This window comes from Carassius auratus, chromosome 9 (genome assembly GCF_003368295.1).
Source record: "Carassius auratus strain Wakin chromosome 9, ASM336829v1, whole genome shotgun sequence".
NCBI lineage: Eukaryota > Metazoa > Chordata > Actinopteri > Cypriniformes > Cyprinidae > Carassius > Carassius auratus.
Genome location: NC_039251.1, coordinates 21,114,078 through 21,258,256, shown reverse-complemented (window position 1 = coordinate 21,258,256; position 144,179 = coordinate 21,114,078). Strand labels below are relative to the sequence as shown.

The 144,179-nt window shown below is 38.0% G+C and overlaps 2 pseudogenes; both read left to right on the top strand.

Moving 5' to 3' along the window:
* Window positions 1-44,585: 44,585 nt before the first annotated feature.
* On the top strand, window positions 44,586-93,906 carry LOC113108705 (zinc finger E-box-binding homeobox 2-like; annotated as a pseudogene).
* An 8,629-nt stretch (window positions 93,907-102,535) lies between these two features.
* On the top strand, window positions 102,536-139,440 carry LOC113108704 (glycosyltransferase-like domain-containing protein 1; annotated as a pseudogene).
* Window positions 139,441-144,179: the final 4,739 nt, after the last annotated feature.

Genomic DNA, 144,179 nt, shown 5'->3' with positions numbered 1-144,179 from the left:
CACCAATTCTGAGAAATCTTTTATATCTAGCATATCTGCAGGTATAGTGTCTCCTGAAAGGCTTTCTGTGCTTTCAGCCAATACACTCAAATTACAATTTATTCCTCCCTTTGGTGCCATGTGTTTGTAATTGCCCCAAATGATCCTGCCTAGAAATGTGTGCTCAACATTTTCTTGACTTCTCTTGGGTGTCGAGAGAGATAAACGTGCGTATGAAAATTCTGAGCGAGAAGGGCTGCACAAGATTTCATCAAACGTTTCATTTGTATACGTTCATCGGAGGGATATCTCTAATCAGATTTGAAAGGCTTGATTTAAGGATGATGAAAAGGAGAGGCTGCAGAGGGACTGCATTGCCTTTGGCAGGATGAAATTACTGAAATTTGGAAGGCAGTGCTTTTATTTGAGTGCCTGTAACAAAGATAATTTTACAAGGTTTCCGTTCATTAAGTGCTGCTCAGGTGCAGCGCAGACGGGAGCATTTGCATGTGTACTGTACACACACACACACACACATGCACGGTCATGCACATCTGCACACTGTGTTTGCAGGAAAAAAGCAATATTTAAACTTGAGAAGTCAAAAATAGAAACTTGGCGCTTAGCAGAATAGAATAGAATAGAATAGAATAGAATAGAATAGAATAGAATAGATCAGTGGTTCTCAACTGGTCATTGGGTCTGATAATTGGACAGCATGGAAAAAATATTATTATTAGTAGTAGTCAAATGTCTCATTCAATGTGCATCATAAAAAAATATTGCAACAATACTTTTTAATTCTTTTTTGCTTATTTTGCTACAATAATTAATTTTTGAACTGTGTTGGGTCACCACTTATGTAAAATATACTAAAGACTAGATTATCAAAGGTTTTTCACAGGAAACATGCCACTAAAGTGTTCTATCAACAACTAGCATGTTTGAAGTGGACATAAACATACACACACTTTTTTTTTCTCTGAACTGTGACACAGAGAATGTTGAACCTTAAAGGAAAATAAACGGGCCACTTCTCATCTGCTTGGGCTCTTTCCCAAACTTTCACATGAGAAACAGAGGCAGGAATGCTAAGGAGCAAATCTCTCTCTTACACAAGTACATCCTTCTCATGTATCCCTGCCATAACATACCTTTAATCGAGCCTATTTTTAGACGTTTCCTGCTTCACTATAGGGCAGGATGGGGGGATGTGTGTCTGATGTGTGTGTGTGTGTCTGTCTGTGAGACTTACAGTCAGTCACTCAGTTCCACAGGGAACATGCTGTTGTTCTAGCCTGGGAAAAAAATGCACCTATCTTGTAAAGATTTTTTGGGATGGGGTAAAACATGTTGGCGAGTTTCTCTGTCAGAAATCCCCTATTTATACAACAATGAGAACACAGATTTTAGTCATACTGTTTCCCATGATGCATAATGAGGTATGAAAGTTCTATTTTCCAACACCTTCGCTCACATTACGCAACTCTGGGGTTACATCTGAACTCATCAGAGATGGCTACATTGTTTCTGACTACATTGGATCCTTTTAATCTATCTATCATCACACATCACCTTAAAATCTACTTTGTGTCTATATTCAATTCCATGAACAAAATTCAGAGGGTGCAGGATAATTATGAAAGTAGAGCAATACCCATACCATTTTACTACAAACTAAGTGTTTGCTTACAAATTCAGAATAGTAAAAATCTCTCAACGGAAACAGATGTGGTCAAGAGGATTGGCCCTTTAAATGAGCCTTGTGCTGTGTGTGTGTGTGTGAGAGAGAGATAGAGAGAGAGAGAGAGAGAGAGAGAGCTGGACAGCAGCATGAGGGTTTCCCACCAAACACACATGGCCTCTTCAAGTACTGTTGTGCTAACTAGCCTCCCAGATGTCAGGCGCTCTGAGTGACATCCGAGACTCCTGGACGAAGCCAGGGCCAGGGAAAAGAAAAACCAACAGGGTCGTGTATCCAGAGAGGCTGGCACACACTGGCATTCCCGAGGTGGGCATTCCCCATTTCTAGAGAAAGACAGAGAGAGGCTCAAACTTTGCTGCTAATGAGCGGCAACATCCCATGTACATTATTTAAACAGAAGCGCGAGGGAAACAGAGATGGCCAAAGACAAATAAATAAATAAATGGTGAGAGAACGAGAGGGTGTGTTATGGAGACAGACAGCTCGAAAGAAACCAAAAGAAAGAGTAAACCAGGAGAGAGAGAGAGAAAGAGAGAGAAAGAGAGGTGTGTCTTGAGAGATGTAAGAGTTGAACTATGCTGCTCTTGGCAGCACGGGGCCGGAGCGATGGAGCCGGAGGCGTCACGGCGCCACCTCAAAGAACGTTCCGGCGCAGCCACTCACTCGGGCGTTCACTCCCAGCACATGGCATTCATTTAGAGGCGGGGCTGCCGGCGAGCACGGGCCGCTGTCTCCCCTCACAAAGCCCAGCGGTGCCTGGGCAATTAGGAGGCCGCAATTACCCGGGGTGGATCTCCTCCAGAACGTGGCCAGAAGTTACTGCAAGCCCCTGCCAAAGGGCTCTGAGAGAAGTGACAGGGAGGAGAGCTGCGGGGTGCTCGGCGCACTTGATTTACATGAGGAAAACTGTTCGGGTATTTGTTTGTGGAAATGGGTTTCATTTGAACCATTTAAGTCAAAGACACAAACACATTTGAGGCCCGGCCTCGGGGTGATGAGGATAATTAAAAATGTGCGTAAGCCACATCCTCAGAGTGTTGTAGCAAATATGCGCAGTGACATCCTCCCCTTTGCGACACTTTAGAGGTCTCCGATGGGCGCATTTCCGCACCGTAATTTTTAATGCCAGAGATTCCTCCCTACAGAGAAATAGCTTAGCATGTTCCCAGTATGGCTGGAGTTTATTCAGATGATCTGATTTGGCATGAGTCATATATGCTGTGAGGTCAGGAAGGAATGAACCTGTCAAGTGCAGCTCCGGCTAGTATGCGGTCATTTAACAATGGTTACATAGATGTTTTTTATACTATTTAACACAGCTAACATCATTCCATTAAAAAAAGGCATACAATCAACAAAAGGTTTGGGCTCAGGAAGATTTTATTTGATTGAAATTACCATAAAAGACATAATATTGTGAAATATTATTGCAGTTTTAAATACCTGTTTTCTATGTGAATATATTAAAATGTAGTTTATTCTTGTAATGGCAAAGCTGAATATTTAGAAGCTACTATGTCTGTCCTCAGTGTCAAATGATCCTTCAGAAATCATTCTAATATGCTAATTTGGTGCTCATTTTTTATGGAAATTGATCAATTTGATGTAGAATATTTATAGTAAAAAAAAAAAAAAAACACTGAATAATTGTGATTGAAAGATAAAAAACTGGGCTTGAAAAAAAAGGAAAAATAGGCTTGAGTTTAAATACAAAAAAAAAATAATATAATATGTATCGTGTTGATTAGGAAGCTACTGTTTGAAAGACACTCTCCTAATGTTGTTGCTCTCAAATAGCATTAGAGAGCTCTATTAGCACTGTGTAAACCTACATTAATGTCAAAGAAGCATTGTAGGAGAACACAGTTTAATGAGACGTGAGCATAAACCGAGGTCTACAAAGTGGTTTGTAATCCCTTTGGCAGACCAGTTGACAAGTGACAGGCTCTCAAACGGTTAAAAGTGAAGTGTTAAAAAAGCCCACACATGTGATCTGATAATCCTGCTGTTTTCATCCAGATTTTTGCAATAATAATCCCTAAGAGCTGCAGAGAGAGATGAGGAGGGACACGTCTCAGGGGAGCGTTCGACATGAGAATTGAAATAGGCTAAATGGCAGGGTCCCCTCAAAAGAACCAGTGACTGGCCTTCATGCACTAACAACATCGCTGAAGCCAAATCTAAACAGTGTAGTGAAATCCACTGGAAACTCATGAAAAAGCTATTAAATTACAATAAACTGCACTTTACAGAAGCAACAGTGGAAGCGTTACAAACAAAACATCGTCATAGTATTTTGAGAATCATATGAGAATAATAATAAAAATAAAAAATAAAATGAGATTTTGCTTGCTACATAAATAATATATTTCAAACAAATTACCTTTGAATTTGATATTCAGCAAACAGACAATTCTCTATTGACTCTCTAAGGTTAAAGTGGCAAGTCAGCAAGAGCTCACTTCTGCATAAATAACCTGACATTTATATAAACATTCTGCTCAATTTGTTCTTCATAGGGAGAGCAAACAAAGGCTTTGCGGACATCTTGAGGCTTTCCTACAGCCATTCAATATTTGTCAATAATCATAAAATAAATCTAAAGACACAGACAGTTCTCTAATCTAACCTTGCTCTGCTCTTCTCAGAAAACTCTTACTGTACTGCTGAGAATCCCAAGTGAGAATATCATTCATTGTCATAATAATATGATACGATTCTATTGCTTTTGATCCACTGTGGTATTCCGTCATTGGTGCTTTGGCACTGTAATGCCCGCTTGAATTGTGACCGTTCCTGTAACTCCCTTCTAATGGCTCACATCTGTTATGTTTTACTCTTCTTTTGTTAGCATAAAAATCATTCTTTCTTTATGACCAGATTCACCGAGCAACAGTTAGTAAATAAAAGCTATATTTCAAAGGAAGAAGTAGAAAAATTGATATGTTATGCTATGAATCACTGCACGAGCACTCCATCTCTTAAGAGTAATTGACGACATAGGCCAACAAAGATTTGTCCTCTTTATAAAAATCAATGAAATAAGAGAGAAATGCTTTGCAAATCTAAATGGAACAGATCCAACTTTCATAATTCTACTTTAGCTCTAAGAAAATATTAAAGGCAGCACACAGAGATACTGCACATAAATGCGATTTAAAAGACCTGTCAACCTGACTGAGTCCAGATGAACACTCACTGGTTAGAGAATGTGGGAATTTGGTTCTAGATCACTGAAAAGTTACAAAGTTTCATCTTTCCATGACTAATACCTCAGCCTCACTGCAGTAAACACTGCTTGTGTGCTAAACTCAGCTCGCTCGCTCTTACATTGATGGTCGTCTTAATGAGATAACAACATTATAATCATAATGTGAGAGAGACTGAAATTGAGCGGCGGTAACGAAAGGAGGAGAGTGAGGGACACAGATAAAGGAAGAGATGAGGAGAGGGAGGAAATGTAACATGACGAAAGAGTCTTCGCGCAGACTGTGAGACGCCACGCTGCCTGCGCAGACAAATAGCCCGTCTGAGCGTTGTTTGCTTGTCATGTGCTTGTCGCACACGGCCGCTGTGTGATGGGAGGGCCTCTGATGATGTCAGTCATGTAGGAAACAGGTGGAGGCTTCACTGACTTCTGTAATCCGAGGCCAGTGATGAGTGGACAGCATGTAATGTCAAAGCCAGCAGAAGGGAAAATAGAAAATAATACATTTCACACCTTTTAAGCCAATAATAAATAATTGATTTATATATATATTTATATATATATATATATATATATATATATATATATATATATATATATATATATATATATATATATATATATATATATATATTTAAATCAATTATTCATTATTGGTTTAGGGCTCAACAATGCTGCATTTATATGCAAAATAATCAGTAAAAAGAGTAACACTGTGAAATAATATTACAATTTTAAATAACTGTTTTCTGTTTGAATATATTTATTCCTTTGAGGGCAAAGCTGAATTTTGAGCAGCCATATCTGTCCTATCAGTCTTCAGTGTCACATGATCCTTCAGAAATCATTTTAATATGCTGAATGGGTGCTTCAGAAAACATTATTTAAAATAGCTGTGCGGCTAAATATTTTTGTGGAAACCCTGATTTGTTCAGGATTTCATGATGAATAGAAAGTGTGAGGATTCTATTTGAAATAAATTATAATCATTTACTCCCACTTATGATCAATTCAGTGCTTCATTACTGAATAGAACTATCAATTTCTTTTTTGACCCCAAACTTTTGAATGGCATTAAATAATTAATTTGCACTTCATTCAAATTCTTGCTATTAACAAACCAATTAAGTATGAGTTTTGCCTTAATAACCCCCTAATTTGCTGCTTATTAATAGTTAGTAAGGTAGTTGTTAAGTAAGGTATAAACTACATTCAGCCTGTTGTTATCGCAGAATAACGGCCGACAGGGTGATCAGGACCTCGGCGTGAAGCGGTGACGGACATTTAAGGGAAACAGTGCAGTCATACCACTTATTACACAACATTTCACCACATAAATAATTATGGCGATAAAAGATTTAAGACAAAAATGTTTAAAATCTTTGTTACTAAAAAACTAAAAACCAGTGTGTTAGTTATCTTATAATACATTACAGCATACAAAACAATCGTAGCAAAATGGCAGCAGCTGTATTTGTATGAAACAAGAGAGTGAGTCGGCGATACCAGGATGTACCATACCTCAGAATGTTGTGACTGACCAATCAGAATCAAGTATTGCACAGAGCCGTGTATTAAATTTAGGTAGGATTACAGATGTAGACTGAGGTCATTCAGAATATGTGCTTTATAAGGAATAAACAGCCAGCATGTTAACAAGCATGCTAATAAACATCTAGTTAATAGACAGAATTGGTCCCTATACTTAAGCGTTGCCAATATTTTAATATTACTTTTTATAAGTGTGAAATTTAAAATGCTTTTTGTTATCAGATGGTGTAGTCCAGTATTTACCAGCAGGGCAAATTTAACCTTGAGTCCTTTTTCAATAACTTATACTGTTAAAAGATGGACTGGACATTTCAAATTAAGCTCAATATTTAGCTTATGGTTGTGTCCCTCAGTGTGCAGACAACAGTCCAACTGACTGCTTTCAAATCACACTTAAAAGAAACAGAGTACTGAAACTGTGTAACTCTTTTCTATGCTCAATTGAAACTTAGCTGCTAGCACATTCTAAAATGAAACCTGCTATAAGGAAATTGGTGGCCTGCTTGATCACATCAGTCATAGTTAAATCCTGATTCAACCAACGAGGTGTCATTTCCTCATATTCGTTAAATTGCATTGCTTTCCAATGAAATGAGTCTTAAAGTTGATCACAGTGTTACCTTTTAATTTGTATTTGTAATTATTTTTTATTTTTGCCTAAAGGGCACTAAATCTCATTTTCAAACATGCAATGTTATTGCTTTTTCATATAATAGAGTGTAAATGTAGTCTTGGCATCAGATCCACAGAGATACGGCACACACGCATTTGCACAGAGAGCTGCTGTCATTACATCAGAACTACTCAAACTTTCACAAAAGCTTTTCTATGTCTCACCGGAGAACCATTGAGTTTTATCCATAGTCGAATTCGAGAAGATACAGACAGTTATAGTCATGAATACAAAGAAGAGCCCAAAACTGTTGGACGGATAGGTGAAATCTGCTTACTTAATTTGTCTGGCATATTGATGATCTTACTTTCTTAAGTTGGCTTGCTTCCATTTTATAATACACTGGTTTATTTTGCCCATTTTTTGGAACATGTGACAAATTAGTTGTGAAATAAATTTGTGAAATTCCCATATCCTTTGTTGAGCCCTCTTATTGTGCTTTTACTTTCGGCCCTTAACATCTGACACCGTTCCCATAAGGTTTCTGTAGGTGGACACAACTGTTTTCTCTGAACTTAAAAAGACTGTTTTTGTTTCTTGTTACAAATGAGCCTGATAAAGAGATCGGTGAGATCAAAACAAATATCAGCTGCTGCGGTAGAGCGCCTTCATCAAACGTCTTGGGAGACCACCAACACTTCCCTCTTGGCTGGAATCCCCACTTATCCAATGTTTGTGTGTGTCCAGTGGACCGGTTGTTATTCTACACAACAAACTTGAGAGCAGAAAAGGTAGAGCATGTTTTTATTAATTAGGACAGCCAACAAGCTTTCACCTGCTAAAAACATTTTTGCCAAATCCCCCCGCCCCCCATTAGGCACCTCGAGCGAACTAGAGCAACTTTTAGCAAATCTGTTTCTTTGAGGTCTTGGCAAGCTCAGCCAGCTGTACTGACAAGTTCTTTTGCCTATAAAAGTGATTGTTGACCTGCCCTGTGTCTTCTCTCAATGCATCCTCCTCCCCTTTTGGCCTTGGGAAAGCTTTGGATATTGCTTGCCATGCTGAAGCAAATAATCTGGAATTAAAAAATGGATTCCTTACTCCTTATCCCTAGCAACAAGCCTTGTGCCATCTGCTAGGCCAAAAGGGGCCACAGTCAGTGGGAATTTGGGCTGTTGTGAGGCCTCTGTCACCTGTTCTTGTGTGTTCTTTTGTCCATAAGATAATGTTCCTCTTCAAATGTGAAGCAGTGAATAGCCACAATTCTTTTTACTGGAGCTCTGTATTATCAAAAGGTGTTTTATTTTTCTTTCTAAAAAAATCAAAGTGAAACTAGTTCTAATGGTTCTATACAAATAGATCTATGCATAAAATATACAAGATTCTATAAAATCATAAATTTGTAATTAGTTAGAACATTTTCATTGAATTAGTCAATGAATCAATTATGAACTATAGTATAATTAATATTAACCTAGAATAATAAATGCTATTAAAATAGTTGGCCATGAGACCTTAGTGAACTTTATTGTAAAGTGTTAGAGAATTTCTATTGGTCTATTAGCAACAGCTGTATAAAACTGCTTTTTCAGAGATTCTGGGGACCAAACAATTGTGGAAAGTGCTATCAGGGTCTCATCTTACTAATAAAACAAAACACCAAAAATGAGCTATGCGATTACACAAAGGAAATATGAGTGAATGTTTACCCAGACATCTCTAGAAGACTTTGAAAGATTAATCATTAAACTCTTACTGGTAGGATGTGAAGACAGTGGGAGATGACGGGGTTGAGACAGTGCCATTATCTCAGACAGCCTTAAGCCATGGGCGTCCCGCTCACCTGGGGGCACCAACAGCTGCTGAGGTTTCCTTCTGCTCAATTTAGTACTTCTAATCCAATCTAACAGTCCATCTGAAACCTTACTCTGGAAGAACACAGATGCTACAAGTGTGAAGTTCCAGAGACAAATATTATCTATGTTTTTGCATTCTGTGAATATGTGATTTGTGGACTACATAAGACACATTGCAAAAAAAAAAAAAAAGGTAAAATTTTAGTGGACCAATTCTCACTATTAAATAGTTTCTTATTAGCATGCCTATTATTAACATATACTTATGAAGCAATTTATTCTGCATGACCATATTCTACATCCCTAATCAATACCTAAACTCAACAACTACTTTACTAACTATTAATAAGCAGCAAAATAGAAGTTTATTGAGGCAAAATAATGTTTTTTTTAGTGGCGAGAATTGTCCCTTAAAATAAAATAGATGATTACCACAGCTGCACTTTCACTGAATGGAAAAGTGCAACTTTATAGCTTCTATTTTAGAATAACCCCATTTTACTGTAGTTGTATGAAAATGTTCAACAGGTTAATTTTTGCATGAGCTCTCCCTTTAAATGAGCATTCACACTGTGCAATAAACTCAAACCCTGTCATTTGAGAACATATTCTCTGTAACATTAGAAAACAGAAAAAAAATGCTTGCAGTCCAATACTTGCTTTAGACTGTCCAAAGAATAAAAAAGGGAAATCTAAAGTTCATGTTATCTTAATTGCTATCAAATGATAATCAATCAACTGTTTCTTGCTTAATTCTATTCAGATTTTTTAAGACAGAAAAGTCAAGCTGCTCAGTTTCAAACACAGGTAGTTTAAATCCAGCAGAATATTTTCCCTTTAAGATAAAAATACGAAATTACACTCCAGTCTGTGATTATCCAAAATCAAAGGATTTGTTTAGGCATAGATGACATAGTGACAGGGGCATATTGAACCCAGATGGGCCAGTGCCGCAAGTCAAGATGTGAATATCACTGGAATTAGAACGCTACCTCCCACCAGGAGGAAACAGAGGAATGCAGCGAGATTATCTTTGTTCGGCTCAGGGGTTCTGCAGGGGGAAAAAAGTAACTTGATGAACAACATGGTGAAGAGATATGTGCTCAAATGAGAATGTGGAAAAATCTGGATAAAGAAAGAGAGACAATATCATTTAGGAGGTCAGTGGTTTAATTAGTGCTGCCACAACAGTCAGAATCCTCCAGAGAACCAGCGTCTGGGTGGCTATAATTCAGGGAAAAGATGAAATTAAGAACATGCAGGACTTACTTAGGAACTGACTGCGGTAAAGCACAAAAAATAGCCAGAGTATGCAGTTATGTTGTATTTGGTTGGCATAAGACTGGAAATCATGCTCAAACAGGTACGAAATGTTAGTTCTTGGATCTCAAAGTGATAAATCATGCACAGACTCCATAAAGTCAAAGCTCAACTTCAGCTCTGTGCCAGAATACAAGAGTTGATTAAATTTCTACTGCATGTACTTCTAAGAGCGATAATCTGTTTGCTAAACCCATCATGGCTTTTGTGTTCTTGGTCTCCAGGAGTTTAAATAGTGATTGGTTGGGTAATTAGCAAAGCCTTGTAAATAGTTAGCAACTGTGCCACAACCCTGTAAAATAAGACTAGAAACTTCTAAACCATAGTCTATGCCATGTGAGGGAAGTCGATGATTTGTGATTTTTATGACAGATATATGAAACAATGCATATCTGGAAGAAGGAGGAAATATGAGGAAAAATGGTAGCTCTGGTATATTTTAGAATAAATCAGTATACAGAACTGCATTGTCATGATCAGCAGTGTTACAATTATGTGTGGCCACTCACTGATATTAGGGGGGACATTTCCCTGCAGTCTCTGCACCTGCTAACAGGCAAACAATCAATCACTCAATCAATTAATGGACTATAACTATATGCCATTTACAGACTTCATTAAAGGGTCATATGATGCGATTTCAAGTTTCCCTCTCTCTTAGGACTGTTACAAACTGTTTGTGAATAGATAATATCCCTAAAGTTGCAAAGACTAAAGTCTCAAACCCAAAGATAATTTCTTTATTAAAATGTAAACCCATAAACGCCCTCCTAAAATGCCTCGTTTAAACACGACCCACATGTCTACATCATGATGTGGGGAGATTTGCATAATGCTGCCCAAATGTACACACAAAGAAAGAAGGCGTAAGTTTGATGCTTGCTATAGTATTGTTGCTGCCACCATGTTGTGTAGATGCTGTGTGTTTCGTTATGAAAATACTTTGTTTGGCCTTCCAAAAGAGGACACGGCTAAGTTGTATTTACAACACTTTTCCAGTATATGTATGCAGCATATTTATGGAGGATTGTTTCCTGATCCTGGGAGAGTAGACTACAATGCCTGTGCTTCTGGATCACAGCCTGTAAGTATGTTTTCATATTTAAAGAAGTTGCCGCTGATGATTCAAACGTGAGTTTTGAGCAGTGTAGATTAGCGCTTGTTTGTCGGTTCTCCGTTCACAAATGCAGACATGGTTTTATATGTACGTGAACAGTATAAGTCATTATAATCCATAATGATGTCCCCACTGGATGCAAGAAATGGCTTGTTTGTAATGGGTTTTATTGTTTTTTATCCTAAGCCGCATAAACATTTCATTACACCAAATACACAAAATAATTTTCAGCAACATCATATGACCGCTTTAAAGAAGGTACTATTTAAACATTTCCTTGCTATGGAAACACCTTTGCTTCCAAAAAATAAGTTGCACAAAGGAATCCAAGGCTGAGAGCGATGAAGCAATTAGTGTTTTCATTTCATAAAAAAAAAAAAAAAAAAAAAAAAAAAGATTCAGAATGATTATTTCTGTTGCAATGCAGTCAAGTGTTAGATATGCAAACAGCATCACTGTAAAAGGTTGGGTGCTACTAAAATTTGACAGTGTTCAGAATCATATTTTAGAACCATCCTAGACTTGTTTGTCAAGGTTTAGTAATTGACGTCTATATATCTAGATGCACAAATCTATCCATACTTCAATACATGCCAGACACAGGATAATAACTACACCCTAAGGCAAAAGACGGTGAACAAAGCTTGTGTTTATTTGCACTGGAAACAACTTGCCATTTTGACAAAGGGATATTTTATTTACTTTCTCCTGAAAACATAACAAATAAAATCAAATGTAACATTTAGAACAAGTATGAGAGCTACCCATGTATGTTTCGAGTTAGCATTTCATTTTTATTTTGTCAGTTTGAAAGCCCAAATTCAATCGGGTGCTACAGTTATAATGCTACCTCTGTTCCTAGAACAGGGGGCAATGCGTAATTGTGCAAAGGAATGTATGACCAACTGCCATCCACAAAGACCTCCTTAATAGCGAACAGATCATCTCATATTTTTAGAATACCGTCCCAACAATGAGATTTCATCTACCCGCTAGTTGCCAAGCATGAAATGTAAAGTCCTCTGTGTTCAATAAATGCAAAAGCTGGCATTCCACACACAGTCCATATGCATGCACTACCCCACTGATCTCTACCTCAAGCACAGAATCACATTGTTGCCAATCAAACCTTACGAAAAGCTTCTAACATACTGCACAATGTTTTTCCACTTTTGAGTTTGTTTCCAGGCCAAATATGAAGTACATCACAAGGTCTGTTAGGCTGTCATGGAAAACTTGTAACCCTGGATCTCCAGCTCTTCTCCAGTCTCAGGTACCAGGCTTCTCCGTTCTTCTAGATAAATACCTCAATCTTGAGTGTTGAACAGAAGTCAGCCTTTTAATGTGAATTACTCCAGCCAATTTACTTGCAAATCAAATTTTATGGCACAAGAAGCACAAAAACATTAACTAGGGCTATTTTAGAGTTTTTACTGATATCAAGTTACAGAGTTGTAAAAGCTCTTAACAAAGCCAATCTTGACATCACAGCTGGCTGTTACATTATGACAGCTATATAAAGCAATGGCTTTTAGAATACAGCTGATTTATTTATAAATAAAAGCTATATATATATATATATATATATATATATATATATATATATATATATATATATATATTCTGACTTAAAATGTAATTCTTTAATAATATTTGTACCTTATACGAATATACTAGTATGCTAGTATTAAATGATTTACCCTCTATATAACCAGAACTTGAAATATGCATGTCAAAATGTGACTTGTTAGTTAATCACATTTGTCCACAATTAAAACTGGCTACATTAAGTCTGCCATCGGTACAGGTATCAAATGAGCATGTGTGTCAGGTGACCATAAGGGCAACCTCTCGTGTCAAGCAAGGCCACAACAAACACCGCTTGCCTTGTAATCAGTTAATCATTCCTTTTTGTCTGGGGCAGTGGGGAGGATAACAGCACCCCTGCAGGCCAGTGAACCAGCCTTCAAGACAGGACTTTCCACCCCAAGCAGTGCAGAGACGATGAAGAACCGCATTGTATGATTCCCACAATGGCTACTCTGTCACCACAATCCCCACTAATTTCATTTGCCTGCGAGGTAGAGCAGAAATTCCCCAAGAATTCCTGTGAAGAAGAGTAGCCCCCAGGCTTGGACAAAAGTGTGTGTGTGCGCATACGTGCATGTCTTCCTGTGTACAGATCAAGAACTGCCTGTCGAGATGAACTTCTTCTGAAAGGGGCATTTAATGTCATACTCACTCCCGAAATGGAATCATATCATCACTGGCATGAAAGTGCTGAACTGTATAATATTGTTTTCAGAGCCGTTTTTGATAAACCCCAAAGCTTAGATGTTAGATTGGAATCTTGGTCTTATCATCAACTTGTAGTATAAGGGGCAAAAAAAAAGTTAACTTTAAAGGCACAGTTCACCAAAAATCGTGTTGTTCCAAACCAGTATAACTTTTTTTTGTTTGTTTTTGTGAGAAGATTTTTTTTTTTATTTTGAATTTCCATCCATTTTATTTATTTAAATGAATGAATGAATAAATTGATCTCCCAAAATGTATTTCTTCATGTTCCACAGAAGTAAGATGTCTTAAAAATGCGATGGTACTTTTTAAAATAACAGCAAAGTAACACATTGTTTAGTGTGATTAATTAATAAATGGAATTTTAAATAAATGAAAATACAGTGGTTTTAAAACTTTTTCAAAGTCTATATTTAGCGTGACACTTAAACAATGTTAAACACTAAAAAAAAAGTGAGTTGTAACAGAGCTGTCCTATTTTAGGCTTGATCTTTATGGTTTGGTAACTGAAAAATATTGTATAAAACAATAATGAATCCTGTGTGAAGACAAGCATCTTATGTGAACGATTCAGTTGATAGAGATTACTTAAATTATTGTTCATGCTTCTGGATGATTCATTTTTAATAAACTGTAACACTGATCAATTACATTCATTCACTTTATTATTTCATTCAGTGACAGTCAGTGTTGCCTCACAATTTTCTAATACAGATCGGCGTTCACAGCGAAGAGCTTTTCATCTGTGTTCTTAATCTTTGGCATCAGACACGAGCAACCAGGGCCTTTGAAGCTCTGCCATGACTTCAAAACCATAATCATATTCCCAACAGATCTAACTTAGTTTGAGATATTATTCATAACCATTATCCAGTGTATATTGGAGGTGAATAACCAGATTTAATGTTCTTGGAATCTTTCTCAAACTCTTGAGAAGCCCTTGTGAAATGACACAAGAGACACTTGCTTCTTCCCTCATTCGATCTGGCTCATTAATCTGTTGCGCTATTTACAATTGTACCATTTGACTTTATAATTTCTGTTACTAATCTTTCTTAATGAATGATTTTGATGGGTTTGATAAGAGGAATGATTTAAACATGTCTGTTTTTTATTAAAATGCTGAAAGACTGCCTCTCACATGTAATTGGACGAAACCCTTTTGAAAATTGTGACATACATTTCAAACATGAGCTTGGCTCCACCAATGAAACCTGCGGGTTCCAGGACACCACACAAAGTCTTAACCTCAGAGCTCAGCCTACATTTTTAAACGCTAGTCTTGTTTGTAAATACTGTGACATATCCAGCATGCAAAACTAAAATCAAAGGCTTTCAAGTGTTTGATGCTACTTAGGTACCCGCAGGCTTCATTTGAAAATGGATCTCTTTGAGTCACGCTCAAATCGCCACTGAAACGCAGACTGGCTTTCACACAACTGAACTTTGTTTTCAGGAAAGATTGCAGTATTTGGATTTTAAGCATCTGTCTCACATGAAGGAGCTACAACTTTCCTCAGGAGAGAATATCGTGCAAAAATGGGCAGGGAAACACATCACCTACATTTCTAAACTAAGGTTTTTTTTTCTTGTGTAACCATAGAAACATTGTGAAATATTGACTACACGTGTGTTTTAATTTATGGCTTATGTTTCGGAGGTCTCAAATGTTGGAACACCGAAAGGGAACTTTTGAATAATTAAAATTCTTTATGATCTAATTCTTTTTAAATGTCTCCGCTTTATCACAGAATAAAGAGGCACCTTTACAGTTGAAACACTGTACACACATGCCACCAAAATAGTAAATGAAGGTAAAATAATTCATTTTGATAGTATTAAGTGCCAAATAAAATTATGTACAGTATATTTATAATCAACATCAAGTTCATTCACCATATTGGATAAAAGGATTCACTGAGCTTATTGCAATATATTTTAGGATTACCATATTCACGGTTACATTCAATGCCACCATAGACTTGGACCAAAATAAAGTGTCTAAAAATGCCTGTGTAATTTCTCTGCCTATTGAAGAACAACTGTAATGGCCTAAATACTTTCTATAAAGGCACCTTGCCAAGGATTGGAATAGAGTTTGTTGGTCTGAAAACATCTCTGTTACTCTAAAGTAGGGTCATTTGATGACCTCTGGGCAGTGTCCCAGACCACAGTGGCCTCCCAGACAAAAACGTTGGACCCAACTGGTAGCTTGTCCCACTCAAAAAAAAAAAAAAAAAAAAAAACACAGTAAAACATTAACATTGTGAAATGATACTGCAAAGTAAAATAACTTTTTTTCTATTCTAACATATTTACATTTAATTTCAATTTTGAATAAATTATTTATTTATTTGGAAACTGACACATTTTTTTTTTCCGGGTTATTGTATAAACGGAAAGTTCATAATAACATAATTGACTGGAAATATATATATATATATATATATATATATATATATATATATATATATATTGTAACATTATAAATGCCGTTACATGCAGACAAATGCATTAACTGTGTTTTTCATTTTTATCAATTTACTATATTCTTAAAAAATTACATTTTAAAATATATTAAAGTACAAAACAGTTTATTTTGTAATTGCACTAATATTTCACAATACTACAGTTTAACTATATATATGATTAAATACATACAGCTTAAAAAAAATAAGAGACTTATTTCATTCTGGCACTTAGAACTATAGCACATCAGCCTTTTCAAATTAGTTCAGCTAAAGCCATTGACGATGTCAGCGTTTGTCAGGGCTTTTAAAACTAGGTTATACAGAAACGATGCTCCTTTAATGAATCTTCATAATGGAGGTCATCAGACATTATTTAATTTCGCTGGCCCTTCCACCTCATCATTAAACTCCTTACTGCCATACCTCAACCGCTAACAGTGAGAAATGTATTTTTCTTCTGGAAGATGCTGGTCATAATTGACGGTCTAGCCCTCTCCCCAGGTTTCCATGAGCTGAAGGTGGAACTACTTACAGTTGTGGTCAGCCGTGTTACCTCACACCACATGGCTGAGAGGACGATCGGGAGGATGAAGCAGACGAGGGGTGCGGTTACACCATAACCAGTTTGCGCTGCTGCCAGGGGCCAAACCCACAGGCTGAGTGAGTGCAAATACATGGTGAATGACAGAGAAAACAAACTGAGAGAAAGAGGGTGACGCAGTATTTAGGCAGTCAGTGTGCAGAGGCTGCTTAATGAGATGTGTAAACAGCATTTACACTCTACTCGAAAGAAAGTGACTATACCGTCCCAGATGTTTAAACAAGCTTATTTTGGAGGCACGACAGAAGCATGATTTTATTTAGAAGAGTTCAGGAAACTTAACCTTTAAAGATTTGCTTTAAATGTGCTGTGGGTGTTGAGAGCAATGTTTTGATTCAAGCACTGCATGGGAATTCACACATACAGTGCACTGACAAACCAATTAGACATTGCCACACATGAGTCGCATTGACTGTATTGTATAAGGCCAATTTTTGTTGTAAAAAATGCTATAAACGTGTAAAATATTGTCTGAAATTATTTACATTTGTTAGGAATTACTTTACAACACTCCCATTAATACTGTGAAAAATATTACAAGTGCAAACAGTCCTTACAGAGCAAAATGAAACAGTAATAATGTAAAATTTATAAAATTGTACTTTATTTCATATTTTATTTTAATTTTATTCTTTTTTTTTCTAAGAACATTTCCTAATAAGGCCCCCGCGGGATCCCTGGATGACAGTTTTAAAAACCCTTGAACGTTTAAAAAAAAAAATCATGCACAGAAATTGTCAGCATTCTGACTTTTACTTTTAAGTATCCATCTTGATAATATTATGCATATTACACATGCATTTAATTTTAGAATGGATTTTGAATACATATTATTCCTTGTAAAGTAATAATTATCTCATATTTCCTTATCATACCAAATTAAAAAAAAAAAAAAAACATGCCTAATTGTGCAGCCCACCAATAATGTAAGGGCATACGACCGATAATACAGCCACTATGTGATCTCCAGCAATGTGTACTGTATGCAAACGCCCCACCAAAGTGCCTCTTACTATAACGTAACACTCATCACATCTTATCCTAATTTATTTGTATTTCCACACAATCAGGTTGCTGTTGGCAGAAAAGTGAATTTGAAATGCGGACATCTTCAACAAAACTATGCTAATTCAGTAAATGCATAATTATGGCTGACTCTACTGCTGCACGTTCCTAAATTTATTTAACACGCCACGGAACAAGTGTCCTCAGACCCAATACTTCCCTCTTTCATCAATGTCTTGCCAATACATAACAGTACATGGATGAAGGTCAAGTATGCATAATATTTCTGTAGCTCATCAGCTGCTTGAGGTGCACTGGTATGACGCCAGCTTGTTTTGGTTAGTACCTGTGTAAATCTGGGACCTCCGCCAGCGCCTCATGTTCCAGTGTTTTCCTCCCAGGCCAGCAGCTCATAAAGCTGTCAGTGCACTTGTAGTCCTGGTCACCTTTGCCACGGTTTAAGTCAGCAAATTTCCTCCATCTTGCCTCACTCGCACTCTCATCACTCTTGCACACACATGACCTCAGATATGATGTGCATTGTGCAACTCACGACAGACATGTTGCTTTACTGCTATATAAAAAAAAGAGATCGCAAATTGCTTATAAATATGCATATACTCATCATAAATATGAGTAATGAGCGGGTCATTTAAATCATAAAAACATGACATCCAGCAACTGTTGCCTGAATCCCTTGTGTTCATCACTGACATGCTTCTGAGGATGTGAGCATAATTATTCCCAAACAATGTAACAATCACTTTTATTGTGGGAATGACTCAACTGAGTGCGTCTGCCACCGCCACTAGAACGATATCGCTTTAGATTTGCGCCATCCACATACTCGTTCAGCTGGGAATAATTAGACTTGTTTTGTAGTTTGTACTGTTTTAAATGTTTCCTTCAGTATGACTTCAAGTCAGATAACTGGCTCGTGCGGCCTGTGTTTTGAGTTTTAATCGTTGTGAAATGATTTCCCAGGGGTCAACATCCTCAATGGGAGGAAAGGCGGTGTGAAGCAAATATCAAAATATGGGTTTTCCATAAACAATAGACAGATCAAAAAGAAAAGGATCAGGTCACATCCACTCTACAATGAAGAGTTCTAAAGCTAGTATGCTGCAAAACTATATTTAGATCCATTATATATTTCAGAACACGCTTACAATGTTTTAACAACATCCAAGTAATTCATGTTTTACCAGATTTTTATCAGATTTTTGAAAACCAACAATAGTCCTTGCTTTAAATAGGTTATTGCACATACTATTTTTTTTTTTTTTTTAGATTTTATTTTATTTTATTTTCTCAAGAGTGTTTATGTGATGTTTTCCATTGTGTCAGACAATCCCTTTTGCTTTCTATTATGAACACTTCCCATAGAAAACAGAAAAACAGAAGCTTGGCTCTAGAAAAGCATACTCCTGCTTTCATTTTTAAGTTCTACATTCTACAGTAAACAAGAAAGCTGACAAAAGGTCTCAATGATGGCAGTTTAGATCCCATGACACTTCAGCTACTGTCTACTTCATTAGTATGGTAATAGTTTTGACCTCCAATTTGCCCAATAGAAAGATGATCAGGCCATTAGCAGATGTCAATAGTGCTTTATGTCTTATAATTGTCATTACTGGTTGGCTTGTAATTTGGAAATTTGAATTTTACCAGTGGGATCATTCAAACATATTAGAGGCTACAAGTATTTTCTGCAAGCTCTTGCATCAGATTCATCCTTACATTACATATTTCTCCCAAATGCATTTTATAAATCTTTAACCTAAACATTTATAGCAATGCTCGGAGTGAGCTAGATATGAGCCCGAAAATTTATAGGGAGGTTAGTTATACTGTTCCTTACAACTCAAAAAAACCAAACTAAACAAAAATAGCTCTTTTCCCAAGAAATGCAGCGTATGAAGCGAGGGTTTTAGAGTCTCTGTGACGGAAGGAGAGACAGATTCTGATAGCACACAAGCATCTCTATTCACAGAACATTTCAGTGGAGTCATCTGTTTTACTGGAGATTGACTTTTTGTGTGTGTGTGTCAGAAGAAAAAAAGGACGTTTCAGTGTGATCCTAGCTGTAATGGGCTACCAAAACACATGTGTCTTTGTGTTAGCTGCCCAAATCGCTTGATGAGACTGGAGGCTATTTTCTTTTTTCTTTTTTTTTCTTTTTTTCTTTTTTTTTTTGAGTGCACCAAAAATGTCAGATGCATTTTTACATGCTTCTGACATTCTGAAACGTCAGGAAAAGTGCCTTTCACATGGTTCTGTTATCATTTAAAGTGAAATAAAGCACATGACATTTTATAAAATTGTCACATATTCATATGTTAAGGTACTCAAAGGTTTAGCTTATCCTGAGATATTGAATGCATGCAAAAACAGGCATTTTTTTAATCCGTACTGTATATTAGTTTTTAACTGACTTGTGATTTTAAAGCTTTCTTGTGATTTGTTATAACATATATTCGTTTATAATTAACTTTGCAAATTCCAAGTGTGTTTTCATGTGTCTTCACGGAGGAGAGGATTGAGTTTGGCCACACTGCCATAAAGCCCTGATCGGTGGAGTGTTACAGTGATGTTTGTCTTTGTGTAGGTTTCTCCCATCTGCAAATATGATCATGGAGCTCAACTAGAGTGACCATCAGGTTCTTGGTCATAAGTCTAGACAAAGCCTTTCTCCATCAAATGTTAAATTTGGCTGGGCAACCAGCTCTTGGAAGAGTCCTGATTGTGCCTAACGTCTTACATTTGAGAATTATGGAAGCCACAGCTCTCTTGCAGTAGAATTTTTTGTTGCCTTGCCCAGATCTTTGCTTTGACAGTCCTGTATCTGAGCTCTGCAGGCAGTTCCTTTGACCTCATGATATGCTTTTCACTCTCATGTGCATTGTCAGGTGTTCGGCCTTGTATAGAGACATGTGTGCCTTTCCAAATCATGTCCAATCAGTTTAATTTACCACAGGTGGACATCAGTCAAGGTGTAGAAACATCCCAGCAATGTGCAAGTGAAATGGATGGCACCTGAGCTAAATGTCAAGTGTTTGCAAGTTTCAAGTGCAAATGGTCTGAATAGTTATGTTAATGTGATATTTCAGTTTTTTTTTTTTTTTTTTATAAATTCACAGACATTTCAAAAATGTATTTTCTGTTTTCACTTCTTCATCATGAGGTACAGAGTGTAGATTAATAAGGATAAAAATGAATCTAAACAGTTGTAGTATCAGGCTGCAACATAACAAAATTGAAAAAGGTGAGGGGGGCCTGAATACTTTTGAATGCACTGTATGTCTAATAACACAACAAAAACAAGGGTCAGACTAGCGTTATTACATTGCAACAGTCGCATTACATTGCAACAAAAGAAGTATTTTGCCTTTTTTCATGTTTTTTTTATGCTAGGGGACAAGATAATTGCAGGTACTGTAGCTCACAGACTGTTCCGGTTCCTCACTGGCATCTTTGTACCTGATATCCTTTCTGACCACTAACCTCTTCAGCAAAGGTTACTGAGGCCGTGCCATGACCCCAAACCTTTTCAAATCGGTTGCGGGTCCAATTGTTGAAGCGGCCCATCAAAAGCAAACTCACTAATCAACCCTGATACAGCCTCCTCATAACTCATTAGAGAGGTCGTTGGGAAGTCCCTTAATGAGTTTTAAATCCTGTTGTGTGGCCACGTTGCTGAAGAGTGAGATGAGGACTGAATAGCCTGCGCTGAGGACTGGAGTGAGGGAAGGTGTGAGTGAAGTGGAGAGCGCTGAGGTAAAGAATAGGATTAAACAGAGTGACAGCTGGAATCACATCACTGGAGTTAACTAGACGAGAGGAGCTTGGCAAGGTAGCTCGGCTAGTGAGACAGCGAGGAGTTGCTGTAGTTAACACTTCTGTAAGGTCACTGCTCATGGAGACACTCTGTGGTGAATGGCTGCAGGCTGTGTTTATGGTATAGTAGTTAGAAAGTGTTCAAATATGAACTGCTGACAGTAACGTCTGTTATTACGGTTATAAAAAAAATATCAGAGGTAGAGAAAGAGGATAGATGGCTTTTCATAAACTTGCCAATAATGATGATTAAACAGTAGGATTTTATATATATATATATATATATATATATATATATATATATATATATATATATATATATACACAGCATAGTCCACAAAACTATTTGGACAATTATATGTCACAATGCCATTACATTAATAAAATATCAAATCAAAAGGCAGTTCATTTAAAGAAAGACAGTTTATGCAAGACATTTCCTAAGAACAAGTTTGTTAGGTCTTAGATGAATAAACAATAGATGTGCTGTTTAAAAATGAAGACAACCTTAACAATTTGTAAAAAAAAATAAAAAAAAAATGAACAATTTCACACACAAAAAAAAAAGTCTAGACTCAAGCCACTTGGTTTAATATTTTGTTTTCAAATGCAATGAAGTTTTGTTTGTGTCTGAAGTATTCAAATATATGCATTCAAACATAGGGAACATAATTGATCTAAATTTAAAATGTAAAATAATATGTTCATAATATTATGAAATTAAATAAATCAAAATAAATGATTGTCTTTTAAGACACTGAATCATGTTTGGGTGTTCAGTGTATTCATTTTAACCATTGTATTTCCTCATTCAGCAAACCACACCTGGGGAAACAACCTGATGTTGTCACTTCTTCTCTGTGGTCAACACTGCTGCAACATTCTTTTGACCACATAAAACATGAAATGTGTAAACAATTATTTTAAATTAATAGTAAACGTTTTGCTGTAAATTAATCAATAGAGATTATATATCACTAATTGAATATATATCCATGAAGCTTAAGTTTATGTTTAATGAAGGACTAGCCTTGCTATATGCGCTGTGTGAAATTTTCCAGTAGGCTACTTCCTTTTGCTGTCAAGATGTTAATTCCAAGTTTGAATCACTTCGGAGGAATGTAACTTCAGAGGGCGTCATCTTTGCAAAACACCTAGACTTTCTAAGACTGTTGCTAAAGGAAAAGGTCAGTTAGTGAATTGTGAAATATGTTTTTCTAGTGAAAAGAAAAAAAAGGATCACAAAACTTGTTTCATTTAGAGACAAATATCACTAATGATAGGCTGCAGTTCTTTCATTTACCGCTCTGACTCAGTGATTCAGTGTGTTTATTAAGTGAAAATAGCTGGTTTGAGCTTCTTTTTGACCATTCGATTTTCATATTAAAAATCCAGACTTGGTCGCAATTAATGTTTTGTCTATATATGCAGCCAACAACAAGGATTACCCATTTATTTTTATTTTCACAGGCTCAAAACCAGATAATCTATTAATTTGGCCTTGGCATCATTTATTCCTCATTTGTCAGAAACTACGTAAAGAACGCCATTACTTTTAAACAAGAATACCTGTTAATATTATACTATAATTATATATAAATAACATTTTAGTAGTTTATTATCTTGGAAACTCCTTGTTTCATTCCTTGAGATGGAGATTGCATATATATAAAGTACATGCATACATTGTATAAACACTTGATAATTCGGTTCCATGATTATTGAAGAAAAAAAAAAAGATCAATGCAAATTAAGAATTCTGAGATTTTAAAGTCATGATGTCATGTAGTTTTTATGTATGAGTGGTAGTCCAAGGTTTAGCAAAATATTAATTTGCCAATAGTACACAACCAATGAGTTTGGTCAATTATCCTAATTTCTTATATATCAAACGTCTTGGAATCTTTTATTTTTGAAAATGATTTTTGTTGAGCGGCTAAATGCTTTCAGAAGATGTGTGCTACACATGCAGCACATTTCTCTGAAGGACTACAGGTAACAGCCTCTTTCTCACAAAATTTGCTTCCACATGCAAAAATAAAGAGCAGTTTAGCTTTGCATTATCCAAAACTGGAGGTTTAAATGCAGAACATTAAAGAGCCAGTAAGATGAAAATTCTAAGCTTCCTATCACTGTTTATAAGTCCTGTACAATAAGTTTAAATCCATCCAAGGTTAAAAAAACATTGTCATTTTGTCAAAATATCATTTTAAAATTACCTCAATTCTCAGAGATCCCCAAACGGTTCGCGCGAAGCTGTTCAAAAGATTCAGTTTCCTTAAACCCCACCTTTCGGTAGCATACTGTGTTCTGATTGATCAACTGACATAGTCAGTTTTGATTGCTTGTTCCGCACACAACTTCATGGTAAACAATGCGTTAACTTCATGGTAAACGTTAGCATCTGTTTGGGGTGAATTATGTTTTATTCCTCTCATCGCGAAGCAAACAGTAAAATAAAAAAACTTGAACAGTGTCGCTGCTTTTTCTTCTGTGTGTGCGTATTCAAGCCGCGCGCTTCAGTTTGAATCTGAATAGCACGTTCAGAGCGGGGGCATGGTCACATTAGATATAATGAAGGGAGACATGAAAAACGGTCATCGCGTTGTGTTCATATGGATTAATTTATCACAGAGTATCTGTTAACAGCACTTGTTACACTTCATTTTAATGACGTGTTTGTAAATGAAGATCAGCGCAGACAGGCTGCAGACAGCACACATACTGATAAGACGCTCGGGAGAAAACAGACACATAACTTCATAATCATACTTCGCGTTGTGATTCGGAAATGCTTGTTGGTCTAAATAAAGTTGGTAATCACCCTCTTTTATGGCCAAACGCTTTGAAAATCCCGCCTTGTACTCACCGAGATTAGAAAAGCAGTCATCAGTGAAATGTTGTGAACACAACAAAAGGGATTTGTTGTACTGCTCTGGTATTGAGGTAAAAATTAATTTTAGCCATTGGTTCTTCTGATCTTCATTCTTTGGCAGTGAAAATAAAACAAACTTGCCTTTACAGTTAAAAACACACTGTCTCCTCGACATGATGCTATCACACCAACCAGAGTGTCTGTGTGTGTGTGGGGGGGGCAGGTCAGAGTTACGTTTCTCCCAAGACGGTAGGCGGAGATTATTATGCAAAGTGTTCCTAGTGACGTACATAGAGATGGGCAAAAGATTTGAAATCTATAACGACTCGTTTCCACGATTCTGAGTCGACTCCTTACTTTAGAAGCCAGTAACTTTATAAATCATGTACTTTTTGGTTTAATTATTTGCACATTATTTACAAAGATTGACAGCTACATCATACACTGTAATACAGGTAATTTTTGATGTCCCATCTGTGTGGCTCTTTAATTACTTTGCCCATTGTTTACACTGATGGACAGCTACATCATACACTGTAATACAGGTAATTTTTGATTTCCCATCAGTGTGGTTCTTTAAATATTCTGAAACTGTGACAGTAAAGCTGTTAAAATATATAATCTTGCTTCGGTTCAAATTTCTAAATAATGTAATTAGACCTATATACATTGTGTAAAAACTTAAGTAAATATTAAAGGTGATGGTTATTGCGAGTTCATTTTTTCCCATTAGAAATGCTGTTTTCCATACAATGTAAATGCAGGGTGAGCATTGGCTGTCAAAATGGCAAAGCTGCAGTGTATATGAGATCAGAATTTGCCCAGTCTCTTGCATACTAAATAAAAATTACGGTAGACCTACTAGACTGTCAGAACTGAAGTGCCAGAACTGTCACTGGTGCCTCCTAAAAAAAAAAGAAGAAAAAAAAGAAAAAAGGTGCATGACATGAAGTTTTTATTTGTATTATGCATTTTGAGACTTCCAAATATGAGGCATTTTATTGGGAGAAAGATGTGCTGTTTTGGCCCTTATTCCTATATTTATATTAGATCATTGGATAAAGAACATGTATTGTATATGTTTCTCTTCTAGTTTTATGTTTGTGTTATTTGCATTGGCAAAGAACTTGAGAATGAAAAAAAAAATACAACGTTTAATGGTAAACCAAGCCAGTTTGTCACTTCTGTCGTAATAATGGCATACACTTGAGAGTGTGGGAGTTGCAGCACACCCACTTTTGTTTAGCATGTTTATTTCCCACGACCTGCTCTTGATGCCAAAGTTGCAAAAATGCCACTGCTGGTGCCTGCTATCTTCCAAACTACAGTGGCACATGTGAGCAAGCTTATTGTATTATTTTAGATTTTTGAGTTGTTATTATTTCCGGTTGTGTTTAATCAGGCACTCCCTATTTCAGACTATTTCCCCCCACTATTATTGATATTATTGATTGTCTCTGCCATAACATACGTCTCAAACAGGGATGAAAGTTCCTGCAGGCAAGATTAAAAGGATCACTTGATTTGACGAGCTGGAGAAACACCTATGAAACAAAGAATTTATGATGGCTGCTTCCTCCTTGTTACTTTCATCTCACAAAAGAAAACATCAGTAATAGTTTCCCTTTCCGACCACTCGGTGACTATTCACCCGGGCTCCTGGACTGATGTGGACTTTCCAGACACAAAAGACACTCCTGGCGTGCATTCAAGGCGCCTCCCTCCATGTAGAGTTTTCATAGCCATAATTGTTACTTAAAATATGCTTTCTCTGAGTGAAGGGAAATGGCTCAACTATTACTGTCAGTGTTTTTTCTTTTGATGTGTTTCATTGCTGTAAATCAGGGGGTGGTTTCACATTCCATCCTTGTGTTTTTAGACAGGAAATGTAACAGACAAGAGAAGAGAGGCCGTTTTGAGATGTTGTGTAAACACGTTATTTACCTTGTAATTTATGGAAACATGCTTTTGTTTTTCATAAATTTATTTTTGCATCTAAATACTGAACCCTTGAGATGACAATCCACATTGCAATATATTTACCTTATGCATCTATCACTATGAAAAGTAAGTTTGTTGCTTCAAAAGTTTGGGGAGTGTATACTTTTAATTAAAGGACATTATACTTTTATTAAGTATGGATTTATTACATTGATCAAAAAGTGGCAATAAAGTGGCAATAAAACGACTTCAATAATGTTGCAAAACAATTCTGTTTAAAAAATACTAAACAGAGTTATTTCAAATTGTCTTTACTGTATTTTGATCAAATAAAGAGACCTTTTCAGTAAATAATAAGTAAAAAATAAATAAATAATTAAAACTTACTGATCCCAAACTTTTGACGGTAGTGTACAGTTCGTACCCATTAAAAAACATTCACCCTTCTAAGATATCCAGCAGTCAGTCCTTTCCTTCCCAAACCAATGTACAGTACTAAATAAAAAAAAAAAAATGTAATTCTTTGCTATGGGCATGTGTGCTGCATATAACTCAACTGGCCACCAGTCGTGACCGTGTCTCTCATATGGGAAGAAGAATAACATGAATAATTTTTTCCTGCTATCACGCAAGGCCTTAAAAAACCACCGCTCCAGGGCTCTGTCCCAATCTAAACACATTTTGTCATAACTGAAAGCCTCTACCTTTTCTGCAGATACATGGTGTAGCATTTCAAAACTGTGGTTGAACTCTCTGTCAACATTGTCTGTTATAACAAGAGACTATGGTGGGAGGTTAGGGAGCAGTGTACTCAGGCAGGGCTCGGTTTCCCCCTCACTAAAGGCTCTGTCCGTGAGTGATGAGTACCCAGTCAGACATACCAGACGTTTCATCTTTGATTTGTTGTCCCAGCAACCTGGCACCTCCAAGCCAACCCACCAGACTCCTTTTTTGATCCCCACCGCCAACAAAAACCATAATCATTCGACAAGCTGCTGTTCCCAACATTCCCCAAAACCTCCCATTATATACCCTCTCTGCCATGCCAGCTATCGGAAATCTTGAGATTTCAATTTTTACTTCTTCTTTTGGAGAAATGAAAGAATCCCCAAAGAATTTAAGAATAGAAATGTAAAGAAACCAAAAAAGAGGAATAGATGCAATTGCATGCACAAAATAACGCAGAATGATACATTACAAATAAGTTCAGAAATTAAGTTATGTGTAATATAATGGATTGACCCAGTGGAAAAGTATTGAACATACTTACTGAAATTCATGTAATACTTTGTACAAAAGCCTTTGTTGATAATGACAGATTCAAGGCGCCTCTAGTCGCATGCATTGCTCAGGTGTGATTTTGACCCATTCTTCCACACAAAAAGTCTTCAAATCTTGAAGGCTCCATGGGCCTCTTCTATGAACTCTAATCTTAAGTTATTTCCATAGATTTTCTATTGGATTCAAGTCAGGTGACTGGCCGGGCCATTCTAGTAGTTTCCTTGGCTCTGTGTTTGGGATCATTGTCTTGCTGGAATTTCCACTCTCATTTCTTCTTCATCATCCTGGTAGATGGCAGCAGATTTATGTCAATAATGTCTCTGTACAGTTTTCCATTTCCTTCAATTATATGAATTCTGCCGGTGCCACACCATGATGTTTTGGGTTGTTGTGTGCAGTGCCATTTGACCTCCAAACATGGTGTGTATTATGGAGTCCAAAGTGTGAAATGTTTGTCTCAACTGACCAGACTATATTCTCCCCTTATATTTTACAGGCTTCTCTAAATGTTGTGCAGCAAACTTCAAAACAAGCCTCAACAACAGCAGATGAGTAGTTGATTATTGTTTTCTTTGAAACGATTGTACATACATGCTAATTCCAAGTCTTACTGAAGCTCATCACAAGTGGTCCTTGGCTCTTGAACAACTCTTCTGATAATTATTTTCACTCCTCTGTCAGGAAACTTGCGAGGAGCACCTGGTTGTGGCCAGTTTATGGTGAAATTATATTTTTTGCACTTCCAGATTATGGCCCCAACCGGGATCACTGGAACATTCAGGTATAGAAATCCTTCTGTAACCAATGCCATCAGAGTGTTTTGCAACAATAAGGTTGTGAAGGTCTTGAGAAAGCTTTTTGCTTTTACTCCTCATGAAATGTTTCTTATGTGGCAGTTTGGTCACAAGACACATTTTTACAGGCCATCAGGTGGGACTGAACCAACTATTAAAGTGCCCCATTATGCCATTTTAAGGTTGTTAATATTGTTTCGTGAGTCTCTAAGAAAAGGTTTACATACATGCAAGGTCAAAAAACATATTAGTTTTCTAAAAAATAGATACAATTTTACCTCATTACTAAATTATATATATATATATATATATATATATATATATATATATATATATATATATATATATATATATATATATATATATATATAAATATATATGGAATATGACATGTTGTCGAGCCAATGTGACATTTTCTTCAAAGCGCTAGGTCATCTAACTGTTATATTTTTAATTATTTACCAGTTCCCTTTTTCAGAACAAAGAAATTACAGAGAATGCTGACAGTAAGGTTTCCATGTCTCAAAAGTCAAAAGGTAGGTTCAAAGGAGTACCATGCATTTGCAAAATCTCTGCTTCCTTTTTAGTAATCTTTCTTTGTCTCTTTTTTTATCTTGTCCTAATAATTTTGATAATCTACAAATAAGATAATTTAACATAAAACTGTCTGAAACCAATTTGGCTGATTAATTACATGAACAATATTTTAACATTTGTTTCACTTTGTGTCAAATGCTCAAAGTTTTTTTTTTTTTTTTTTTTTTTCAGCAAAAACAGTCAACTTTGCATCCCCCTACTTTCTGTTGTGGTTGAAGGCATCATATTTTCTCATATCAGAGGTACATAATAGTAATGAACTTGCAACTTTCTGTGTGGCATCAGTGATTTGGATGCAATCTTATAAACTTTAGAGCATAAAGTAAACTCTAAGGAAAAATTTCACATACTAATATGCAGCTTTTTGACAATAAAATGTATCATTTCTGTGTAAATGCGGTACAACAATGTTCCTTTTAGCTTCTGTACCTTGGGTTACCACCCCGGCAGTAACAGCTTTGTTTTTCAAGATTGTAGGCTACCCTTACTGTCAAACGGGCAATGAAAAAGATCTCTGCAGGATAAGATCCAAGAACAACAGGAGGCCAGGAACATGACCCTAAAATGATGCCCCAAGATCAGCTTAGTTTTCTAGACAAACAATTTGAGTGATGACATCCAGTGTGCAGTTCTCTAAAAGACTGGCACAGCCCTCATAATCTGAACAATTTTTAGGATGATTTTTGTACAGCAAAAGTGTTTAGTCATAATGGGTGTGCATTCCGAAACGCAGTGTCAGAACTTTCACATTCTATAACAATACCATCCATTTGCATATTACTCACTCGCTTGTTTTTTTGTGTCTAGTGCCCATTATGTTGGCGTCAAAATGGAGTCTTATGTTATTAGAGAAGAGGCTTCATCTTATGTATCATTAAAAACCTGTAACCTAGGACATTCAATCATTCAGACATGTAGCATTATGCCAATATTCTACGCTTCTAAAGCTCACACAAGCTATGGCTGTCCATGGCGCCACGTCACGGAGTGAAATTTCATTACTGTCGTGAAATGAGCTGGGTCAACAGAAGATGAGTCCCGCTTCAATATAAGCATTAATTTTTGGGCGTTTTTTTTTTAAATTGGCCAGGCAGTTCCAGACACAAACACATTTGTAGCTGGCCCCGATGACAGAAGTAGCTGTGGCTTCCAGCTGTGTGTTAACACAATAGCCTTAACACTTTGAACGGATCCTGGATGGGTCCCTAGAGAACAGCTCTGCTTTTTAAAGGTAAGTAATATGTATCCAGAAAATCAGCCATAAAGGGGTCCCTTTTCCCTCCCACAAAAGCCGCCCTGGTACTAGTTTTCTTTAGCTCAGTCTGTGGGGTTTTCAGTTAAAATGGAATACCTGACCCAGGATTACTGGTAATGTGACTCTAGTTTAAGCCAGGACCACTGATATCAAGGGATGTTTAACAGTTTTTTAACAGTTATGTAGAAGTTGTGGATTAGCTGTGCTTGTAGCAGTTCATATCAGATGATCATTACATTGTAAAAGTACAGTGAAGAAGTGTAACTATAAAAATGAGAGGAAATCTTTGACCTGATGTGATCTTTATTTTGGTTCAATGCTCATTTCAATCCTATATGTGATTTTGCGGGTGTGTGTGTGTAAGTACTCTAAACAGTCAGGTTTCAGGTTTCAGGCCCCACAATAGCACATAAACTGCACTTATTAAAATTACAAATGACCTGCTTCTCGAGTCAATGCTGCATCTCATTGCTAGTTTTACCTGATCTTAGTGCTGCATTCGAAACCATAGATCATGACATACTCATAGATAGATTACAAAACTATACAGGTATTCAAGGGCAGGCTCTAAGATGGTTTAGATCCTACCTGTCCCATCGCTACCATTTTATTTAAATAGGGATTCATCTAATTTATCACCAGTAAAATATGGAGTGCCACAAGGATCCGTCCTAGGTCCCCTTCTATTTTCAATATACATGTTGCCCCTTGGTAATATTATTAGAAAATACGGGATTAGTTTCCACTGTTATGCTGATGATACTCAGCTATATATCTCAACGAGACCAGATCAAACTTCTAAATTATCTAAGCTAACAGAGTGTGTTAAAAATGTAAAAGATTGGATGACCAATAATTTTCTCCTATTAAATTCGGATAAGACAGAGATATTAATTTTTGGACCAAAAAACAGTCCACAGAATATGGTAGATTACAATTTGCATCTAGACGGATGCACTGCTACTTCCTCTACATTCAAAAATCTGGGTGTTATATTAGACATTAGAGAGATATATTAATCATATTTCCCATGTTACAAAAACTGCATTCTTCCATTTTAGAAACATTGCCACGCTAAGAAACATGTTACCTGTTTCTGATGCAGAAAAGCTAGTTCATGCATTCATGACCTCTAGACTGGACTATAGTAATGCACTTCTAGGTGGTTGTCCTGCATCTTCAATAAACAAGCTACAGGTAGTCCAAAATGCAGCAGCTAGAGTCCTTACCAGGTCAAGAAAATATGATCATATTACCCCAATTTTACAGTCTCTGCACTGGCTACCTATTAAGTTCCAAATCAGTTACAAATTATCATTACTTACCTATAAGGCCCTAAATGGTCTAGCTCCTGCAGACCTTACTAGTCTTATACCAATGTTACAATCCATCACGCTCCCTAAGGTCTCGAAACGCTGGACTTTTGGTAGTTCCTAGGATAGCAAAGTCCACTAAAGGAGGTAGAGCTTTTTCACATTTGGCTCCCAATCTCTGGAATAGCCTTCCTGATAATGTTCAGGGTTCAGACACACTCTCTCTGTTTAAATCTAGATTAAATACGCATCTCTTTCACAAAGCATTTAAATAAAGTATCTCTTAAATTGTGACTGCAGTTGTATCTGATCAAATGCACATTCTTATTCTTTAGCTTGGGTTAAACTAATTAATTTTATTTTGATGAAACAGCAGCTATGCTGATGATGTCTCTATTTGTTTCTATGTTAATTAGGATTTACACAAGCTCCAGTCTGGATCCAGAACACCTGAGAAAAGATGATGCTGACCCCTCAGAGGACCTCAGATGATGCTAACCCTGAATCAACAAACAGAACTAACAATTATTGCTACAAGTGTGACTGCATCATATAATAATTGCTGTTAATAATGTTAATAATGTTATTAATCGTCTGTATTAACTATATTTCCATTATCTATATACTGTATATTTATAATACATGATAAATGTGTAATACATATGGTCATGTAAATGTATGAGCCACAGGAGCATTCTCAGGTATCACAACGATGAATGCTGTTTGTAACTGTTCTGGAAAACATCTGAGAGGAACACAGCGGAGTACAGGAGACATTTGAAGGGCTATCTTAAGTGGTGATGGGGAGGCGGAGCTTCCAGGAAGATGGACATAAACCAAAGCAGCACTGACAGCATTAACATGACCTGCCACAGCATCCCAGTCTTAAATTGAAATAACACATAACACACACATCCAAAATTACATACACTGTTACAAATATGTCCACTGTGCAGACGTATTTGCTGTAATGATGAAAATCGCTCTAAACTTGACAGCAAAACACTTTTCCATGTCCTTTTTTTTGTGCTTAAATTATGAAGTCTTCTGTTCCCACTGAGAGCTAAAATAAAGCCATAATTCTTGAGCTGCAAAGTGATCTCACTCCAAGATGACATCTCTAAATGTTACATATTTGTGGTTGCACTGGAAAACCACAATTTCTAAAATTTGTTTAATTACTGAATGTTGAGTATTTGTCAACTTAGTTAAGTAAATCTCAGACTGCCAGTGACTTAAGTCTAGACCTGAGGCAAGTACAAGTTTGGTCATTTTAATTAGCACAGTTAACAAAGTTTGTATCATGAGGTCAAATCTTGGGATATTTTTTTTTTTTTTTTTTTTTTTTTTAGGTGTCAGGAACAGTAACTTACAATGAACTTAACAACTGTGTTATATTCTTCACATAAAGCCGGGACATGGCTTCAGAAGACTTTGAAAATGGGGTATTTTGTTGCTTCATAACCCATAGTTGCTAAAGAAAATTTATGTTTAAATATTTAGAAATGTTTTATGTGTGTTCCCGAGAATATAGAACAGCAAATGGTTTTGGAACAACAAAACATGTTGAGAGACATGATGGTGAGTTCAGCTTTGACATCACAGCAGTAAATTACATGAATTATATGATGCATAAATGCAGTTTCGGTGGGCGTAAGAGACTTATTATTTTAGAAACATTTTACAGGCCCTCATTCACTTGTTAAGTGTATCAAGGAAGAAATCAAAGTGAAATATCCTAAAAAAGAAAAATTACTGCAGTCGCTTCAATAAGGGAAATGCATAAAAACAGAAGAAAAACAGGAAGACTGAAGCCCCCATAAATAAATTGCCGACATAATAGCTTACATGTAATAATTTCAGTTGTTCTTTTCTCATGATAGTGTAGCATTTTTAAAGGAATATTTAGGAGCATTGCTGTAAACCGAACATTATTAGCTTATCACTTCTAACCTCTTCCCATGGTGCTCTGAGCCAGCGGCTGTGGCTCTGGTCAGTTTCAAGTACATAACTACATTCTATCTTTCCACTTCCCTTTCGCTCTCCCTCACTCCCTTCAGCAGTCCCTGATAACGTGACATCCTGTTTAACTCGGTCAAACTCCTCTCTGACAGACTAACCTGATGTTGTGATAGAAATAGTGTCTGATTCTTCTGTCTCCCCGACAGCGCTATGAAACGCTCATTCATTCCCGCTTTCGTCCTCCTACACACTCCCTCGCTTATCATCTCTGCTGCTAAATCTACCTGACAGGCCCCTCACAGGTAAACCTAATCCTCTCTGCGGCCTCTCTCGCAGTCTTTCAGTCTCTCGCTGTCTCTATCTTTCTGCGTCTGCGGTGCTTCAGACAACAGCGGGAGGGATCAAACATGCATCCTCGCCTTGTTGTGGCAGTCGATGTGCTCTACAAAAGAGCTGACATTTCATCAAGGCAGTGTCTTTTCTGTTGTGTTGTTTTTCTAATGGTTTTGACAGGATTTTCTTTACCACTCTTAGATATGTTTACAGTTAACATATGAACATGACAACTGGATAAACAGATAAAGGGCCTGATGTACCGCATTTGTTGCAGTGAATGGATAATAAAAAAAAAAAAAATGAGACCTATTAAAACATGCTCTGTCTTAAATCTTGAACGTCAATCGATTTCTTAAGAAGGAATAATAGGTAAACGTTAATATCACCATAAAATTCAATGTAGAAAATAAGTCAGACACACTGCATTATTCTCTGGTTAGTATCAGGTTACTTTCCTACAGTACATCTTGCAATTTTGTATAAAATTGTATAATATTTTTATATATTATAATATAATAATTTTACAATAAGTAGTCCTTAGCAGAATAGTTTGAATGGTTTACTTTGACAGTTCACTAATATGTAACATATATTTAAGACCTGGACACATTTTCTCTGACAAACTTACTTTGACATGCAAAAATGTTAAAATACAATAAATAAATCAATAAATCTATAGTCAGGTGTACATTAAGGTGTGTGTATATATATATATATATATATATATATATATACATATATATATATATATACATATATATATATAGTAATGTGCCAAATATTATTTGCAGCGTGTTAGATTAAAGGGGTCCCTATAGTGAAAATTAAATATACTACTAAAATGTTTAGTAGTTTACCTATTTATATACTTAATAAAATTATCCTGCAGTTGTACTTTTAGTATACTGGTAGACTGGTACAGTATATTTGAAGTCTGCTAAATTGCATTTCATCTTCAATAGTGACAATAAAACACATTTTAATAATATTAAGAAATGTGCATTGTGCACAAGTACTCCAAATAATGTTGAATTATAATTTTTATACCAGTAAATCTTAAGCCACATGTTTGTAAATATGTTAACAGATTTGAACTATATTTATAGGAAATAGATGTATTTTCAAGTACATTATGTTGAAACTTTGCTTGACTTTCACAGTTAAATGCATTTCCCTTTGAGCAGGGCATTGATAATGAGCCCCATACCTCGCCTCATTCAACGCACACACAACGCAAGTAAGGTGTTGACAGTAAATGTCCGTAAGAAATAGTTCAAACACTTTCTTTCGCACAAACACACATAGAGAGGTTACGAAAGGGAGAAGGTAACTATGCACAACACACACTCTAAGTGTAGCGGGGGAGGTGATGACGGCCGTGACAGCCGTGTGTACAGTAATCAGAGGCTGGTCACTTCCTGCAGACTTCCCTCTTCGGCTCACCAGACTTCACCTCACTGTTTCCCCAAGAAGATTAGTTCTGCTGTTTCCTGAGCACCGATTAAAGGTCCAACACAGGGCCAAAGCTCACTGAAGTTATAGGGTCAAATACGGGCACATGTGGCAAAGAAAGAGAAGGAAAGGAAGAAGTATGTGACAAAGAAAAACATAGGGGAAGTCACATTTGAACTTATGTCACCTTTGAATTGCTTGTGTACTTCCAGATGCATTTTGTTTATGGTCTATGTGTTTAGACCATAAGGTGCTCTTGTTTAAGAACTATTGGTTTGTCTGAGGCAGTTACACACTTTAATACTCAAGGGGGGTATTACTGTAGGGTTACATCCAAATGCTTTTCTCTTTAAACCAGATGTGTTATTATTCAGGTGGCCAGCTATAAACATTCCATCTTTAACTAACTTGCTCAGCAGGATTTTCTTTCAAACTGTTACTCTGCCATGACAGTAGTTGAGCTGAAAGAGAAAACTGAATGTAAAAGAATATGGCTAACACCAGAGGTGCCCAAATTTTTTTACTACGAAGGCACAAATTTCAGTCTTGATTGAGGGCTGTGGGTCCAAAGTAAATTTTGCATTACATCCAATTATATGTGACCCTGGACCACAAAACTAGTCATAATTTTGGGAAAATTTGATTTATATATCTGAAAGCTGAATAAATAAGCTTTTCATTAATGTATTGTATGTTAGGATAGGACAATCTGGAATCTGAGGGGGAAAAAAATCTAAATATTGAGAAAGTCGCCTTTAAGTTGTCCAAATTAAGTCCTAAGGAAAGCATATTACTAATCAAAAATTATTACTTTTTTATATTTATGGTAGTAAATTTACAAAATATCTTTATGGAACATGATCTTTACTTCACCTCACATATACTAAATTCAAATTCAAATTCAAAAAAAAAAAAAAAAAAAAAAATTATATATATATACATACATATACACTTATATTCTTTATTTCATATTCTTTATAACAAAATTATAAATTATAAATGAAACTATCCTTCAATGGCATATTTTTCCCTATTTTCTCCCCTCTTATGATCTAGTACAATATGTTAGATCAAATCAAAGGTCAGCACATGTCCATTAAAGCACCCAGTAATGCTGAAATTTGTAACGCAACACCAGTATGTGTTGTATTTTCAGTGTAACATCATCAATGTATCTTATACCTAGTCGCTTTCGTGCTCATATACTTGCATACAATGCTTTGTATGCTAGAGATGAAAATGCTGTCATCATTTATTGACCCTCATGTTGTTCCTAACCTGACATTCATTATTCTGTAGAACTCAAATAAGTCATTTTGAATGATGGGGTCGATGAAACAACATTGGACCCCATTGACTTTCATTGTATAGACAAAATTAACCGTGCTGTACGGAATTTTGTTCAACAAAATAAAGGAAAGTCATGCTGGTTTGGAACCACATGAGGGTGAATAAATGATGGCAGAAATGTGATGTTTGGATGGACTATCCCTTTAAACAACAACAATTAAGTCTGGAGGTAATCAAGTGGTGCGCTTGTATCGATCACAGGTGCTTACAGTCTCAGCGGTTCTTGGAAATATGTGAGCTTTATAAATGCCTATCAGAAGGACAAATGGCTTTCCATGCTCTTTCAGTACATCTGGAGAGAGCAGATTTCCTGTATATCATTCTTCTCTCGAGCTCAGGGACGCTGCACACCAACACTGTCCACACACACACACACACACACGCTCCAACCTACAGTTTCTATCCTTTGTCAGACTTGTCAAGACACTTGAGTATCCGGCCTTCTTTATCGGCAAACCTGAGGGCAGCTATGACAGGCCTGAGGAAACACCAGAGACCAGCTCAAGAGTAAATTTAGCCCTGACCTGACAGCCTGTCTCTTTGTCTGCCTGACAGGAGCTCGACACATCACTCTGGGCACCATTGATTACGATTCTGAACTCATTGTGGCTTCTGTGTCACTTTAAGTGACATTACTCGAATATTTCCTCTCTCAACTGTCTTTACCTCTGTCTTCTAACCGACAACAATATGAACTAAACTTCTTTAGCGCAGGTTTAGCAGTCAAATTTGTTGTCTGGTTTATAATTGTTTGCTAGTTGATCTTGTAATAGCTTTGAAATATGAATGTGAAATGCATGTTCATTTCTCAACCTATTCATAATAACTTCCCCTGAGGTTGGCAACAAGTTACTGTAACTTTTATTCAAAGAATCTTTTCAAAGATGGATCATGTTCCTCTTTTTTCACTTTGCATTGAGTTTTGAAATGCGTAGTCACATTGCAAATTTTGAAAGCAAAACTGATGTTACTTAGTATTCTCTTTCTTTCCAGTATAACTGTGGACAGATGTAAAAAACAATCATTTCTTCTTTAAATCAGTCATTGTTCTAAGTAATAACTCAGAGGTCAGAAGCCATGAACACACGAAAGGGTAGACATTGTTAAATCTAAGAAAAGTTGTTAAAACTAAATAAATATAATAAACCTAAATAATTAAATTGTTTATATTAGGTTTTGTTATATCTATTTTTTTTAAATAGTAAAGCAAAAAATAATAAAAATAAATGAAACTAACTGTCAAAAAGACTGCTGACCCCTGCTCAAGCTCATGGGCATTTCAATGCAATTATAAGTTAAAGATACTTTACAATTAAAAATTCAGCTTTGTCAGCTAATATTGAATATTTTTCAGTAAAGGTTTCATTACCTTTTCCACATAATCATGACCTTTGTAGCACAATTCAGTAGGTTCATTTGCTCAAGAACACTTGCTACAGGTTACATATTTTTTTTCTATACTTCCTGCTGTTATGCACAATTGTGTTTTTCTGTTTGCACTGCTAATTATATGTGTTCCTCTTTTTTATCTTAATTCAAATATTTATGTTGTCATTTGTTAGCAATTTTATCATATTTGTTTAATATTTTATCATATTTATTTTTTTAATAATAATAAAAAATAAACTTAATTTTTCAAAGATTAAACAAAATAATAATAAAATAAAATAAAAAAAATTCAATACCTCTTTACTATTGTACCAATGTATTGTATACAATGTACTATTGTATTGTATTTGAACTAGAAAACTTTCAACTTTAAAACTTTTGCAGACTGTTGCAGCTTGTGTGGCTCCCCCTCACATCACTTTTCTCGTTTGTCAGTATGAAGAGAACAGAAAACTCCCATCTCTCTTTCAGAACAATGATGAGCAAGGTGTGACTCATTGAGGTGAACACTAATAGACTACACTGTGCCATTAAAAATATTTCAAATGTGAGTTTTTTTTTTTTTTTTTTTTTTTCAAAACTGGAAATACATTTATATAACCTGTATTTGCATGACATAGTTATAATTCTCAATTATTAGATTTTAGTTCTACAGAAAATAAAACAACCATGTACCAGAGATGTCCCATTGTAAATGAATTCATGCAATCCAGACTAAAGGTCAGTAAAACACATCAGTTGAGTTTTTCAAATTCAAATTTTATTCAGCATATCATTAACTGCAATTCTTTGATTTATAAACATAATTGTCTGTGCATTAGATATTTCTTGGTAAATATCCTATATATCATCTTTTACTTTCAGACAATCCTTTATAGCTAAAATGACTACATTGCTGCCGTGGTTCATGTCAGCATTGTCAGTCTTTGAGTCACCAAGAAGTATCACAACTTGCTTCACCACTCCGGCACTGATGACCATTCTACAGCTCAGTCAGAAGACCTTGTGGCATCTTGCGTCTAGACTCTCCAACTTGTGGTCTGTAGTGTGTGTCTTCTTCTTGTTACAGTACTTGCCCTTTGTTGATTATTCATATTTCCCATTGTAGGTGCCTGCATTTTAATTAATTAAGACAACAAAACATTTTCCTACCTAATTGCATTTTGATTTATTTTCTTTAGTTACCAGATTTACAATGCATTTTCATTCAATTTAGATCAAATCCGGTTATTTACCGTCATATATTAAAAGATGATCATTTTAGTTTGTATTTACATATGGGACATTAAAACCATTTATTTATCTATTTTTTTAATGTAGGTTTGGTTTACTAGATCATTTATAAATTCTCAAATTTTAAAAGTAACAATTTCTTGGTTCAAAAAAAGGAGTTGTCTTGTTCCACTGACATCATCTGCCAAGAAAAATCGAGCGTAGGTGTGTTGTGGCAGGGATTTACAGATACAGCTTATGTTAGGCATCCTGTCAGGGAGCTCATGATTGTGCATATGTGTGTCTGCATGCATACGTGTGTGTTGTGTGTGTGTGTGTAAACGTGCATCTGAATGTCACCACCTGGCACGAATCACGCGGGCCCCACAGTTTGATAGACCCACAACAGGTGTGTGGAGGCACAGCAAACACCCTTGACTCCTGACAGGTGTTGAAGTTTGGGTTTCAGCCCAGACTGCGCTGCATTTGCTCGTGACACTCACATTAGTCACCGACTCGCTCGCCGGACCTCTGACTCTAATAGCCAGCTAGGTATACTAATCCTTCCATGAGCCATAAATGTTAATAACTTACTAGGTACGGTAATCTCCAGTGGTGACATTTGGTCTACCTTAATCTGAAGATGAATTAGAGGAGGAGGGGTAAAGGATGGAGGGATGGTAGGATAAATGGATTGGTGGAATTACAGCGATCAAATAGTGGGGCACAGGCAAGTAAAATGTATCATTTGGCTTAACCCACTACATCATACTCCTCTGCCTGCTGGGGGGTCCAAATCCGCTAGGCTGTGGGGGGTCCAATCTGAGGCTCTATGGGTAAAAACATAACAAGTACTAAAAGTAAAAGACATAATGCTGTTTTAATTATCCTGTACAGACAGCACCGTACATGTTGCTGTGGGAATATGACGTCAGATCATGTCGGAAATAGCTGATATCAATATGGATGCCCATTTTTACCTTGTAGAGTAAACATAAAATAAAATAAAATTCTCACAAATGTGACTTTCTTTTTAAAATTGCAACTTTATATCTCTTAATTATGATTTTGTATCACACAGTGTGACTTTTTATTTCATAAGTTTCTCAAAATTGGCTTTATACATTCACAGTATGTCGGAATGTGAAATTATATTTTACAATTTGCAAATATTTCTAGTAATTGCGACTTAATTCAGTATACAAAACAGTATATATTTTGAAAATATTCAGAAGTATATATTTTTAATCATATGATATATATATATATATATATATATATATATATATATATATATATATATATATATATATATATATATATATATATATATATATATATATATATATATATATATATCGTGTGTGTATTTATACATACATCCTAAAAATAGACAGTGCACGCATATATTATGTAAACAAAAACTTTTATTTTGGATGCAATTAATCATGATTAATCATTTGACAGCACTAACTATATATTTGCCATCAAACCAGTATAACCAAAAAAGGACTGTTCTCATATGTACTGTTATTTCTCTTATCATATGTGCATATACATATGCACATATGATATTATTCCGGTAATTTAAAACTAAAGCAAACATTTTGACGGTACAATTAAGTTACACTAAGCAAGTGCTAGCACTTAGAAATGTTGCAATTGTGTAGTCATAAAGTCTGATTTATTCATGGAAACACATGACATTTACAGGAAGGCCTCTAAACAGGAACCTGGTCAGGAAAAGAGCTGTTGCACCATATTAAAGCAGTGATCAGAACGAAAGTGAATCATACAGGGGTTAAGGTGTGCCTCCCATCTGTGCAGTCCTGATGTCTTTCAGAGAGGGTCAGGAGGTCACAGTCCTGCTGTACACTGTGAGATTTGGATTGAAGAGTCTGCGTTATGTTCAGGTCAACAAACCATAGTGTGCATAAATGCATATAGACCATAATGCACTCACTTTTCAATAAAAAAATTAGACACTGAAGTTATTTTAGCACAAGACTTGATGTTAGAATGACTTATAAGCCTCGGTCGAGATCGTTACACAATTAATAGCCCCTTAATGCAAGTTTTTTTCTGAGACACAAGTGTAATCACATCACAGAACCTCGTCCAAAAGCACTAATCCTCCTTTATTTTGTAAGCTGATAGAGTAACCATATGCCCCTGCATATCACTCACTCAGTTTTAGGTGAAATCAAGCCCTGACCTCCCCTCCCCAAAATAGTGTTATATTTCCAAGGTCTATTATTAATCTGTACTTTTCCCCCCTCAGGATTAGGCCAAAGCGCTCCCCCACTCTTCTCTTTTCCACTTAGACTGGTATTATTGCCATAGATGCACTCCGATTAGTCATGTGTTTATATTGACAGCGGTTGTAGTTGGATTAGGTCATGCTTGTGGGACGCAGGGGAGGGATGTTTGTGTCCGTCTGCAAGCACATCAAGGGCCCCCGTCTCGTTTGACCTGCACCTAGAGTCTCCCCATGCTAAACTGACAATAGGTCAGGCAGGACCCTCGCCACATGCAGACATCCATTGTCCTGAGACGTAGAGCGGCCCAGACGCAGAGGGGGTGGAACGGGTGCAGCGCGATGGAGCGAGAGTGGTGACAATTTAAATATGGGACAGGGCTACATCATAGGTGTCATGAAAGTAGTTTGAAGAATAAGTCAGTTATTCCAAAGTAGTTGTTCTCCGTATGGTGGTGTCAGACTGCAACACATGCTATATTAATAAAATGCATTGTGTACAGTGGAAAAACTTTTTTTATTATTTTTATTTTTTTTTTCCAGTGTCTCACCCTGGTGGGTAGTTTATACAGAGATTGTGTCTCTTGCAATGTTGCAAGATGTACTTAGGCAACACTGTGTATGTGTGTGTGTGTTGGTGTTGGGGAGGTGACTAGGAGCTCACGTGGTCACAGTATGGTAAACCTTTCCTCAGGTTTTTGTTGACTCATTCTCTCAGTTCTCTTTTATATTTCCAAGAATTTGCTGATTTTAAACTAACTTTGCCTAGACTAAACCGTGTCACTCTCGTCTACGTGAGGGGCTAATGGCACTGCAGATGACGAGGCAGAACTTCCCTCTTTCCAGCCTACGCCCACAGGTGTTTTGTCAGCAGTCCATTTTCTGTGTTTTTGTGGCAAAATCAGGCCTAGTTGTTCAGTACTGGAAAAGACTGTTCGGCCTTTCCCTTGACTTTTTCCATCTGAAAGATCAATGACAGTGGTCTCTAAAGTCCTGTCAAACATTGGTGGTAAAGCTGTATTTATTGAAGAGAGGATTTCATTCTCTGCTCTCAAGTTTTGTGAAAACAAGTAAACTCCCCCAGACTGATGATGCAACAGGAAGTTTTGCTCTCAGGAAATGCTGTGATAGTTTGATTTGTTCTCAACGTTCACTGGCTTGTCAGTGGTTAATAATAATAATAATAATAATAATAATAATAATAATAATAATAATAATAATAATAATAATAATAAATATAAAAAAAAATCTGCAATTTCACACGATCAATAATTGACAGAATTTATTCAATCTTTTATATTATTATTTTTATTTTTAAACATTCCTTTTTTTCAGTGATGCCAAAACTAATATCTAATTAGCATTAATGATTTAGTCCTAACAATTCAACAAAACTAAATTTAGGGCAAACGACGAAGAGAGCAGATAAATATTATTATAAATGAGACAAAGGGATCATTTGGGAACAGAAGTATGTGGGTGAAACGTAAGAATATGAGGTCACGTTGGTTTCTATCATTGTGAATGGCAGTAGGAGAATCAGGAATTGAATATATGCCGTTTTATCCTCGGAATGTATTAGTGAGAAATCTCGCGAGGGAAGCTGATTCCAGTCAAAGTGAATGAGTAATACAGCAGAACTTCTGCTGCCAATTGACACAACAGCACACACAGAACGGTTAGCTGAGCACCGTCCTTGTTATACTGGATTCTTTCGTTTACTTCTCCAGAAAATAGGTCATAGTGTCTCAGAATACAAAAAAAAAAAAAAAAAAAAAAAAAAAAAAAAATTATCGACACAAATACATTCCTAGGTAGGGGATTTATTCTCTCGACTATTTACGCTACACTATACAGAGGCACAAACATACTTTCGTAAAAAAAAAAAAAAAAAAGGTGCATGAGGAGGAGGGGAAATAGAAAAAGGGAGTGAAATCCGCGTCTAGTGTTCCCATGTATTATTGAATGTCAATGTATTAAAAATAAAATATGTATTATTAATAATGTTAATATTATTATTATCATTACTACTGTTGTTTTTGTTATTATTATAAGAGGCGTCATGTGAATTAAGAGGGATTTCCAAGCTAGTGCGCAATGCTCAAGCAATTTCTAAAATGCATCGATTAATATAAACGCCTCCAGTGAAATCCAATTGGTCTTTAATGAGTACATCAAATAGCACTGACATTTTATTGGTCAATTAGCAATCCATAAAAAAAAAAAAAAAAAAAAAAAAAAAAAAAAACAATTGCATGAATTTAGGGAGGGTAAATTTCTTCATATTGTACCAATCAGAATGCCTTCAATAAATCCCGGAGTATTGTATTAAAATGAAAGATTAAGAGCTAAAAACAGCTGAGTAAAGGGGGAGAACGTTTGAAAAAAAAAATATCGAGATTTCTTGTAATAGCTTAGATTTTGGTGTAAATAAATGATACTTGGTCGCCTGCTGCAATGATGACATGTAGCCAAATATGTAGCCAAACATAAAGTCACTATCACTTTTAATTGCGCTGTGCACCCTGGAGCCCGTGAACAGCCCGCATTTTATACAGTGCATCACATACGCGTGCAAATATGCAACATACATCACCGCGCAAGACAATGAAATGCCAGGTGAAAGAGCGCGCGCACGCACACACCACACACAGGTGAGCTACCTGTCAGATCACTGCAGCACCGGCAGCCTCTCCTGCTTTTTTTCTGCTCCTCTTCCTTAAGATGAAATGGTCGATAATCGAGTTGTAACCTTTCTTGCTCTGTTCCGCTTACAGGATAGAATGTCCACCGCCTCACCTTTCCAAAGTCCCACCTGTGTTGCAGAACGACAGACGCGAGCACCTGATGTGGCTCATCAGACGACCTCAGTGTTTCTCCATCTATCCCGCCGTGTAAAGATAGGTGGCGTGTGTGTCAGAGTCTCGGAGCGCAAAAGTAAAAGAGAGAGCGCAGAAATGTCATCTGAAGAGGCGGAACACGTCAGTGCGTCCTCAGGTTTGTTCCGTGTTGTGGCTCACAGAGATCAGTCCAAACCTGTCCATCAGGAATAACGGTCCCTCATTATAGAGCATAGTCCTCCTCAGCGCTCCAAACATCTCTGTGGCGTTTGCCTCCCTTCTAACCGGCACTTTGGGGAATTTTCATATAAAATCGGGTAGGTGAGCCTGTTTCGTCTGTACTTGAGTCCTTGTGGATGCTTTTTATACACCCTATTTTACTTTTTGAACCCCCTCCCGAAAATGCGATTGCAATCAACTTGGCTTCAGCTGGCGCAGGTGAGAAAGGTGCGCGCGCCTCACGGATGCTGACACACCGGCAGCTTCATGCAGGGCTGATGATGATGATGATGATGATGATGATGTCGCTCGCGAAATTTATTAGTGCATGTTTACGCGTCTCTCATAAACGGATGCTTTCCCGTTAGACAACAACATAAAAACCCTTTTTTCTGTTCCGAATCTCTTCAGTCTTATTTTAAATGTTAGGTACATGACTTTTAGTTAAAAAATGTAAAACAAATTTAATTGCAAATATGAGCTAAACAATAATCATTTAAATTTTTATCATCAGCATCCACAAATTTTCCAAGTCTTACATTTGCTGTGATGAAAGGGTAATGTAGCTTTTTATTTGCTTGTCTATCATGTTTGGATTCCGTGTTGTTTTTCTTGTTATTATTCGCCTGCACAATACTGCAGGTTTTATTAGCTACATCAGATAAGCTGACAATTAAAGATTTCAGATGTAGGTACGATAAATTATAAGCAGTTATTAGAAGACTGTAGCATGCATTTGTTAAGTTACTTTTTTCTTCTTCTTTTTTTTTTTAATTAAAAGGAATATACAACCAAATAATGCTTAATAAGTAATAAACAGTTTGTCTTAGTATTTTAAAACGTGAACGGGATTTTAATGACCAAAGTAAATATACTAAATTAAATTCGGTCAGGCAGCAGAAATTACGAAGCCAATATTAACATTTATCAGACTTACAAACTAGCCCACAAGATTAGATGATAAAAACTTAAAGCTGACAGAGGAGGAAAATATCACACTACATAAAGCATTTCCACTTAACACAAGTTGCCGAAAACTTTAATTGTAATCTCATTCTGTGAAATGCTTTATAAGCACAGCACATGCTTAATGGTGACTTGAAGGTGTCGGTGTGTCCGTCCCCCTTCATTCGCGCACTCACGCTCTGCTGTCCGATCTTACACACACACACACACACACACACACTTCAAAAGAACAGACGACGCGCAGGACGCTCACGGTCCCTCTAAACAAACCCTCCTGGATAACTTCATTCGGACTTCTCAGTCACTCTACCCCCAAAATATAATTTGCTCTCCTGTGAGCGACACACATCCTCCTTCCTGCCCTGAGAGTCCAATTGTTGCCGTGTGTGTGTTGGTTGCTAGATCTTGGATGAAGGAGCGGAGCCCATGCGGACTGCTGCCATCTGACCCACTCTTATCAATGAAGCAGGAGATCATGGCGGAGGGTCCCCGGTGTAAGAGGAGAAAACAGGCCAACCCGAGGAGAAAGAACGGTAAGAAAGGGACTTTTGGCGAAAAACTGAACTCCGGCTTGTTCTCGCGTCTTTAAAACAGTTGGATTTGGGTGAGATTGTGCGTTGTCAAACGAATCGCTGTACACAAAAGTGCGGAAAACTCAGCGGCAAACTATTCTCGTGTGTGCTTAAGGTAGAAGTCTACCGGTTTAAAGTGTTTTCATCGCCGTGGAAATGTTTAAGTTGTAGCAGAGTAAGAGTTAGAGGGAGAGTTCAGATGTGAGCGTCTATTATCTCACAGGCACAAAACCGTTATGTGTGTGAGCGTGCGTGCGCGCTCGCGTGTCTTCTGTTGGCACAATCCGGCTCTAAAATACCTTTAAATGCTTAAGAAAGTTGCTTTAAGTTGTATGTGATTTGTAAAAGTTATACAGTTATACTTGTTATGGACGTCTGTCTTTGCTGGAGTTGTAAAGGAGTTAAGTACTGCTGTATGGTTACAGGTTATGTGTTGGGGCACTACTCTTAATTTATAAGTAGTCACAAGTGTTATGACTTATTGAACACATGATTTTTGGTTTGTATTGAAGGTATAATTGAAGCAAAATTAAGTGACTAATGTTTTTGTTGGAATCCTATCTGGGAAAAAAAGTGCTAAAAAAGTCCTGGTGCCATTAGTGGCCTGAGGAGCATTTTAGACACAAAGAAAAACAAACTCATCTTCAGCATATCATTCACGCTGTCCTGTATTTATTTTATTGATAATATATATATCTATTATTTTTGCTAGAGGAAAATATTTTATTTTAATCTGAAAATTCATATATTTTTTAAATACTTCTGATTATATTGTTCAATCTGTGTTTTATGCAAATAAATGCAAATAATGATTTGGTTATTTTGGTATTAGCATTTACATATAATCCCGGACTCTGTTAGCTATGCTTGATCACGAGACTTTATTAAACGCGTTCTGTTGATTTTATAAAAAATCAATGTAACCTTTTAGCGGAGAGTATGACATTAAATAAACTCGATGGTTTGAAACTTATTTTCTAATAGGGGCAAAAATGAGTGAAGCGGTTAATTGGTGATTCTCTTGTTTCGGATTGAAACACAACGCATCATGTTGAGTTTATGATTATTTTCAGATGTTGTTTGAAATTATTTGCTAAGGCAAACATTATTTCTCACTTATTTAACTTTTAGGGAAACTATCCCTTTTTATTATTTTTAATGACAAAATGTAGGCTATTTGAGGAGGATAAGTAAGGACTAGAGAAATAATAGCCTATGTATCGAGCGATGGCTAAACGAGTGTTGTATGGAACGTGAGTTGTGTAAAATGTTTTGAATCGTCTTAACAGGCCGTGATAATATAAATGTAAATAATATAGCCCAAATAAAACACACACAAATTAATAATACTTTTCAATTTTAAATCTGCACATTTAAACATAGATATAATTCCGTAAAATTATACAGCTGAATTTATTATTATTTTAAATGATCCTTCACCATTTATTACTGAAAGTTTGAAAACTAGATTGTTTACGTTACTATTGCCTCATTAACGCAGTAAATTAATTATATATATATATATAAAATTGAAATAAAAAAATACACATTTTACCCAAGTTACTGAATATTAGAATGACAGATTCGTTAAATAATTAATCCAAATGTATAGTTTGTAGTTCAGGTCCTCTTCTCTCGCACCGGCTCCACCCCGCTGTTTTGAGGGCCCAATGGGAGGTCACATTAGGCCCTATGTGAAACTCGATCCGCTCTCTGGCTGCAGTTGTGTTGTGGTTGTCATTTACCCTCCCACACCCCCAACCTCCCCGTTTTTTTCACAGCACGTCACATCCAGCTGTGAGGGCCAGCTTGACAAAACTGTCAGAGAGGCGCAAGACTATAAAGTTGCAGCGTTCTGTAGATTGCCGTGGTTCTCTTGAGCACTGTAAGCTTGTTGTAATGCTCAGCCGCATTGGTTTTTAATTTCTCTCAGGTTTTTCCTGTTATTAGGCATAATTTGTCTATGATGTCTTCAACAGCTGTCACTTTAGAATTTCTTTGTGATTCATTCTTGTTTTTTTGGCTTGTTTAGAAACCAATGCGGAGCTGCTAATACAAATGGTCAGAAGCCTTTGTGAGAAGTCACTGCATTGAGTCACAGCAGTTAACAGATTAAATCACTTGTTTCTATGAAAGGAACATTGTGTGATATTTGTTCGGATGCCATAAAGAGGCTAGCAGGTTCACCGAAACAAAGCGCTAAGACAATGGCTTGTCATTGGGGCATCTCATTGGCATGCTCTTATAATCAGCAGTACCAGGGTGTCTAGTGTACTGTCTTTGGCACGTAATGCACACAACCGGGCCATTGTGAATGCAGCTGCAGCAGATACCTTTCACTCTTCTTCTTTAACCACTTCCTACTAAATACGTCAAAAAAAAAAAAAAAAAAAAAAACATAAATTCTCTGAATTAATTATTCACATCATTTACAAATACAGATCTCGCTCTCTAAAACACATGTACACACCAATCTCAAGTAGCTCTCCAGCAGTACCATCATCTGTGCTGACCTGAATGCCTTTCATATCTGCTATGCCATGTTTAAGCCACCCCCTTTCCTTCTCTCTCTCTCTCTTTCTCTCTCTCTCTCTTTCTCTCTTTCCCTCCCTCTCTCCCTCCTCCACCACACACCCCCTCAGTAAACACCCCCGAGGGCAGAACAAAGAAAAGGAGCTCCTCTCCTCCTTCTTAATCACAATTCAGCCCTTTCACTGCCGCCAGGCCACTCTCTCGCTTTCAGCATCCCAAAGCCAGAGATGAAAAGAGCACAAGAGAGAAAGGAGAAAGGGAGAGCAAGAGCAAGCAAGTGAGGAGAGAAAAGGTGGAAATTATGATCTAGAGCTAGAGGTATAGAGGTAGGGTGACATAACTTTGGTGCCTCTTTGCGATTGTTAAACTCCCTTGGTTACGCTACCTACACTGGTCAACTGCCCCAGCCGAAGGGGGCACTAATGGCTAGATAATGTTACTGGAGGCCAGTCTGGAACTATTAACGACCGGATAGCAGACAGAGAGAGAGAGAGAGAGAGAGAGAGAGAGAGAGAGAGAGAGAGAGAGAGAGAGAATAGGGAGGGACTTTGAGAGACAAAAAAGAGAGACACTGATAAGGTTAGCAAGAATTGAGTGAGCGAAAACAAGTTAGTGTGTGTGTATTGGATGGGATCTGGGGGCCAGTGGAATGGAGGGGTGAGCAGCAGATTGTTTTATGGACCCAAAAGAAATATCACAAGTGCTTGATACTATGCAGAATCCATTTTTAAAGTGTCGCGACAGACGTTAGGTGTTAGTTGTTTATGTTGTCACTTTGTAGCCAAATCACAGGCTCAATTTTAGCTCACTCATTTTGTCTAGTTTCCTATGTTTATATTTTTTTCTCACCACCCCTAAAGATGACATACATCTGCCATGTTTAAGATAAGCCAACGACCCAGATATAGAGATAAGAGAAACGAGACGTTGGTCTTTAGAGATCTATGGATTTGTATGGGTGGCGGGACAGATGCCACTCTCAGGACAGACACTTTCTACCAGTCCATCGCTTTCACAAAGTGAGACAAAACATCCAGTCAGGGGCCAAACGCCTGTGCCTTTTCACTGACAGACAAGACATCCATTATTGTGTTAGTCTTTCATTCGTTTTTCCCCCTGTACCTCAATAGGTCAGGGATCACAAATGCAAATCCACAGGCATACCGAGAGAGAGAGGGAACGTAAGAATACTCAAATGCACCATGTGATATGAATTCTTAATTTTATCTGTTTCGCTCCCTCCCCCCCAACATTTTTTTTTTGTTTGTAAGAAAAGGAGATTATCTGTACACCTTCATTCAAGTCCCCTCCCTTTTCAGCTGGGCCAAGCTGTGCAGGATTTAGGCCGATTTACTTCAGCAAACACCTATGGACACTGGGGAGGGGACCGACCCTGCTTGGAAAGAGGGGGTCCTTTGTTTGCTGGGGTGCAGAAGGCCTAATGCTTCACCGGGCGGCCGTATTATCGCATTAAGCTGTATGCTGGTGGCCAAGGGAGGCTGGTTAAAGCTAAAGCAGTCTGCTATCTGCCAAAGACAAGAGAACACACATTAGTGTAGAGATGTGCCCCCATTGTGTGCCTCAAACTTCTTCTCTGGACGTGAGAGATTAGATGGTTCAAGGTAATGGGGCTGTCTTGGGAGTATATGCAAAAAGTGTACTGGTACATGTCAGTTCAAAAGCTTGAAGCTTGTGATATTTTTGAGTATTTGCTAGGAGATGCTTAGATTCCTATATACTTTGTGGCAGGAAACTGTCTAACCATGGCATAACTATGGTGTTTTTATTCCAAGTTAAGCCCATCCCCCTTTTTTCTCCAAGCTAGTGCAGAGAGCTTTATCTGACTCTGTTCTCCTAACATCTGTCACCGCTAAGAGGGACAGGAGAACACCACCGGAGGCTTCGTTAGTCCTGTGTCACTTGTGACTAACCGGAATGGGCAATTCACAGTAGTGAGTCTGTTCCCTCCTTTTTTCTCTTGCTCTCCCACTCTCTACTAGATGATACAGCTTCAAATGCCACAGCTCTTGTTTTATGCATCCATCGCTACATTGGGTGTGGGTAGTTGGCCAAAGAGTGCCAGAATCACCCACACTGGCCATGGTGATCAAGATAGTGTGTAATGTTTCCGTAGTCAGTGGCTGTACTTTACAAGTTATCTGTTGTTGTTCAAGGTGCTCAGCCGTGGACGTGTATGTTTGTGGTTCAAGGTGACTGACAGAGTTTGTTGTGTGTCTACCCCCTAACTAACCATGTCCACATTTTCTTCATGAGTGAATGCAGAGTAGCGTTGTGACATTTTGTGGCGCCGAATTGCCGTTAGCCTAAACAGCGAGGATTTACCAAGGTCAATAATGAGGTATGTCACTGCAGGCAGCAGAAACAACAGTCCCGGTGATAATGAATGGGACTAAGGTTAAGCTCAACTTGGATGAGTATGTGTGTGTGTGTGTGTGTGTGTGTCTGTGAATGTAACTCGCTTATAAATGTATAAGCTTCTGATAAAAGTTTTTTTACATGCATTTAACTGTTATATTTTTCACCCCTTCTTGACAGTTTGGAATAACAGTTAATTGTTCCCTCAAGTCCGACTTATGTTTGCTTACACATATGGATGCTCTTTCACAAACCCCACACGTACATTGTACGCACTCACATGGACATGTCCCGTTTGATTAGTGGAACACCTCCGGCAAGGTCACAGCCACATGGAACAATCAATAACGGATCGGTGGATTAAGGTGTCATGACATCTGTGGACCCAGACCTCCCATGTATGGGTGAATGCCTCTTTAAAGCTCACTCTGTTGACAATGCTCCCGCCCTAATGCCAGATCTGTATTACAGGCCCAAAGAGTTTGTGTCCATGGGCTGCGGCCTTGCTGCCAGTCATCTGCATTTGAAGGTTTCCCCTCACTGAGCTGCTAGGAAAACACAGGCTGTGTCTGTCGGCGTATATCTTCCCTTTGCTGTGATGAGGGTGGAGATGTTGGCCTGTGATACGGTGGTTAAGTAATTGGAATAGATTGCTCTCAGAGATTAGCTTGAGTGTAATGGCCTCTTTCATTCTGACCCACAGTCACAGGCACTGCTCTGAGATCAGACTTAAAATGCTTGTCTATGTTGGAAGGACCGATAGCTGTAATTACATCAGCCTTGTTATCTAAACACATACTTATTCAGTCATCCATTTGCAACATACATGTGAAAGTAAAAGGACTGGCGTTGGGCTCTGACATATTCCTACAACACAGATGTGGATTCCAGAGTGTGAAAGGGTGCTATGTGCTATTCTCAGCACTTGCTTAAGACAGAGGGGCTGCGGGCACTCTCATAAGCAAATGTCAACCTGCTACCTAAGGAAATGAACAGTACTGAGGAATTACTCCTGACAGCATTCCTTTTATGCCTCCTGTTTAACAGACAGGCCGCATTTGTAGCACCTCACTCCCCGTCATTCCTTGAATCTGCCATATCTTATCATTATCTGAGGTGAGGTTTTGAAAGCAGTTGCCCAAGCTTTGCCTTTTCCATTTTACTGCTTCTCCGACTGTCCACCAGCAGGGCTCTCGGCGGAGATTACAGGGCATAACATTTTTTGAGGGTTGCAGGTCTAGCAATTAAAGTAATGAGGAGACTCTCCGCTCACAGAAGCCAAGGCCTGAGTGTAGTGCTGACTTGCTGCCTTTCAAGTCGATAACTCCTGGCCCACAACCTCGGGCAAAGGCATGCCTGCTCCTTATCAGGGAGGATGTCCTGTGCTTTACATTCCTGAGCTAAATGATCCTCTTCCTAGTAAGCGCTAGCACTCAGGAGGATTGGATCTGATGGCCCCGTCAAAGCAGCCTCTGGTCTCTACAAATGAGATACTACCACAGACTATCTCTTTTGCACACTTCAACCAGAGACTTTATTCCTGATAGGGATTATGAGCTGTTCAAAAGTGTGGGAAATAAAGTTTATTTAACACAGGGTGTGCACATTTAGTCACATTTTAGGTTTGAGAATTTAAAAGGGGGCTGAGTGATGAATGATGCTAGACTTCCTTATGTTGATGTACAAGGTGTCCTGAGGGTCTACTGTAACTGAATGATGTCAGCTCTTAATTGTATTCCAATTGCTAGGCAGTAGTGGGATTGAATTGCCATGTGTGCAACAGATCCAGATGGTACAACTGAACCCACCTTTTCAGGCTGGCAAAATCACAGGTCTTAATGCCATCAGCTTTTCAAGTTTTACAATGGGCCAGGCCTCGTTATTACCAGCGGCGGCCTCTTTGGCGAGACTGCCATAAAGAAAGTGTTCCTCAGCAATTAAAGCTAATGAAATATTCATGTGTGGCACCTTCCTCAGCCATCCTCGCAAATGAGCAAGCCATGACACCCCCCCCCCCCCAAGCAACTCCCGGCTTTATTATGGCGGTAGCCTGGCATGTCTGCAATTAGTGCACTGTCTAGCAGCGCTGGCTGGGTATGGCGGGTAGCGATTGGAGCAGAGGGAAGTATTAGGGATGTCGGAGGGGTCACATGATGCTTTGGGAAGGTACACAGGAAATGGAAAAGGGGAAGGACTGAGCAAACCATTTGTAATGCGAGGGTGGCACCGCCTGCTGATTCACTTCACACACCAGCTTTTGTGCAAACATGCAGGGAGGCAAGGATAGTGATACTTGTGTTAAGGTTTGAGGTGTGAGACAGTGAGTTATTACATGTTTTGTGAGGAATACTTATTGATGGCTCAGAGCTCCATTTTACATCTTCGGTTTGGATATGATGTATCTAGTATTGAAAATTCTTCACGTCATGTTGTATTAAAAATGATTAACAAAAAAGCTCACAGCTGTCAATCCACTAGTTGATCTTTCACACAAGCACACACACAAACCTTCATTCTCTCTCTAAAGTTTCACACATAAAGGCAGATTGACACGGATAGCCATGACAGGGTTGTTTTGTTAAGGTGAAGACAAAAGTGGGAGCAAACACTGAATAATTGTTTATTCAAGCATTTCAGATTTTACCTGTGAACTTTCCAGTTACATAACACACAACTTTTTTTAGTTGTTATGGCATTCAGAACTTCAGAATTGATTTAAATTATTTTATTGAACCAATCCCAAATTTGCATTAATCAAAGACTTTACCCATCTCCACATCAACCTGGAGAGGCCTTTGTCACTTTATGAGGTTTTCACTCTGCCAGTGACCATTTTGCATCTCAATGAGGTGCTGTACCCTCTACTCCCTCATTCCCACGCAACGAGGCCCTATCCATGGTGCACCTTTCCTTGCAGCTCTGTGAGAAGTCCCGTGCATCCTCCAAACAGGCCGGCCCTGCCGTGTTTACTGTGGGATTAGGGGGGTGAAGAGGGAGGCTGCGGGAGGGACCGGGGGCAGCTGAGGAAGAGGTAGCCATGGGAAGGGCCCCCCAAAGGCATGGAATGCCGGTGAGGTCAGCAGGGGTTGGTACGGGGGGAACCAAAGAAGCTCTCCGGGGATGGAGCAGGTGCTTTTGTGTAGTCCGTCAGGCATCAAAGACGTGACGAGGCTGAAAAGGTTAGTGCTGGCGCTGCAAAGCAAAGCCAACCCCCCCCAACACACACTTTTTTTTTGGCTCTGTACTTGTGAGAGTGGGTGCAGGAGCGAAAGTGAAGGCTGGCTCCCATGCTCTGGTGTTCAGAGGTCACTTTTTGTACCTGAATGGGCTCCAAAGGAAGAGAGGTCCATGGCAAATGCTCAAAGTGAAGTTTTCCGCTCCGTAATGGCCTGTGTGTAGGTCTTTCATTACAAATGCACTTCATTCGGACACATAGGGGGTCCAAAATTCCCATCAATCTTTAAGATGACAGTAAATTCATTATACCTATGGAGTGTTTAGTTAACCAAGGTCCAGTGATCTTGTTAGGCTATTCTACATTTTGCCACCTTTGAAACATCCCTTTAGATTTGTCAAGGTTAACAAAACATATTAACCTTATTATTTATAATTATCATTGGAAATTGGAAGTTGAAAGGTCGATGACGAAGTCAATGTTGTTTTTTGGAAACGTATAGAAAGGAGTCTTTCACATAACTTTCTTGTTTGTTTGTTTGTGTTTTTTTTTTTTTTCAGGGCATGTTACTGCTCTGACATGGCATTGGGTCAAAAAGCCCAGTCAGGCATAATGCTAAGGAGTCTTTACAGGCTAGCGACAAATTGTCTTGCCTCTCTCTGCACTTGACGTCCCAGCTTCACCCAGTCAGTGCACCTCATGTCTTTTTTCTCTCCTTTAGGATGGATAAAGCAGGAGGAGGAGGTGAGGTGAGGAAGCGGGGGGCGGTGGGTTTCAGTTGTTGCAGGTTGCGTCATGGGACCCGCGGTGTCCCCTTTTGTGCAGCACGTCAAATGTGGTTAACATGCGGCCATTTATCTGCAAAGCCCCCTGGGTGTACAATGGCCTGGCTGTGTGTGTGTGTATGAAGAGGGGGAGGAAATGGTAGAGCGGTGGGCTTAGCATCGGAGCGTTCCCATTCTCTTTCCCTGTCGCTGTCACCTCCCCTCCTCCCCTCATTTCTCCTCTTGGCTGCACACAACCCCACAGTCATTGTTTCATTCTTTTTTATTTCTCTCCCTTGGGGTGCTGTGTGGAGCGACTAGGTCAGGCGGCATCTGACAAGGTGCTTCAGAATGTTGTGAGCTCCCGTGAGACGGATTGTTCCCCGCAAACGCGGTGTAAACCACCAGGGTGAGAAAAAGAAGGTGCTATTTAATTCCCAACAGCACCTAGCATATTGTGCAGTGCTTTTTGCAGAGTCAGAACCAAAAGACCTGTCATGTGGTTTAGTCATTCTTTAAGAACATTTTGTATCTGCAATGTGAAAGGTTCCTCAGATCGTGAGGTCCTTTAAGGTCCTTCAAAACAAAATTATAGGTAGTGAGACAGTTATGGCTCTTTCGATCACCTAGTTTGTTTTGCCTGAGCTAAGCCTCCTTTTCAGTAGTTCTCTGCCAAAAGAAGTGGCATGAATGCGTTTCACAGGTAACAAGATTACTCAGACCGATGATTGACTCATTTGCCAAGGGAGCTGTTGAAATAACCACACAGGAGCTTAATGTGAGATTTGTTAATTTTATTTCTACAGACATGAAACAGTCAAACAGAAACTTATGTCGTCGGTTCTGACAAACAGCCTTAAAGAGAGCAGATGCAATAGGGTCAAGGTTCAGTGTAATGATACAAGTGATCGAGGATAGAACATAAATGTATTTTTCCAGTTGAGACTTCTCTCTTTGCGTTGGTATGCAGTCTGATGAGAGAGATGATTAAAACAGCACATTGATAGACAGTTTGTCACCAACTCAAAAATTCTTCATTTGACAAAATGCACTAGAATAGAAATAAGATAGGTGGAACTGAATTGCTTTTTGCTGAGATATTTGTTATTGAAAAGCCAGCTCATTTTAGGTTGGACGAGTCACTGCTTCGAACATTGTACTTGTACATGTTGTTTTCCTTAGAATGGGTGGTTACTGTCCCTGGAGGCGAAGAGCTCTGAGAAGCCACAGAGAGCACTACCATTTTCATTTTCCATGTTCTCCCTAAAAATACATCACAGTACATCCATGCATTTTTGTGGCGGGCGCTGTGAACCTGTGAGTCCCGATGGTTGGATTTTTGTGTTTCAATCCCATGTCATTTAAGGGCAGCTGATGTGTTTGGGACCGGGCAATAATTTCCCTTTTCATCTGATTCAAGGAAGAGTAGTTTACATTAGCAGCGCCAACAAAAACCGTTCCAGGAACCTCCCAACTGACCGTGAATGTTATCTATAAATTTGTCCGCATATGCTATTTACCCTTGTTCACTTGTTGCTGCCTTTTACCTTCATTTTCTTTTCTTTCAGCTAAGCATACTGTCAACAGCACGTTTGCATCGCATAAACAGTTCCCAAGCCAGCCCCACATTTATTTCCCATGACTGCAGGGGCAAATGTCTTTGGACTTTCTTATTGTGATTCTGAGTTGAATAGTCTGAGGTGAGCAGGAAACATATGTTTTCGTAGCTGCACGGTTACAAATATTTGCTTGAAAGCAGCTTGTTTGGTCAAAAGTTGCAGCTTTATGTTTGAAATAGTTACTCACTCATAATGTTTCTCAACATAGGAAGTGGCATAAAACAGTCATACCACATAAGATAACCACGGTCAAATGTTTGAGAGAAACAGCGCGCTCCAGCTGTCTGTTGCTAGTCGAATGACGGCAATCAGCAGCGAGCTGTTGACACACGGCCATCTGTAAACATTTAAAAGGATGAGTTTGCTTACAGTCTCTCCCTTTTAATTAAAGACTCGAGATGGTGCCCACCCTTTTCCACAGGTTATGTGATAACTGCACCTCTCTGTGAAGAATGAAAAGGTCTGCTGACGTCTTCTCCAAAACACTCGAGCAAGGGTGGAGATTTAGCCATGTCCTAAATTAGGCGCTCTGACATGAGCCATTACAGTGCGCGGGGAACTTACTGTTGCATTGATTTGAACTGGGCTGTTTTAAAACAAGGCTTATCTGAAATGAACTGGAGAGAATTAGATGAGATATCATTGACCTTTTAGATGACACACTTTACACTTGCTTGGCTTCCTATGATCATGCAAAAGTAGATGTATTTTCTGCCTAGGTTGTCATAAGTGTGTGTATTACTGTACACGATGAGTCGTTTGTTTATGGCAGTCACTGCTGAAGCAGAGGGAAACATCTCTTTCTGTCTGCCAGCCAAGTATACAGGGAGAAACAAACAAACAAATAAACAATGTGGGGTGATACAAGAGACAGGACGGGATGGGGAGGGAGGTGGAGGGAGTGGGCATTCAAGACACATCGAGGAATCCTTCTGGGGCACCATGTCAACCAGTTCACCTGAAACTAATGCCCCAGCAGACACTCTCCCTTACGCGAGCCCTAATGAGAATGAGGTTGGCGTGGGAAAGAAGACGGGGGGGCACAAATAGGTGACCCACTAGGCCAGGGTGGGGGTCATACCTCTTGTCTAAGGGGGTCTTTTGTTTGCATGTCTGAGACATGGGAATTAGTGAGACCATAGTGTTGTGGCTGGTTTGTTATGAACAGCTTGAGGGAAGGCATATTACCCACGGATTAACAGTGTTGTAATTATATAGTCCATATGATGCATGTTATCAATGATTTGTTTTTAGCGTATGGTATTTTTTATTAATATTATTTTTTTCACTTCAAACATGGTGTATCTTTGCTTTTTTATTTTGTGATATTTTAAGTAATAAGATAAAGGAAACATCGCAACACAGGACAAAACTCCTATAGGAATCCTATAAATATGCTACAGGGTAAAGTCAATTCGTAGAGGAAGTTTGTTAGTTCATTTTGACCATGCCAATCACATACGTAGTGTAATCCTTGTCAAAAAGAAATCTAGGTTAAATGCAAATTGATTCAAGCAATAACAGACAGTAATTAACATGTTAGTTGTGTATACGTGCACTAGACCAGAAAGTCATTCATTAAGATCTGGTTATGTCTACAGTTACTATTCATACCAATTGAAGGAAAAGTAATTATTTTTCAAATGCTCCCTAGAGCAAGAGCCAAGACTGTCAGAAAATATTTTTATATGGTGTGAGAGAGGGGAAAGAAAAATAAAAGCTAAACTAAAATAATGTATAAATTATGAATGTAACCAATATTATTAATATACTAATTACTAATATGTTTCTGGTCATTAATTAAAATCTGTAAGTACTAATTCTTTCTTTCCTTTTTCTCTCCCATGGTTCTGATGTTCATCTCATCTGTTTATCGTCACAGGTAAGAACATCTTCATATGCACACACATTTCACAAAAGCTGAAAAAAGCATGTTTGTCATTGTCTTCTGGTTAAAGACGCCCTCAAGAAAGCTTTTGACTTCCTCTTTATTATACTTAGTAACAAAGTCACAATTGCAGTACGGTTAAGCTAATTATTTGACTCATCCCTGATAAGCGGCCTCAATGTTCTTCAGTGCTGTTTGAAGTCTATATTGCACATCCAGCTGTTCATATGTGATGATTATCTGTGCTTGTGTAGAGCTGTGTTGTCTATTATTAGATCTTAACTAGCAACAAGTTCACCATACTTCTAGATTGGCAACGTGACAGCTGACTTTAGGAAACCATGCCTTTCTTGATTCTAAAATAATTTTTGAGCACTGTCCACGTTTTGAGTCCGATTGAAGCTTCCTTAAACATGTAAACATAAATAACACTGTAAACAAACAAACTTTGAGTGTTTACTGGACACACTGGGAGCACTTCTTGTCTAAGTCCATTAGCTTTTGGTTATGAGTGTATGAAACAGCTTTTTAATCTTTCAGAGGAGATCTCGCAAGTGGAAATATCTGTCCTGTTGTATGTAAGGGACGTGACACGACAAAACCTAAAGTGGCTTTTCACAGCAGCTAACAGAATGATTAATATTAAACCGTTCTAATAAAAGCTGCATGGTTTCACGGGCCCCTTTAAGCGAGGCAACAATATCTCTTTCCACCTGGGGAAATGAATAAATCCCGTTTCCCAACTGTGCAAAATCTGTTCTTTAATGTGTAGCACAGCACAGCCTAGCATCACGTGGGTGGGCCTGTGTTCTTCCCACTAAAATTCTAGGATACTTCTCTCTCTTTTTTTTTTTTTTTTTTTTTTTGCCTGGCTGAGAAATGCATTCCCTCGCCAAGATGGGAGAAAGCTTTGGAACCAATGAAAAGGTGTCCCGAAGGAAGCTGGGAATGATTTGCAAAATATAACCCAGAACACTGAGATTGGTAATGGAAAACTAATTAAAACAGTTCATTTGATTTAGTGATGTAGTTTTGTTTTTGCGTTTTTCAACTCTTTTTCAAATATACATTTTGTCTGTCCTTGGGTAATAGAAATCAAACACGTAGTAAAATATAACACAATACAATATAATTTTACATGTTTCACCCAAGGACAGACAAAACAGATTTGAAAGTGGACTTAAAAAAACTACAAAACTGTCAAAACTACATTTATTTTTTATTATTTAACTTAACATATATGTTTTGCATTTATAATTCATAGTTTTATATTAAATTATATTATATTATATTACTAAGTAATATTTATGATCTCTTCAGAAGGCCTACGGCTTTTTGTTTTTTGGTCAGACTACAATCATAGTATCTGTTTTTTCTACAGTTGGGTTTTTTATTGTTGTGTTGTTGTTTATTGTATTTTCATCAGTCCAGCATGTATACACATAAATCAGACTATATTTAGTCTTGACATTGTTCACATGCTCTACTGGAAGACGCATTTTTAAGTTGAAAGTCAAACCCATCAAAGCGCGATAGATTTATGAAATATTTAATTGTTTATATATTGGAACAGCCAGACAACGCCTTTTGACCTATTATGCTATAGCTTGATTGTAACTACCTATATAAACATGCTTAGTGTCCAAACTTTAAACAGGGATTCGAAATTAACATTAGTGTCATTTTGAAGCTGCTTATCTTCACCTATTACATGGTTTGGTTCTTAGAGGGCATGACTGTTCCACACCTTTACCACAGAAGCTGACAGTAAAGGCTATTTTGAAAAGTGACGCTAGTGAGTTGATACAACTGAACTTACAGTGTGAAGAAGTGGTGTGCAAGTGCTTCCTACATACATGTGTTGAGTGTTTAACAGACCTCATGTAGGATTGTGGCTGAAGAAAAACGAGAGCAGTGTTTAGGGGGAGTAAAATGTGGAAATGCGCAGAGAGAGTGAGCATGTGCGTATGCGTGAAGATGGGTGTGTGAGGTACATAGAGGGTTTGCAGATAAAAGCTGTAACTCATTCTGCCTTTCAGCGACACTTCTATTTCAGATACGATAATGTCCTCACACCGATCCCTATTTCTGCTGCACTATCAAGACTCTTAAAAGAGACTAGTGCTCTTAAAACTATTCTAAGCAAAACAGCTCGAGCATTTCGAGAAGTCCCGTTTTAAGTGGCAAATTGTTTTCCCACAATAGAACCAAGCAATTGCTAATTGGAGCCCATAGTCAAATTGACCAAGGACTGATTGGGAAAGAAAGACAGAGGAGGAGAATAAGAAAGACAGAAGGGTCCTCCACACACTTGCTTTAGAGTGCACCCTGAGTGGGTACGCTAGTATCTCAATGCTTTGGGATTTAAAGAGCAGAGCGGCAGTGGCGTAGGTCCCAGTCTGTGGCTTTGGATAGTTGCACTTGGGTTTCCATTTTCAAAATGTTTATTCCCCTGCCGACTTCTACAGCAAGTCAGTCGGTGAGCTGCATGACTTAGAAATGTGCAGGTGGAATGTGAGGCGTAATATCGGAGTAATGGAAGGATTTATTTGGAAATGTGCTTCAATCGTCAAGCTCCACCCCATATTTCCTGATTTACCCAGTACTGCGACACTCCCAGAGTGATAAGTATCTCCAGGAGTGACCTGCCGGGCTAAAGGCAGAAGGATGCCAGCATGACTCAGGAATGAGACATGGCAGGTTGACATTTCAGTTTTACCTTTTTTAGGTGTCGTCCCCCCGCTCCTTATTCCGACATCTGGAGTTGATCGAGCGGTCACTTCCTAGTGCTTTTAACCACCCCCGCAGCTTAAAGGGGGTCGACAGCTGTTAAAACACCTGAGCACGTTTGTCCAAGACCCCTTCCTCTCCTACCTCCCCGCAGAGGTGCACACATTACATGCTGGTGTGGAGAAAAAGGGCCACATGCTAACTCAGGTGGCCTGGCAACCTGACACCAGCAGGGTTCAGGAGTCTAGACTAAAGTTCTGGCCTAATTTTCAGGGCATTTCAGCCCTTCAGGCCTCTCTGTACAGCAGGGAATTGCTGTCTAGGGTAGATTGTATCAGCAATTTAGGTCTTGTCGGCGGGTGATCTTTAAGGTTGCGGGACAAGCTGGGGTTCAGACAGCTGTAGCCCTTTTGATCTTCCAGTCTCCCACTGTAGAGGTCCAAAGATAGCTGTCACTCACATTCACCTAAAAATAGTATATCTGGAAAACAATATGCATCAAAGACACCTTGCGCTTTAGTGTACGTTCACAATTGTGTGACCAGCTAAATTACAGAAGGATCTTCAGATTCAAAGGGTGTTTTATAGTGTGAGAACAAAACAATGGCTCGGTGCTGAGGTGATTCAAAAAGTAGTTCATGACCTAGCCTTTCTTTCTGCTTCGACTCAATGTAACAGAATCAGTGTTAGCCTCTAGCATCCCTTGGGAGAGAGCATTATGGCTGCTGTATTGTTGGCTAACCTCCTGCCAACTGTGCGGGGAACAAAAGGCCGAGCATTTATTACCAGACCCTGCTGTGTTAAAGGAAGCCCAGACCAGCCCTCCTTTCCTGGGGATGGCCTTCTTTTGGCTGCACTTTAATCAAGCAAATGTGGCTTTTACTAATAACCAGGTAGATAGCGAGTTCTCAAGAACAATTTGTCATTTTGAGATTGGTGCGAATTGGATTACTGCTTAAAATGTGTAAATAATCACAGTGAGGAGGCATGTCAATTCGTGATAAGAGCAGTTCTGTATTTTTTGTACACTTGGGTTATCTTATGTTTCATTGTTTTTCAGAGAATTATGCTGAAATTGTTTGATATTTGAAAATATTTTCTGTGGATTAACATTTACCTGTGTCTTATTATCATATAGTTTTCATTAATAATAATAAATAAATAAAAAACAAAGAGAGAGAGAGAGTTTTCCATAACATCTTGGGTTTTTTTCTTTCCAAATGAGTCCTTTCAGATTTTCACAGTAAAATCAGCTTCCGTATTTCAGCACAGTCATATGATAAAACAGGAAGTGGCGAAGAAAACAACTGTGGTAGGCTAATTATTGCTAAAAATGGCTGATTCTATGACTTCTGCTTAATACAATCAAGGTTGCTTTCTTGCACATCTGCTTCATTTTACATTTAGCATAGTCTTTTTGTTGGTTAAGTGTATGCTCGTCAAACACAAGCTCTTCATTGTATTCTACATGTTCCAAAGAATGACATGTTTATACAAATCTGGACACAAAATGGCAGCTCAGCGCCAAAAGGTGCGCTTGCTTGGTTATCCCTGTCCATCCCTGGCTGCTAAAGCACATTTTTGGCACTCGCCCTTGAAATCATCTCCACCTGGATGTTGTAGGCTAGCGTCCAAACACAATAAGGAAATAAAATACGAGTGTGAAAAGCTAGCAAGAATGGCTCTTTCCCCGCTGGGACCCACTGCACTCCACAATGCACTTCGATGACAGGAAAAGTTTATGGCGATTTGTTGAATCAAAAGGAGGAGGATGGGGAAAAATGCTATGAGCATGAGCTGTCACATTCCGTACCCATGACGGAAGCATGTGTATTTTTTTACTAGCTTAGTCCAGCTGCTACATGCTAGCCTGAGAACTAATTGTCAATGTTGGCCACTGGCCCGCATGGAGGAAATTCGGGTTGTTGTTAAGTGGGAGTGAAAGTTATTTCCACTGAGATTGATCATTATTGTATGACTGAGGGAAACAGTTGTGTGGGCCATCTCAAAAGAGTATTTTAGCCGACTCTTCAATGTTTTCATTAGCATTATGACCCACTGTAAATTTTGATATATGTTTTACTGCGCAGCCAACTCTTCTCTTTTAATCTATGTTCTCGTTGTCATGGGATAGATTAGCTAGTACGTCTTGTCCAATTGGCTTTTAAAGGCTGTATTGGACTTTAGGGATTGCACAGAGGCAGTGGGTATGGATGGAGCTGCTGTCCAGTTGCCAGGAGAGATTTGATAATATTTGACCAAAATTAATTTAAATATTAAACTTTTAAGGAGTGTTAATACATATTTCATACAAATATTATTTTTTAAACTCTAAGGTGAATAGTTTACAGTTATCATGCTGCTTGCAAAATATGATTTGCCGTTGAAGCAACAGATTTTAATAGTCCCATTAAATGCATGAGGGTGTGGAACAGGAGAACGATTTTTTTTTTCTTTTGAGGGGGGAGTAATGAAGACCAAATGTCTACTCAAAAATCATTTATTAGATTTTTTTTTTTAACCTTCATCCTACCGATTCACTTGGGTGGAAAGTTTTGCCCTGGGGAGCCCATGGCTGTCAGTTCCTCTTACCTCAGACAACCATCGCCATCGACGGTGTCGAACAGGAACAGTGGGACAAATTACCCGCACTGTGCCTAGGGGGCAGGTGGCTTTTAGGGGTCATTTTCTCAGGTCACATGTAGGAGATGTACATCTGTCACTGTGAAGGTAGCACTGGGGGACACACGGCTTGCCGTTCCCTGATGTGTAAATTGATTCAAATTGACAGACGGTGGTACCTTTTGCTTCGTTACTCCCTGTGCCCTTTTTAACCGGGGGACAGGATCACAAAGCAGGGTTTGTTAGGGTAATCTAGGCCTTTGTCCACTTATCAACATGACGAATCATCAGTGTAGAGCTAGACGAGGTAGCCGTTTATTTGCCGTTTTATTCAACACTTGAATTAATTCCCCCATAGGACCTTTGCACATTATCATGTTGGGTTCAGGTTGCTGAGGACAACAGGAAAATATTTGCAAAGTAAAAAAAAAGTGTTAAATATGTGTGAAAATAGTCATCCTTTAAAAAAAAAAATATGTATTGTACTGCTTCCCATATCTGTAAGCTCAAGGACAGATGTGAGGAGACCAGTATCAGAATTTATGTTTCACTGGTCTAAACAAACTTGTTATCTTCATTTGACATTCACTTTCATTTGTAGTTCATCTTATCTTAAGAAAACATTCAGACGGCTCTAATTAGGAGTTTTTGTTGTGGCCACTTACATATTTTTTGTAGCATTAGTGACTAACAGTAAAATATTTTTTATTTTTTATTTTATTTATGTTGTTTTTTTATTATGATTATTATATTTTATGTATTTTTTATAACCTTTTTTAGTTGATAATACCATTTGTCTATGTTTTACTATTACTTAAAGAGAATCAAATACATTCTGACTTATAAGGTGGTTACTCTTCTGAAGCCCTACTGGAGGCATTTTAATGCATGTTTTAGAAACAACATACCTACATCACTGTATAACATCATATTATACACATTTGACATGTGACACATTTGACACATTTTGGTGATGCAGGGGAGTTTTTAGTTGTGGTTTATCACCATCATCAGCTGGCTTGTAGAGTGGCAATGTACTGTAAATGGCCTTTAAGCGATTGACCCATTTAAAATGCAAGTGTGTAGCTCAGCATGCAGCGATGGTCAAAAATCATGGCTAGGGGTCAGATTTTCACGGTGGATGGCTGCGTGTTATTGGTAGATGGTGATCTGGGTTGTTGAGAAGCAGCTGGCCAATCAGCTGAGGTCTGCTGAGTTATATAGTTTCACTACTGCAAAAGTTTGTCACAGGAAATTAACAAATAGGTGGAAGGGCTTGCCAAAAGTGGCTACAAATTGCAATTTGAGAAAAAGATGTTTGACATTGATAGATGCTTGACCGTGTGCGAGATTGAAACCTACCAACGACACGTGTGTGTGTGTGTGTGTGTGTGTGTGTATGTGTGTGTGTGTGTGTGTTGGAATGGGATCATTTCATCCAGCGACTTTCACGAATATTCATGAGGCTCTGGTGATATCTGTAGTGTTATTCATCATAGAATAATTGCATAAATTGTATTCAGTGAGAGAACCCAAAATGCCCCACACATTTAATCTCAGATATTATACTGCTCCCTTGAACAACACTCTTGCTGGAATATCCACGGCAAAAAGCTTTTGCAACAATTTGTTTTTCTTATTTGTATTGCAGCACTATCGCACACACACACACACACACACTCACATACACACAAATCTCCATGTCAAACTCCCCTCCGGTTACACTAGTCAAAAAATTGAAAAAGAGGAAAGAACATACCAAACAATATTATCATAGAAACGTCTATCCATTTATATTTCCTAACTTTTTAAACATGCTGAGATGTGAAGTCTGCGCTCAGAAATGTAGATCCAAAAATGAACTCCACTAGCAGGGCATGCTTCTGTGCCAGCACGCATAAATTACATCACATACAAACCAGTTAATATTTCATAGGGGAATGAAAAACCCCCCAGAACGATTATATGCCCTGGACCAATGCAAGCCTGTTGCAGAGATTACAATAGATAGTAAGGTCTGAATTGTGTTAGATGTGAAACAAAGGGTTCCCTGCAGTCAGTCTCTCAGAGGTGAAAGGTCAGCCCGGCACATCTGACATACTGCACATTAAGATGTGTGGGCCAGGGAGCCTTGAGGTACTATTTGCCACCTGGCAAAGATCAAGTTGTAGTGCTTTGTTTGTGTGTGCGCGTGTGAATGTGTGTTTTGAGGGCACCTAGATTTTTTTTGGTAAAATTCTGAGCAACAGAGTAAAATAATACCGTGCACTGTTTGCCTGTGCAGTCATTATTAAATGATGTATTGAGAAAGTGATGCTGGTGTATTTTTGATTTGATCTGAAACATTAGGAATTAAACATGTTGCTTTCTTTTGTCAAAAAGGGTTTGAACATTTCCAGAGAGCACTCCCACCTAGGTCAATAAATAATTCAGGCTTTTTGGAAGTAGGCCTTGCGTCCCCTTGAGAGGCTAGCGGGCTGCTGAAGCCGGAATGGCTTCATCATTTCTAACATTTACACGGGCATATTGTATGCCGTTAGACTGGAGCTCATCTTCTCTGAGGCAACTTTTCAGGTTTGAAGAATGGCTAGATTTTCGAAACGGCGCGAGGTGATTCCCCAAAGTGGGTTTTCTTGCAAATGAATGTGATATAAAATGTGTAAAAGTAGAATTAGTTACAGTTAGGAAGAAAAGGGAGAATACCTTTTTTACAACACACACACACACACACACACACACACACACGGAGCAGTTAATATATTTATGTGTTAGGGTCTTATCAGAGACCAGCTACAGAGCTTTCTTTTTCCCTGATTTTCTGTTGAAGCAGTATTACCGATATGAGATTAAGTGTTTTTTTTCTCTCTCTCTCTCTCCTTTTCTGTTTTGCTCACTTTAACCAACCCAATATGTTTCTTCTAATATTTAAGCATAGTTCACCCAAAATAAAAATATTTGGTCATAGTTTGTTTCTGTGAAACATGAGAAAATAATGAATGGCCAAGCTTGTTTTTTTCTTCTTCTTCTTCATACAATAAAAGTGAAAAGGGACTGTTGTCAAGCTAAAAAAAAAAAAAAAAACAAAAAAAAAACACGTAGAACATTATATGGTTTTGAAAGAAATGTAAGAATTTTTTTTTCACTTGCCAAGTCATAAGGATATGTATGTGAACCAGAAGTTCTCATTGATCAGTGAGTGATTAATTTATTCATTCATTCATTCATTCATTTTACCACAACCAAGATTAAATTGATGCATTTTGCCCAAAGTAAATATTTTCAGTGAAAAACAACTTATTTTATGGTCAGTTCCTCACTTTAAAATAATGTTTGGTTTCAAGTACTTCTTGCAGGATTTTTAAAGATTACTTGCATGTAGGTTTTATGTGGGGAATTTTTTTAGTTGTTTTTTTTTTTTTTTTTTTTTTGGCTCAGTCCCCATTTACTTCCATTTTATAGAAATGAGCAGCCTGGACATTCTGCTAGATATCTTGATTTGTGTTGAAAGACATGCAAATGTTGGGGAAAGCCTTAATTTAATATTAGCATTAGAAATATACATGTTAACAAGTCTGTGGTGTGTAAGAGTTTATAGATATTTATATTTTTAGACATATTTTTTGGAAACCCTAATACATATTTGAAGAATTCTTTATGAATAGAAAGCTGAAAAGAACAGCAGTTATTTGAAAAATAACAATCTTTTGTAACAATGCAAAAGGTTTTACTGTAAGCTTTGATTAATTTCATGTGCCTTTGATAAATACAAGTGTATAAAAATATCTATTAAAATACTCACTACAAAATTGAACAGTAGTGTACATGTAGTAGCACTGACATGTAGTTTGAAAGCGATGTGTAAAGCTCGTATTGTGGTTTGTTTCAATTAAGTTACAAAAGAATATGAAACTAAATTGTAGGGGTATGACACACTGATATGACAACTTAGACATTAATCAGCTATAGATTCTCTTCTTCATTTGAAAGGAAGTTAAGCTTCCACGTGACACAGCCTCTCGGTCAGATGTTCACTTCTTTCTCAGTGCGGTCCATGGTAACACAAAATATTTGGTAAACAGGCAGAGGTCCCAAGAAAAATATGTGTGTCTGTGTGTATGTGTGTGTGTGTGAGGGCATGGTAGCTTGCATTAGCGGCCTGTATATCACATGCTTTGTGATACTCTATCTGATTTCAAATGAACTTTACAGTGACTCACAATCTCATCAGGTTGTTTACGCCAAAAAACCTGAATTATGCTGCTTAGATTGTTTAAGGGCTTAGTTCACTGGATCACGAATGGTAATTATGTAGAACATAAACATTCCATAAATGCAGATAAACAAATGAGATGAATTAATTATTTAATTACTATTATTTATTTTTTTAAACATTTTTTTTTTTTTTTTAATGAAAAATACTTTACTAATCACATGTATCCACCATATAGCTAAAGAAACCCTCTTTGACATGACTACAAAAACTGAAGTCCACTGCATGTTCAAAAGAGGTTCAGCTGCCATTTCGGTTAACGTCTGCTCAGCGCCCATCTCAAGGTGCTAAAGGCTGATTAAGTTCCTTCTATAAGCGGCTCTGGCTCAATTGCTGGGCCCCAGTGATCACACCTCTGAAAGTGGAACTTGCCTCCCTTACCAGGTCACACCTTATCCCCTCATGACTGATAAGAGCAGCACAAGGGCAGAGAAGAGCTTGTGTTAGCAAATATGTGACAAACAAAGCAGCAATAGGTTTTTTTTTTTTTTTTTTTTTTTTTTTTTTTTGCCGCCAAGTCACCGTGACATTCGGTTTAACATGCAAACATGTTCTATTTATCAGTTCATACTTGAAAGGTGTTAAGCAAAAAAAAAGGGAAGCAAATAAATTCTTAATTGTTCATTCATAATGCATTGAAATATTGTTTAAATGGAGCTCAAAGAGTTAACTGTCTTATAAGGCTCAGAAAACGAGAAGCCATCCATGGGAGAATGTGACCTACGGTCCTTCACCCTTGTTTAAATAACAGGTTTTGAGACCGTGGAGGTTTTTCTTGGCACCTGTTGAAGTCAAAACTCCCCAAAACAGACAGTTTCACAGGCTTTTGTATTTTAAGAAAACACGTATTTTTGGCCACTGTCTAGCTCTGGTTTCCATGGAACTCTGGGAGAAGGTCAGAAATCAGCTTTCTTTTAAGGTGACCATGCAAAGATCATGTTATTTATTGATATATTTATGTAGACATTTTTAACTGAAAGGTTTGAGCTGTATTGCATTTTTAAAGGCACGGTTGTATTACCCAACAGCTAAAATCAACAATGACAGGGCCAGCGTTGAAAGTTTATGAACATAATAGGGATAATTATACAGTAGAGTTGTGGTGAATGAAAAAGAACAATAAACATTCGGGTGTGAAATTAGAAACTCATATCTGTCTTATAGGGCAGTTATATGGTGCCTTTTACTGTGTATAGGTTTCAACACAAAACTACCTGATGCTTTCTTTTCTTTTCTTTTTTTTCTTTTTTTTTTTAAGAAAACAGTGAGTTTAATGGTGATATCCATATGGCTTAAAATGAGAGATTGTCTTGTAAAACGAGAACCTAAAATTTGTAGACTATTACAGTGAATATAATTGCAATAATTTGATTAATATTTTACAGCACAATCCACTTTTTTTGATGGTTAGTCCTGATGGCCATTATCAAGAGGGATTTGGTCACAAATCAGCCTCATTGAGCTGGATACACTCTTAAAGTGACTGTCCAGGGTACAGTAACTCTAACACCAATAATTCTGCCTGTTTGTAAATGGCCTCGGCTAGCTTTATTAACCCAACACTTTGCCACTCCCTGCGTTAAATCATAGATGATTCCCTAACAAAGCAGCAAACCCTGGCTGTTCAGGAGTTAACGTGGGTCTTTCCTGTTCTGTGAAAGCCCTGCGGTCCTCAGCATTACGAATGATGTGGCTTTTGAGAGCCTTAACACAGTCGACGGAATGAATACGACTTCCGTTTTAGACGATAATATGATCCGCGTGTGCTCCCTGGAGGTGTCATCAAGGGGAAAGACGAATCCTCCTCGCTGAACAGAGGAAGTGAAGGGAACAATGGCCCCCTCAATATTTACTGGTTCTCCACTCTAAGCCTGCCTTATAATCGCCTGGGCCAAGGAGATGTTTATGGCTTCCCCCTGGACTATTTGTATGTATGCTTGTGTGTGTGTGTGTGTGTGTGAGAGAGAGAGAGAGAGAGAGAGAGAGCTTACCCAAAGGAGAGGTTACAGAGGCAGGCTGTAGCTTTAAGCTTTGCAGTACCTTTTGATTTCTGTAATCGGCATTCTAATTATCCACTTGAGCTAATTAGCACCTTGCTTTACCCCAGGTGTGTTACTGTAAACATCATCAAAGTAGCTCACTTTCACACTCTTTGATGTTCCCCTAATCCAACACCTCCTCCCAGAACACCAAATCAGGGCATCTTCATGCCCTGCATGTTTTCCAGGGTAACCAAATAATGTTGTTGTTTTATAAATCATTATAAACGTATTTAAATTAGTGCTGCCAAATGATTAATCGTGATTAATTACATATAACATAAAAGTTTTTGCTTACATAATATATGTATGTGTATTGTGTATATACAAAAAAATATATATAGCCTCAATGCATAGTCACTTTGCATAAATGTAAATGTAAATATATATTTACTATGTGTATGTAGATACACACACATACAGTACTAATTTTGAAAATATTTACATGGCATTTATGTATAGACATTTATATATTTATATTCTTATATTTTATTATACATATATAATATTTTAGGTTTCTTAAAAATATTCTATTTTCAGTTCAGAAATAGTTAATAAGATACTTATAATTTGTCACACAACAACAAACAGGGAAACATGCACACCTAGATTCATATAAATGTAGAATATTTAGATTTATAACACTAAGTATTTAATTATTTAATTATTTTAGTACATATAATTATATAATTATATTACATTCATAAATATATTTAAATTGTTATATTGTATAAGTTTGCATGTGAATATATCTTTTTTTAGATTTATTTTTTAGATTTTAAGATTTCTTATAGTTTTCATTTAATTTCAGTGTTTCATATGTATTTACATTTATTTGGTGCAATTTTATAAATGCTCAAGCCAATACGAGTCACTGATCAGCGCTGTTGTCAGCATTGTGGAAATTTTAGTTAATTCATTCAGCTAACGCCTCTATCTCTATTCTGACAATACATAAGGGCCAAATATGGGTCCCCGGTGCATCCCATGGGTCACTGAACTTTGATGGTAGTTATGGGGAAAGGGCATGGAAAAGGTTTTAGGGGAGTCAAAGATTGACCACATAAAGGGCTGAATCCTTCCCTTGTGTGCTACCTGCTGGGGAAGCTATTCAGGTGACCAAATTCCTCACACAAGTGTGTATGTGTGCATTAGGATGTGTGTGCGGAGGGGGTGCTGAACAGATGTGTTTTACTCCCTCATTAACATCAGAAAGAACTGCTCTGATTGAAGGTCCTGGACCAAGGGGGCTCAGTTTCTCATTGGATGTGGACTGTCCCCATTCACTCACACACACTGACCTCTTTAAAAGGCTCCCACCTACACTGCCAGCTGGCAACTGGTTAGGTTTAGCTGTGGTCTCCACAGTCCACATCACAGATCTGTGCACATGAGCTCTCCGAACACCTCAGTCGCACACACCCATAAACATATGTTGGCAGGCGCACACAGGCACGCACTTGCCACAAATGGACTCGACTTCCCACTAGCGTTTCTGTGAGGTCAAACGATTTGTTTGAATCCATTTCGAAATGGGAAATAAGCTCTGAGATATTACATATCAGCTTCAACCAAAATTCTAAAACCTTTTTGGATTAAATATCTTGGAAATCCCTGATAACTATTAACTAGTTGAGAAAACGTCACCCGCAATCGGCAACAAAATACTTAAGCAGCAAGTCGCACGGCGATTCAGGTTTTGCCCGGCTCTTTTTCAAGTCAAAGGAATAAGGTTTACTGTAATCTGCACTGGCAGCGCCGTGTGTTATTATCGTGTCCTAATTAATCTTACAGGAGGTGTAATTCAACTTCAGATTAGGCCCGTACCTCACACAGATTAATTAATGTCTCTAATCAGCAACAGCAAAATTAATTTTGCCCTGATTATGCACGTTTGAATTTGCATGTGCTTAAAGCAGGCTTTTTATTTCATTATGATATTAAGCGCAGAATCTCACGCACACACACACATACAGAACAGGTTAGCTTGCCGTGAATGGACATGCACTAGTACACACAACTGGATGAAGGCATAATCTGTGTTATTCACTCGTGTTTTGGCACACAGAGCACACGGGGCACATGTACACACACGCTTGCGGCGGTAGCCAGGAGCTGTTAGCAGTAGAGTGTTATTGATGGGCTTTTGAGAGGGATGGAGAGAGAGATGCTAAAGAACAACGCAGCAGATGCACTGACAGTTGTTCACAGGCAACCTTGCGCATGTTTAATACCACCCCAGCTGATCCTGGGCCTGCTGAATACAGGAGAGCACAGCTTCCATATAACATGCATGAGTGTTTGACAAAGCCATCTTTGCTCCCACAGCAGCGTATATGTGTGGCCCATTTATACAGAAAGATATGGGGAGTAAAATGGCATTCAGCTTAGCTAGAGGTGGGTGAAATGGTGTGGTAATGCAGGGTCTTCTTAGAGATATTTCGGTGATATTTCAATTCAGACAGAAGTCACTTTCACACTTTTCTGTTGGTCAGTGTAACCAACCTAAACCAGTTCTGAAATCTGCGGTAAATCTTAAACCCTCACGCTAAATTCCCAGTTGTGTGGATTCATATTGAAATAGAACATTTGCAGAACAACGGTACATGTGACCGCACCTTTAGGCTTGAGTTATCATCTCTGAATCGAACGTATAACTGTCTATCCATAACTAAAGCATTAACCAACCCAAAGAATGTGAGTGATATTTAAATAATTATTATAGGCGAATGGTTTCCCATGCAGGCAGCACTTGTGAAAGTACAATTAGTGGTCATATGCTGTGAACATTTGCCAAGACACACTGAAGAACGTCCAAAAAAGAAGTAGTTTTGAGAAGAAGGCTGGAAATCAAGCCATGTATTGCTAAATTCTCTGAGGGTTTCTTATGATAAGGTAGAGATAGTTTGCCTTTGTGGTGCCAGTGAATGAGTGCTTGTTTTCTTTCTTTTTTTCACAAATGAAGTGTAGCATAAAATGGTGGACAGCAGAAAAAGGAAGTGTGGGAAGGTTGTGGGCAGGATGAAAGAATAGATAGATAGATAGGGCCACTCCTTACATGAATATTTCATTAGCAACCTGTCTGCTGGTCATGAGCCTTCATTTAAAGCCCCCCTTTGAGGTCTTATTTTTTGCTCCATCTGGACCTGTTAGCTTTCAGAAACCCAACAAGCACCTCTGGCAATGCCACTGAGGAGTCTTAGCAGAACCAAGCTGTTTCCTTTTAGTTTTGTCTTTTGTCTGATAGTAAACAGGTTTTATGGAAAGATCATTGCGTTCCATTAAATCAGCCTTAAATAAAAGTAACCAAAAGACTGGAATCAATTTTTTAGAAGTGGAGAAGTTGGAAGCTGTTTCAGACAGCTCAAAAGGACTTATATTAAAGGGGTCATATGATGTGATTTCAATTTGTCATTTATTTTTGGAATGTCACAAGCTCTTGGTGTATAAAGAAGATCTGTAAAGTTGCAAAGATTAAAGTCTCAAATCCAAAGATATTTTCTTTATAAAAGTTAAGACTTGTCAACGCCCCCCTAAAACACCTCATTTTAATGCACCCCCACATGTCTACATCACTGTGTGGGAAGACTGCCCAAATGTTCATGCAAATAAAGAAGAGGTAACTTTTATTCTTGCTGTAGTATTGTTGTTTCCACTGCCATGTTGTGGAGATGCTGTGTGTTTCATTGTGAAAGCGAAACTACTTTCCTTGGCCTTCCAAGAGAGGATAATATCCACTTTGTTATGCCTTTAGCTGATCCGTGCTGCTCACTGGGGAAATACATTAACTTTGCGTTGTGGATCGCTGGATCAGCTTTCACCGTGAACGAATCAGAGTCCAGCCCGGAGTCGTCACGTGGTTGCTGCATTCCCCCGGCCGCTCTTATGTCGAATCCGCTGGCCGCCACTCCCTCAAGCCCACCATTTGTGACACTGTGTGTTTTGTAGTGAAAGCGAAACTACTTGTAAGAAGCAGCCTGTGAAAACGTTTCTTATATTTAAAGAATTTGCCACTGATGATTCAAATGCAAGTTTTGGGCAGTGTAGAGTAGCGCTCGTTTGTCATTTCTCCAATCACAAATGCAGACATGGTTTTATGTTTACGCCGAGCGATACACAATGCAGTGCGTAAAAAGACAGTATAAGTCATTATAATCAGTAATTATGACCTCACTGGATGCAAAAAATTGCTAGTTTGTAATGGGTTTTATTGGTTTTGTCTCGTCGTGCTGGTATACACGACATTGCAGTATGGTAATGGGTGAAACATTTTTGTCACATGCTTGAGGTATTCAGCCAATCACAATGCACTGGATAACTGGCCATTCAGCATACAGCATGCTTTTCAGAACGATATATATATATATATATTTTTTTTTTTTTTTTTTTTTTTTTTTACTTTAAACCACATAAACACATTGCATTACACCAAATACACAAATTAATGTTCTTTTTTTGCAACGTCATATTCCTTTAATGGCTTATCGTGAGATCCAGTCTTGTGGATACATAAATATTACTTTAAATAATTACTTTAAAGCACACATAAATGAAACATAAATAATACAAAAAAAAACACATAAATCTTCCACAGAAGAAAGTCATACAAGTTTGGAACATTGTGAGGTTGAGTAAATCATGGCAAAATGTTCACATTTTAAATGAACTATGACTTTATAATAATAATAAAAAATAATTAATTAATAAAAAAAACTGTTATTTTGAGATGTTCGGTAAGTGCTCTGCAGTCTTACAAGAGAAACAAACAAACAAAAAAAAAGAAAAAAAAAAGAACAATGTTAGGTGTCTCATTGTTTTTTTTTTCTCAGAGAGAGATCCTGGTGTTGTTTTGCGCGTGAAACTGTTTGAACAGCTAGTGACCGATGGGCCAATCACATGCTGAGAGCCACCGAGCATCTGCCGGGAGATTTGCATATTAATTGACCCATATTAACTTCCAAAAAAATTGATAGACTCTGAACTTGGCCAACAAATTCATCTGCCCGCGCTTCTAAGCCCTCACCTGCCGATTTTATGGTAGAGTATCACGGTACAAAGACGTCGTGCTCAAAGGAAAGAAAACCTAAAATTGCAGGTTTTGTTAGCGTGTGTAATTTGCGTCATCTCTTTTCAGCTCTCTCGCCCCGAGGCGGTTTGGGCTTTTTGTGGTTGTTCTTTTCTCCCAGAGTGCAACCTGACTGATAGTTCGCCTGAGATAGAGGTTGACTTCTTTATCTTCCTCTGCACAGCGTATTGTGTTCTCCTCTCCTCCTGTCTTTTCTCCTCCTCAGGGTAGCCCAGTGAGCTATTGTGTGTCTCCAGCTCTATGAACTTACACACACACACACACACACACAGGCACTCTGAGGCTGGTAGAGGCCCAGAACAGTTGTCGAGAGAGAGAGGGGTAACATGTGCATGGGGTGGGCACAGATGGTGGGTCTGCGTGGGGGAGGAAGGGGGAAAGGTGGGCCGTCTGGCGGCATGAGCAAGCCTCAGAGAGCTCTCTCTCTCTCTTTCTCTCGCTTCCTCTCCTCCCCTTCTCTCCTTCTTGCCTGTTGCGTTGGGTCCTATAGTAGACAAATGGGAGTTTAATTCAATTAGGGCCAGGCTACTGTTGCCGTTTCACGGCAGGGTCTGTGGAGCACCGCCACCCATTTACAGATGGGTGCACGCTAGATAAGTGCACGCACACACATGCTGTCTCTCTCTCGCTCTCCTTTTTTCACACTCACAAATATTGGCAAGTACTGAAATACTTAAATACAAGGAAACAAAGCCCATCACAGTACACACACAGACACACACACCCTCTCCAGGTTTGCAGTAATGGTTCACGCATTGCTGAGTTTTCACTGAAGATCATGGCGGCACAAAAGCGGCCCCTCTCTTCCTGGGCCTTTTGTTCACCCAGCACCAGTGTGACCTCTCTGGCTGCCTGGCCTTAAAACAAACACGGAGAGCCTCCTCTCCCATCACACACACCGTAAACAAGAGCACTTTCACCAGCCGTTATCTACATTCTAACCCCACAAGAAAAAATAGACCCAATCCAGACGCTATCCGTCAGGTTCAAGGCCTTCGCTGATATAAACAGCCTTGTGTGGGAGTCACAGAATCATTGTTGAAAAGTGTGGATGTTATGTACAGAACTAATTTGAAAGGCCCTATCATCATCAGAATTACAGTTTTGTTTTTTTGTTCTATTGCCTGTGTGTTAGCTTTAAGGCTATTTATAATAATCTTGATGAGTTTGACAAGTTTCACTTTACAGCAGTGTATAGTAGATATATGCATCTGCATTTTTTTCCTTTCTTTTCCTTCTCAGAAAATGTACCAAAAATACTGATAACTCATCCTGCACAGTTTTATCTTTTTTTTTTCTTCTCAATGGAATGTGCTTCCTCTGCCAAAACTTCCTTTATAAAAGGGCACTTTGACACAGTTTTCTGAGATTGCTTAAATCTGTATATAGCAGTATGTCTTCTTATGTCCAGCAGGTGAAAATCATAATTTCGTGTCAGATTACTATACATTTGATTTTTTTTTTTTATATATAAAAATCTGATAATACATTATTTACCCATTTATTGTTTATCAAACAGCTTCTTCAGCATATACATTACCTCTGTGGACTTTTCTGTGGCATGAAACAGGTAAATGTTTGCCCTCCCAGTCCTCTTTGCGCATGAATGGAAGATGGCTGATTTGATTTACATGGATCATTTCCAGGCTATAGCCACTAGGCAGCGACCTCCTTTCAACTGTTTGAAGCCTTACCTAGTCGCCCCTCCCCCACTGCTCGCTCAGGTGATGCGCACCGCACAGGAGAGAGTGAGAGAGAGAGAGAGAGAGAGAGAACTGAGCAGTTATTTTCCACCGTCTGTTCCACCGGGTTTCATTACTGTGGCAGAGAGGCACCTGGGAAAGACCTGCGGCAGGCTGTCTGATTCTCGACATGGATGTGGAATACGCACTCACCTTTCTGTTTCGGCCGCTAGGAATAGACGGAAAGGAGATGAAAGGAAGGGGAAAAGATGGATAGCTGGTGGATTACCTGTGATCAGGGAATGTTGAAAAGGTGTGTGAGCCAGCGGAGGTGTCGTTCAGTCCAGATGGATGCAATTGTTGAGCGTATGGCGTTACAGAAACCTTTTCTGTCTGAAATAACTGAAAGCTTGAATCATCTTTCGCCACGTTCCAGTGAAATGGCTGCAGTGGACAGAGTGGCTTTGGGTTTGCAGGTGTGTCTGCAGTTTTCCCCCGAACACTGGGAACACACTCCGCATATAAGATGAGAGGATTGTAAGAGATTGTGACAGAGCACACACATACCTGTCTAAACAGCTAAACTGCTCAGAGGAACATGTGTATGTGTGCACGCACAACTCCAGGCTATGGAATGTGTGAACCTCTCCCAGTTATTAGAGAGGGTTTTAGTTCTTCCAAACTGGACTGACACAAGGTATTGTTTCTGTAATAATGTTAAATGTTTGTTTGCTAATGTGTTACACATTTAAAAGCTTCTTCCCATCTAGCTTGTTGTGCAGTTCTAGGTAAGGATGACTTCCAGTACCATCTTGAAGTGCATCATGCCTTATTCTCAAAGGACAGCTACCATAATGATAGGTGGAGTTGCTTGAAAATACGAAACAGCACAGAGAGAGAGAGAGAGAGAGAGAGAGAGAGAGAGAGAGAGGGAGGGGAGTAAGGAGAAGTCAGGGCGAGAGAGAGAGAGGAGAGGTGGCCTCTTTGTCTCTAGGGTGAGCACAATGGACCGTTCACTGCAGGAATTACACGGCAGGACAGCTGCCAGAATGACATACTGAAATGGCAGCCAATAGAATTGAAATGGGGGCAGATCTACATCGTAAAGTGTATTTGATTGGTATAGATATAAAACAAAGTTACACTTTTATGTGTTACACATATATACCAGAAGTATTGGTGTGATTTACTCATACTTTTAAAAATACTTTGTAGTTTACTATAAAAATAAAAATTGAAAACTTAAAAATTAGAACCTACGGGAGTTAGGATTAGGATTTAGCATTTCACTTTTTGATTAGATGGATGAAAGCAAATATATCATAATAATGAAAACATTTATAATGTGGTAATTTTTAACCTTTTACTCTCTCGCACACAAAACTGAACATTGAACATTTTAAAACCAAGTTATACCCTGCAGAACCTTCCCAATTTCAATTCAATTACAGATGAAAATGACATTTTATGATCTGAAAATCCTAAAATGACAAGTGATGAAGTTAAATGGATGAAAACAAAGATCTTATATGAATAAAAACTTTATACTGTTATCTTTTAATATTTTAAATCAGTGTTTCAACTTGCAGGAGTTCAAGTGTTTAATCAATTTGTATGTTAAATACAGATGAAGAATTTTACAAATTACATAAAATCACAAAAATTACATAAAATCAAACATTTTACGAACTGAAAATACTAAAAATGTGGGTTAAAAGAAGTTAGAAGGATGGAAACAAAGATCTTTTAATCTTAAAATCATTTATGCGCCTTTTTTATTTATTATTATTTATTTATTTTTTTGTAAAAAAAAGTGCACAAAGCTATACAATATCTTGGTCAAATCTGTCAGACCCATGTGACCTTAGAGGCAGATCATTTGATGGATTGCTTTGAGTGCCCATCACTTGCTTTTCTATCACTCTCTCTCCCACACACACACACACACACACACACAAAGGCAAAGTATCTGCTTGACAGAATTCAAAACATGCATGTTCCTTTTTCCAAAATGGTTTTCAAAGCTCAGCATTTTCTATTTCTATTTGTGTCGAGAGAATCTATGCAATTACAGTAAAATTAGAGCATACTTCCAGAACGAACCATACTGACTTTCTGTAAAAAAAATCTCAAGCATCCACTCAAGTATTCAAGCTATGCCACTCAGAATGTGGATGCCTAGCATATTCTGTTGAAAAACACAAAGCACAAGAACAGGAAAATGTGATGTAAAGAGTTTAGTGTTTTGTGTGGGCTTGGAGTCAAACCACTCAGCAGTTCACTATTATTAATATTCAGTCCTGACCTCTGTATTCATCCTCTTGATTCTTTTCCCAGTCCTCCCACTTCTTTCTTTTTCTTCAGAACACTCCCACCATTCAAACTCTGAATGATTGGCCTCAGCTTTTTAGCTCCTATACCAAAATTCAGGGCTGCCTTACGTACCTGCGCAAGACATAGTGAAGTGCACTTACTATGGGCTTAAAGATGGAATAGATGGCTGTGTGATAGCGAAAAAGGAAGCGATGTGGGAGGGGGAGGGAACAGAGGAGAGAAAAAGGCGAGATAAAGTTGCTTTACGTCCAAGGTATACTCGGACCACACAAAGAGCCTCTAATGTCTTACTTTCAACCACTCCCTTTATGTCTCTCTCTGTTGCTTTCTCTCTCTCGCCTTCTCCTTTTCATTCAAGGAGGGGGGGGTCTTCACCCTCGGCCTGAAGTCGCTCCTAAATAATCCCGCTGGTCACACCTCTTAGTTAGAAAGCTTTTTGTCCCACGCCCCTCACCCCCGCCATACCACCTCACCCCACTCTTTGGTATTCAGCCCGGGTCAGTGCATTTCGACCATCCCTTGTACCCGAGATGGTTCCCCTTTTAATTTGCACCTGTTGAGCAGTTGTCCGGGGGAGCAAATGCAGCCCCACAGATCAGACAAAGATCATATTATGATCAGATACGTGCGGCTAATCTTCACGTCCTCTGCTGGGATCCGCCAAAGGGAAGCCGTCAGCCTTTTTTTCATGGGAACCTGTGAAAAAAAAGACGTCATTGGTATTTTTTTTTTTTTTTTTTTAAAGTGAATGGGCTCCAAAGGAGAGATTAGGGGTAGTTAAGGTACGAAGGAGGGAATGGAGCACTCCACAGCCCAGACGAGTCCATTTGACGCCAACGAACTGGGAAATAGAGCACGGATGGAAAGTAAAGTTTGTTGTTTTTCAAAACTCTGTGTTCGGGAGAGGAAGAAAATAGTCCTGAAATCAGCAATTAGGTTTTAAATCCAACCATTAGAGAAACTTCCCACTAGTTCTCACTGCTTTGGCAGCGTGCCTCTAAGATAAGGTGCTCTGAGAGCCTGGGGAGATGCTGTATTAGGCAAGAAAAGAACTTCAATGATCCTGAACGTTAAACTGCCGTTCCCATGATGTAAGCTTCATAGTTTATTAGACCGTCACCACCTCTAACCACCAGAGATGTACAGGTTTTTGGTTTGCTTTATCGTTGTGCCCTCTTGTTGTATACCAAACAGCAGTCTGGTCTTGTGAGGTTTCCATTATCTTGACACTACAAATTGTTATTTTTTACTGTTGTCATTCCTACATATATATAAAAGGTTATCAACATCTGTTTTTTACTTTTTGCCATTTACATTTTACATTTGGCCTACAAAAACTCTACCAACCAACCAACTCTTGAGATTAACGTAAACTGAAATAATAACACCTGGACTATATTCTGTCCTCAGTGCTGAGTTATGAAAACGTGGCCGATGCCGGGTCAGGGTCCGATGAAGAGGACAGACTCCTGGGTTCTGAGGGCGAAGGCAGTCCAGCAGGTGTGCCGAGTCTGGAGGCCTCACCCCGGGTAGCCCATGCCCTACTCTCCTGCCGGGGGGATGAAGAAATGAAAGCCAGGATGGGGCAGGAGCCCATGTCTGGCGCCACGGAGACCTGAATGGTTCAGGTAAGAGTGAATGCTGAGAATTCTTTTTTTTTTCATCAACCTTGCCGTTTTCGTATCACCATTACAGAGCAGCTTTAGTTATTAGGCCAACACCTAGCAGCTGTTTGGCACTTTTGATGTAATGGCAACTTTTAGACTGTTAGCTTACATTTCTACTTCGGTTTCTTACTTTTGTAAAGTAAAGTAGGTTACACCTAATCTTCAGTGCCTCATCATTGTCTCCACACCCCGTTCTTCTGGCTTCGTTTTGACTCACCCACCCAAAACCAAAAGCAATCAAGATCACGGACAAGACCCAAGCTAGTGAGGCTTTAAAGACAAATTCTCTTAATTAGGATCGCAGAGCTATCATTTAGCATGAGCGTTCCCTGCTGAAGACTCATTAAAGGCCTTAAATGAAATTTTTAGCATTATGATGGCCATTTACATACATAATAGTCCCACAATTCCCTGGGCCTGGCTGACAGTTACAGAGTGAAGGAAGAACTCATGCGAGTCGCCCGGTTTGAAAAAAATTAAAAAAAGAAAGAAAAAACCCCGACCCCCAGCAATCAGTTTCAGCTAATGACTAAACCATATGCATCACTTAACTTCAGAGAGTGTCACAGTCTCAGAACTAAACAGGGTCTTCAGGGATGTGTCATTCGCTTGAACAGTGTTTTGTTTAGTTGATGTTCACACCATGATATGCTAGATTAATGAACGTCATCTGAGTTTATTTGAAGGCCACACCTCCGGCAGTGTATCATTTTGTTTAGTTTTTTTCCGTGATTAAATATGAAGGTATGCTTGCTGAAAAAAAAAGAAAAAAAATTGTGGTACATGCTAGTAAAAGCAACATCTTAAAAGAGGTTGCATGAATCATCTTGTGTGGTTCTTCCTCTTTTTATCCGTGCTCTGTGGTTGCTAGAGAAGATGCACCTCAAGTCCCCTCTATATGTTTTGCTGAGACAGTGGGGTTGTAAAGATGACCTTTGGAAGTGCTTCTAATTTGCACTTTTCTGATTTATAAAAAAGCAATATATTTTTAAAATAACATTTCCGTTGCTAATTCGTTCTACTTTCAGTGTTGTAATTTGATTGAAAATCTTTTATTTATTGTCGTAAAAACAGTAATATTTTACAAAATAACTTTTCTATTGTAATATGTTTGAACACGTAATTGGATGACAGTGAGGACAAAATTTGAATTTTCAGTCATTACTCTAGTCTTCAGGACCCTTCAGAAATCATTCTAATATGGTTATTTGGAGCTCAAGAAATATTTCATATCATTGTCGATGTTGAAAATACCTTAATATTTGGAGGCAATCATGATACATTTCGTTTTTATTTCTTAGGATTCTTTAATAGAACCTTCATAAGTAAAGCTGAACTATAAATATTTTATGGCATTGTAAATTGTAAATGTAAATTGTAAATGCCATTGTAAATTGTAAATCTTGTCACTTTTAATCAGTTGCACTTTCTTTCTGAATCCAAGTATAAATATCTTTCTTTCTTTCACAAAATATATGTTAAATATAACTAGTATTAAATAAATAAAGTATCCACACTTGAACTGTAGCTCCAGTATTTGCAAGCATACTTTCAGGCTCATTTAATATTAGTCCACGTTAAACTGAATATTGAAACTAAATATAATTTAATTGTACACCTAAATAAATATGGAACTTTTGTGTTGCAGTGGTTAAATTCACACCGTTACCTCAGGGAGCCTGCAGCTACCACAAGCAGAACTGAGACTCGAATGTAGTTGCCATTTTGTCACTCGAGGAAACTGTATTTCACTGTCATTCATAAACAGTTCATTAATTTACTCGCAATTATTCTCTTATACCACTTTGGCTTCCCTTCAATAGGGTTTTTAGGGTGCCACACATGACGTTCGGTCCTTCAAATGACCTTAAAATATCCCCATGCTAATACAGCTAATCGCTAACCCTCCTAAAGAAGTTTTAAGCCAATGTACCTCAAAGGAAAGCACAATGCTAAGAACTATTTTCACCGGCTCCAGGCCTTACACTTTTATCTGCACAGCACAGGAGACAGTTTCATCAGGAAGGGGTTTCGGGAAGGCAAGCCCCCATTAGCAAACGCCTTGTTTCTTTAAAACTTTTTTCAATGAAACACGTCCAAGTCTATTAAAGCTTTTGATGCTCAAAACATCCCTTCAAGAAGCATTGCCCTCACAATGATTTCAAACTCTGCTTTGAAAGACATCTCTTAAATGTGGTGAAAAGTGAGAGAATTCATTGACTTTCAGAAGCTCTCTCGGTTGTCATACTTAGATAATGAGGAAGGAAGTGGAAGGCAGTTTTGAAATTAAACAGTACTAATGCATTGGAAGCGCGTGTGTGTGTATGTGTGTGTCAGGAGTCTTGAGTACCTTTGTTTTCTCCCAGCGCTGTGGTGTAAGAGGTGCTGTATATCCTCCTTTTGAGGGGGAAGCTTATGATACTTGTGACTGCCGGTACGAAGTCACATGAGGGGAAGGAGGAGGAACAAACACAATAGCTGCAGTATATGAGCAAACTCCTCTCAGACCACCCTCCTCTCCTCCCTAAATACCTTGACATGATTTCCAAAGCCCCGCTTACAGAGAAATATATCATTCTCTGAGCTGCTGTCAACGTGTTTGAGATATAACTCTTCCTGATATATAGGGTGTTCTCTATCATTGTTATTTATTTATTTATTTATTTTTTGATTTGCTGTCACGTCTTATCTCCTTTAATTACAACTGAACATACATTAAACATGTTAATTAAAAGTGAACTGCTAATGGCAGACGATTTGCTGCTGAATTGTTATTGTTCTAGTTATGATGATCATTAAATAAAGTATTATCTCTTATTACAGAGGAGCGAAAAGCGGAGTACAGCTCCATGAGCCCTGACATCTCTCTCCACGGAATTGGAAATGGTACAGGTGAGATAACTTCACAATTTATTGAAAAATGCATGCAAAGATACATAATAAATAACTGTATTTAAAGAGCTGGGTCAATGCAGTAAACAAGAAACCAAATCTTGACCATATTCATTATGAAATGTTTCCTATGGAAAAGCTATATGTAAATGCATGCTTGGCACACATGTGAGATAATGTGTGTTTATGGGAGATGGAAAGTAAACGTTTTTAAGTTGAGCGCGAGTGCATGGCAAATCACATTTTGCAGCCAAATTGAGTTTAAGGGCAAAATCAAATTTGTCCAGTCCATGTACTTTCAAATTGATTACAAGGAAACAATAACATTTTCATTTGCTTACCCCATTTCCAGTCATCTGCAGAAAAAGTATGATTTAGAATAATTTTGGTCATTTTATTAGTTATCTACCCACATTCCCTCTTTTTTTATATAAATAAATATATACATTTTTATTTTTTTGTAAGGTGCAGCTGTCTATTCATGCTGTCAGTATCTTTAAGTAGTTCTCCGTAAAGCATCCAAAAACCTATTGTTTACTAAAATCACGTTTAAAATCTTGTTCTGTGCAATTACACATAACACATGATCTATAATTAGATTATTGGGTCCAATTTTATGTATTTGATGAGCAATACAAAGTGAGATCAGTTACCCTGGCACGCCTAATTGCCATATAACTCAATTACCCATAATGCTGGAAATGTTTAAAGCCTTTTCAAACATGCAAGAGGATGCTTAAAGAGTGCTTGATGATCAAGCTGGCTCCTATTAGTCTTTGAAGTGGCCATTATGTTGTAACTTAAATAAATACTTCCACCTTGAAAGGCCTTCTAATGGTTTGGTCTCCACTACATCACACTTAAAGTGGCCAGTGTCCTAATGTTCAGCTTGGTCCTTTCCAGTGACACTGAGCATCAACCACTGGATTCATTTGTGCTTTTGCTGCCCACTTCCTCTGTGCAGTTAAGGGTATTGATGCCTCTTCAGAGCTGGAAAGCTTCTTTGCCAAGAGGAAACTGGATGACAGTGAGGGACATGCAGCGAGCATTGCCGAATACCTGCAGGATACCGTTATTATTTACCCAGAGGACCCAGAGGAGGGTACACGACTGGGCACACCAGAGGCCAATGGACAAGATGAAAATGAAAATGGTAGGCATTAAACTATACATATATGTATAATAAATAGGATCTAACTCGTTAAGCACCAAATGCAATTATAAAGTATTTATATACTTTTATTATCTTATATTCTCAAAGGGACAAAAAATATATATTTTTAATAAAAATGTATGCAAAAATCTCTTTGTGGTCTGTAAAAAAATATTTTTATTTTATTTTATTTTTGCAAATGAGGTTGTATGGACAAAATGCATATATTTAGTTTGTAAAATATTTTTTCTAATGTTATTTGAATGATATAAATGAATAGCATGTTTTGCTTTTTCCCTTAACTGAATGCAGTGCTTTACTTATCGTTCTCCAAAGCCTCATATGGCAACTGTTTTTCCCACATATGCTGTGTTTTTCTTTTCTTCAATCCCCCCCTCCTTCACTCTGTTCACTCCATTCAATTTTGCCCAGATCTGGCACTGAGGACACCAGATGCCTTTGCCCAACTGTTGACCTGCCCCTACTGTGACCGGGGCTACAAGCGGCTGACATCCCTAAAGGAGCACATCAAGTACAGACATGAGAAAAACGATGAGAGCTTCCCCTGTCCCCTGTGCAGTGACACCTTCGCCTACCGCACGCAGCTAGAGCGCCATATGGCCACACATAAGCCTGCCAGAGAACAGGTGAGACGAGACCCACCTCAGTCTGTACCCACACCCATTACTTCCTCATGCTTTTTAGTTTGGTTTCATTGTGAAAGATGCTTCATCTCGCATTCTAAGCCTGTATACTTGTCAGAGGAGAACATGTTTCAGCCTGTTGATAGCTCCAGCATTGAACAAGCTCCCCCGGAAGCTCCTTAATACTTGAATCCTTCACACCGGAGCCACAGCTGTGCAGTGTCATACTCCCCTGAGTGTCCGCCCACAGCCAGCCATGTGTGGGCTGTTCTAGCACATTGAGTCCTATAGGCCTGCCGACTTCTCGCATCAGCTGTTGGAAAGGAGTCAACTCAAAAGATGAAGGGAAAGCTGATGTTATTTCTGCCTTTTAGGCTGGTCTCAACATAAGCATGCAGTGAAAAATGCAGCGATATGGAATTATTTGGAAAAGGAAACTCTATATTGCTTTATTACTGTCTGTTTTTGATGTGGTAAAAGGGCTTTCAGTTGTTTGATAGGATTATAGCAGGATATCCCGCATCTAGGCTTTCAACTTTGAACCTTAATCAGACTTGGGCATGTTGGAAAAAAATTCGGAATACTTGCCTTGCATGCTCATCTTACTGGCTGAATCACATTCACACATATGCACACACGCATACACACATATGTGCACCTCTTTAGACTGAATTAAACACGACCAGATGGCTTTTTCCCGGTGATCTAGAGTATCCTAATCCTTAAATGACTTTAAGTGTTTGTTTATTTGCTCTAAAGAGGTTTTTTCCTGAAGGCTTTGAACATTATTCCTAGGTTCACCTTTCTAGGTTAAGTTTTACATTTCATCACGTGTATATATTTGCATACACTCATACAGAAAATCGAAACCCAATACGCATCTTAAACTGGCCTATGTGCATGAGTATGATTGAACTTTTGAAGAAAGAACTTCACAGTACTGTACATAGTGACTATTAAACGTGCACTTGTGGACACCCACACATTTTTTACAGACCTTTTGTGTCTGTGTGTGGGGTGCAGGGTGAATGCTGTTGTTTTTGTTGTGCATCTGGGGCCCACATTTGAATTTCAAATGGAGGAAGAGCACCTACGTTTAACTTTGAATGGTGACTACAGATCCAGCCTACACTGTTTTAACTAAACCCAGACAACAACTGTTTAAAGTTTTCAGATAGTAGTTGAGCGAATAATGTACTAGAGACAAAAGGCACCACCTTTAAACTTTTTGCAGAAGTCCCCCCCACCCCCCCAAAAAGGAGACAGTCTGTTGCTTTAGGTACTCTGGATACACATACCTAAATACAATTCTGGGCTGTTTTGTGTTTAATTAATCAATATAAAAAAATAAATATTTATTTCAGCTTAAGAATAAATTAGCACTTTTGTTACTGTTTTCTACCTGTATCAATTTCTGTAATCTTTCTCTCCTCTGCAGCCTCAACTGCTAAACGAAGGTGCTGGTAACCGCAAATTCAAATGTACAGAGTGTGGTAAAGCCTTCAAATATAAGCATCATTTGAAGGAGCACCTCCGTATTCACAGTGGTAAGTTTTTATTTTTATTTTTTATATAATATGTTAAGAGCCTCCTTTCATAAGTGGCTATGAAAAGAATGCCAATTATGTATGTAAACTTATTTCATATGTCTCCAGTTTGCCTAATGATAATTCAGTGTGGTTTGGATAGGCTGGATAGATGATAAATATTTAAAACCATAATTATATAATTATGCAAGAATTATTTTTTATTGTAGGATCTCATCATCCTATCAATCATTAAATTGATTGATGGGATGGGGAAATAAGTTCAAAGCAATTATAAAGTAATTTGATAGGTAAAATATGTAATGGAATATCACTTTACTTTTGAATTTGAATAATCAAAGTAACACTTTTATTTATTATTATTATTATTTTTTTTTTTAAGGTGAAAAGCCATATGAGTGCTCCAACTGCAAGAAACGCTTCTCCCACTCTGGCTCCTACAGCTCCCACATAAGTAGCAAGAAGTGCATTGGTCTTATCTCTATTAATGGACGTGTACGCCATGGAGTCAACAGCAAACCTGGCTCATCACCAAATTCTGCTGCATCCTCCCCTGGCAGTCCTGCCTTAGCTCAGCTCCGTCACAAACTGGAGAATGGCAGGTCCATGAGCCTCCAAGACCCATCTGCTCACCCAGACATCAAGTCAGAGCCCATGGACTTCAATGAATACCGTCTAATGATCGCATCTCAACAAGAATATGGTGGGCCAGGAGCCTTTCTCAATGGCGGTGGTCATGGAGGTAGTCCTCCAGGGATGCACGGTTCATCTCAGAATCCCCAGCACCTTCTGGGCATTGGGTCGGATTCTCATCCATTGAGCTATCCAGGGTTCCTCAACAATATGAGTGAGGTTCAGAAGGTTCTTCAGATTGTGGACAACACAGTTTGCCGGCAGAAGATGGATGGCAACCCTGAAGAGATCTCTAAGCTTAGAGCATACATGAAGGAATTAGGCTCCCAGATGGAGGAGCAGAATCGGGTACTGGCCTCCCAGCAAGGTTTCCTTGGTGTTGGTCACAACAGTCCCACCAAGACCATCATTGACTACACACTGGAAAAAGTCAATGAAGCCAAAGCATGTCTCCAGAGTTTAACAGAAGATTCTAAGAGACGGCCTGTAGATTTCAAAAGAGAAAGACCCAGCCACGCAATGGATCTTCTGTCTGAAGATAAAGCACAGGAGAGGGATGCGCAGTATGCACCATTCTCATGTCAGTACTGCAAGGAGACATTTTCTGGCCCTATTCCATTACATCAACACGAGCGATATCTCTGCAAGATGAACGAAGAGATCAAGGCTGTCCTCAAACCTAACGATACTGTACCAACTGGCCGGAGGGGGCTTTTCACCTCAGAGCAGCAGGCTGGTGTGATCCCCTCATCCCTTGAGAGGAATGCCACCAGCCCAGTCAACCCATACAAAGATCACATGTCAGTACTGAAAGCCTACTTTGCCATGAACACTGAGCCCAACTCTGAGGAATTGAGGAAGATCTCCCTGGCAGTGGGTCTTCCTCAGGAATTTGTGAAGGATTCGTTTGTGCAATGGAAAGCTCAATCTCATCATAGCTTCTCTAGGAAAAGATCTCCTCCCCCTGAACGAAGTGGAGAGATCAACCATAGCTTGAACAGGGAGTCAGCCTTTGCCCGGTCACCTGTTTCACTAAACCAATATGGCGACTCAACAACAGAGATCCAAACCATCACCAATGGGGATTCAGGGCACAAGTTGTCCAAACTGCATCAGTTTACAGGCATTAGGCAGACCAATGAAAAGCCACTTGACTCTGTGGACCACTTGAGAGGTGAGACACCCTCACCTTTGAATCTCTCATCATCATCATCCAAACACTCACATAGCAGTTCGTACACCCCTAACAGCCTCGCCTCTGAGGATGCCCATGGGGAACCACTGGACTTGTCTTTGCCAAAACAAGTTTCCAAGGCTGAACGGAGGCCAAAACCGAATGGCTTTTCTGTTGACCACACTATCAACTCATCTGCTCGTGAACCAGGAACAGAACCTTTGAATTTGGCCCACATCAAGAAGGAGTTCAATGGGCCTAACAGTTTGGGCAATGAAAACCAGCTGGAGAAAAGCTCGAGCCCTATCTTTAGCATAAACCCTTTTGGTGGCGGGCACATGTACACCTCGCTTCCTCCTCATGGAGCATTCCCTCCTCCTACATTCATGTCTACGGCTCAAGCCAGCATCCCGGGACTCAGGCCCTACCCAGGGTTGGATCCCATGAGTTTCCTTCCACCTATGGCTTATACATATGCGACAGGGGCAGCCACTTTTGCTGAGATGCAGCAACGCCGCAAGTACCAGCGGAAACTAGGCTTCCAGGTAAATTAAATGTTTTGGTCCCAGGAAAAATAATTCACAGTGCATTGCCTTTTTGTGTTAACTCTTTCAACGTGAATGTTATCAAGCTATTTGTCAGAGTGTGATTAATTTAAAATAACTCAAATAAATAAATAAGTAACTTAATAAAAGTATATATAAATTATCAAAGGTTATTACTTATTAATTTATATCCTTGCTCTGTTATGTACATGAATTCATACTACTTTGTTTACCAAGCTGAGAGAACCCATGTAAGTCAAGCCATATGTCCCTCTTTTTGAGACATCTTCTTGTGATAAAGGCTTTATATAAGTTACAGCGATAAGCTCTGTCCAGACTTGGGATCAAACTTGGGGCAGGGGCTGTCTCTTCCTAGGTGGCAGGTTAGGATTAGGATTTGTGGCAGGTTAGGATTGCATCAAATGTGTCTAAAATCTGTTTCTTTTGCAGGGAGAGCTACTGGACAGCGCAGGAGACTATCTGTCAGGGCTAGAGGACCTGACAGACAGCGAGTCGCTGCTCGCCCGGAAGAAGATTAAGAAGACTGAAAGTGGTATGTACGCGTGTGACTTGTGCGACAAAACATTCCAGAAGACCAGTTCCCTCCTAAGACACAAATATGAGCACACAGGTATATCACATTTAGAAAACTCTTTTTTTTTACCCTCGTCCATCCCCCTCCAAGTAATCCCCTTTTACCACATTGTGTTTTTTCTTGTTTCTTTAATTCCTTTCCTGCTTTAATTTTTTTCATACCTACTTTTTTCTGTCCCTTGCCATATTTTTGTTGTACATTTCAAACCCATGACAAAGGTGTAATGGTTTTCTTCCTTTTGACAGGCTCAAAGGAAAAAAAAAAAAAAAAAATAGCAGGTGATAATATATACAGCTACAATCCAGCTAAAATGTACAAAAATAGTTATTACTTTAAATGGCAAACTCACACACAACCATTTCTTATCTACACATTTTGTACAATGAACCACAAAAAACTCTCACATAGATTTTAATATGAGCATTTGGACCACCAGTCGATATAGAGACACATTGTCAGTGCAGTTTTGTTGGCAAGCCAAGATGGCGCAGTATGCCAGGTGTGTGAAGGCATGATGTGTGCGTGGCATTTTAATGCCACAATGTGACCTATCCTCCTGGGGGACTCCTCTCTTTCACATGTTTGCATCATCCTCACTTACATTCTTCGGTCGGAATGCATAGAGAGGAATCCGCCGTCTCGTCTATTTTTGAACTTGATGAGGGGAGGTGGGGAAGGGGACCATCTCAAGTATGGCTGCTATGGAAGGTGTTGCAAGCATGCCAGGGCTATTCATGGCCAAGAATATAGTACATCTGTTCATGTGCTTGGTGCTGATGGCGAGTGTGTGGGTTTTATGGCAAGTATGTTACTGGTGGAATGACTGAATGCCAAATGGCATGTTCCTCCTACTTCACTGATTAGAGTAGAATTCATTTCCTATTTTCTGAAAGTAAACACTGTGAGCCAAGTTGGCAAAAGAGGAAGGTGTGCAGGAGGTGAGGCGTTTGGTGTATGCGTTACAGAAGGCTTCACGAGGCTAATGTCTTATCTAAGCATTTTTGAATCCCGAGACATGATGTCATATACTCTGTCAGGGCTGCTGACTGCCTCACTTTCACCTTGTGCGGCATGGAGCGATAATCACCTGATCTTCTTGGCTGCATACAGAACAGTCACAGACAGCCTCAGAATAGCACCTCAGGACTGTGGCTTCCCCCTCACCTCCCTGCACTGTTTTGGTAACATCTAAAATAAACTGGTGGGTTTTGTCGCTGCTCAATATGAAGGGGTTTTCAGTTATTTATTTTTTTTTATTATTTTTTTTACCCAATCTAATCCCAAACATTTTATATATATATATATATATATATATATATATATATATATATATATATACATATATATATATATATATATATATATACATATACATATATACATATATATATATATATATATATATATATATATATATATATAATTCAATAATAAAGTACAAGTAAGGAGGGATATGTGTGGTTACTTAAAGGATGTGTCTTAGCAATATGTACCAAATATGTTTTACCTTACATTTGACAGTAATGCAAACAATGTATTTAAATATATCAGAAGGTTTTTATAGTTTTAACATGTTATGGATATGCTGAGCTAACAAGTTGGCTCCTCTCTCTTTGTGTCTCTGCAGGAAAGCGGCCTCACCAGTGCCAGATTTGCAAGAAGGCCTTCAAACACAAGCACCACCTCATTGAGCACTCACGCCTACATTCGGGTGAGAAACCCTACCAGTGCGACAAATGTGGCAAGCGCTTCTCCCACTCTGGCTCTTACTCGCAGCACATGAACCACCGATATTCATACTGCAAACGGGAGGCGGAGGAGCGCGAGGCCGCAAAACAAGATAGCCACGACAATGGTGGATCCTTGGAGCCCACGGAGCTTCTCATGCGTCGGGCTTACCTTCAAGGCCTCGGGCCCCTGGGCTTTTCGGATCCAGAGGACCAGACCGAGGACATCACACGAGAAAACACCATCTTGAGAGATGGTTTTGAGGGCGGTGCCAGGGAAGCAGAGGAGGCATATCCGGAAGTGACTGACAGGCAAGAGACAAGGTTGGCTGAAGAAGAGGAAATGGAGACTGAGGGGCAGAGATTTGAAACTCAGAGCCCTGATGGGACAGCAAAAGATGAGAAAGAGAGTGAAGTAATGGGAGGGACAGAGGACGAGAACTGGGAAGAGGTGAAATTGGCGAGCAAAATGATTCCTGATGGCGAGAATGAGGATGCTGATTAACTACTGCATTTCGGAATAAGCTTCCTGTATTCTATGTTTTCCTTTTCCCTCAAGCTTGCATCGTGCCCTTCTTCCACCCTTTTGGAGGGACTTTGAGCCAGATTCTCATTTGTACCACACTTCCACATCTTGGTAATCTGAGTGTGCGTCTAAGGCTTGCACTCATTGATATTAAGAGTGGAACTCCAAAATCAGGCATCAGAAACTAGGCCGGAACATTGAAGGAATCCATATTATGCAACAATTCAAGTGGTAACAACTGTCAGAATAAAAATAAAAGAAAGGTTTTTAAAATGTACAGAGTTTTCATCCAGAAAGCTGTGCGGTGCTGATTTCCGTGTAACTCCTGTGTTTCATTGTGGTCGTAGCACAAGCCTGGAAATTGCACTCTCTGAAAAAAGAAAAGGATTACAAAAAAAGACAAAGAAAAAAAACACAAAAAAGAAAATGAACAAAAAACGTTTAGGTAAAAAAAGCATTGCCTATATGTACTTATACTGCGCTTGAAGACGCAGTAGTGTGTCAGTGTTATATTTCATTATCACTTACTGTGATACCCTTGGTTTTACCTTTCTTTTCCTGACCAGCCATCCAAGTTTTGGCGTCTCACCATGGCTTTTTTATGAAGCGACTTTAACTAAATAATACCTATATGATTCTTATACATACACAGTCTTAAAGTTGGCCAGGGGTGGATGGAAAGAGTTTGGGTAACTGTAATGACGAAGGCTCATTGTATGAGTCGACGTCAGAACCCCTGTGTTTTTTTCGTTCGAGAAAAGCCTTATATGCAAACCCTTCCACCTTTGTTTTCTGCAAGTGCCATCCTTGTACAGTATAAAGCGAAGTCAACTAGTGTTCTCTTTGCACCTGCTTTAGTATTAAACAAAATATTTCACCTTGTTGTTTGAAATACCTACGTCAGTATTAGTATATCTAGACTGCAGTTGTTTAGTTTACATATTGTTTGTGCAATTTTCTGTATTTTCTTTTTTTTGTTTTTTTTTAAGATCATCTGTCAGTATTATCATGGTTTGTTATGTTTTGTTTTGTTCAATACAAAATTCATTTTTATTTTAAACTACCATTTTATTTATGACTCATTTTATATTTCCTAATTATATTTATTTCATACTGTAGTGTACAGTATTATAGTTCCTTGATATAGATATATTTTAGTAAATAAGGATCCTTACAAGTGGAGCAAATTTTACGTAAAGAGAGCATTTATTGTATCTGGAGCGATTGCTGTGAATTGCTCTTCATACTACACTTACCTGATGAAGGAGAATCTACAATTTGGGAACTTTTGATACAATATTGTGAAAACACTGTATTTTTGACTGAAAAGAAAAAATTCCACTTTATTCATCTTATTTGTTTTTCCTTTCCCCCCTTTTTTAGCTACAGAAATAAAGGGGGGCTGTGGTTGTTGGGATTTTTTGAAATGTCTGTTGAAGTATAATTTAATTTTTAATTTGTAATTTCTCTTGAAAATGACCTTGCTCGAATAAATGTAGCCCGATTTAATTTTAAAAGCCTGTGTAACATTTCACTTATCAAGTCACTTCAATTCCCTCACATTATGACAGATATCAACACTTTAAATGTATTATTTTAAATACAAAATAATGATTCTCATATATCCAGTGGGAATTTTTTTTTTTTAAGAGTTGGCAGTTTAGTATCTTATAATGCATGCGTGTGTGTGTGTGTGTGTGAGTGTGTAATAAGTAGTGTCGTCCGTATTATAAATCACCTCCATAAACTAGAGAAAAAAATAGAAAATCAGACTTTAATATTCCCCGGTATCATTTTCTGTGCTATCATTTAATTAATTACTGGAACCTTTACCTTTTGATGTGGATTACACATAGCAATATAATCCACCTTATCAAAGTCTCTCACAGTATGATAGCCTTCTATTAGTCTCTTTGAAGTTGAATGATGTTGGGTTGCGCTAAATTAACATCAGCTGCAGGCTGCCAAACTGGGTGTGAATTATCGACGTCGGAACTCTAAGGAGTTCCATTAACCATGACCTTGCTAATTTTCTCAACTCACATACTCATCTCAAGTTTAATTTTCAAGGAACTATTCAAGACACTTTTCTCCCACAGAGATGTACAGTCCATTTCATTTTAGAAGCTAAGGTTACTGAATAAAAGAGCTACATTCAATACATACAATAAGCTACATTCTTTTGAAATACACATTTTCTCTGATGTACAAAGTTTGATGTATAATTTGGAAAATAAATGCATAAAAAGAAAACCACTTAAATGTTTATATGTTCTGACACTGAATGATAACATTTTGGACACTTTCCATGAAATAATATGGTAACTTTAACATGCAGATTAAATTCAGAGACGCAGCAGTTTAATTGATCTGAGACTGTAGCTGTAGTTGGTTCCATTCAGGTGATTATCTGAAGGGACTGCTGTGAGTGCTATTGACCACACTGTACTTTACATACACTGACCTCTGCACACAAAGCACTTATTAAACACAAATACAAATAAATAAATGGCCCAGTAAATTGATGACGGTTATTGCAAATGTATTACAATAACTGAAGATGACTGCTGACAACAATTAATGAGACATGCTATACAATGTCAATGTAAAAATTAAACTTGGGTGTGGGGGAGATGATGATTATAATATGCTGGCATAAATAACTTTATTGAAGAGGAGTGCATATATATATATATATATATATATATATATATATATATATATATATATATATATATATATATATATATATATATATATATATATATATATATATATATATATATATATATACACTCCTCCACAATTAAAATATGAACAATAAGTACATCACTTTTGATTTCCAACATTTATCTTTATAATTGCACCGTAGTTAGTATAAGCACCACTTCAAACAATTAATCATTAAATAATAATAAATAAATAAATAAGTAAAAGGTTATTACACTTTTTGAAGGATGAATCAATTATTCAAGTTATTTTGACAAAATTCAAAATGTGTTGCAATAAACATAATCCATAGTAAATTAAACAAAACAAAACAAAACGAAACTGCACAGTTCACACTACCAAGTGTGTAGACTGAGCAGATCACGATGCCTGCAAACGACTTTACGGTACAGCGCTGGAGGGCGTACTCACGCATAGTGACGTCATGACGTAAACACGCGCCGTCTTTCAGGAAGAGGTAAGACTGAATTAAACACGCGAGTGTATGTTGGTTTCTGCCTGCTTAACTGGGTTAAAACCTAGCTACCAAACGCTTATGTATCGATCAACTAACGGCAAACATGAGCATATGCGTTTGTGCAGTCATCGATACGTTCTTAGCGTCTCTTGATTTCTAAACAAAAGTTAAAGTTGGTGGTTCTCATTGCCGTGTCTGAGATTAATGTATTAATGTTAATGTTGTTTAAACTAAACAACAACAACAACAACAAATATATAATATAAAACTAAAGAGCAGTCGTTTGTATGAATGCGGCATACAATGGCCCAAAATATATTTGAACACAAGTGTTTTACTTGTTTGCGTTTAATAACATCATATCAAACCAAGTGGAAATTTAAAAAATAGCATAAGCACCCCTTTCAAGCAAAATAAGCTATTCCACACAAATAAGTTAGATTTGATTTTAAACGATTAAACAATTACAAATTAGTATATAGAGACATTTTGGTTGTCAAACATAGAAACTTTATTGTTGTTGAACATTATTGAAATATGTTCAGTCACTGTGATGAATTACACCTAGGACACTTGAGAAGAACTGACTTCATAAAAAAGGGGGAAATTACCTCCATTTGGTTAAGTAATTTTATTTTCAAAAATTGTTTAGAATAGTGCATTTATGCATGTATTTATATGCAGGGAGCGATTTGTGGAAAGAAAAAAAAAAGGGGGGATTTTGCTTTTTATAGGCAAATAAAACTCCATAGGCAGAGGTTGACCCAACTACCCATCTTTTTAGGCAAGTAGATAATAGGTGACATGTCATGAAATGCTTTTAGTACCAAGGAAACTGTATTTAATGTGATCACAATTAAATCCCCCTAGCAAATTGTGCCCCATTTGTATGATACATTGTATGACATTCTTTTTTTTTATTAGACTGAAATGAATACATTTTAAAATGTGGCTTCAACTTCTGTTCTTTTTGTATGTTTGCTGAAAAATAATTAACAATCAAACAAATATATTATTAGCCTGTGGCCAAGGAAATGTTAAGAATAATGGACAAATGCAGAGCATGCAGATAAGTGAGACAAATGAGAGTTAACACAAAATCGAATGCATTCAAATATTCCAGTTGTGCTTTTATTTAAATTTGGACCCAACAATATTTTACTGAATATCATAGCCTTTGCTCTAAATGCTGCAATATGATGCAGAGAAGTTGCTTCAGATCTTAATTCACATGGTTTCAGCTGGACCAGCTGTGTTTTGCTTGAAATGAGTCAGAGAGAGGAAATGAATAATGTAACCTTGAAATGTCACAACGCTGGTCTTGAGATTTTTGTCACCAGTTAATGCATTGTGTTTGATCCCAACTGTCGTATTGAAGAGAAAAAAGGTATATAAAGTTACTTTTAAACATCTCTTTGAAACATATTTTACCTTCCCTTTGCTGTGATTTTGGCAAAAAATAACCTATTTGACCTTTTACCTGTTTACCTATTCGATAGGTCTTTTTTGCTTAATTCAGTAACAAAGTAATAGAGGTATTCAAGGCCTTTGTGTGTTTCAGTATATGACCCATAAATGAAGGAGAACCTGTGTGCTGCATTACACTAAGCAGGAAGCATATCTTACCCACGTATGGAAACACATAGAAATGGAAAGCTAATTTGAAATGTGGGTATTTTTGGTAAGATGGTAACTCATTCCGGTAATCTGTATAGCTGAGTATTTGAGTTCGAAATTGTAATTCTCGATAATGAAAAAAAAAAAAAAAAAGTTCAGTATTGAGATATTTTCCAAATGCAGTTCATGTAGCTAATACATTTTGGAGATAATGTCATCCACATGTCCAGTTATGGTTTAATGTGTCCTGGACACCAAATTTTCCATTTATTTCACTTTAAAATAATTTATTTTCATTTAAATATTTTGGTTGTGTCTTGATAGTTTAAACAGAGCTCTTTTGAACTTCATTTGATCCACTTCATGCCTCCCATGTCTGTCATAAAGGCCATAGTCTGCCATCTTATTAAATCTCTAAGAGTAATAGACACAATTTTCTACTACTAGACACTTGAAATTAGCCCTTTATGAAATCTGGAGGAAATTTTCTTTCAAATGACCTGTTCAGGAATCAAGCGTTTAGCTTTTGTCTTATTGTATCAAGCCTGGTCTAATTCAGAATACTGTAGTCTGTCACCTAATTGTCACCCATAAATGATAAAGAATCAGGTTAAACTCTTCAATTCATGGCACATGATTACTGTGCCCGGCGTTTGGCTCGCTTCATCTCCGTCAGCCGAGTGTGCAGTGATTAGCATGTAAGCGCTAGCATGTAATTACAGAGCAGCTTCCTTTCCTTTAATGATTACCGTTAACACAAAGCCTCTGACGAGGTGAATGAGGACACGGCTCACTCTATTAAAAGACAGAACAGACACTTGGATGGTCTGAAATTTTAATTTGTTTAAAATGTGAATTTCCTCTCGCTTCTCTAACGTGAGATCAAAGGCGTTTATGAATAGTACTTTGTGCACTCAGTGCATGTGGTGAACCTTCTGAAAGTGTCAGTGTCAGTCTGAGCACTTCGAATTAAAAGGTTTCAGGAACAAATGACTATCATTTTACAAGGCTTAATAGTGTTTTAGTTGATTGGGATGCCACTCAGTTCAGCAGAGACTCTCTGGAAGTTGAAGAATGTGTGTTGGCAACGTTCATTAGACTAGTTTGTTAAACAGTATCATTGCCGAAAAGCTTTTTTGACACCGTTATTTCATGCAGCTTGAGCCGATGAAATTTTATTACTCATATTCACTAACAATTAGAAGGAAACGGAAGTTAGGTTTGATAGTTGGAACATTTTTTTTTCTTGTGTTTTACCTCATTCTGATTGTTTTTAACAACTGTTAGAGCATATAATGTAAAAGTTTTCTTGTCCTAGGCAGAGTAGAATCATAGACATGGTATTTATTTCCAAGCCACAGTATTTGTTTGTGAAATATGAAATCATCTGATCTCTTGGATTGCAGCACATTAAACAAACATCAACTGCACAAATGCAAGCCATGGAGACGGCCCAGCGTCTGAATTGATGAGCACAGTGAACTTTAAAAGAGCTCCACGGTTTGCCCACTCATTCGTGACCCAGTTGTTACAGTATGCGATTGCACTTATATTTTTTCTTCTGTGTGTGGAATGTTGTGGAAACAAAGCATGTTAATACGGTGTCTACTTGATCTCTTATTGTGCTCTTCATTACAAAACATCCCTACCAACTCTCATCTGTCATGAATTTACTCATTTGACTTTCAACGAGACCCGGGCAGTACATGGGTCAGTAAGACAAAGGAGTGTCTGCGATAAAGAAAAGGAAACATCTCTACACGCAGGATATTAGAAATGTGTTAGCATTCAATTTCCTTGAATATGTTTGTGCATCTTATAATAGTTATATTGATATTATTTCTAGTACTTAGTAAACAACATCTTTTTCTGTATTATAATTTCAGGACAGCTGAATCACTGATTTTTGACTTTGATTTAAATATACATTTTTGAAATCAATTTACTTTTAATTTAGAAAAATTAAAAACATGCTTACCATAGAAGAGGTTTATTCAAGTCACTCCATGCATGAATTCTATTTTTTAATATTATTATTATTATTATTATTTTTTAATAGTCCTGTTTATTTCGTTGGTGTTTTACTTTGGATACAATTCAGATGCAGCACGGTCAAGGCTCGACCTCATGTTTTTTCCTTGTATTGCTCGAGTCTAATTTCAAGTGATCAGCCGTGGCTTTGGTCTGCTGTGTGGGAGTACATAATCGGATGTTTCATTCTGGCTGAATTAGCCCTCCAGAAAGACCACATCACTTTAAGGCCTCCTCCTGCCCTGTCAGAGTCCATCGCGGGTGATGACGCAAACACACACACATTCACACACGCATACACACTCAAGACATCCACGGATGGCTAGAGGCTGTTAAAATGAGGTGTTGAGAGTTGGCTTACACGCTCCAATGCGCCATGTTTCTGGGTGCTTGTCACTGGGCAGTGCCATGCTATCCGCCCCCCTGTGCTGGCACTTATTGGTGCCATTGGTAGAGTCACTTTTACTGATGGGTTTAATCGTCAGGATTGGTAGTGGCGCTTGATATGACGTCCTTGTGCACTGCCCCTGCGGATGTATCAGCTGCATCACAGTTTTTTGTTTTGTTTTTTGTACTCTGAGGCTGACTCTAATACTGCCTCTTCCCCAGTATTTCAAGAGCCAAAGGAAATCCTGTATTTCATCTGGAATAATGCAGATTAGATAACGGCTTGTCTCTTCAGGGTAAAAGTACTGTATGTTTTTCTATGAGAAAGGAGGAAGGAATATCTATGGTTGATTCTCTGGGTAGCTAAAATGGGGATATTTTGTGCCAGGCCTGTATGTTAACCCTATAAAGGCTATTGTATCAAATTTAATCTGCTAATTTCTAAGTCCTCTATATTATAAACGTTAACAAAACTTTGGTGAGAAACCTGTTGTAAACAATCTTCTACATACCTTATGTTGTCTGATTGTTAAAATGTATATCTTTTAGCAAGTAAAAGGGAGTTTTTTCTCTAAAAAAAAAAAAAAAACCTGCAGTTACGATATTACGTATAGTCTTTATTTAGTCTGTACATACTATTATATATATATATATATATATATATATATATATATATATATATATATATATATATATATATATATAAAAAAAAAAAAAAAAACTATCAGAATTTAATCTTAATTTTTGATCATAGAAATATTAGAAACTGTACCAAATTGAATACCTTTTTTCCGTTTGGGCCCCCACCCCGCATGTTATACTTTATGAGCAAAAAAAGCCTGATGTATCAAATATGATACTCAACAAACAAAAAAAACAAGCAAACAAAAACATAGGCAAACTTTTTTAAATGTTTTGTATAAAGACTCAATAAAGAGATAGGAGAAAAAAAAAAAAATATATATATATATATAGTTGGGGCGAGTGGGGCGGGGCCGAGAGTCGTGGGAACGAGGAGTGAGGCCAGGTGTAGTGATTGAAGATGAGCTGCACCTGCGCCCCACCGCCAGTATCGAGTCCCACGTAGGAGATGGAAGGATATAAAACTGGAGCGACGACCGTGAAGGAGGAGAGAGGACCAGGCCTGGGACATTATTTTATGTTTGCTTTTTATTTTGAGCGCACCAGTCGTCCGTGAGGGGCTGGTGTTCTGTTTTGTGTTTATTTTTCAATTATTAAAATGTTTTGATTGTGCGCCGGTTCCCGCCTCCTTCTTCCCGATGATTAAAAAGGTCGTATTGTGACAATAGTCTTCAGTGTTGGTAAGATTAATCTTATCATGCTTTTTATTAAGTGACATGACATACAGCCAAGTATGGTGACCCATATTCAAAATTTGTGCTCTGCATTTAACCCATCCAAGGTACACACACACACACCCACCCACCATGAACACACACCTGGAGCAGTGGGCAGCCATTTTTTATGCTGCGGCACCCGGGGAGCAGTTGGGGGTTCAGTGCTTTGCTCAAGGGTGCCTCAGTCGTGGTTTTGCCGGCCCGAGAATTAAACCCACAACCTTAGGGTTAGGAGTCAAACTCTCTAACCACTAGTCCACGACTTCCCCCATTTATGTATTTATATGAATAATATGCTGTATGCACAGTTCAATGTTAAAGTCAATTCATTCTGTTCTTTTATTTATAGATTTGTTTTTTGTTTTTTATGGTCATGTCTGTATTAGCCTAGCGTGTGAATGTATTTTTTCATGCCGCCTTTAATAGTATTTTGTGGAAATCACTAGAAATGGAATCCCTCACTCTTCTGTTATGGTGTTGTTATATGGTATCCCATTGATTGAAAGGAGTTAACTCTTACTCAAGCGAGCCTTTTGAATGCAGTTGAGCAATGACTCAGCATCCATCGACAGTCATGATGGTGTTGCTTTTAGTTGTGAGGTCAGGCACTGCGGGGTTTCCCTTTCGCATGAACTATGCGGGGGTCTGAACGAGGCAACATTATCCCCTCATTTTCCTCTCCATCTTGAGGTTGAATGTTTTTCACGCCTTACCTGTGTAAAATGGAGTTACTGAGGTAAAAGGGTAGAGGTAAATCACTTTGTGAGAAAATCCCACTCAGTACATCCGAGCGATTGGAAAACCCCAGCCTTTCAGGTTAGACGCTTAAACCTACTTAAGTTGTTACATTTCCAGTTCCTTGTTGCAAAGTTTTGATTCGTTTTCACAGTTCTGTTTGCTATGAAGTGCTGTGCTCAGCAGTGTTTATCACATGGCTGTTTGCATGAAAAAAAAAAAAAAAGTATGGTCAATGGCCGCCATAAGATACCACTAAAATTCATAGAAACAAATTATTGTCATTTTGAAGTGTCTCGATTGCCATATGACAGCATCAGCTTGTCATCCATTTAATTTATTCAGTGTTCGGCAAGCTACTTTGAACAAAAATTTTGAATTTTACTACAAGCTAACTACATAAAGGTATTTTATACAGCTGTTAAAAAAAGTGGTTAGCTACTACAAGTTGTTAATTCCAGCTATGCATAGCTGCAGACTTATGTATAAAAGACATTGCAGTTTATTTACAGAAATTAGCTGTATTTATCTGCCACATGAACAGCAAGGGGTTTCTGAATAAATGACTCGCTCGCTTAAAAACAAAACGCCCTGATTTATTCAGCAGTTGCAAACATAGTGACTTCGGCCTTTAACTAAATAAATGCATCTATGTACACACAATTCAATAAATGTTTTGTCACTACGTTGCGTGGTTTGTCGTCTTATTGAAGAAGCGAGTTAAATTGGTTTCTGCACGACTCTTTAGTTATCAAAACAACAATCGAATTGAGAGGTAAATTTCCAAACAATCAGCTGAAGTATTTAATTTTTTTTGTTTTTTGCTGCCTAACTCATTATGCACTCCAGCTATGACTTAACTGTGACACGTATATGATGAAATTCTATGTGATTCGGAAAGTACTGTACGTGGGAGAATTTTGCCAGTGCGATCATTATTAACACCCTCTCCAGTATGTGGTTATTAATCATAGGTTATTACTGTCTCCTTTTTAAATGTGAGTCATTCAAATGTGATGTTTTATTATTTTTATTATTATTATTATATCAAATTTATTTTTTAACTCTACAGTAATAGCTTGCATTCACACTAAATTTTAGGTTTGGTTGGGCCTGTATCCATGAGTGTGCTCTTGCTGGAGGCGTTCTATGGTGGATCCCATAAACAGCTGGTTGATCTTCTCAAGGAAAGTGTTGAAGACTGTGTTAGCTTCACTCTGCCTGCAAAGAAATGGCACTGTAGGGCCAGAACGTCTGCTCTGTACTTAATGCAAGCAGTTCCAGCAAGTTCCTCGTACAGGTTAGCTAAATATTTAAACATATATACTGTCATACAATAATTGTACACTTAAACGTATTCATTTCATTGCATTAGATAAACAATGATGGCCATTTACCACAATTTCTGACATTTGCATGACCTTTAATGTTAACTCACTTACTCAGTTCTATTGTACCTCATACGTCAAACATTTGTCATCCCCCCGAGTTCCATACTTTAAAGCCACATAGCTGTGGTTTCCTCATTACTGCAGATGAGGATATTGTTGCTATACAGCTCTGGTGTATAACCAGACTTGCAGAAGTAAGACTTGTTTGCAGACATGTACCAAAGACTTTTCCGAATTTTAAATCCTGTCCAGATCTAATTTCTGCATTTCTTGTACAACCTTCTCAATATGGAACATTCTGTGTTTTGGGTGTGTTTGTGTTTAGTTTAGGGGTTTTCTTATAAATGTAACCAGGATTGGCATTTTTTGGGGTTATATTATTTTTCAATTATTTCTTTCTTTATAAGAAAAACACCCTCTAACACTAATGTTCTCTATTATTTTATTTATTTCTACTCGTTTTCTTTTTATTTATTAGGCTAACTGAGACTTAGCACTTACATATGGCTCTTGTTTGTTTTGATTCTGGATTCTATTGTCATTTGAAAGAATGCATATATGTGTGTGTGTGTGTGTGTGTGTGTACAGTTGTGCTCATACGTTTACATATTTATGTGATGCTCCAGAAGAAAAAAAAAATGCATTAAGAGCAAACTTTTGAACAGAATGGAGATGTGTACATTTTTCTTATTTTACCTAAATATCATTTTTGTTATTCTAGTACTGCCCTTCATAGGCTACAGAAGATTGTTACATGTTTCTCAGAAGATAAAATAAGTAAAATTTAGCCTGATCTTCGAATTCAAAAAGTTTTCCACCCCCCCTCCCCCCTGCTCTTAATGCAGGATTTTTTCCTTCTGGAGCATCGGTGAGCGTTTACACCATCTGTAATAGTTGCATATGAGTCCCTCAGTTGTCCTCAGTGTGAAAAGATGGATCTCAAAATCATACCGCCACTTTTGGTAAAGGTTCAAAAATGCAGAAGATGCTGGAAACCAAAGAATGTGCAGGAGCTGGTTGATTTTTCTGAAGAACAGCAGGCAGCTGAACTGTTCAGGACCAATGCAGTACTCATGAACACCCAACACAAAACAGAAATTGCTGATCATTCAGGAAACAACACAAAGTATTAAGATTCAAGGGTATGTAAACCTTTTAAGGGGGTCATTTTTATAAATTCAATTATAATTATTTTTCTTGTGGAGTATGGATGTTCAATTCCATTGTGTTTCCTAACCGACAACCGATGCTCCGTTAACCGACAAGATTGAATTAAATAATTGAATTAAATGAGAAAGGATAAGTGTCTGTGACCCCCTAAAAATACTAACATTTGTTTCCTGGGGATTCATTTTACATGCGCAAAAAGCAACAAACAACAGAACATGAGGATTCATATCACATCACGCACCTGAAACGATTCTGCAAGTGGAGAAAAACATAATAAAGCTAGGCTATATATAATGAATAAATAGGCCTATACGAGAAATATATTTTTACTTGAAAAATAAATGACTTTTTAAACCGTTTAACGTTTTGTATTAATTGGTCAAAATTCTCAGCGGTCAGTTAACGGTTAACCTGTTAAAATAAACAACCCTATTGTGTATATATATATAAACATTTGTAATGTGAAATAGCTTATTCAGGACAGTACTAAATAAATAAAAAATAACATGCAGTTTTCACAAGCTCACTTTTTTTTTTTTAAATTATTAACATAACGTAACATTTGAGTTGTGCTGCCAGTGTTTATTATGGATTTAGAGAACTTTGCTTACTTTCTGCTGAAATGTATCTATTCTAATATTTTTTAAATGTCTACTAAACCTCACATAAGTTTTGTGTAAAAACAACTGTGAAATGTGGTTTGACATTTTTACACCCAATAGGATATTCTTAAAAGTCAAAATCAAAGCTTGTTAAGGCATTACTGGTATATGTGGGTACACAGTTTGATCAGTCACTACCTATAGATTAAAAAGCTGACACAAAATGAACACCAACGCTGAGCTAGATGAAAGTAGTCTAATCATACCTGCCTGTATTATCTTCATTATGAGAACATGAGTAACATTTTATAATAAGGTTTAATTTGTTCTCCTTAGTTCTCATCAGATATGAACTAACAATGAACAACAGTTTATTTTATTTTTATTAATCAGCATTTATTAACCTAAATTAATGTTAAATTATAAATATACGATTTATAATTTAACTAATATACTGATTGAAAGCTCATGTTCGTTTAAAATACAGCAACTGTTAATTTATGCAACTTAAAATGTGAAAAATGTATTAGTGTATATGGAAATTAATGTAAATCTGGAATAATACATGCCACACAATTATTGTTAATTGTTAGGTCATGATACCTAATGCATTAACTAATTCTAATTAATGAAATATTGTTATTCCCAGAATCAGAATATGTTCATTTTTTACAATGATATTTTAAAATTAGAATAAGGGTGCCCTCTCACACAGTGCACTCAACCGAGAGATTATACAGTTGTTTCCTTATATCACTTAGTGGTGCTCTGTGAAGTGTTGGTTCAAATAAAGTTTCTAAAACTGCATAAACAAGGACACAAACACATTTAGAGACTAGGATCCGATTGGGGACTTTCATGCCTCCTTTTAAGGGACGGAGAAACCGCAGGTGGGTGGGGGAAGCCCTGAGCATTCCTTCAGCTGCAATCTCATCTTGCTGCACTTGAAGTTAAACAAAAGTCAGAACAGGCGTTTCATTCCTAAAGTCAGGTATCAAATATGCACAGTCATAACCCTTCACGTGTTGGTGACCTGGAAAACCTGTATCAATTGTTGGGTCATCTGCAATTTGCTCTTATGAGATTGTGAAATATGTGAATGTGGTCCATTTCAGTGAACAAGGATGGGCTAAATGGTTCATCTCCTATTTTATTCATGCTTGCCAAACATACAGTAATAATGAAAAGGTACTAAGTCAATTGTGTGCCAAGAGCATTGCTTGCTTCTCCAGATCGGCACCTTTGATGATGCAGTTACAAACCTGACTCAGCACAGAGCATCTTACCCACCCACTGCATCTCTTATCTTACAGGTTCTCACAGAGCCAAAATGTCTGGTTTGGTTATGGTTAATAGTTTGCACTGGAAAAAGTCTGTGGGCGACAGTTACAGTTATGTCACAGTTTAATGAAAGCCAACAGTGACTCCTGTGAATGATTGTTTACACACCTTGGATGAAGATTGTATCTATCGAGATGAGACCTTTTTAAGTGCATTTTTCAGTTGAAATAGATGAGTCAGATTTAGTTTTGGAATTTGGTGGGCCCTGAAATTGCTCATTAAGGTATATGCAGTGATAACGTTTGCCGTCTGTCTGCTTGCCTCAGCAACCACATCAACTGGACTGACCTAAAAAGATGCATCAGACTCGAATGTCTGTCCTCACCTCCAGTTCAAAGGGAGCCAAAGTAAGCCTTCCCGTTTCATTAGTATTTGACTCACTCCACTTGACAATTTCAAGCAGGAAAGCAAGACTTAAAATAGTAACTTCTATCATCTGGCTTGATTTCAGAGTTGTGTGTGAGTGATGATTTGGGAGGTGCTGTTTTGCGCTCGTCCTGATGGAGTTGGGGAATAGAGACGTAATCCTGCTGCAGTTATGGGGGCATGGAATGGTAGAAGTTGCCCCTTCACGCTGATCTTAAAGCAGTGTGATTGGTTTTCCGTATAGTTAAGATTAAGAATTGGTTAGGGGGAGCTGGTTGTAGATTAGCATAAAAGGGACACTTCTGACAGCGACAGAGTCACGGTCGCAAGACCGCGGGCTCCCCACATCAAAGAGACTGGCAAGCGGGCTGCAGGGTTAGACTGACAGGAGATGGGGGCTTAGAAGAGGGGGCTGGGTTCATTTAGGGAGACCAGAACTGAACTTCAAAGTCCTTGTCCCATGGCTCTTAGCACATACAAGGGCAAAATCTTCAATGGTCCCCTACTTGTGTATATAACATCTTAAAGAAGTGTTCATTAACCTCAATAATGTTTCTCTCAGCATGGAATGTGCAGAGATTTCTGTGTCTCCTTGTGTTTCAAATGATGTATTTTTTTCATTTGCAGATCTATGATTTCATATTTTACTCTAATGTCTTTTGAGACCTTCATTGCAGGCATCCTCAGCTATAGCTGCAGTTTTTATGCATTTTGCATTTCTAAAAGGAAAACTTTTTTCGTTGTTAGTTATATTTCGTATAAACACAACTGTTCAAAAGTTTGGGGCCAGTATGAATTTTGTTTTGAAAGAAATGTATATGTTTGTGAATTATCAAAGACGCACTAAATTAATCAAATGACAGTGAAAGTGAAAGAATAAAGACTGGAGAAATGAACATTAAAGGATATATATATATATGTATAACAATTAATTAACCTAACCGATAGTTTTCAAAATGGATACTGAACATAGACTAAAAAGTGCTTTATTTTAAAAAGAAAAACGGGACTGAATCATACAAGTAGTAGTAGTAGTAATACAAGTAATATTAAATGTTGAAATTATGACAAAATCTGTTTTATTTTTTCTTAAATTCTGTTTTATTTTTTTCCAAATTCCGTTTTTTTTTCGTTAGAATTTTTCTGGATTCTGTTTTTTTATTTCATTTAAATTTTTCTCCACTCTATTTTAATATTAGTTTATTAATTAAACAGCAAATCATACAGATATACATTTTCACATCAATTTAATAAAAGTTTAACAAAAATTACACTTGGGGCCCTATACATTTTTTTATTGTTACCAAATTCTGTGTTTTGGCATGTCTAATTATTTGTATCCACAGAACAAATTAATTTATTCTTTTTTTTTTTTTCATTTTTTGAAAATTTTACCAATTTGACATTGCCAAATACAGCCAAAAAGAAGAGCCGGGTCTGTTGTTTGGAGGTTTTTGGTTTCCAAAAATCAGACGTCGACCAAACATGGATTTTATGCAAGTGCTGTCGGGCTAAAATTGTCGCCAAAGGCAGCAACACGAGCATTTTGCTCCAGCACCTTAGCCACAAGCATGTCTTGGAATATCAACCAGCAGAAAATGCATTGTACACCTGATTATGCATGAGAAAAAAATAAAATAAAAACGTCATAAACCGGAAAACTGGCATAAAAAAAAAAAAAAAAAAAAAACGTGATATAAATCATGGGGAAGACTGCTGATCTGACAGTTGTCGAGAAGAAAATCATTGACATCCTTCACATGGAGGGTAAGCCACAAACATTCATTGCCAAAGAAGCTGGCTGTTCACAGAGTGCTGTATTCAACCATGTTAACAGAAAGTTGAGTGGAAGGAGCACAAAGATGCACAACCAACCGAGAGAACCGCAGCCTTATAAGGATTGTCCAGCAAAATCGATTCAAGAATTTGAGAGAAATTCACAAGGTATGGACTGAGGGTAGGGTCAAGACATACAAACGTGTCAAGGAATTTGGCTACAGTTGTCGTATTCCTCTTGTTAAACCACAGACAACGTCAGATGCATATTACCTGGGCTAAGGAGAAGAAGAACTATACTGTTGCCCAGTGGTCCAAAGTCCTCTTTTCAGATGAGAGCAAGTTTTGTATTTCATTTGTAAACCAATGTCCTATAGTCTGGAGGAAGGGTGGAGAAGCTCATAGCCCAAGTTAATTGAAGTCCAGTGTTAAGTTTCTACAGTCTGAGATGATTTTTTGGTGCGATGTCATTTGCTGGTGTTGATCCATTTCGTGTTTTTGAAAACCAAAGTCACTGCACCCCTTTACTAATACATTTTGGAGCACTTCATGCTTCCTTCTGCTGACCAGCTTTTTGAAGATGCTGATTTCATTTTCCAGCAGGATTTGGCACCTGCCCACACTGCCAAAAACACCATAAGTTGGTTAAATGACCATGTTGTTGTTGTGCTTGACTGGCCAGCAAACTTCCCAGACCTGAACCTCATAAGAGAATCTATGGGGTATTGTCATGAGGAAAATGAGAAACAAGAGACTGGAAAATTGCAGATGAGCTGAAGGCTACTGTCAAAGAAACCTGGGGTTCCATACCACCTCAGCAGTGCCACTAACTGATCACCTCCATGCCACGCCGAATTGAAGCAGTAATTAAAGCAAAAAGAGTGTATTGAGTACATGTACAGTAAATTAACATACTTTCCAGAATGTCAACAATTCACTAAAAATGTTTTTTTTTTTTTTTTATTTTTTTTATGGTCTTATGAAGTATTCTAATTTGTTGAGATAGTGAATTGGTGTGTTTTTGTTAAATGTGAGCTAAAATCATCACAATTAAAAGAACTGTGAGCATTGACTTTATTTAATACACAAGTTTCACAATTTCATTTAAATTACTGAAATAAATGAACTTTTCCACAACATTCAAATTTATTGAGATGCACGCACACACACACACACACACACACACACACACACACACACACACACACACACATATATATATATATATATATATGTATATATATATATATATATATATATATATATATATATATATATAACATTCAAATTTATTGAGATGCACGCACACACACACACACACACACACACACATATATATATATATATATATATATATATATATATATATATATAATTTTTTTTCTTCACATTTTAAAGCAGGTTTTAGTGGTCAGAACAATTATCAGTGCTTGTGCCTGTGTGACAGCATTGATATTCATGTAATGCCGTTGCAGCCAGCAAACTAATGGTTCCTTCTTTTATCTGTTTTTCCTTTCTTTGACTTGCAGGGTTTTGTTCACCAGCTCCGTACTCAATCCTACAACTCGTAGCCCTGCGGCCTGATCTCGCCCATCTTAAGAAGGTCCTCTACTTCCATGAGAACCAGCTGGTCTATCCAGTTCGCAAGAGTCAAGAAAGAGATTTCCAATATGGCTACAACCAGATCCTCTCATGGTAACAACTGATGAACTTTACAAACACACAGTATTATTTATTGTGCTGGATGTGGATTGTTGACTAAATAGTATAGCAGTAGAAAGTCAAAGTATGATACAGTGTATCATGCTTCACAACATTACTACATTAACCATGATCAAAATACACAATTTGTTTTCTTAATTTCTAATGTTATTAACTATGAATTAAAAGAGGAGGACTTTTTCATTCATAGCAAATAACATTAGAAATTTTAAATGTTAAATTTCCCATGTTTTGATTTTCAGAAATGTGGTCATCTTAACGTATGCTCATATGTCAGAACAGTCTGCGTATAACAAGTACCATTTCTGTACCAGACTGGATTTCAATTCACAAGAGAGACAGTGTGTCTGAGACAGAATAGTTTATCATGCCCGTTACTTGGCATGATGTGATTGGTTAATTATGGGATCGTATAATGGCGCTCTAATTCTTAAGAACTCGCTGTTTTAAAGCCTAATGTCATAATCAATCTTGATGCTTGAAAGAAAGGGTTTTAAGAGCTCTAATTGGAATACATTGTGATTGTTGTCTGTCAGAGTATCATGTCAATAATTCAAAGGCCCTTTGCTTGCTCAACTTTATTAATGTGCCAGAACAGTGACACAAAAAAGGGCTCTGCTCCTCTAATTCACTCTCTAATTGAGAGCAATGCAGTGATTGATTCTGGCAATTGGGGTTAATCAGTGTGCCATTTAAAAACATGGTGTGTTTGTGTCTTTGGATTCTAATCAACATGTATTAGATATTTAAAGTGACTAGTTACTGGAGACATTGGCTTTTCATATACAAGTGAAGTTTGTTTTTCAAAACATATTCTGTTTTTAATAACCCTCAGTTTGGAGAATTAATTAAGGAGTGTTATTGTGACAGTTTAACATTTTGTGGCTTTGTTTGTCAGCATATTTCATCTCTCGTCATCTGAAATGTCAATGTTTTCCCAGTCTGGTTGCGGATGTGGTGGTGTTCAACTCTGCATTCAACATGGAGTTTTTCCTCTCCTCCATCTCTACCTTCATGAAGACCATGCCTGACCATCGGCCCAAAGATCTGGACCGACTCATCAGGCCCAAGTGCCATGTCCTTCACTTCCCGATTTGCTTTCCCGATGTCACAAGGTCTGTCCTTATTTACCTCAACCACAGTCTTCTAGGGATCACTCCTCCGCTGATTAAAAAATGTGCTAGCGAGTTCACTCTTAATCCGCCCCCAAAAGCTGATCGCGTATGCAAGCGTGGTTAATGACAAGTGGGCAAAGTTGTGTAAGAAAGTGATTAGAATAGACAGCTTTAATATCCTGTGTGGATCACTTGACACGCTTTGGCTACAGATACGTGCTTGCGCTCGGGCACACATGCATCATATATACAACATGCCCACTGGGACAGGAAGCGATTTCTTTGTCTTATAGTCTGTTTGATTGTAGATGATGTAGATATTTGGGTTTGATGTTTGTGTGCTGAACAACTGATGATGTAGTATGAAAATGAGTGAGGATTTTTACTCAGAGCATGTCATCTGTCATGAAAATCAGCAAATCAAATAGGGTTTTGTTGCACGTTATAAAAATCCACCATGTTTCCAAAATCATTTTCAGAACGTTTTTGCTAATTTGGATGCAAGCAACTGTAGCTACAGTATACTGACTCTTCAAGCTGTGACCATTAATTATGCTTTGGATTTTAGTTAGTTATCATGACATAAATAGCATCTTTAGCTATTTAAAATAAACTCTCAGCTTTTAAAATTGCTTGAATTAGTGACGAAACCTACTAAAAGCAAATATTTAAAATGCAGTACACTCAGTCATGCTTGATGTCCTTGTGGGCTAAGTCGTTGGTCCCTGAATTGATTTTTTGCTTTTTGTGGGGGGGTCTCTGAGCACCCTGCCCCCCCATCCCAATCCCCTGCAGCTTTAAAATCTAACTGTGCTGTGTGGTTTTCGTTTTGACTTGCGCGGTCTAGTTTGGCTTCAGAATTTGCCTCTCGAACTGTCGTCTTGGATCAGCAAGCATGGGTGGTGCTTTTTTCATCGCCCCGTTCCAAAGCAGTGTCAAGAATACGTCGGCTAGAAGCGACTCCACGGAGGGGCCTGCTTCTAATTAGATTCCTAATGAACAGCAAGCAAGACCTGAAACGAATAGAACAATATTGTTAATTCATTTTGATTCAAGGCATTCTCGCCCTGGCTTATGTGTGCTGGTTTAAAGATTAGAGAGACTGTAAGCATGTAGTGCATACCATTTCACATCCTCCTTTGGCAGTCTTTGTCATATTGTGCGTCGTTATTAAATTAGAAAAATGTGAAAAGTCGTGGATTGGTTGCAAAATTTGTCATAGCTTTCATTTTATCAATATAATATAATGCTGAAGAGATCAATTTGTGTCTGTCTATCAAATAATCTGAATCATAATATAATTATAATAAGGTTATATAATATAATATATCTAAAATTAATGTATATATATATATATATATATATATATATATATATATATATATATATATATATATATATATATATATATACTGTTTAAATAACATACAATCTGTAAAATCTAATTAGATATCAAAATTATAAAATGAAAATATGAAATAATAATTTGAATCAGAATTTCATGTTTTTTTATTATATGCATTAGCTCAGCATAAAAATGTCACGTCACATATCTTTCTTTTTTAATATGTGTTTGCAGTCCATTACTTTTTTTTTGTCTTCTCTTTGTTCTTTCAATCTGTAGATCTAAAATGTTTATCTCCAGGTCTGAGCAAGGCATGTTTTGCATTATCCCTCTGATGCATGATTTTTTTTTTTTTTGCATTAGTCAGTAGATTCTTGGTTGAAAAAAATCAAGATTTTTAATGCCCACTTAAAAGAAATATCCAGCCGCTTTGTGTTTTCAAGTTTGTTTTTCGTGATTTAGAAGAGCCAGACCAGCGTACACCACTGAGGTTAGATTTCACTGTTCTTCATCACTAAAACAGCTGTGTACACTTTGCTGTATCTTTTTAAAATGCACCTATATGGATAACGTAACTCTCCAGTTTTTATTTTTTTATTTTTTTATTTTATTTTTATTTTTTAATGGAAAGTAATTGCAGTTGTGTTTTAGAAATGTAAACTAAATTAAATAACAGTGCACTGATGGAAATATATGTATGCCCTAAATCGTGCAATGCTGTGGATGAATTTAACAGTTGAACTTAAGACACTTGATTTTTATATTATCAAGTATGATAGATATGATATTCTATTACCTGAATTGTATTTAAAAGATATGTAAAATCAGAAGTCTTCAATCTGAGTTCAGCACGGATTGGTGTTTTTCTTTATTTTATTTTTTTATTTTTTTTTGTGCTACTCTCTGGTTTGCATGATTCCCTTAATGAATCAGACAATGTATAGCATATGCAAATAAATAAAAAGTAACAATCAATAGACACTATAACTGAATTCCTCCCTCTGTCTTTTAGTGTTTGTGTATCTGTGTGTGTGTTCTTTGTTGTGTGTTTAGTTTTCTATGAGGGGATGGATGTGCCCCTACGCTTGGCTGGATGACAAATTTGCCCTGTGTGTAAAATGTGGGTTAAGATGACATTAGTAATATTGGTCCACACTAGTGTGTGTGTGCACATTTGGGAGTGTGTGTGTCTGTATCATGGGTAAGAGACGCTGTAAGTAAGCTGACACTGATGACGCAGGGCTCTCGCCTAAAGTGTTTCTCAGCTCATTTTCAGATGGTAATTCGCCCCTTCCAAAGCAAACTCAGAGAGTGTAAGGAAACGATTATATGCATGGCCGGCCATCCGTCAACATGCCCTGGGTTCTTTTCTCAGCGACCAACTTTGTCCAAGTCTTTTAAGAATTTAAAAATATTCCCAGAGACAAACAACATAAGAAATGGAGTATTTGATGTGAAATTTCTCGCAGGTGGACTCCCGTTGGTCCTTTGTTTATGTGATGCATATTTTTTTTATTTCTTTCAATCTTCTGTTCTCTATCTGCCAAAACAAACAAACAAAAAAGAAGTTAAATATATATAATTATGAAAATATGGCTGCACTGCCGTACCAAATTCACATTAGATGCCGTGAAAACACAAGACAGACTGCAAGATGTCAAGAATACTTATATAGGATGTATAGTCAAGAGAGGACAGCCCATAACGGTTAGTAAAAGGAAACTCCCACTAAAGTAAATAAAGTACAGGGTTATGCCGCAGTCACCATCCCCATTAAGTGGAGAACGATGGAGAGAAATAAACAAGGTAAAAGTAACTTCAGAATGAAAACATCTTTTGTAATATCCAGTTGAATGTAGCATAATCCAAAGGAATATTTCTTTAAATGGCTTCTATTCCCTCACAGTGTCCTTTGGATCAACTTCATCAGACCTCGCTTATTAATTGGCTTTCTGCGTATAGCCGTAATTCAATCGCGATTGACCCTAGTGAGCAGGAGCCCAGCTGAGCGAGGCCATACCACATCATCAATCACCGCAATCCACAACGCTGGTGGCCCCTATTAAAGGCTAGTCTTTGTATTAAAACACAACAGGCCAACTGGGTATGTTTGCATAAAGTCACATGACAATCAGGTGTCCTTTCAAGAGTTTCAGCCCTACGGAGCCGCCACATCACAAAGACACTCCTGGAAGGACTCAGATGTAATGCTGCTCTGATTTCCATTGTTCTCCGCTCTGGCAGAAGAGTGAATTTGGTTTCCATAGCACTTAACTGGCATCAGATGTTTGCAGAAAGTCCCACACACCCAATCAGAGTGCTAAGATTGATGGCCAGCATTGCATTGATCCCAATGCTGTGATCTAAAACAATGGCAGTTCCTCCTAAGATGGGGACCACAGTGCTATCTAGCTCATCGAGGGTAAAATACATCACAGGAATCTCTTGTTGTCAGGAGGACCAGGTTTTCATTAGCCCATTTAACTCAGCACAGATAACTGAAGCTACTTTTCAAAGTTGGTGGGGAAAAGAGGGTATTTGGCTGCTTTTTAAAAAGCAGTTCAAAGGCATGGATGTGACTCTCTGTACAGCGGCCTGCCGCCAATGACTGACTGGTGGAGCGATTCTGTTACTGAAGCAGATGGCAGGATATCCTGCTGTAGAGATTGTCTCAGAATGGTTCAAAGGGAACAGCACAGTGGAAATTATGCGCCTCGGTCCCATATCGAAGTAATAAAGTCGCATCAAAGACGCCGATTACCTTGTTACATAAACCAGTGCCACGGCTTCATAGTTGTGTGGGTTACATTATTTAATTGAACCGTGTGGGTGTTTTTTTGTAGGAATGTGTGTAGAACATCGAGTTGTAGACTTCATTCAGTGATTTCATCCCTGGACGGCCGAGGAAACCTTTCCGATGTATTGGAAAATTCGCTGCTGGCCCAACGCAAGCTTATTTTGTAAATACGCACAAGTTATAAAAGCTGCTTTTGTGATGTTGAATTTCTGTTAATTCTGCTTTTCGTATCTGCTCAGGTTCCTGCAGAGGCCTTGATTATCACCAGAGTCAGTGGCCACCAGTGGTCAGAAACTCATCACTTGGCACCGAGCTTCAAATCCTCATGTGTCTTGCTACTCATCCCGTAGCGCTCTCTTTTTTTGATTGCTGTTAAGCCTTAATGTGGGCAGGATGGGGTGATGAGGAGACGGGCTTTCTTAATCAAACCGCTGAGCGTTTAATCTTGTCGGTGAAACATCTGGCGGGCACCTTTTCTCATTTGTTTCTTTGACATCGGATTCCACCACCTCGTGCTCGGAGGACATTTTCAAAAGGGATCTTCATCCTTATGGCACGAGGACTCCTCAGAATGTGCCCTGTGAAAATAATCCAATGGTAAAGCCCAAAGGTATGGCATGCGTCTGATCTCCAGATCACATGTGCCATGAACGAACCACAATTGAGTCCATATGGTGCTTTCAAGTGCTAGGAGCGAACCGTGATAAATAGGAATGAATCAAGGATAAAGCCCCTGGCTTCGGAGATTTGTCCCAAGCAGCTGGCTTGTGGCCATAGGTTTTTGCCATGATGTAATCAGGACACGCAGGTATTTATAAAGCACAAGTAAAAATGGGCCTTCTTTGATTGTTTGCTCTTGATGAGGGGGAATATTACCCTCAAGTATTATATTCAAGTATATTACCAGGTATACATTTTCCAGTCTTAAAAGAGACTTCAAAAGTGAGCATCGATATGCCCTGTTTGCTTCAAAAGCGCACTTGAAGTGAATACTCAAGATACTGAAGGATGCAGAGCTTTACTGTCTCATAGGGGCTGATTTGGAACACACTACACGAAGAAACACGATACTGTTACATTTTAAATTGGAAATGTACTTTGCAAATCAAATGCTTATTGCTGATTACTGTCATTAGTGTGGTGAATAAATCTTCAGATTGTGTCTTTAAAGGGATAGTTCACCCAAAGCTAAAAATCATGTCATAATTTACTCACCCTCATGTCTTTCCAAAGTATGATTTACTCTCTTCTGTGAGAGTAACATAAAATTACATATTTTGAAAACTTCCAAAGAAAAAAAAGAAAAAATTATTACATAATTGTATTTATTTATTTTTAATAAAAAAAAAAAAAAACTTCTCTCTGTCTCTCCATGTGTAAACAAGAACTAATAGGAAAACACATTAAGGATAGGGATGTTTTCCTTTTGATATAGTCCTTTGGTGTGCAAGAGCAAACTGAGAGTTTTGCCAAGTGCCAAGTAGGATGAATGCATTACTTACAATTACAAAAAAGCCTTTTGGAATTTGGCCATTGTCTGAAAAAAAGACTCGAGTTCTCTATTCCCTTTATACAGAAAGTTTTCATCATGCTAACACCTGCTCAGCTTCATCAATAGTGTTAACAAAAGAAGAGAACATGTAAGCAAAGTGTGGAAATTTGTAGAAACATGGGCTCACATGTGAGATTAATGTGACTGAAACAGAACTGGGCGTTTTTGTCTTTAGCTCTGTCTAGAAACAACACATAACTTTCATCCTCCATCTTCCATTAAGCAAAAAAAGCAGTTATCTCTGTTAAAAAATAAAAAAATCGCATACATTGCCACTGCTACTACATGATTGTTAGATGTGATGAACAGCTATGTGCTTGTAGGGGACTAAGTTGTGGAGGCTTTTTTTGATGTGATCAGGCTGTTAATTTGTCTGCTTCACATGACAGATGTCATGGCTTGTGCAGTTGTGTCAAAATCTGCCCATTCTATGTCAGATTTGGTAAGCCATATGCACATTACATAATACGGAAAGTCTGTCATCGCTTACGCATTCCACAACCCGATACGATCATATCCGTCATCTGCGTTAAATGGCTGTAGTGTCGCTGGAAACCTCTACTAGCCGTCTGTTTGGTTACCTCCTGTGACCTACTTTAGCGGTACTGCATGTCAGTCTTTGTCATTAGAATTTGGAGTCCTCATTCCATGGCCATCAGAGGTATGATATTTTCGTTCTCAGTGTCAAATCGAGTGGACTAAAGTCCAGGATGTGTGCCACAGTTGGGGCAGGAAGTTTGGCGTTTGACTATGAGGTCAGTTGGTAATAATGAATGTAGATGTTAATGTGCTGTAATGACCTTCTCTGTCCATATCTCAGAGGCTCTCTTCAGGTCTCCTGTGCCCATCATACTGGACCTCTGTCAAGCCACCCTACAGGGCACCCACACTGATGAGACTAATGCTGGCGACGGTGCTTTCAAAATGACACACTTGGCTGCGTTAAACCTTTGCGTGATCAGTTGCTTTTTCTCAGTGGGCAGAGAGTGTTATAGGGATGTTTCAAGTTCAATACAAGTTTTGCTTAATCGACAGAATTTGTATCATAATGTCTGTTACCACATAAAATAATTTTAACTTAAAAAAAGAAAAAAAAGAAAAATGGTTACAGTATCATTCAATTGGCTGTTAGCATACAAAGCTTATAGCCGTAGTATTTAAATATTGTTCAGTACCATTCAAAAGTTTGGGTTGGGTAAATAAACAGCGAGATTGTGAAATGTTATTACAATTTAAAACAACTCTCTGAATATAGTTTAGGATGCCATTTCAGAAATTTTCAGAAATTGTTTACATGATTTTTTAGAAACCATTACACCAATCTTTCGTGTCATATGACCCTTCAGAAATCATTCTAATATGTTTAAGAAATATTATTAGTATCATTGTTGAAAACAGTTGTGCTGCTTATTTTTTTTTTTTTTTGGAAACAATGATTATTTTTTCTGAATTTATTTTTTAAATAGCAATTTCAAAAGAACAACATTTATTTAGAATGTAAATCTTTTGTAACATTATACATTTTTAAAAATGTTTAACTTTATAATGTTTAACTCATAACTTCAATTGTAAGTGCCTCATTGTAACAACTTTCTTTTTATTTATTTAAAAAACAATATATATATATATATATATATATATATATATATATATATATATATATATATATAATTTTTTTTTTTTTTTTTTTTTTTTGGTGTTATTCAATATTATGGAACAAATGTTGGCCATTAAGCTTAATTTGTATTAACCCCATTTCCTTTAAGCTGTCTTGAGGCTCGCAGAAGAACTGCCCGAAATGCTGGAGAACGTTTGCATGTCTCACATATAGCTCTCTCCACTTCTGAGCCGTCGCAACGGCCAACCCCAAGATCAATGGAATTTTTCATTAGCCTGGGAAAAAGAGACCGCTTGTGATTATTGCCAATAAAGGAAATTAGATGAAATGATTTTTGACTTTGATTTTCTTTCCTCCCTCTTTTCCCCAACCATCCTTTCACATTTAATCAAATGCAAGGTAAAAGTCATCACTGAAATCGCGCCTGATTTATAAATAAGCTAATTGGTGGCATTCTCCCTCTCCTGTCGGTGGACACGGCTGCATTTTTATTGCCTAGTCAAAACCTCCTCATGTAATTTTCAAAATGGCCCTCGAAATGAAATTTTCCTCCCAGCTTGCGAGGCAGCTCCATCGCTCATACCTTGCCACAACCACCTTCTTGTCATCTCTTTAGTGCAGCTTTATGTAGCCTGGCTCTCCTGTCCACATCTGTTAGTTAATTCATCCATTGCGAAACTCTTCCCTGGCACTTTTATCAATGGCTAATCTAATGGAGGTGAACTGTTGAGTGACTGCTCTCATTGATACTCTGTCTTTACCAGGGACGTTTGGAGAATAATAATGGCACCGTTTCATATTTGGCTGGCCATTGATTGCTGCCGAATGCATATTTACTGAAATGGATACGGGATTAGAGCATTGCGTCTGAAACAACAACTTCAAAAGAGTGAACGGAGAATGCTCTGTGGACGTTTATTTTGTGGCTTTAACAGCTTTCTTTGAAGGTTCTTCCATTCAAACCACAATTTACCTATCTGTATTTGAGTAACGCTTCCCGAACTTGTTTTCATCTAGATGAAAGTGCAGTCAAAACGCTCAGACACATGCACGCTTGTGTCCTGTACCCGGAAATGCTCTGAACACAGTTGAGAAAAATAAGTATTTGCTTTCTCTTCGTGTATAATCGTTTATGACCGGTACAGAACTAACTCGGAAAAAGTGGGCGGTAGAACTACACCCAACATTGTGGTGAGTCAGGGCGGCCATCTGTATGTAACTCAGAGAGAAACTCTCTTTTCACTCGACTGCCTTTACAGCCCCCTTTGTTTTGAAGTCGATGAGTTCTCCAGCACTTGGTTGGAAGGATCCACGTATATTATAAACATATTGTGGGAAGTTGTGCTAAATCGGTTAGTAGTTTGTCATGTTGTATTGCTTTCCTACACCACAAGACTTTTGGCTCACCAAAATGCACATATAGTGCCACTTATGATATCCACATTATTCAAGTCCATTTAATTATCTGTACTATTTTATTTTATTTTATCCAAACCTTGTTACATATTAGCAATGTAAAATTATTTGTAAAAAAAAAAAAAAAAAAACAAAGGCTGCAAATAAATGAAGATCTTTCTGTAATGGAAGCTTGCATTAGCAGCTTAGTGTTTGCTGTTAATGATCTGCTCATTAATCTTTGGACAGTTATATTGTATCTTGAACTGCTTTTGTGAATTTTTTGTCTTTTTTGGACTTATTCATACCATACTAAAGGTAGTCCCATATATCTGGCATTTTATCATGCTCACTTAAGTATGTGCAAGGTAGGTTATTTAAAATTTAAGCAGTTCCTTCGCTTCTGCTCCAATTGCAAAAGAAATGATAGCACGTCAGTAAGCATGGGGGGGGGGGATCTCGCTCTCAAGCAGCTAATTGGCTCGCGTCCATCACACAACCCACAGTTAGGACTCGGGGTGCCGTGGAGGCAGCACATGGGCTGTGCAGGCACAGAGAACGGAGAAAGTGCTTTCTGCATGATATAGATTGCTTTTGGTGCTGGATTATGTGAAAATGTGACTTGTTTTAACTTGCTTAACTTGTAATATTCATCGTGGTTGCAGAATACATCAATCCGGTTGTGTGCTCGACATATTTTAAGACCAAGGAGAGAGAAATGCCACATGAGGCCCCTTTTTTTCTTTTTTAAAATGTGGTTTTAGTTACCTTTTTTGTTTATTTTGCTCAAACATGTAATGTTCTGATTTGTATTGCCTATGAATATTTTGCTCCTTATGTTCTTTTTCATTATAGAAATCAACAAAGGTTAGAGGAAAAACATATTTGAATTAGGAATGTGTTTACAGACATGGTGTCTTTTTTTATTTATTTTTTAAACAGTTTTTTTTTTCCAGTTTCTCTGATGTTGTTTTATAGGGCTTTTTCCCTTTCGTCCTCAGATTCCTCCCTGCACACAAACGTCTCAGGCATTCAGTGCGGTGTGATGATATCCACGCTCCGGCTACTCCAAGCCACGCTCAAACATCAGCTCCAAGGTAATGCACTGTAGCACTGAAGACTATTCATGAAACAAAATGACCAATAATTCTTCTTGAGAAAATATGACAAAAGTGACCATGAGTACATGATGGAGGCTTAACCAATGACCTTATAATAAACCCCTGCAGTTGTCCAGAGCTCACATTAGACTTGGAGCCACCTGAGAAGATTCTCAATGTTACAGGACCGCAGGAGTCTATGAGTGTCACACCACGTAAGGAGATGTTGCATCAGTCTGTGTCTCATCCGTGTAGTGATGAGAGCGGGAATCTTCAGCCACTCCACATAGTCTGGCCACATCGCTGGTAGGACCTTCATGATAACATGAGAAACATTTATTCATCAAGAGTTCCCTTAACATGCATTTATTTATGGGAATTTTGATTTAACAAAATATTAACAAAATACTTAAAATTTCACTCGTTCTTTTCATTATCTTTCTTTTAAAATGACCGATTCTTCATTTATAATTATAAGGAGTTTCAGTTTCTTCAGATCTTGTGGACTTGCAAAATATATATATATATATATATATATATATATATATATATATATATATACACACACAAACACACACACACACTCACATATAATTTGAAAATGTGTGATAAAGGCATTTAAAATGCATCTCAAAAGTTGCAACAAAAAAAAATGACTAAGGCATCATAAAAAGTTTCTGTTTTAAGTGGTATTTAACAACAACAAAAAAAGCCTTGTTTGTTTTAATAAAAATGAATCCAACATAAACGTGACACTATATCATACAATTGTAGAAACAGCAGGATTCTAAAAAAAAAAAAACAAAAAAAAAAAACTAGATGACTGTTTATTTTCATGCAGAAATAATTTGTGATCCATAGTTATTTATTTTTTTTTTTTTTTTTTTTTACTTTCACTGTTCTTACTAAACAATGCACTCAGACGGAAATGTAATTTGAGCACTTTGTTTTCTCATCAGACTTCAAACATGTGCGCCATGAAAGTGCCTCAAACATCAACCTGTAATACTACTGCCATTCTGTGAGTTATTTGCTTTGGATTGTCCAGGGAACTGTTTGACAATACGGCAGAGGCATGGAAAATGGGTAACATGTTTGTTTTGGAACAAGATGCATATATTGACCACTGGTTTGAAGCAGTCCTAAACACGTAGCGTGTTCACCTACTCCCTGGATGCTTGCATGATATATTTCAGCATCATCTCATTGTTTCCCAAATTCAGTCTCGGCGAAATCCACTGTTAGAATATTATCAGTGACATCGTGTTTGATTCCTTACAAAAAAAATAGTTTGAAAAGATTATACGAACAGAACCTCAACTGTAGAGACGGCAACAGGAGAAAGTGTCTGTGTCACTGAGTTTTGTTCACAGGGACCAATGGGGGAGGGATGAGAAAATATTTTATTGCCCGCAGGATTGCTCTGTGGTTTTTGTTGAAGTTTAAATATCTTCCACTCCCCATATTTTAGACCTCCTCTTGGCATGAGTGGAAACCAAACAGCATTGTATCTCTACCTCATCTGCCATGGGCTGAGAAAAAAAGGGGGAAAAAAAGTAACTGTTGCTCAAGCCACATATTTCTCCCATGACTCTTTGCTCATCTCTTGGCAGCAACGACGTGTTTCCTTACCAAAAAACACCAATAAATCAGATTAACAACTGAAAAGACCACCGGTGTTGAAGTTTGATGCAGGCACAGGGATTTTGTGATGTTTGTTTGTTATGTATCTGTCATTCACCTACTCTTGTATCAGTAACAAAAGCGGCCATTGTGTAATCTCTTCAAAACTGAGCAAAACACAGATGGATTAGCGCTGTTAACATCCGTGCCTCATAAACGTTGGCTTTGGTCCGAGTTAAATTGGGATTTACACAGGGCGAGAGCTGCTGGAAAAATAAGAAGGGGTTTGGATTATCTCTGGCAGTGTGTCCCATTTCATCCTTTTTTTTTTCCCCCAACCTCTCTTTTTGTCATCATCACTGGTTGCAGATTGTTAATCTCCATGTGGCCTGGATAGGTCTTCATCTGTTGGATTACAGGACTGTCTTATTGCAGGCGCTGACCGGGGCGTATGGTCAGAGAGGGCAGCTGTTTGCAGGTGCATGTGATGAGGGCTTAAATTTGCTTTCGAAAAGCCCATTTACCTAAGAGGGTAACCTTGTTTTTCAACCTTGTTCTTTCAACAAAAAAAAAAAAGGGAAAAAATGCAGAGAATACAGACAGACAGTCTCATGGCCTGGCATGGGCTTTCTCTCTGCTGGACCTTTGCCTTTCAGGCGATCTTTTTTTATGACTTTTTCTCCTGTGGCTTGTTTTGAAATCCAGATACATTTGTGCATTTCTCGTTCTTCCCAGACTGTGCAGCGGGCACTAATGACCAAGTAAAAAAGGCGCAGGCACTGACGCATCACCATGCTGTGCTGGCAAGCATCGTGACTGGTTCCACAACTCCTCCTGCGCCCTGCTCATCGCCAGAGCTGTGCGCCGAGACCCCCATTAGAGAGGGACGGCGCTTGGAAGGACATGATATGTTGGAATCTTGAAAACGGCACAAAGGATTTAAACCCGACTTGTGAGTGAAGGCAGAATTCCAGAAAATATTTGACTTTTGATGTTCACACACAATTAAAACTAATGAATCAGGGTCATGTTAGAGTAGAGAAGTGGAAAACAAGTCGTTTACTGACAGTCAGAGTGTAACCAAAGACACCAGCCCATAAATTTTCACATCCATTCATCTATAGTTAGTCCCTTATTAGGACCCCAGCACGCACCCTTCCCTGTGGAGGAGCGGCGAGAACGATCGACACGGTCGTGGTTTGTTTTGTCTTGTTTTACCGGAGGCTTTGCCTCCGCTATTTTCAGCTGACCCTAATCAATCCCCAGATAACCGAATCCTGGGCTTTCAAGAGCCCCATTAATTAGCCCTTTCGCTTCCTTCTGATTTGAATCCTTTAACGTCATGCTTTTGCAGTAAATAGAGTTTGAATTTTAAAACATGCACCTCATGGGTGCGACTTAAAGGGGAATATTTAATCATAGCTGTCTAAATGAGAGGATCATATTCTTTTAAGTGGTACCGGATGACTGCTAATGAGGATTCGCAGGGTCCCTGCAGAACTCTTTTTTTTCGTATTTGTTTTATTTGGTTTCTGTCTCATTGCACTAGGAGGTCAAAGGGTAAGAACACTCTCCATTTTAGTATGTCTTATTTTTTTAAAGACATATTTAGGTCTTAAAAAAAAAAAAAAAAACACTACCAATCCAAAGTTTAGGATCAGTAAGAAATGATTTCATGTATATGGAAGTTTTTATTATTATTATTATTATTATTATTATTATTATTATATAAATTATGGTTAATAAGCAAGGATGCATTCATTTGTGTCAAAAAGTGACAAGAACAAAATTATGTTTCAAACTTTTGAACTTTGTTCATCAAATAATCCTGAAAAAAAGTATTACAGCTTGAGCACCAAATCTGCATGTTAGCTTTGTTTTGCCATTACATGAATACAATTTTAAAATATTAAAACAAAAGTTGTTTTAATAATTTTACAATGTTACTGTTTTATTATATTTTTGATCAAATAAATGCAGCCTCGTTTGCTGTGAAGCTGCTTTTATAGACCCTAAAACTTTTAAATGGTAGTGTATGTTAAAATTTAATTTACCGTAATTCAATTAAATTTTAAATAACTGTATAATACATATTTTATAAAAAATAAAGTAAATACATTAATTGTATTATGTATGCTGTTTAGAATGTTAAATCTGGGTTGTTTTTCTGATTGTTTTGCGCATAGTAGCAGTATTATCTCCTCAAACTTTATTTGGGCCATCCGCAAATTTGCACTCAATCATTAACATCTGCATTTAAAATGCCCCTTAAGTGTAGCTCCTAGAAAAGCGTCTAATAATTAATCACTAATATGTTTGTTAATCTGCATTAATGCCGAGTGCTGCGAGTGCATGTTAGTGAAGTCATGTTTACGTGTGTCTGTTCAGGACTCCTCTCTTCCAGTTTTAGCTTGAGAGGCACGTTGAGCCCCAGCAATCCCTGCATAACATAACTGACATATTAATTAACCCTCCTCTATGCTGTCAGTAGGAAATAAGGCATCATGGCCACATGAAGGCTGTTTTAGTTACTAGACTGACAGGCCGGGTAATAGGCATCCCTGCAGTCGCCATGTCACCTCCCCGCAGGTCAACCAGTCTTAGTCCAGAGGAGGTAGCAATCACATCCACAATGTAGCGAATCAAAGAGGTTGCAAAATTAATGAGGGAATCAACGTCAAGCCATGGGGGAAAGGCAACATAAAAGAACCGGAAATGAGAGGAAATAAGCCCTCACTAATACCTCATCCAAGGAGATTCCACCCAAGTGGGAGGTGTCTTTTGTCAAAGCACTTCTGCCCCGGTAATTGTTTTTGACCTTCAACATCGTCATTTTTGTGCAGAGAGCTCTTTCTCAGACAGTATACAGAAAGGCAATGCTGAGGAGCTCAGAGATTTGTCAAAGCCTCTTTTGTGCGACGTGTATGAGCTCTGTAAGGCCGTTGTTCGGTAACATACCTCCACTTTATCAAGAGGATGAGCCGCATGAATCACATGGATACTGTCAGGGTTTTGAAAGGACTTCAGGCAAGCAGTTTGGGCCAAAGAGAAGGATTTCAAACCCGTGCAATGAGGGACATTGTATTCATAGGGAAGCCTCTTCATCAGATGGGTTGTTAGCATGTAGGTTTGCTATGCTAGTCTTTTTGTCTGCAGAATAAAATTGGGCCTGTGTCTTGCAGTGGATGAAATTAGGGGTTTGTGCACCTATTATTATTATTATTTTTTTATTAGAATGTGGTCAGTTGATGGAAAGTGTGTTATTTCAACCCAATATTTTAGGCACACTTTATCAAAACCTAAAAAAAATTAAAATAAAACAATTAACAATCAACAATACAAATGTGTTATTTATTTTATTTATATGTATGAGTGGGAAAGATTGCTCACTGAGCTTCTCGTAGTGTAAAATGTAATAAAACTGTCTTTGAAGTACTCCTAATTTAATCTTATTAAAACCTGTAAAGTGTGCTTTGGATTTAAAGGCACACTTCAGAGTGAACTATTTTTGAGGCGATGAAGCAGTGCCAGTGATCGCTGTGAAGCTGCTCACCAGATCTCTTGGCTAGGCTCAGAACTTTAATGGAAGCACACCAGCAATCAGCGGCCTGGCTGGATCACAGTGACAGAACATGTGGCCTCAGCTTCAGATGTGTAATTAAGGTATACGAGCTGGGATTCGAAGAGGAACTTTCAGAACTCTACCATGCACCTCAAATCGAAATAATTGTATTAGCGTTTCCATTTGTATAAAGTTTCTTAGAAATCAAAACTGTAAAATGACTGTAAGCTATAAGATTAAATGTTAAGTATGACGGGTAGTGGTTTTTATTTTCTACACTTTATTTTTGAACTCTCTTTTGGTAATATTTTTGTTACTTTCCTGCTGCTAATTACTTTGTAATTAAGTTATTGTTTCCAAATGTGAAATAGTGTTTTGTTCTGTCTCTCTGTCTGGCTCAAGGGAACATGACAAAGACCCACAGCTGTTCTTCCAGACCTTACTGAAACTCAAAGAACGACAGCTGAGCTTTGAAGTTTCCGTCCTGGGAGAGACCTTCGCTGACGTTCCAGGTACATCATGTGCTGTGGGGATTAGAAACGGGCATGCAATTAAACAATTACAATATGATATTGCTTTTATACAACAGTTCTTTCAGACAAAATGTTCCAGTTAGTTAGTCATATAATTTTCTCTTCACCAGAATCTGCTTGCTTTATATACTTACTTACTTACTTTTCTGTTCCTACTTTTTTATAGAATGATTTAGTTGTTTGGCACCTCTGATGTCACGCATAAATGTAATTACATTTTTATCTTTGAAACACATTTGTAAAGTACATCGCTTTAGGTTCAAAGATCATCTGTTTATTGCACACAGGCAACATTTTCATTGGCAAAATACACTCCCCATTAGTGGACAATTATGTTTTAATATCTTTCGGACAGTCTAGAGTATTTATGGCGTTGTGTTCATTCCTTTATGTGCCCACACAGTCTAACACTGCCAAAGTGAGACTTACAGGAAACACAATCTCTTATATTGAGATGCAAACTTTTATCGCGGCATAAACAGCTGCAGGACCAAAAGAAATAAACAGATCGTAAAGGTTGCTGATGTTATGAAATTATGTTTACGATTGCTCGGAAGGCAATCACACTGAAACCGTTTTAATCTATTTTGATTTTGCTAATAGAATCACATTATTGATTATTTGTGCCCTTCTCTCTTTTATGTACAAATTTATGATGACCTTGCTTATTTTATCTCCTCGCAAAATATGACCAAAACTTTAAATGTCCCTTTCTCCACTAATCGTTACACATCGATATTGAGGCTTCTGTCCCTTTCTCCATTCCTTCCCACTATAGACATATTTTCAGAAGCCAAAGAACAGTTGGTTGACCACATCCAGCACTGGGGTTTCATGCCCAGTAAGGAAGATTACCTCAAAGCTCTGTGCCAAGCAGATGTCGTTGTTTCCACGGCCAAGCACAAGTTTTTCGGAGTAGCAATGTGAGTTTCATCTGCTGTCTGTCACAGAATTATGTTCTCTCCAAACAGAAAGGCACCACAATGGTTTATTCACATTTATTAGCAGAAGTTTCGTTTGCTATTTTTATGAAATTACAAAAAAAAAAAAAAAAAAAAACATTTCAATTTTGGTGAATTTAGTCATTCCTATTAGTAAATCACCACATATTTCATAGTGACTTCCGTTTGTTTCATAATCTGGATGCATAAAGTATTTTCCATCATGTCACATTTTAACATGATGATTACCTTGAGCATTCAAATCTCCAAAGACAAAACAGGTCCAAAAAGAGTTCATGGCGTAAAAGAAAGTTTTTTTTTTTTTAGTTTTTTATCCCAGAGGCCTGTCCTCTCTATCTGGGGTGTGTTTCACTGTCAGGAGGGTACTGCATGTGTTTTGGAGGGACCTTTGAAAGCACCACCATTGATGTGTTCAGCATCGCCTGGATCGATATCTTCAGTCACCTGTGCTTGACTTTTGAAGAGTCTGCTTGATAATGCCCAGGGCTAAGGTAGCACTGATCCCAAGTGCATTAGCAGGGGTTGGTTTTACACTGGGGAATTCACTCATCCCTTTTCTGTACACCAAATGTATACATCCTATTAAATGATAGCATTGACAAATTTTCTTAGCAGTGATATTGATTGGATGGAAACATCCTTTGCTTTGCGGGGTTGACGGTTTAGACTTGTGCTCCCTCTGGGACTTTTACTACATATGGCTGAGGTTGTTCTCGATTTCATTAGATCAAAGTCCAGTGGAATGGAGGAATAAGGAGACTTCTCAGCTGTGTGTGTTCAAACAGTGATCAAACACCTGCTGTCAGCTTTTATTAATAATTGGTTTACTCTCATTTAATTAAATTAGGCTATGATGTTCCTTAACTTTGAGCAACCATATAACATTTTTTTTTTTTAACGTATTTAATGAAAACACTTTAGAACAGGAAACACTATTCACTATTAATTGGTTGTTTGTAAGCATGCATATTACTAGCATATCGGCTGTTTATTTGTACTTGAAAAACACTCTTCAATTATGCATGACAGTTTTCTAGATCCATTAACCCAAACCCAAACAAAACTACCTTACTATCAGTTTAGCAGTACTTTGAGGAAAAACTTTGTTAACAGTGAATGTGTTCCCTTTTCTAAAGTGTTACTGAAAATTCTACTAACATGAAGTGATGAATTAAAAAAATGCTAATAGCTAGTTTATTATATATTATAAATACATACAATTGAATCGTCTCTGTTACATATGGTAACCTCTGTTCTCTGAAGGAGGGAACGGAGACGTCACGTTGGTTGAACAACAAATTGGGATATCACTTTGATAAACCAATCTTCATCGAGTGTAAATTTAACGAGCCAATTCACATTGGCTTGCAATTTTTACATCCAGCTGCATACTGATCACAGCGTGAGTATAAGGCAGCAGGTGCAATACATAACAGGATGTGACATTTCTGTTCCCTCTGTCAGAATTGGTATTCCTACCAAAGCGCCATGGATGCTGCCCCTTCCAGTGCCCTGTGCAAGCCACCTGTGCCCCTTTTTGGTGTAGGCCAGGGCTTGCAACAATAAGTTCCGGTCACCATTGTCGAAGCACTACCCACTCAGTGAGTTTGGATAACACTGGGAAAACATACCCCACACGTTCCGCCACGTCTGGCTGCCAAGGGGACAGAGGTGCTTGACAGGGTGTACAGTACGGACACCCTGGAGTAGTTTTAGCAAAGCCGACACTAACCGGGGCCTCTCAGTGCCACTATCCATTTGAGGTGAGTACACAGGAGGATACAGGCTCCACACAAATGCTATAGAATCTAGCGAACATGTTGGAGGTTGCCCAGCCCAAGAGGATGCAAGACTTTTAGTTGAGTGAGTTCACAACTTGTACCTGACTGCCTGTGATGCATTACAATCCTCCAACAAGAAAGTTAACCATGTTAATCCTCTCGTTATTCCAAGTCCAAGCTTAATCCACTCATTATTTCTGCTTCAAAAGTCCACTTGATGTCACGATGAGGGATAACAAATGCAACTGTGCACATGTACATTCTGACTCGAGTTAACTTGTATAATAACTTTGACTGTTTGCCCTTTTGAACTATAATAACGATTACTCGTTCAGTGCCATGGCCACTGAAATTTTTTATTTGCTATCATCTCTGTGCTCTCTGCTCTGCGTCGAGTCTGATTCTGACCACTAAAACTTTACGATTATACGGTTCATTTATATTATTATAAAAGTGGGAGAAAATGTAAAGCGCGGTCGAAGTGTCCCTCACTGGTTGCCATAGAAACATGACACGCACTTGAGACTGCACATGTGTGCTAGCTGGACCAACCTAAAATATGCTTTTTAACGCAATTTGAGCGTCATAGAAAACATTCATGTGACAGTTCACCTCAGATTTTGTTGCTGATTTCAAATATACCATAATTCCTCAAATAAAAGCCGGGGCCTTTATTTACCTGAACTGCAGAAGGTAACAGGCTTTTATTTGAAGCAGGATTTTTTTAGAGGCAGGCCTTTATTTCTAATTCTGTTTGTTTGATAAGCAATTGTTTTAAGTAACTCGTTTTAAATTAAAAGCGATAGTGTTCCGGTGGACCGATATCATAACATTAGCAAAGAATCAGTTCAGAATCAATCACTAAAAGAACAAACTTGGTTCTCGCGCGCTGCGTGTCAGTCTGCTTCACGCTCAATCACATGTGTGCTATATCATCAGCACCTCAGTACTCGAATTGGACGCGTCCGACAGAAACGCTTCTCAGTTCAGTGTACTGGTGATCCCAAAACCGATCCAACTGGTTCTTGACTCGAGAACGAGAAACGCTCCGGCAGTGGGCCTGTACGTTCGTTATCTGGCTCTGCTGCACAAATTTCCACCGGCCTTTATTTGTCCGTGTTGACCACGCCCCTGGCCACTATAAGAGAGACTACTTTTATTTAAGGAATTACGGTATTAAATATGAGTGTCTCAAGTCTGCAAGCATCATTACCGTGTGTGAACTTGCATTAACTCTAACATCTAATTGCAGAGAGAGAGAGAGATCCCTTTTTTGGCTCACACTTTTCTTTTCCTAATTTTACAAGTTGCAAGTTACAAAAGACACAAGCAGTGTCTGATCACAGCTGGGTGTTCTCCGACTCCAATAATCCAATAGCACCGATATTACACACATGTTAAACAGACCCGGGACCCAAAGTAATAGATTCGGACCCGAAGCGGATCTGACTGATCATTTAAAATATACACCCGAACCCGTACGGATCCCGGGTCAACGGATCTCGGATATTCTGTGAAGACCTCTAGTCTGAAGTCCTAAAGCTTTGTGTCTGGCCTTTGTAGCATCTCAGGCCCCGACGGAAATCAAAGCTAGGGCTGGGTCTGCCTCTTCCCGGGGGCAGTGCTTGCAGGTTCACCACCTGATCTCTGAAGGGAGTAGTGGGCACCTTGGGCACATAGCCATGCCGGGGCCTCAGGCTTAACTGGAAGTCAGCTGGCCTAAACTCTAGGCATGAATTGTCGGCTGAAAATGTGTGCAGGTCCCCTACCCTCTTGATGGAGGCCATTGCAAGCAGGAGCAGAGTTTTCAATAAAATAAACTTTAACTCCACTGAGGCTCAAATTGGCCCTACTGTAGTGATTTAATCACTAGAGACAGGTCGCAAGAGGGTATGGAGGATGGCCGGGAAGGATTTAACCTCCTGGTCCATCTAAGGAACCTGATGACCAGGTCAAGCTTACCCACGGACTTCCCTACTACAGGGTCATGGTACGCAACAACCTGGACTTTCAGGGTGGAGGGAGATGGCTAGGGTTGCTTTCGTCAACAAAAATTATGACTAAATATCGTTGTTAATGAACCTTTATCATGTGATGAAAACGAGATGCAGCATAAATGCTGGTCAAGTGACGATGAATATATTTAAATGTATAATGCAGTGTTGTTGATGAATAAACACGTGGTCTAAATGTGGTTTACAAAATAAAAACAATGCTAAAATATCTCTTCATTTTCGTTGACCAAAATGAGATGAAACTAAATCTTATAATGTTATTTAATCTTGTTTAGTCGCGTTATTATTATTATTTTGCAGTATTTCTGTTTCCTGTGTCTCACTTCAAGGGGCTGCATCAGGTCGCACTGAGCAGACACAGGCAACTTCACTTCCTCAAGCCCCACTTGCAGCATTATTAAGAAGATGACAAACAAAGTTAAGTCTGACACAAGGGAAAGGAACCGATGTGTGTACTTCTAACATGCTGGTTGGTAAAATAAATGTTGGAAATTCAAATCAGAGCATTCCGTATCTGGAATGGATGTATTCTTGAGTCTATAAGGTAACAGTAATATAATAAGATAAGCTTGTTTAAAATGGGTTTGGCTAAAAGAAAATGTTGCTTTTGTGTATCCTACTAGATTATTTTACTATATTGACTGGGTTAAATAGAATTGATTTACTAAAAAGAGACTAAATACAATTTAATTGAATAAAACTAGATGTCATCAGTTTTCGTTGACTAAAACTAGAAGAAAATAGTCATGAATAATTCTGACTAAAATAAGACTAAAATGCTCAGACTTTTAGTTGACTGAAACTTGACTAGACTAAAAAAGTATGAACATGACTAAAACTAATAAAAACTAAAATGACAGCTTCACACAAAGACTAGTCTAAAACTAAAATTAAAACAAGCTGCCAAAACAACACTAGAGACAGCCTTTGCTCCAGCCCTTGCTGCAAAAAGAAAAGCACAACCCTGATCAGGCATCTCTAGGGGTCTTCTCGAATAGAAAATCACCACTCGATGAACAGGTTCCAGTTCAAGGCATAAATGTGTCTTGTAGAGGAAGTGATGGTGTCCACTACCTCTTGGGGAACCTACACGTCCCGTCCAGGTTCAGAGGTCTGGATGCGTTTGCCATAGTGTGCCCAGCCTCTGAGTCAGTAGATCCTTCCTCACAGGAATCCACCAGGGAGGAGCTGTCACAAGGACTAGTTTGAGGAACCAGGTCCAAGTGGGCCAATATGGCTCTTCAAGCAAGACCTTCTACTCATACTCCCTGACCTTGAACAGCTTCTGTGTGAGAAGACTCACTGGGGGAAGCTGATACTTGTGTAGGCCCTGCGGCCAGCTGTGTGCCAGTGCGTCCATGCCTAGTGTTCCCTCGGTCAGGGATTAGAATAACTGGCAGTGAGAGGTCTCTGGAGAGGCAAACAGTTCTACCTGAGTTGCTACGAAACATTTCCAAATCAGCTGGTACATACATGGATGAAGTCGCCACTCTTCCAGGTAGTGTAGCTCGAGACAGCTCATCGTCTGTTGAGCAGGCCCGAAATATAATGAATGGCATGAAGTGACCTCAGTACCTTAGGACTCCAAAGGTGGAGGTGGAGACTGATTGATGTGACGGGAGTGCAGGCCACCTTGTCAGTTGATGCACGGTTTACCCTGCCAGATGGAGGTGGTATTAGGACACAACTGCATCGAAACCAATGGCTCCACAGGGGGGACCCCCATGTACCCCCTCGCTGCACCAACGTTGAGGGTGGTGAGGGAGGAGGAGACTACCGGCTGGTTTCTGGCTGTTAAAAGGTGCCATCCATGACCTAGTGAGCTTGTCATGCACTTCTAGGAAAAAAGGCACCAGGGCTGGGCACTGACAACTAATCATCCAGCCTGGAAGGCTCGGGATGCAGTGGAGGTTTCCAGACGAGCCCTACCTTCTCTGGCATAGCTGTCATCCCTGGATCTGATTCAGGCATTGCCACCATCCTGGAAGCCAAATCTTCCTCAGAGAGCTCTCCCTCCAATGCAGCGATGGACATGCGGTCAATGGGAGGAGTCCCGCAGGATACCTCTGGTACGCTCTTTGAAGAGGGCCCAAGTTCCATTGGCTGCTCAACTGGATCAAAGGTGTAATCCTCAAACCACCTGTGCTACTGCTGAAAATAGACCCCGCCTGGCAGCCTGCCAATACAAACACTAGATCGCAGCAGAGGCAACGGAGCTCCGCCCCCCTGGAGGAAACAGATTCTGGCTCGCAGCTCCGGGATGGTCATCTTCCCGCAAAGGGAACATGACTCATCTGCGAATGCCACCTTAGTGTGTTTAATGCCCAGACATGTAAGGCAGCGATCATGACCATCACCTGGAGCCAGGTAACAACCACATCCAGAAACGCATGGGTGAATGGTATCTTATAAAAGACGATCCATCATCTTTACAAAGACACATCCATATAAGCTCTTTTAGAGAAATTGTTATTTCAGGGAAATGCTCTTTTAGTGCAGCCTGAAGTGCGCAACCCACTCGACTCGGAACGACCACCACTGAAGCATCGTACCACCAACACCAGAAGCTTCCAAGAGTGCGTTGAACTCAAGTCACTTGAAGACACTGGATGGAACAGAACAATGTTGTTGCTTGGCTCCGAAGCGAAAAGCCAAAAAAAAAGTATGCATTGCACCTGCTGCCTTCTTATAGTCATGCTGTGATCAGCTGCAGCTGTATGCAATAATTGCATGCCAATGTGTATTGGATCGTTTAGTTTATACTTGGTAGATTGGTCTATTGAAGCATTATCCCAATTCATTGGTCATCCGTCGTGATATCGAGAGTGACCAACTGAAAGGCAATCACAGTCTACAATTGCATTGTTTTAATTACGACTGGATTTGAAATCGTGTACAATTAAATAATTTATTAGATTTATTGCATTATTTTTTTTTTTTTATTTATTTGATTATGATTTATTTTATGATGTTTTAATATAAGTCTGGGACAAGGGGAAAACAAAATCTTTACATAATACATTTGAAAAATATATAAAAACAAAACTGATGAAGAAATGATCAAAAGTTTCTGAGATGAGTTTTAATGTGGGCTTCATATAACAAAAAAAAAGAAAGAAAGAAAACAAGTTCAAATCTGTTCGTTTTAATAAAAATCAGCCCCTAGGACATAAAAGTGCCTGGAGTTGAAGAAACATCCACTTTCTAAATCAATTTGCTACAAAGGGCTGATGACAAGAGAAAGAGGCCGCAAGACCTCGGAACTCGAATCACCTGCTCAAATGCTTTTGCCGATCAGTCCTTGCTTCTCATTGGTCAGCTCCGTGCCACGCAAGGGGACTTTTCTCCACCGTGTTCTGTCCTCGTTATTGTGGAAATTAGCCTAATCTGATTAATTGTCAGCAGACGCCCATCCGTGCCCTCCAGAAAAACAGTAAGGCAGCCAAGCAGAATGATCGCCTAATTATATTTGAGATGAAAAGCCTGATAAGCATTTGCACGCTCACACATTAACTGCATTGACATGGAACTGACCTTAATCAGTTTCATAGGACGGGCTGTCATAGACTCCAGCCGAGCGACTTTGATTTACTGTGTTCACAGTGAATTTGATCAGGGAATGGGATGTTGACATTGCAGAGTAGGTAACACTACACTAAACCTTTACTTTCTGGTGTTTGCTCAAGGACGGTGACTGTTGTGCTTTTGTTTTGCTTTTTGACTTTGTAGAGAAATTATAGGTAATGTTTTTTCTTTTTCTTTATTTTCAACTGAATTATAATTTGTTGGAATAAAGATATGGGAATAAAAGTGGAAGTTTTATTTTTTTGCATGAATAGAGAATGCATTGTACTTTTTAGCATGCGTCTGCTGGCTTTTGATGAATAGACTATTCAAAATACAGGGGTATCAAGATATGTTTTTAAAAGTTGAACTAATTTGAACTTAACATGACATTTAAAAAAATGAAGATTTATCACGTGTAAAAAAAAATAAATAAACAAAGGTGCAGACAGATGCAAGAAAGCATGTGAGGTCTGATATGTTGCCCACCTTTAACCAAAACTGCTTGATCCATGATTCCTGCAGCTGCAGGACTGTAAAAAAAAAAAAAATGTGTTCTTTGTTCTCCTATGCTACAGATCTGAAGGTTTAACATTCTATGATCGACCATTAAGTATGTAACTATATAAACCACTTTGAAACACAACTTTGCGATTCTGAGACATTTTCCAAATCCACAGGATTGTTCGAGGAGATTTGTCCCATTGCTCAATCAGAATTTAGAAATTTCAGCCATGAATGGCAGAGGGCTAATCGGATATTAAAATATGCATGGTTTTAGCATGGGAAATGAGATGAGGATCTGATGGTGAAGGGAGAGATGGATAGACTCATTAAATATTAATACTCATTCTACAAAATATTTAAACAGCCGGTCATTTCCACTGCCAGCAATAGGGGTTCAAATGAGTTGAATCAGTTGGGAGCAAAGTTTGCCCTAGATTGAACTATTTGATGAACTAAAAGCATGAGATAGTGTGTAAAACTATGCCATAGTTATGAGGTAGCATTACAAGAGTTCATTAAGTATTTGAATTAGTAACAAGATTTTAAATGCTTTGATCTGTGTGTAATGGTTGATATTCAACAAAGGTGAAGTACAAGATGCCGCTTTATCCGACGGGTGATAGGTTGGAAAAATAACCTTTCCTCAGGCAGCTACGATGGCTTTCTTCAGTAATGTCCAGCTTTATAGCGCTGAACTTCCATGGTGCTGTTTTAGAAATTGCTAATTGGGATAATGCATCCAAGTCATTTCAATACGTTTGGTCAATACAGTCCTGATGCACTATTGAACTGAATCTTTAATGACATAAATGTTCTCTTTCAGGTTAGAAGCGGTCCATTGTGGTTGTTACACTCTGTGTCCAAAGGCTTTGGTCTATCCTGAAATATTCCCTTGTAAAAAAATTTTTAAAATAAATAAAAATGTTTCATTTTCTTGATTTGCATAGCTCAATTTCATTTGCAAAAGAAGATTTATTGTCACAGGCAAAGCTGCTATGTTCAGCTTCTGTATATAATGACTTATTCATCTTAAAGCACAATCGAAGAATTTGCCATAAACCATTCTGGCATTTGTATATAAATAAGTAAATATAACCACAGTTCAATAATGTACAGCATCAGGCAGCATGGTGTCCGCTGAATTTTTAATGATGAAAGTGCCTGCGATCTCATCTGCTCTTTGAGGTTTCTGACTTATCAAATATGTATTTTCCTCTTGTAGCAACATATCTGTATTCAACACCTGAACAGCTGTGTAAAAGACTACAAGAATTCTGCAAGCGTCCTCAATTAGTCAGACACCATGTTACTCAGGTAAACAGTGTTAATTTGGCTGTGAATCAAATAAACCGCCAAGACTCCTTCAGAGAATTCTAATATGTTTAGTGCTTTTTAGTCATAAAATACTATGAATAAACATTATCCACAATGCCAATACATGACTAGTAATCAAAAATCAAAAAATGTAGCCTAAATTCTTTTGTGCTAAAGCTGAGCTCTTTATTCCATTGTAGAGGTACAACAAGATCAATAAAAACCATTAACTGGTGGGTCGCAAGTCTGATAGAGAAAAAAACAAAAACAATTCTACTCACAATATTCAACTCTATAATCATGCACATTAGCTAAATAGTCAGTTTCACTGCAAAAGAAAATGCTTACTAATTATCTTGTTGTTTAGGTCAAAGGTCATACATCCACCGTATCTTTCTGCAAATTTGCCACAGATAGATGTTTTGATGCAAAAAAAAAAGAAAAGAAAATATAAAACAGGCTACATTATACATACACAATACATTTAATAAAATATTAATACATTTTGTAAATACATTTAAATGTTTGATTTAAAGCTGTTGTTGAAAAAAAAAAAAGTTACAATTTCCATCCTGAAGCAAACCCATTTGAGAGTCACTGCTCAACTAATCATAAAATAATAGGATTTCAATTCTATTGCTGTTCTCTGGTTTTTCCATCTCTTTTCCCTTTACTCTTTGATTCTCTCTTTCCTAGGTGAACCTCCACGCTTTCTCCTGGGACGCTCTGGGGGACAGTTCCAGATCTCTCCTGGGAGAAGACAGTGACAGGATGTTAAGTCACATGTCATGAAGTGATCCCCAAGAAATACATTACGACTTAAACTCCAGCCTCGCTGTCAAAGAGCGTTTACAGTATGACACGGAAAATCCTCTGTACCTCTCTGCTTTTATTTAAGAAAAACATCTATATGTGATTTTAATGTTCTCGTGCCGGAAAGAAAAAAACAGCTTTATATTTGTGGTTAATGGAAAAAAAGAACAATCGAAAAACCTGAAACCGCTTTCGTGTTGCGCCTAGGCGGGCCCACCTCATATTTCGGTTCATATCCATTTTTATCCTTTGTGCCGGAGGACTCCAGCCTGGAATTCTGGAGTCTTCGGTTCCCACTCCGACAGAGCGGCAGCCAAGTTGCGGCTTGAAACGTTGTGGGCTCTCGCTCCACCTGAGGTTGCCAGGTTGTGACAAAGTCCCCCGAGGCTCAGTAAAGGTTGATGCAAGGCTTCCCCAGGACTGTGGTTGAATCTAAATATGGTTCTTTTATTTTCCTTGCTTCGGAGATCTGGCTGTACGTTGAAACCAGGAACCCGCTGCATAATTAAGGGGGCATGGTTACTAGCTATTTATATGTTTTTGCAAAATGTAAAATCTGGGCAAACTAACAATGGCCTGTCAGATTTTCCATAAAGATGTAAGTGTCTGCTTTCACATTACAGCAATGCCACAATCACACGGCCCACTTCAGGCCTGCCAACATATGTGTTATTAAAAGAGGTCTGACTTTTATTGCAAGAGTTATTGAAGGATTCCTCCTTTATTATCAGACATTCTTTCAATAAAGCTGCAGACTTTATTATTTCAGATGCATCGATTATTCAGGTGCGCCGGACAGAGGATTCAAATTAAAGGCTCAAATATAATCACGTTGCCATCTCTGTATGCGTCCAAAATTAGTCTCATTACTCCTCATTAAGTAGCAATGCTTCCGTTACAGCTCTTAGAAAAATAGTCCTAATATCCTACTGTACCTTCATATGTAATCTAATTCATATTTTAGGTGGTCAGTGAGATACTTTTGTCTGCCGTATGATATTTAGCATGAGTTCTCAAATATTATCGCTTCTCATTTGTCTCTTTTTGTATATCCATGTGTTATTTATAAGGAGCATATGGATGCGATTGACCTGTTTCCACCTTATCCTTGTCGCAATGTCAGATGAATTTGCCATCTACTCCAGGCCAACCTGAGGTCAGGACCTAATGACGCCATAAAGCCTATAACCTGCTGTTACGGCACAAAATGTCACCCCACATATTAAAAGTTAATAGCAACCTCTATAAAACTCAGTGCACATTAAACCATTTCATTGGCCTGTTGCTGTTTTCTCACTCATGGTGTTCTAGCGATATGAAGCTAATTTAATGCCGGCCGAATTCGATGGCAAAACAAATGTGCGGTACTCTTTATTTTTTCCCCTTCAGTTCATGTTTGGTGTCCCACTGGAGTAGCACAGAGCTTGGAGGGCTGCCATTTGCATCGTATGACTACATTTGTTGATATTTTAATATCTGACAGGGGAATCACTAAAGTGAATTTGATCTGATACAACAGGTATAAGTACTCATCTGTTTAAGGTCAGCTTTGAGTTTATATATGATATTCAGACCTTGATCAGATAATGCTTTCTCAATTATTAGATACTTGGAAGTGAAGGTACAGTAAGATTACTTTTAGTATTCTCTTTGCTGTTCATTGCTGTAACCAGAACAGAATTTAGAGTTGCAAATCACTGCAAATGAAACGGCACAGAATCATCACAGCCTCCTCTGAAACCAGCAAAGGGATTTAGGAAATGGAAAATGGAAATGGCACTTTAATGAGAACCCTCAAGTTCTGACTTGAGCAAAATTTAGTGGTCACAGTACAGTTTGAGCATGGTCGTCACCAAATTAGGAAGGAGTTCTTTTTTTTTTTTTTTTCATATGCATTAATGTATTTATTTTACAATTTTTCTAATTACTGTTTAATAAAGGGAATAATAATATTTTAAACTATCATATTTTAAAAACGAAGTAAAGAGGGTAGGTTTTATTTAATTGTATTATTATTATTAATATATATCACACTATATTGGGTGAATTTCACTAGATTTAAATTATTGTCCATTATCCTTTTTTTTTAATTCTACAGTTGTCAGAATAAATATTCCTTTAATAATAATAATAATAATAATAATAATAATAATAATATCTATATTTTTATTACACATATTTTTAAATAACTTTCTAAAGCAAGGGAAGTACTTTAAAGGGTTTGTTGGTTTGTTAGGAGTGGACTGTACACATATATATATATATATATATTCTCTTTGCGTGCTGCTTGATGCCAGTTTATGTATTTTAGTTTTTTTTTTTTTTTTTTTTTTTTTTCCACACACCAGCTCATGTTGTGGCACGCTATCTAATTATACCATTACCTAGGGGGGGGGGGAGTGTGTACTACTGTTTGTGGTCATGCAGTACGGTTGTGTGATTTTATCACTTGTTTATTTCTGAACACAGGATGAGAAGGAGGCCCTGGCTGAACTAACAGGTAGAATATGTCTCTTTTCACTCTGAGTTCATATAACATTGCCCTGATCCCTAATCTTAAAGGAAGACCAGAGGAATGGATAAGCGAGAGAGAGAGACATAGTTGTCCTCATGTGACTCAGTCATATGCTATCAATATGCTGCCATGTTCTGTTGGAGCCCAGGCTCTTTTTAATGGGGCCTGGTGGTTAGAACATGGCAGACATCTCACAGGGACACTGTATTGTTATGCTTTCATTTACTTTTGGGCCCTTTCTTTTTTTTTCTTTTTCTGTTTTTTTGCGGACTTACAAAGACGCTCGTTTCCATGAAGCTCTGCCAAGAAGGATGGGAAAACAAAGTGTGGGGGTGGGGTGTGTGGGAGTTTGTCGGGGTTCGGAAAAGCACAGTGGTCTCCAGTTATTACATGAAATCATTAGACGTGGAACGTCTTGGCTAACATAGAGAAAACATGAAGGCCGCAGTTTCATACAGCTTTGTGCGCCCCTCGCCCACCGACCGCATGGCGTCAATGGAGCTCTTCACACTGGTCGCAATGGTTAGCAGGCCCGATAATTTGCTGCTATTTGTTCCTAAACATAATGATGACACACACACATATATATATATATACACACACACTATCATTCAAAAGTTTGGGATCAGTAAGACTTTAAATGTTTTTTATGCTGCATTTATGAGATAAAAAATAAAAATAATTATAATATAAAATAATGGTTTCTATTTTATTATCCTTTCAAATATAATACATTTCTATGATGCAAAGCTGAATTTCCATAAGCCTTTACTCCAGTCTAAAATGTCAAATGATCCTTCAGAAATCATTCTAATATGCTGATATATTATTACAATTGCCAAATATTTTTTTTCAGGATTCTATTATGAATGAAAAGTTAAAAAAGAACAGCATTTATTCAAAATATATTTTCTAACAATATAATTTGCTAAGACTTCTTATCAATTTTACATATCTTGCTGGATAAAAGGTTTAATTTCTTTAAAAAAAGAAAGATTAACAATTTAATGTAGTGTACATTATTAGAAGAGAAATTGATTTTAAATAAATGCCCTTCTTTTTAACTTTTTATTCATCAAATAATCCTTCAAAAGAAGTATCACAGGTTCAAAAAAAAAAAAAAGCAAAACAATTACCAGCACTGATAATAAATCAACATATTAGATTGATTTCTGAAGGATCATGTGACACTGAAGATTTGAGTAATATTCCATGAAGATATCTTGTAAATATCCCACTGTAAATATATCAAAACTTATTTTTTTATTAGAAATATGCATTGCTAAGAATTCATTTGGAAAACTTCAAAGGTGATTTTCTCAATATTTAGATTGTTTTGCACCCTCAGATTCCAAATGTTCAAATAGTTGTATCTCGGCCAAATATAGTCTGATCCTAAAAAACCATCCATCAATGGAAAGCTTATTTTTTCAACTTCCAGAAGAAAAAACAATATATATATATATATATATATATATATATATATATATATATATATATATATATATATATATATATATATATATATATATATATATATATATATATATATTTTTTTTTTTTTTTTTTTTTTTTTTTATCAAATAAATGCAGCCTTGAAAAACATAAACAAATCTTCCTGATCCCAAACTTTTAAACAATAGTGTGTATGTGCAGCACTAATATAAATATATATAATTGTGAAACTCGTGTTTTAGATAAATTAAATTCACACAGACTGAAGAAGTTTAAGTCTTTGGTTCTGATTTTGGCTCACATTTAACAAAAACCCACCAATTCACGATCTCAACAAATTAGAATATGGTGACATGCCAATCAACTTAAAACACCTGCAAAGGTTTCCTGAGCCTTCACAGTGGTCTCTCAGTTTGGTTCACTAGGCTACACAATCATGGGGAAGACTGCTGATCTGACAGCTGTCCAGAAGACAATCATTGACACCCTTCACAAGGAGGGTAAGCCACAAACATTCATATCCAAAGAAGCTGGCTGTTCACAGAGTGCTGTATCCAAGCATGTTAACAGTTGAGTGGAGGGAAAAAGTGTGGAAGAAAAAGATGCACAACCAACCGATAGAACCAAGCCATATGAGGATTGTCAAATCGATTCAAGAATTTTAGTGAAATTCACAAGGAATGGACTGAGGCTGGGTTCAAGACATACAGACGTGTCAAGGAATCTGGCTACAGTTGTCGTGTTCCTCTTGTTAAACCTCTTCTGAACCACAGACAACGTCAGATGCATATTACCTGGGCTAAGGAGAAGAAGAACTGTACTGTTGCCCAGTGGTCCAAAGTCCTCTTTTCAGATGAGAGCAAGTTTTCTATTTCATTTGGAAACCAATGTCCTAGAGTCTGGAGGAAGGGTGGAGAAGCTCATAGCCCAAGTTGCTTGAAGTCCAGTGTTAAGTTTCTACAGTCTGTGATGATTTGGCATGCAATGTCATCTGCTGGTGTTGGTCCATTGTGTTTTTTGAAAACTAAAGTCACTGCACCCGTTTACCAAGAAATTCCTGAGCACTTCATGCTTCCTTCTGCTGAGCAGCTTTTTTAAGATGCTGATTTCATTTTCCAGCAGGATTTGGCACCTGCATACACTGCCAAAAGCACAAAAAGTTGGTTAAATGACCATGGTGTTGGTGTGCTTGACTGGCCAGCAAACTCCCCAGACCTGATCATAAGAGAATCTATGGGGTATTGCCAAAAGGAAAATTAGAAACAAGAGACCGAAAAATGCAGCTGAATGCAGGCTTCCATACCACCTCAGCAATGCCACTAACTGATCACCTTCATGCCACGCCGAATTGAGACCGTAATTAAAGCAAAAAGAGCCCCTACCAAGTATTGACTACATGTACAGTAAATGAATATACTTTCCAGAAGGCCAACAATTCACTATTATATATATATGTATATATATATATATATATATATATATGTATAATTTTTTCTTTTTTTTTTTTGGTCTTATGAAATATTCTAATTTTATGAAATAATTTGTTGATTGGTGGGTTTTTGTTAAATGTGAACCAAACTCATCACAATTAAAAGAACCAAAGACTTAAATTTCAGTCTGTGTGCATTGGATTTATTTAATACACAAGTTTCACTACATATATATACAGGCCCTTCTAAAAAAAATAGCATATTGTGATAAAAGTTCATTATTTTCCATAATGTAATGATAAAAATTTAACTTTCATATATTTTAGATTCATTGCACACCAACTGAAATATTTCAGGTCTTTTATTGTTTTAATACTGATGATTTTGGCATACAGCTAATGAAAACCCAAAATTCCTATCTCAAAAAATTAGCATATTTCATCCGACCAATAAAAGAAAAGTGTTTTTAATACAAAAAAAGTCAACCTTCAAATATTTATGTTCAGTTATGCATTCAATACTTGGTTGGGAATCCTTTTGCAGAAATGAAATGCGGCGTGGCATGGAGGCAATCAGCCTGTGGCACTGCTGAGGTGTTATGGAGGCCCAGGATGCTTCTGTATGGCCTTAAGCTCATCCAGAGTGTTGGGTCTTGCGTCTCTCAACTTTCTCTTCACAATATCCCATAGATTCTCTATGGGGTTCAGGTCAGGAGAGTTGGCAGGCCAATTGAGCACAGTAATACCATGGTCAGTAAACCATTTACCAGTGGTTTTGGCACTGTGAGCAGGGGCCAGGTCGTGCTGAAAAAACAAATCTTCATCTCCATAAAGCTTTTCAGCAGATGGTAGCAAGAAGTGCTTCAAAATCTCCTGATAACTAGCTGCATTGACCCTGCCCTTGATAAAACACAGTGGACCAACACCAGCAGCTGACATGGCACCCCAGACCATCACTGAATGTGGGTACTTGACACTGGACTTCAGGTATTTTGGCATTTCCTTCTCCCCAGTCTTCCTCCAGACTCTGGCACCTTGATTTCCAAATGACATGCAAAACTTGCTTTCATCTGAAAAAAGTACTTTGGATCACTGAGCAACAGTCTAGTTGC